The sequence below is a fragment of the Trematomus bernacchii genome, unplaced genomic scaffold (assembly GCF_902827165.1).
Source record: "Trematomus bernacchii unplaced genomic scaffold, fTreBer1.1, whole genome shotgun sequence".
Classification (NCBI taxonomy): Eukaryota; Metazoa; Chordata; class Actinopteri; order Perciformes; family Nototheniidae; genus Trematomus; species Trematomus bernacchii.
Genome location: NW_022987547.1, coordinates 13,717,887 through 13,862,065, shown reverse-complemented (window position 1 = coordinate 13,862,065; position 144,179 = coordinate 13,717,887). Strand labels below are relative to the sequence as shown.

Genomic DNA, 144,179 nt, shown 5'->3' with positions numbered 1-144,179 from the left:
TATAACACATCTTTTCAGTTAATAGAACAGTTGACGTAGAGAGATGATTGTTTCCCTGATTTTGTTGTTATTTTGCCCATACCTTTATCTAAAATGTACACATACAGTATATGTCGCTAATAGGTGCTTAAAACTAACTTCAACTTAATTTTTCACTAATATAGAAGTGTTTTTAATTCCTTCAGACAAGCAGAAGGAGAATGAGAAGCTACGGGAGACTCTGGCCAGGCGGACGGCCAAACTGGAGCAGAGCAGGAGGGAGTGTGAGGCTCTGAGGCAGGAAAACAGCCGCCTGCAGGAGAGGCTGGAGCTCAGCAGCCAGGAGAACTCCCAGCTGCAGGAGTCCCTGCACTTCAGCAAGGAGGAGCTGCACAGGTACACTCACACACACTTCTAAATGTCTCCTAGCAGTATCTATTGTCCCGACTCTCCTTCATGCAACCTGAAACTACACAAAGCTACTACATAGCATGTCAAGAGTCATACTATTATCACTATTCCATACTATTTGTACGACAGGGAAACCAGGATAGTGGTATACATTTGTTGGCTTACTCCATGAACACAACACCGGATCATTTGATGCTATAAAGACGGTCCTCTGTGACCTCATGACCCGCGGTCCTCCTGCCGACAGGTGAGTGAGGCTGAAACACGAAACCTGGCAGTCCTAGTTTACTGTCCAGCATCACTTCTCCTCTCCTTTCCCTCCTCGTGTTTATTGTTTCCTGTGTGTTGTGTGGTTCGTGTACTATATAATGTGTGTGTGTGTGTGGTGTGTGTGATGCTGTGATGGTGTGTTGGTGTGTGTGGTGGTTTGAGTGTGTGGATGTGTGTATGTGTGTGTGTGTGTGTGTGTGTGTGTGTGTGGTGGGTGTGTGTGTGTGTGTGTGTGTGTGTGTGTGTGTGTGTGTGTGTAGTGTGTGTGGGTGTAGTGTGTGTGCTGTGGTGTGTGTGTGTGTGGTGGTGATGTGTGTGTGTGTGTGTGTGTGTGTGTGTGTGTGTGTGTGTGTGTGTGTGCAGGTGTCAGTGTGAAGTAAAGCTCCAGAGGCAGCAGCTGTCTGACTCTCAGCACCTCCTCCAGTCACTACGAGTAGAGCTGCAAGTTTACGAGAAGATCAAGACTGAAGATCGTAAACACAACGGTAAAGCAATTTCATACATTTAGAAAGAGCCTATTGTCACGTGATGCAGTTTAGACTTTAACACGGTCAGACACAACAGTGTGCCGGAACAAAAACTAGAAGTCTTCTAAATGTAAAAGATGTGTTTTAATCTTTCAAGCCCTCATCAAAGTTTGTAGCCTGACTCAGACTTTAAACTATGAAACGATATCAAAATGTATATGAAGTTCAGGCGTTCTCACATAGAGATTAAATACATGTCTTATTTGTTTTAGTTTTTTGAAGATAGTCTGATAATAGGTCAACATTGGAGAAAACATGACTACATTATTTGTATTTGTTAAGAGTCACAGAAAGTGAAGAGAGTGCAGGTGAAACTATATGAAGTGGTGTTTTGCTTCCTTTCTGAACCTTTTCCTGTTGGTTTCCTGTAGCACTGGAGCTGATGTTTCCTTCTCCTTCCCTGTTTTCACAGCTGAACGCAGTGAGGGGTCCCAGGAGCCCGCCCCCCTCCCGCCCTCCGGCTCGCTGGACCTGAGCGAGCTGCTGCTGGAGATCAGACACCTGCGTCTGCAGCTGGAGAGGAGCATCCAGACCAACACCGCCCTGAGACAGAGGCTGGAGGAGCAGCTGCTCCGAGGACCCCACCGCTCTGAAACCATCAACATCAACTACCTGCTGTCCTCCCCAGGTAAACACAGGGCACACACCCACAGGCTGGTCACGGGTGATAGGTATATGTAGGAGCCATTTATGTTCATTGCTGGCATTTTTATTTTGCTTGGATGCAATAAAATGCAATATTATTTTTGAACACTTGGTGGTGGGGGTTAGCTGCACAGGGTGTATAAATAGGGTCATAGGTCACAGGAGAGAGGACAGGACACAGGAAGAGGGAGAGCGTACTATTCTAACATGACACGGCAGATGCTAAACGGCTACAACAAGTAACTGGCAGATTCAACCTTTGGTATTGAACTCTCTTTCAGAACCAGACATGTACCTGTTTTGTCTGCGTATAGACCCCTCTCACCCCTCACCAGGGTAATATAGAACCAGACATGTACCTGTTTTGTCTGCGTATAGACCCCTCTCACCCCTCACCAGGGTAATATAGGACCAGACATGTACCTGTTTTGTCTGCGTATAGACCCCTCTCACCCCTCACCAGGGTAATATAGGACCAGACATGTACCTGTTTTGTCTGCGTATAGACCCCTCTCACCCCTCACCAGGGTAATATAGGACACTGGCCCTCATTACAGTATACATAAAGACACTGGTATTCTTTCTTCTCAGATGAAGGAGGCAGGTCACCAGGTCGTGAAGGCTGCGATCCTCTCCGTCACTCATTTCAGAGTCACAACGAACACACGAGTGTCCTCCATGGTGAGAAAAACAATGATGTTATCATTATAATAACAGTAAATAAAGCTGGTGTCGCTCTCATGTGGTCACAACTGACAGTGTTTTCAAACATGTTTTCAGAAGAGAAACGTGGCTCTCACTCGGAGGTGGAGGGGGGCTCGTTCAGCAGCAGCTCTGGGGACAGCGCTCCCTCTCGCCTGGTGCCCGGCCACCGCATGTGGGCCAATCGTAGCGGCCGCCATATTCTGGGTCTTATTGAGGACTACAACGCCCTCCGTAAGCAGATCTCAGAGGGACGGAAGCTGTCGCGCAGCATGAACGCACACCTGCAGGAGAGCCTGCACACACTCACACAGCAGGGCTCTGACAACAAGGTACACACCAAGTATCATGTTTGGAGATGTTTTATTCGCACTTTGTGATATGATACTATACCAGTGGTATCTGAGCTGGTCCCCGTTCTATAAGTACCCCCTCACTCCTCTGTGATCATTCACCTACATGTTTTCTTGTATTAAATCCTTTGTAATCATATTCAACCCAACTGCTCCTAAAAGAAAATGCCTTTAAATTTGACATTTACACTTATTGTCTCACCTATTATGCTATATTTGAACAATATATTATAGGGCCATATCTTTACAAAACATGTCTCTGAAGTGTTTTGCTCAAAATACCAAACAGATCACCCAGCATGCCTCATCCCCCTCTATTCCAGCCCTGTTACTAAAGTTCTGATTCTGGGTCTGGCCCTTTAAATGTAACCGAGCTGCTGCTGGCCACGCCCCTTTGGAGCGTCATCAAGGACAGTATCTTTTATATCCGTGCATTTTGCATAAAAGGTGACCTTTAAGACTCACGAGGAAATTGGAGGGCTACTTTTTTGATATAATCTTCCTCCAAATAAGAACATTATTTGTACTTATTACTGTTTCCAATGGGCGTTGTTTTGAAAAGTGGTGGGGACACATTTTTCAGATAGAAATCAAACTGTATTGCGTGCCCCCTTATTTTTGTACACACTAGTTTCCCTATGTGTAAGCAACACCTGTAGACACAGGACGTACAGCCAGGCTACAGACGCTGTGGCAGGAACATTATATGTGGCGGGAGGGGGGGGAATTATTGAGGAAGCCAATAAAGATTATTTTAAATGTTACCATGTAGCATTCTGGTACTCTGAGAATAAATAAAGCAAAAAGACTGCGTTTGGATAGGAACAGGGAGGAGGGTCCCTGTCCTGACGCTCTGCTGACACACGGAGACGAACCAGCAGGAACACTGCGTTAGGATAGGAACAGGGAGGAGGGTCCCTGTCCTGACGCTCTGCTGACACACGGAGACGAACCAGCAGGAACACTGCGTTAGGATAGGAACAGGGAGGAGGGTCCCTGTCCTGACGCTCTGCTGACACACGGAGACGAACCAGCAGGAACACTGCGTTAGGATAGGAACAGGGAGGAGGGTCCCTGTCCTGACGCTCTGCTGACACACGGAGACGAACCAGCAGGAACACTGCGTTAGGATAGGAACAGGGAGGAGGGTCCCTGTCCTGACGCTCTGCTGACACACGGAGACGAACCAGCAGGAACACTGCGTTAGGATAGGAACAGGGAGGAGGGTCCCTGTCCTGACGCTCTGCTGACACACGGAGACGAACCAGCAGGAACACTGCGTTAGGATAGGAACAGGGAGGAGGGTCCCTGTCCTGACGCTCTGCTGACACACGGAGACGAACCAGCAGGAACACTGCGTTAGGATAGGAACAGGGAGGAGGGTCCCTGTCCTGACGCTCTGCTGACACACGGAGACGAACCAGCAGGAACACTTCAGACCGTTTTGAAACATTTCTCCCAGCAAAGTGATCAGAAGTCGTAAATGCACTCTGAATGTTGCATTTCATTTACCGATCCTGAAAACAGTCACTTCACGGAGATCCTGCAGCATGCCCCCCCGCAGCAGCTTCTCTCACCGAGGAGAGGAGACCCCTGATATTTAAAAACAAATATTGTTATTCATGTAAGACAAGAGTTATTTATTGATTTAGCTATTTTTAGAACGCACCCTGTAGATGACCAGGTGCCCGCGTCATACATACTACTTTAATTTGTCATATGTTCTTTTTTGAGAGAGTAAAGAATAGTCATAGTAAATTACAACTTTTTTTTATCACTTTTTTGAGACAAATGTTAATACTGTATCCTTGCAGCTTGCTCAAATGACACATAAAGAGTCATACACCTAAATGCCATGTTGTGTCCTTCTCCATAGGTCGACCAGCAGCATCTGGAGAGTTTCTCGGGCAGCGTGAACACCATGCAGCATGTGATGGAGGAGGCGGGACGGATGCTCAAACTGGTGTGGAGGGTCTCTCTGCCAGCAGGGGGCCCAGCAGGGGGCCCAGCAGGGGGCGGGGGCAACAACCAGCAGGTAGATGTCCACACACACATAAACTGCCTCTAATTAAGTAAGTTAGGAATCATCTACCCAACGAAAACCCTAATCTTCTTATCCTTGGTGTCAGGATGAGCTGCTGAAGAATGAGATATCCAGACTGAAGAGCAGGCTGTCCCAGCAGGAGAGGATGCTGAGCGGAGCGGTGAAGCGCCTCCGAACAACCAACCAGCTGAAAGAGGGGATGGAGCGAGTCATCATCGATCAGCGTGAGATTACCTTTAAGATGATCTGGTTTGACTTAGACAGTTCATCTACTATGTACCAACAGGTCTGATTGTTCTCCCAATGTGAGGATCTGCTACTCTGTTTCTGTGTTTTATATATCTGAATATCCCTGTGTTCTTTACAATTTCCTTTTTACAATTTTCTCTAACTTTTGCTGACTAAATTATAAATAATAAAAATGATCTGAAAATAATTGATAATGAAGATATAATAATCCGTTGAAGCTCTTCTGTTTACGTGTATAAAATAACTAGGCTATGTATTTGTATTTAATGTGAATGATGTCCCCCCTCTAGTGTATCTAACCCACGGAGTGTTGAAGAAAGCCAGAGGGAATTTAGAGGTGAGTTTACCAACAAAGCCTGCCCCAGTTATTAAATGTCAAACTAATGTTCTGGTCCTCAGTAGTACATTCTGCTTCAGTGAATCCTTCTTCTTTCCCTTCTCTACTTTAAATGATGATAGACAAATTACTGCTCCCTAATTGGGCTGAAAGGCCTGTCTGGAGGACCAGACGGAGGTCAGTGTGGTTGAGCTGCAGGCTTTGAGAGTGATGCATGAGACCCTTTTTAGTTGGTATTACCTATTGCATGAAACAAGCACCAAAATATGAATTCATAATAAGCTACTCAGATTTACTCATTTGTGTTATGTGTTCTTTTTTTGTGAGACCCTCAATCGTGGGCTGGCTCTCTTATTTACCAGTCCACGTACTTTGCGAACCTCTAGTAAATTATACGATTAAAATGTCCTTAAAAGTCAGTGTAGCATGTCAGAAAAGTCTAACAAAATAATGCCATAATATAGTATTCCTAAAAAAAGAGTCATGTCACAGTATTTTCAAAAAGGTCAGGGTAAAATAAGTCATTAAAGTACAGTACAATTCACTCATTCTTTTACAGTGTAGTATGTCTTAAAAAGTCGAAAATCGAAGAAAAAACAACATTGTATATTATGTAAAAAATATATTTAAAAAAGTCATAGTATAGTATGTCGAAAACATCAGAAAATACATTATAGTACGTCAACAAAAGTAATAGTATAATATGTTGAAAATAACAGAAAGTCACAATATGCATGTGTCTGCAAGCAGTTTAAAATATCCGTTTGTTTCGTTGATGTTGCGAGCAACACGTTTTGTTTCTACCTTGCATGTCTGTGGCTAAATATTTCAAACCACTGTTAGTGCCTGCCTGATCTCGCTCTGATTCAACTCTCCTCTGTTTCAGGAGGTCCCAGTGAATGGCCAGTAGGGGGCGCTGCAGGCCCACACTCTGAGTCCTCAGAGGAGCACAGTAGTGACGCCTCTGTACACTGCAGCTACTAAGCCTGCTCTTATGACGCAGCTTCCTGCCTTTCTGTCCTGCTGTCAAACTGGCACCTTATCTCCTCCAGCAAAGCCTTTTTGTACTTTCACATGATTGACCTATAGATTTATTTTAGGTACTGAAGTTGTAAAATGTTTTAAAAAGAGAAATCACCTTTGTAAATAGTAATTCCTGCAAGTTAAATATTTTTTTCTTTTATATGATGCATAATAGAACATGAAAGTGTATTTTATTACTGACTTATTGTTTTGACCTTTTTTCTTTCTATTGGCCAGTGTGTGTGTAGGATGGGTTGAAACGTGTGTTCAAGGAATTATGTGCAAGTAAAGAAAAGAATTGAATGAAACAGTTGTGGTACAAAAGTCCCTTTATTAGCATGTTTGTTTTGTTTTTTAAATACAAATCTTGGTAGTGGCTTCAAAATGTGTACATGGATAAACACAGATAGAAAAGTAGAGATTAAGTGAAGAGGATAAGAAAAAGAAAGTTGACAGAATAAGCTTTCCTTCTAATCGTCAAACATGAGGAGATTATATATGAAAGGTGTCACTTTTGAAGAAGCACTTGAAACATGTCTGGTCATATAGTGACCTATAAAACTAGGCCTTGGTAAGATAATGGCAGTCAGGGACTGATGTTTAGTAGCACCTCGTTAGAATACATGTTGGATTTTTCACAATCAGGCGGTAATTTTGGCAAAACGAAATGTTGAAATTATGGCTCCAATCTTTATTAAATATTACAACAACACACTCACTGCAGGTCACAAAGTTGTGCTCGTTGAACTACGGCAATAACTGTACAGAAAAAAGGTTTTGTCTACTGCTGGAGGGGAGTCTATCTCTGCACGAGTCTTACGAAGGCCTGCACCAGCTGGATGAAGGGCTCCTGGCCCTCGTGGCTGGCTTTAGAGCCTGGGGTGGGGGGCTTGTTCTGGGTGGAGGGGAGCATGCCACTGGCTGGAGACGACGGAGAGCCCCTGCGGAAATGGCGGGAAAGACTTGAAAGAAGAGTGCTCTGAAAGTGGAGAAAATAAAGAAGTAGAATATATTCAGGTTAAAGTTGGCATTTTCTGAAGAGAATCAGAAAAACATCTAAAATCTCATTTCTATTTTATTATTTCAATCAATATAGACATCTTAGAAAACTAAACTCGGATCAAAACAAACAAAGAGAAACAAAAAGAAAAAAAATGACTTTATTTGATTCTATTAATGAAATGATTTAGGTCAGGGGTTTTCAAAGTGTGGGAAGGTGAGCCTCCCCTCAGAGAACAGAAGAACAGCCGCGCTCACACAGGAGGTGAAGGGAATGAGCACTTTTACAGCCTTTTTGGCGAGGTGGGGAACTCGGTCTCCACAGACAGCCAAAAGTGTGCAAGTGAAACACGTTTTCTGCCAGACGCCGTCTCCTCTTTCACTAAAAATGGATCCATGTTGCCGCTCGCATAAAGTTAGCTGAAGTTAACTAGCTAGATTTCACTGTTCCTGGTTATTTTTTTCTCACGCTGCGCCCCCCCGGGGAGGCGCGCCTCACACTTTGAAAACCGCTGATTTAGATCAATGGCAGTGAATGTCTCACCAGTTCCGAGCTGAGCTCCTGTTTGAGCCTCTGTTTGTCCCGGGGGGGGGTGGAGGGGTCTTTGAGGCAGCGCACAGCCTGAGAGATCAGCACGTAGAAACAGTTCTCCATGGTGAACATCAGCAACGACCTGAAGACAAAAAGGTCCAATAGAAAGCAAAAGTTTAATGTTCATAAAATAGAACTTTAGAAGATTTAGATTTTTGGGGAAATAAACCTTTTTCGCATACTTTCTGAAAGCTTTCTCGAAACTGACTCCAAGCCATTTCTTTTATTACATACTATAACGTTTTTTCCCCTAATATTTCAAGCTTACTAAGAAGTTTTTGTTTTTTCTACATTCTATACAATGACTTTATGACATATTACACAATGACTTTCTATGGCATATTATACTTTGTTATCTTTTTAAAACATGTTCATCACCAAAGCTCCAGCTTCCATTTTGAATGTTGAACTTACGTACCTGCTGCTAGTAAAAAGTATTTTCCAAATAATACTTTCAAGTAGAGGAAGGTTGATTTACTCACTTCAGAGCTTGGATCTCCTCAGATGAGGCCAGGGAGGCGATGCTCTGAGAAACTGGCTCTTTCTTCTTCTCTATCTATGAAGAAAGCACAAAGTGTCAGATCTGCTGGAGCTTTCAGTGTGGCTGCAGGGGATCATGAATACAGCAAACATCTACCTCTCCCAACATGCTCAGGCCCACGTTGATGGTGGCCAGCAGGGTCCCAAACGAAGGGGCCACATCGGGGTCGAACGCTGGCGTGGTGAAGCTGAGCACGAACAGGGTCCGATACTCTGCCAGGTCCATGCTCTGACAGAACACAGGAACATGTCATTGGCTTTAACGCAGAATGTGGCACAGTTTCTTACAAAGCTAGCTATCAGGATGTAGCAACACATCAGAGCTGGTGAAAACACAAAGCTAGCTATCAGGATGTAGCAACACATCAGAGCTGGTGAAAACACAAAGCTAGCTATCAGGATGTAGCAACACATCAGAGCTGTCTGGAAGAGATACTGAGCAGGCTGACCTGGTCCAGCAGTATCTGGCAGCAGTCTGGAGTGAAGTGCTGCAGAGTGGCCAGCGTTTTGCTGAGGATCTTCAGCAGACTGCACTGCACCGCCAGCAGGGCCTTCTGCTCCGCCTCCTCTCTCTCTCCTCCACCGGCCGCCTCTTTAGACGGGGTCTGGGGGGCCCGCTGTGTCCTGGGGAGGGGACCAGGGGGCAACGCTTCGCCATTTTTGGCCTGAAACATACCAAAGCAAACATGAAGCCTTAATATAACACAGCAATTTCACTTGATTATTGGTGGAAGATAGGTTTGTTCATAGCAGCTAACAATCGCATAGTGTAAATCATTCTTCATGTCCAAGACACAGTGTTATAAGTCACGTCAGTTATCACCCAGAATACAAAGGTTAGGATGCTGCAGAGGGTTCTATCACAGCGTTTCTGACCTGGAGGTAGTGGTGGAGCATCTTCTTGCTGTGCAGCAGGTAGGTGCAGGTCTGGCACAGATAGCACAGGTTCACCTGCAGGGGGAGACAGAGAGATGCTGAATACTGAGGCTGAGCTGTATGCTCTGATGATGTGGAGGTTTCCTGTGGACTAACCTGAACGTCCCACAGCAGTTTGGGCAGATGGAACTGCCACTCCTTGCAGAAGCTGGAGAGCTGCAGCAGGAAGCCCACCGTGTGATCGGCCTCGTCCAGACAGGCCAGGCTCTGCACGGTGCGCACTGCGTTCAGACACTGGGAGGGGGGGGGGATGCTGTTATTAACAAGGAACACAACAGCAGCTAGATTTACAGCATACAACAGAACAGTTAACTTCACCTACAGAAATGCAGAGCAGCTGTTTTTTCCTATCTGTCTTCAAATGTTTATTATAGTCTGCTCCCTTGTTATAAAGTTTTCATATTGCTTAGAGAAAAATATACAATATATACAATACAATATATTTGTTGTTGTCATTGTGATTTTCAAATCAATTACCTGTTAACAAGTTAAATAAATGATCATTCATTTCAGTAAATCGGATTACATTTGGTCTTTTATAGTGGTACATTATCCTTCCAAATTGGAATTATAATTAAACTACTTTTTTGGACAATACAAGTTGTTTGATTAATTAAACTTTTAGATAGGGGATTTAGAAATGAAGGAGCCCTTTTCCACTATTCTCTTTAAGTAAGCAACAAGCCATCCAGTCCTACCTGTAGAATGCGCTCTTGATGAACTCCTACGAAGTCCAGGGCTTCGTTGATGAAGTTGTAGCGCAGCGTCTTGAGCAGACTCTCCATCAGAGACATGCAGAGGCGGGTAGACCCCCCGGCCAGCAGGCCGAGTCCTGCGACTTCCTGGAGAAACTCTGCAGAGACATATAGTGTTATTTTATTAGTTCATGTTATGTCAGTATTTTAAAGCAATGCTATAATGTCATTTGTATTACCTGTGATGCTCCGTTTGAAGAGCCCTCGTAGACGCTGAGGAGGGGGAGGCAGATGGTCTGGATGATCCCTGCTCCAGCCACAGCTGCTGCCCCCTGCAGGAGGAATGGAGCAGCGTTCACATTTGACATCTTTAACAAATATGTTTACACAGACTAATAAGTATTGATTTGAAATACTACATCATTACTTTGTTTATTGTTTTCTATTCACCTCCCAGACATAATATACAATAAGTGTTTAACACTTTTAATACTACAGTATCCTGCTGTCATGGGACACTTCTGAGGCTTTAGGATATGAAAAGGTTAGGAGGCCTTTGTAGAGAGAGAGCAGGTCACAACTATTTAGACACTAACACCAGCCTTATCCTTTTCCTCTGACAGAAGAGAGTGTGTGTGTGTGTGTGTGTGTGTGTGTGTGTGTGTGTGTGTGTGTGTGTGTGTGTGTGTGTGTGTGTGTGTGTGTGTGTGTGTGTGTACCTGAGGAGTGCGCGCCAGAGTGAGCAGCAGGTGAAGGGCCGCCTCGCTGAAGTACAGGTTGTGTTTGGATCTCAGGCTGATCTCCACAGCGCTGAGCACAGAGGGGAGGACGGGAACCTTCCTCATCACAGAGACCCAGTGCTCACCGTCTTCATCGCTGCGACACAGCTCCTTCGCTAGGTGCAGCGCTAACACACACACCTGATACAAAGAGAGGGAAAACAATGACTTTCATGTTCACACTGCTGCTGTAGTATCATCTCATAAATGATGATGATGAAGACCCAAGACAGTCATGAAAGTAGATGTTTGCAAACACTGGTATGAAGGCTAAATGAATACATTGATTGACCAAGACAAAGGATTTAGAAATATAGCAACGAGGAGCTATGATCAGATGTATACCTATTGGTAGGAAGTGTGAAACATGATCTACAAAATGATGAGTGTGCACCATGAGCTCACCCCGTCTCTCTGGTCCTTCTGCGGGCTGCGGAAAGAGTCCGTCTCCATGCTGTCCTCGTCCTCCACCCCCTCCCCCACCTGGCTCATGTGCCGGGTGCTGTCGATGAGCGCCAGCGCCTCGTCTTTTACAGTCTCACATACACACAGCAGCAGCTGGGGCAGCTGGGAAATATCTCCACCTGGTTCCCCAAGAAATGAATCATTGAGAAGAACAAACTATAAGACCTCCGATTCCAACAGACACAAGAAAAGGCAGCGCTCTTACCGTTGAGTCCCTGAATCTGCAGCACAGAGATGAGCGCCGAGAAGATCTTGGCTTTGGTTCTCTCCATCATGTGGTGGTCGGCCTGCAGGACGCTCTCCAGGATCAGGGAGAGCGGAGACAGGATGTCCGGAGCTGTGGCAACCACACTGTGGAGAGAGAGAGTTTATGAAAGAGGAAAGGGGGGGGGCATATGTCCGGGCCCTATATCAGTGTTTGAGTGGCTGACAGAGACAACAGAGGAGGGTTGCTGTGTTGGAAGTACAAAAAGGGGATTTCTAGTGTAATCTAAAATCTAAGTCACAGAGACACAAAAACATGGTACAATACCAGGGTTGCTTGACTTTAACATAAACTCTCTGTCCAATGCATGAAAACACACCTTCTCCACTGTTTGAGGAGGATGAGCAGCAGAGTGGCCATCATGGACCCGAGACGAAGACAAGGCACAGACATCGGGATGGTCAGCTGGAAGAGACAGGAAGTGTTGAAAAGAAAACAGGGAGAGGAGATACAAACACATGTTGCAGGTAAATATGACATGTGTCTTTGAGGACTTACAGCAGCTTTGGTCCCGTCCAGGACGTCCATGAAAAGCTTCAGTTTGGTCGAGTCCTCCGTCAGCTGCATCACATCGGACTGAGAACAGAAAATATACCAATAATCATTAGATTTATCTGCACATAACGGTTTGATTACAAATTCTTAATTCTCGAGTCGATTGAAAGGTGCAGGACAATCCCAAAAGAAACTATTTAGGTTGGTATTAGTCTGACCTAACACTCGGTAAGAAAGCAAATAAGAACTAGTTGAATGTTTTGGGGAAATACGCTTATTCGCTTTAAATTAAATATGTGATTTAATCCCAACAAATCCCGGGATGTAAAAAACACTGTTGTTTTTGCGGGACATAAGCAGTAACTTCCTTCTTCCAAAATGGTCATGAAAGCAGCAAAGACAGCTATGAATGTTTTCCAGAAGAGAATGGAAATATGGCGAAATATGACGTTCAGATTTCCACTTTGTGTACAGCTGTTCAAAACAACTATACACACTTCATTTTAGATGTTGTTTGAATGATTGAAAGAAGCCCACTGAAAAGCCTGGAACAAAGACTGTTTGCTGTAACGTACATGGGAGGTGGAAAGAATCAGCAGCATCCTCCAGGCAGAGATCAGCATCTGGGTCTCTGTGAGGGAGCCGACCCCCTCCTCCTCCATCTCTGCCACGTGGCACACCAGAGACTTCACATACTGGGACCAGTACTCGTATCGCCGAGCGTTGGAAAACTTCTGGAGCCCATCCTTCAGAGACTGCTCCAGAGACCCACTGTTAATCACACAGAGGCAATTCATATTGAAAATATGAGACGGGAGCTTATTGAAAGTGAGAAATATTGAAACACTGAATTTACCTGACAACGTAGTAGATCTCCAGGCCGATGATCTTCATGACAAAAGCACACGTCTCCAGGACACACGCCTGTAGGATAAAACTCTTGAGTTGACATATTTCCCATCTTACTAATAAAAGTATTGTTATTTAATCATTGTAAAAAAACGATCAAAATACCTCGGTGGTATCTGAAGGAGGGGTGAGGGTTGCAAAGAGAGGCGTTGTCAAATTTTCCCAAAACCTCTCTCTGTGTTCACAAAGCACAATATATATGAATTAAACTCCATTATTTCTGCTGGTTTTCTTAATGCTGTATATTGGGTACAGCTGCGATGATTAGTTGATCAATCCATTGACATCAAATATTGTGTTTAGTTATGTTTAATGTAACATTTAGTCAAAATACAGTTTTAGCCCTATGAATATGAAGATGTTCTTATGTTTCACATCATAACAATTATTTGTTTTGGTTTTGGACTGACAAAAAATACATTCAAAAGACCCCCCTGGGATAAACTGAGATGGACATTTTTAAGACCAAATCAACTGATTTTGATCAATGAATGTAGAAAAGTCATCGGCAGCTTTATCACAAATGAAGAGTTGGAAGTTGCAGCAGTCACTTTGGGATAACAGTTGATAGAACAAAACATATCAGGACAAAAAGTGGGGGTTTTCCTCTGGCCACAGATTTGACCAAAATTGAAAAACTGAACATTTTGGGGGATAAAAAGCGTGCACACAAGAGGGACACAAATATGTCAAGGGAAAATAGAATAAATATGATTGAGGGTTTGATTGAATAAAACCACATAAAAAGGCTCATTCTTTCCTTCATTTTCTCAAATCTGGCCTCATGGACTTAAAGTGCAGATGTCACCTCCTTCGTCCAGAATTGAATGAACACATTTTGATGAAGAAAAGGTAATTGCTTACTTAGTGCGCAGGACAGAGATGGCACTATCTCTGCGGTCCTGCCAGAGGGCGAGCAGGAAGGCCAGCGCTGCTTTGTGGAGCATGGGGGGGCACCAATACTTCCCCTGCTGTTTGGAGTCGATCAGATCCAACACCACATGGAGGCAGCTCCACTCACCAAGCAGAAACTCCTAAAAGGAAACCATATTTTAGATCCAGATGCAGCAATACTACACGTAGAGATGCTTCATATATCTCTGCTGTTCCTACCTTTGACCCCTCCGTCCCATCTTTGACTTCCAGGTTGAGGAAAAGCTCGATGAGGCCGGGCTGCGTTTCCACCGCCACCGTGAGGAACTCCAGGATCATCACCTTGATCCTCATGTCTTCTGTCTTGCTCTGCAGCCGAGTGAGGAAGGCGTCCCGGATAGCTACTGCATCGTTGCCCAGGCAAGCGTACACTGACATGGGAGCCACCTGAAGACAAAAGACACGTTGAATGGAATGTTTGCTGTTCTACAACACGACATCTCCAAAAGTCCAAAATGAACCCCTCACTGACAACAACGATCAGGGTTCCTAGACATTTTCGACAACTGGTTTTTTGTGACGTTTCTAACATTCTGGGAAGTCTTGGTGTATAAATGATAAAAGGAGTAAAACAAGAGAACATCTCATTTCAGACAGTTAGTCATCAAACATAAACAATGACTACATTTATGCTAAACGGATAATAGGTGTATTTCTGTTCTCCCTGTAGTGCTCTTTGGGATATTATTACAAATACATTCAAAAATATAGGATTAAAACATATTTGAAAATGTGGATATGATCAATTTCATTTATGTTTCCAGGCCTGCAAATAATGATCATGGGAGCCACCTACAAGACATAGATTGGACTACGGGTATGAATTATGAGTATTTGCTTTCAAAACAGCTGGCAATCAGACATTGTGGCTATAATGAAAGATTATGAGCAAATAAGTGCATGTTATATATTTCTGAAGTCTCCTTTGGGATAGAGTTGAATGTAAGTCAGGCATGTTTCTCTATGGGCTCAGAACAGTCTCATAATACACATATGCACACAGAAGGATTCACACTTGTATTTCATGATCCACACTTGTGTTTTTCAATGCACACACAAATGTGTTCCGTTTCATATACATGTAAATAAAATCTAAATACAGAAAAAAGTTTTACATATGTATTTTTGATCCACACATATTTGTTTTCCGTTTATAACCTCTGAACCTGCAAACACAACCCGCTTTCTGTGCATGGATCGCTGTGCATTCGTGTGTGGGTTTTTTGAGACTCCCCTGACGGTGACCCGATTCGTACTTGTAATTTTTTCTATCTATAGCCAATCAGATGTCTCCTTCATTCTAAGCCAATCACATGAGCGCGCCCCCACGAGGGTAGATTTCTTGCGTTCATGACGTAGCGCTTCATGTACGCATTTTGCGCTGTCCGGGGCTGACAGGTCCATGGAGCCTGCCTGCAGGCGCTAATCTCAGGACACTTCCACTCTCCGTACATTGCCACTTTCCGAACAGGAAATGCACGCAAATACAAGCCTTTATATTATTAAGGTACAGTGCCGCTTTCCGAACCATTAATGAATGCTTGTGTACACAAAAACGGCAGGCAACTGTTTTAAATGTGTGTTTCCTGTATGGCGAATACAGCTGCTTTATTTATGTCTGTATGAAGTTGTTGTGAGTGTGGAGGGAGCAGCTACAGGTTAGCTTAGCCTAATCGATCAGTGCACTACGAAGCCAGTGCTAGACAGTGAACTGTCAACGGGGGAGCCCCGCCGGTCATTATCGGCCGATATTCACTCTTAATAGTTTGATCGGTGCTCTCTATAAAGGCCGATCAGGAGAGCTGGATCTGATCGATATGGACATAAACGCGAGTGAAGTTTTAGCGAGCTGCATGAGAAACTGACGGGCTGTCAGGAGAGAGGAAAAGAGATGATCCTTACTCCCGTGTTATTAGCCATATCCGGTCATAGTCCGGTAATTACCTGCTAACGGAAACTCTGCTACACAATTCTTCTTCTTATTATTATTATTGAAACATGACCGGTAAGTTTCAAATTTGTCCGGTAAAATAAATTCTGTCCGCGGAAACCCTGCTCCGGACAGCGCAAAATGTGTATATGAAGTGTCATGAACGCAATAAATCATACCCTCGTGGGGGCACGCTCATGTGATTGGCTTAGACTGGAGGAGACATCTGATTGGCTATAGATAGAAAAAATTACAAGTACGAATTGGGTGACCGTCAGGGGAGTCTCAAAAAACCCACACACGAATGCACAGCGATCCATGCACAGAAAGCGGTTTGTGTTTGCAGGTGCAGAGGTTTTAAACGGAAAACAAATATGTGAGGATCAAAGATACATATGTAAAACTTTTTTCTGTATTTGGATTTTATTTACATGTATATGAAACGGAACACATTTGTGTGGGCATTGAAAAACACAAGTGTGGATCCGGAAACACAAGTGTGAATCCTTTTGCGGATCATGAAATACAAGTGTGAATCCTTCTGTGTGCATGTGTGTATTATGAGACTGTTCTGAGCCCATATTTCTTTGTCATGTTTTATTTATACTTTATGTAAAAAATGTGTTTGTATTTTGAAGAAAGTATATGCATAGACAAACTAAGTCAATATTAGGGATGCTCCGATCACCAACATAATTATTACATATTACTACATACATTATTCAAGTTTACATTAACTTTGGATAATAACACGGGAGAAATGAGCGGAAGCGCTCTCTCTCCCTCTCTCTCCCTCTCTCTCTCTCTCCCCCGACAGCCTGACAGTATCTCCTGCAGCTCACTGATCCAGTAATGAGTGACCCGACAGTGAAGAATAAATATATGTATAACTAGTTTAGCTTGTTCCAGAGGTAGATAAAATAGCTAAGTGTGTTAGGTCTAACTCTTAATGTGTGTTTCGCTCCGCTTACCGGTCCGTCACAGCGGGTGGAGCTGCAGGATTCCTGCTTCACACACACGTTGCATACCGCTATTTTATTGTCTTTTTCGGACACCTTAAAATACTGCCAGACTGGTGAAGCCATTTTGGCGAGCTTGTTTTGCCGCGCACAGAGAAAAGTGTCATGTATTTTACGTCATGTGATCGGCTCTCCTGATCGGCCTTTATAGAGAGCACCGATCGATCGGCAGAGAGTGAATATCGGCCGATAACGATCGGCGGCCGATCGATCGGAGCATCCCATCGATCGGAGCATCCCATCGATCGGAGCATCCCATCGATCGGAGCATCCCATCGATCGGAGCATCCCATCGATCGGAGCATCCCATCGATCGGAGCATCCCTAGTCAATATAAATGGTAAATACCGTGGCGAGCCTCTTGAGCAGCTGGATGGCGAGGCGGGGCAGCGCTGGGTCGTGTTTGTGGTAAATATACTTGGCCAACACCACGATGAGGTTGTTGCCGTGGCCTCCGTGCTGCGTCAGCGCCTGCTCCAGAGGAGACACCACGTCAGACGGAGGCTTCAGGCGGATCACGTTGTTGGTGACGGAGAAGGCCAGCTTGACCGTCTGGATCAGGATTTGCCCAGGGACCCTCGGAGCTGGACAGCATCACAGAGAAAGATCACAAATATAATTATTGAATTTGCACTGCAATATTTCTTAAATATATCTAATCACAATTCATTTTGATTAATATTGCAATTCCATATGATTTAAGATATAGCATCTTTATTCTCATTTAACTTGAGAAATGTAATAAAATAATCATGGTGGGGTATTTTAACAGGATCTGTACCAAATATAGATTTTTTTCTTGGAACTAAAATATAACTATTAGGCTGTGATGTCTCTGCAGCACCACAATATTTCATTACGAAGGATATTTACACAAACACTGAAATCAGGCATCAATGTGTGTGTTTACCTGCTGGGCTGAGCAGCCAGCACCACATCGATGGTGTCCACTCCGACTCCCATGATGTTGACGACCGCCTGTCCAGCCTCAGTGTTGGCCAGGCTGTAGATACACAGAGACTGCAGGGTGGGGGTGCTGCAAGAAGGGGACAAACAATTACAGATATACAAGCATTTGAGAAGCAGGGACCAACAAATTGGTTATCATTTTAGTTTGAATAAAGACTTAGACAATGCATTGATTGTTGAAATTGATGAAGATTCATTCGGAAACCATTCATTGGTTCAGCTCAAGAATAATTAAAAACATGCTAATATAAGCGAGTATATGGTCCTTGAGCTGAGATTGATTTTTCAGTTGCTGCATTAGAAAAAGGTCAAGAATGAACTGTGAAACTAAATGTTTCATGTAAATTAACAAAGGGATCATTAATCACAGAAACCCACATTTGAACCTTTAACTGTGAAGTTAAACATTTGGGAATCGAGAACTGTATTATTTTCAGGAAGGGTTGAGTTCAAAAGTATTATTCCAAGCAGCCTGTTTGATTTGACATTCACTGAATTGACATGAAACTGTTCAGAACCTAAACTTATTTAAAATATTTGAATGTTGAACTGTTCTCACCTGGCCTGATCCTCTCCCTCTGGACTCAGATTGAGAATGGCATGGATCAGCTCCAAAATAAGACATCCTGCAGAAACACAAAAGAGCTGGAGTTCATTTACATTTTCATTTCCTTTGACAGTCAGGTCAGACTCTTATTATGATGTGCCTTACCTATCCTCTCTCTGACCCCGTAGGTGTTGTAACGCCACTTGTGGTAGGTGGGCAGCATCTCCTTCAGCACCAGCAGCACACAGGGGATCAGACCTTTGTTCTGAGTGCTGCCCAGCTGACCCTGAGAGAACACAGATATAACTTGCATCATAGCTTCAGGACATTAAGACCTTTATTGTAGGTAAAAAGGCACCGTTTGAATTCTTAAGGGACATTAAATAGTTCATATCTATAGGTAAATAACTGTTGTTACCTTGACCAGAGTTGTGATGAGACGCAGGAAGGCGATGGTCACAGCATACTCCCCCTTCGGCTGCTCAATCTGGACCAGCAGGTTGCCGTAGTTTCCTGCCTTCATCCCTTCAGCACTAAAAAAAACACAATTCATTAATTGTAACCATTCAATGAAATGAGTATGGTTCCATCATGTGTAAAGATTTTCCAGCATCCATTAAGTATGTGATTTTTATTATTTTTTTCCATAAAGTGTTAATATACAAATGATTTGCCGATAATCCCATGGAAAGTTTCCACCCTAAATCTGAGCAGAATTTTGCAAATCAGCACACAGAGTTGTTTTTACTGTACCTTACACACTGAGCCATGTTGGTCAGAGGGTTGGAGGCAAAGGGGAGGAAACCTGTGTGGTGCAGACTGGACCACACCTGGAGATACAGAACACAAGATATATCAGATGTGTGTGAATTTAAAAACAATAAAATGCTTCATTTCTCCCAGGATCCCCACCTTCCCAGGCATCCTTGCAGCCAGTACAGAGAGGCAGTTCACACATGAGGCGATCACATCCACTGGAGGGTTGATGACTGATGTTAACCTAACAGATGGTAAACACAAAGAGACAAATTCAATCTCATATCAAATAGGCAGTACTCAATCATGTTGTTTAAGGAGGTATGCAAGTGAGTTTACCTCTGCAGCAGCATGTAGATGCGTGAGGTGAGAGGCAGCAGACAGTCGGACACGGTCCAGTCTGTGCTGATGATCTTATGCACCAGATCCAGGACAGGTTTCACACGCACACAGTGGGCGATCACATCTGCAAGAAAAGACAGAGAAAAGTTGAATTATGCTGAAACAGTGAGTAGAATTATAAGTACAGTAAATCAGCTAAATTAAAAATGGAAAATATATATTTAATATTGTATTACGGTTTTTTGGGCCGTGAGTCAGTGTAAGAAAGCAGATTTATGACATTACTTTGTACTCTTATGTTAACTTTGAAGATCATTGGGCATTATATTTCTCTTTTTATAAAACGATACCATCCTTTAATCGCAGGCATAATTACTAAATTAGTTTAAAAAAGATCATGAGATACTGTTTTAGAGTTAGCAACATTCAATACAAATTCCTCAATTGTGCAAAAAACCTTTTTTGATCAATTGAGGTGGTTTTGTTGAAAAAGAGATGATACACAAATAGGAATATAGAAACAAATGTGCTTAATGTATACAAAACGCAATAGTATGGAACATGGCTATCGTTGATGAAGATATTTCTTGAGAAAAAAATAAATGATAAAATATCCTTAAAAAAAGATTCAATATCTGCTTCTATGAATCAATGAATACCTGCAGTTGAAACAACATGGAGCAGCATCTCCACCTCGCAGGTGAAGAGAGTCCAGGAGCTGTAGGAGTGATCCCAGCGCACCACGTAGCCCTGCTCCCCCCCGATCATCACCTGACCCAGAACCCCCTGCGGCATCCACAGGTTAGTCTGCCCTGTGCCTGGAGATCAGGAAAAGAATTGTTATGATGGAGGAACATCACTCAGGAGAAAACTATAAATGGGCGATATGAAGAACATCAAATATCACAGTACTTCTGATCAAATATCTTCTAACAATGAAATCATTTCTTTTATTGAAGTAATAATAATTGATGTGGCTTTAAAGGCTCAAATCGAATTATAAAAATATCTACTCGTAGTTGTACGTTTGGAAAGATAAAAGCAGCGTAATCCAGCCTTTAAAACCAGAAAATAACACTTATATTACGGTATCTAAAACGATAGCTAGTCATATCAAAATATGGATATAATATTGCCCAGCCCTACTTATTAGTATGTCTTATACAAATATGCATCAACAATTCAACATTCTTGTGCACACTTCATTTTCACTTCATCTGAATTTCAAACTAAGAGTAGAAACCAGGAAAACTAACCGAGTGGGTAGAGCAGTTTCGGTGTTTGTCTTCTCCACAGCGTCTCATCATCCTTCGAGATTACGTCATTTGGTTTATGTTTGTAAACTTGTGTGTAGTAGGACATCTTATCCAAAAAGTTGTACACCTGTGAATAACATAGGGAAAATACATCGTTAAACCATTAACTGTGTGTGTGTGTGTGTGTATATGTATATGTATATGTATATGTATATGTATATGTGTATGTGTATGTGTATGTGTGTGTATGTGTGTGTGTGTGTGTGTGTAAAATCTACCTTTTTCACAGTGGACTTGTTTGACAGAAGTGCAGTTAGAAGCTGTAACAGAGGTCCAATTTTGTGAGGGAACATCCCGACTGCACTGTCCAGAATCATTCCCAGTCCCATGTTGGGTTTCTGGATAAAACATTAAACAAACAGGAAACATTATCATCACAAAACATTTTATCCGATTTTAACTCAAAAGAATCCCCTTTTTTTTATATTCTCACCATTTCCCAAAACACTTCTGCCAGATTTGGAGCAGAGAGCACTTCACAGGCAGCATCGATGAGGTGGGAGCACTGAGCCGCCTGACCACCAGTCTGTCACATGCATTAAGAAAAAGCAAGTTAACAATATGACTGAGTAAAGAACGTTTATCATTGCCTATATAGCACTATATAAATAACATGTATAATTATTATATGTCAAATCAGAATGCATACCTGTAGGCTTTCCTCCTCAAAAGAAGTGACCACAAACGAGAGGAGACCGTAGATACACATCTTTGCTGTGATTGCTGTGACCTAAAGAGAAACAGTTCAGACTACATTTTAATTGTACATCTACATATGAGAATAAATGTTGGTGTGTGTGTGTTTGGGCTGCTTGACATATATTGTAAATGTTTTGTTTATTGTTGTCTTGTTTGTGTTTGAGCACTGTCCTCATAATGTATAGCTGTATTTGTAATTATGTCTGTCTTGGTAAATCTATAACAAAAACTAAATGGGAAGAAATAAAACATATAATGCCTTAGTGTATCACATTTTCCCAAACATATGGCAGTTATTACACACTTGATACCATGTGTACAAATCAAGAAAAGAAAGCCTAAAACAAAGATCCTTTATTCTAAAGTCGAATTTTGATTTAATAATAACAATTTAAATGGAATCAGGAATAAGGATAATTGTCCTTATAGAGAGACTGTTTCACTATCATTCAAAGCAGAGGTGGAAGAAGTACTCAGATGGTGTAGAAGTAGACGTACCAGAGTGTAGGAATACTTTGTTAAAAGTTTAATTCCTGCATTCAATATGTTCGGATTATAATAATTGATGCATTAAAGTGTTATCAAAGCTGGTAAAGGTAACTAAAGTAACTTAAGTCTAATTTAATTATAGATTATATGTCCCATAATTAATCTAAATCTGAGAAGTAACTAAAGGTATTAGTGGAGTAAAAGTACACCATTTACCTCTGAATTGCAGAGGAGTAGAAGTACAAAGTCGCAAAAAAATGGAAATACTTAAGTAAAGTAATAGTTCCTCACCATTTTCTTAAGTACAGTATTTACAGTGGAGGAAATAAGTATTTGATCCCCTGCAGATTTTGTTAGTTTGCCCACTTACAAAGACATTAACAGTCTATCATTTTAATGGTAGGTTTATTTGAACAGTGAGAGTAAGAATATGAAAAAGAAAATCCAGAAATTGACATTATATAAAAGACAAAAAATGGATATGCATTTAACTGAGGGAAATAAGTATTTGATCCCCTTGCAGAACATGTGTTAGTTCTTGGTGGAGAAACCCTAGTTGGACACACAGAGGTCAGACGCTTCTTGGAGCTGGTCTCCAGGTTTGTGCACATCTCAGGAAGGATGTTGGTCCACTCCTCTCTGAAGACCCTCTCCAAATCCTTCAGGTTTTGAGGCTGATGCTTGGCCTCTGGAAGCTTCAGCTCCCTCCACAGATGTTCTATGGGATTAAGGTCTGGAGACTGGCTAGGCCCCTCCATCACCTATATGTGCTTCTTCTTTAGCCACTCCTGTGTTGCCTTGGCCGTATGTTCAGGGTCATTGTCCTGCTGGAAGACCCCTCCATGACCCATGTTCAGTGTCCTGGCTGAGGGAAGGAGGCTATCGGCCAAGATGTTACGGTACATGTCCCCGTACACCCTCTCCTCGATGCAGGGAAGTGGTCCTGTCCCCTTAGCAGAGAAACACCCCCAAAGCAGAATGTTTCCACCTCCATGCCTGACGGGGGGGGGGATGGTGTCTCTTCCTCCAAACACAGCGTGTCCAGTTGATGCCAAACTGACCACATCCTCTTCTCCCAAGCCTTCTCTGAATCCTTCAGAGGTTCGTTGTCAAACTTCAGACGGCCTTTCATGTTTCTCTTGAGCAGAGGACCTTCAGGCGCTGCAGGATTTGATCCTCCTGTGTAGTTCTGGGCTGATCCCTCACCTTTCTCATGATCATCAATACCCCACGGGGCCAGAGCTTGTGTGGAGCCCCAGACCGAGGGCGACTGATGCTCATTTTGTCTTTCTTCCATTTCTGAATAATGGCACCAACGGTTGTCTCCTCCTCACCAAGCTGCTTTCTGATGGTCTTGTAGCCAGTCCCAGCCTTGTGGAGGTCTACAGTCTGGTCCCTGAGGTCCTCAGACAGCTCTTTAGTCTTGCCCATGGTGGAGAGGTTGGAATCTGATTGATTGATTCTGTGGACAGGTGTCTTTTATACAGGTAACTAGTTGATATTAGGAGTACTTTCCTAAAGGAAATGGACTTATGTAACCGGTCTGTGGGAGCCAGAATCCTTGTTGGTGTCAAGGGGATCAAATACTTACTTCCCACGGTTAAATGCAAATAAATGTGTATCTTTTATATAATGTCAATTTCTGGATTTTCTTTTTGATATTCTGTCTCTGTGTTAAAATAAACCTACCATTACAATGATAGACTGTTCCTTTCTTTACAAAATCGGCAAGTGATCAAATACTTATTTCCTCCACTGTATGTGAATCTACTTGGTTCCTTTACAACACTGATTCAAAGTTAGTTATTTTTCCACCTTCTAGAGAACTTTTAAATTGATTTGTGTACTTGGTGTGTCCTCTTACATTATTTCCTGACACGCCGAGGCCCTTCAGCATGGTTGAGATGTACTTGAACACCTCGAGCTGCAGGGCAGTGTTTCCGATCCTCCTGATGACGGGGCTGGACTCCTCCGGTCGCAGTGTGTGTCTCAGCAGAACCCAGGCCAGCAGTACCGGCCCGTGGTGAGGGATGTCTCCGAACGTCAACAGCAGCTGATCCATCCCCTGGAGGAAACACAGGAAATATGGAGGTTCAGACGTTGAGTATTACAGCTCTACTGTTATACTACAAAAAGTTGATGTCTTTTTTATTTGGATGCCTGGGTCCAACCTTGATGACGTCTGCAGCGCTGGAGAACTGATGCTGCTCTGTGCACTCCTCCAGGGCACACTTGTGCAGAAAGTCTATGTCCATTCCTTCCACCAGGATTAGGGAGCTAAAATATCTGCAAGTCAGAGAAACATAGATTATATTAAAGAAAACACAACAAATGTACTCATATCGGTTGATAGTATACATTCTTATGCAGATGTATTGGATCTGTGTTTATGAAAGCTAAGGCAGAAATGTCTGAATCAAAACATTTGTGTATATTTAGAAACAAGGCTGATTGTTTTGTCACCCAGATTATGAAATAACCATAGGCCTGCATTTCATCAAACTTGGTGAGAAATTGAAGCATGTTCCAAGGAAGAACCAATACCATTTTGGAAACTAATCACAGGGTGGACATACAAAATATTTTTCATTTTCATTAGCACTGCAAGATTGGCCATTTGTCTTTGGGGGTCAGCCCTCTCCTATTTTTTTCAGTATATTTTAATATCTTAGCTTCATCTTTTAACCCAACAGTAATACTATTTGTCCTTGGGCACAGGATAAATTAAACTCATAAACTTCACAGAGACCTTGAGGTGATCTTACCCAATGCGGTCGACCAGGGCGTCCATGCTTTTATCTACAAGATGTCTGTTGGTCTGCCTCAAACCGAAGCCTTGCTCTTTGAACATTTTGGTGAAGCTCAGCAAGTCAGACGGGCTCATCTCAAAGTATGCGTAGTAAAGGAAGATGATCTCCAGCAGAAGAGACTGTTCCCTCAGACACTGCAGGAACCAGTGGGACACCTGCCTCTCCGTCTAAACATTTGATCAAATTAAAAAACATGTTGCATCCTCTGATGGACAAAAGTTAACATCTCTTCCAAGTCGTGCTTGAGTTATATCTGAGTAATATGTGATATTTATTTAAATGATATCTAGCTTATAGTATAATGGTATTTATCAGATATGAAACAAATAATCACCATGAGGTTTCCGTGAGTTTCCCATGTTGGTGCTTCTGCTTTGAAGAGGTTTTCAAACTGTGACTTATACTTGCTCACCAGGTCCTTCTCCAATTTATTCACACAGTTACTGTACTCAGCCTGAACAAATCAAAACAAACCCAGAGTTATTTGACAGAAGCAAAGAAACAACCACATCTTTAGGGAGAAATGCACAATGTGACCCAAATACAGCTGACACTCACTCTGTAGGGATGTCGCTCATCCTGAAAGTATGTCAGCAATAGTAGGACACATCTGAGCAGACACATGCGCTCCTCGTAATAATAGTCAGCCACCTGTAGATACACAGTCATAATTATTGCACTAAATATGGAAGTAATTCAGTTATGTGTAAATGTCTGCAGATCTGTGTACTAACCTTAAGCAGCAGTGACTGGCTTTGTCGCTCATCTTTGAAAACAACCTGTATAAAGAAATATGTTAGCCACCATCTGAATATGTTTTATATTAAAGGTCCCATGTCATGGCCATTTCTACTGATCATAATTCCATTGTTGAGGTCTACTAGAATAGATTTACATTGTTCAATTTTCCAAACTCACATTGGTTTCTCATACAGCATCTCTGTATAGTATGTGTATTCACTCTCTGTCCTAAACAGCTTGTTGGAGCTCCTGCCCCCCCTCCCTATGAGCCCACTGTGCTCTGATTGGTCAGCTCGCCCACTCTGTTCTGATGAGTCCACCACTGTTACAGTGGAACATCAGTGATTATGTGTTACAATGGCGTTTGTTAGCAACCAGAAAATGACACCAGTAATGACAAACAGATGAGAATGCTGCGTGGGGTCTGGGTGCCGTGTTGGCGGCATGTTGCGGGGCTCGCTGCTCCGCCCTTTGAGGCTCGAGGAGCGGACAGTGTGAGCTGGATTACTGGTGTCGTTTCCTGGTTGCTGCGTGGGGTCTGCGAGACAGCGAGACACCGCGGAGCTCAGCCTGAGCACGCACACACACACACAGCCTCTGAGAGAGAGAGAGCGAGAGCGAGAGCGAGAGCGAGAGCGAGAGCGAGAGCGAGAGCGAGAGCGAGAGCGAGAGCGAGAGCGAGCGAGCGAGAGCGAGAGCGAGCGAGAGAGTGTGTGTGTGTGTGTGTACAGCACAGCGGCTGAGAAAAGATAAGGCTGAGTGAGTGTGTGCGGAGCTCCGCGGATTGGTCCATTTGGAATTCGTTAAGTCAATAGGGCCCAGAAGGAAAATATGGAAAAAGAAAAATCCCCACGAGGCGTTCTGGGACAGCATAGACAGGTCTTTTCTGTGTTAGAGTTTTACTCTCTACAGGGTGTACTTTGAGGGTTTGTGACTCTGCAGACCGTTCACATGCAGAAAAAGCTACATAACACACAAGGGGACGGGTAATAACCGGAAAAGCATGACATGGGACCTTAATATCGTTACAAAGTAAAAATGTTGCAATTGTTGTTTCTCATCAAATATGGAGACTGTAGTTATTCTTTGCATAAGTGATGCAGCAGTAAATCCCAGATCTAAAAAAACACTATCACTGACAACATTAGTGGGCTATACATTGATTACAGAGTAACTTTGACACAAAATGTGCTGCAATGTAATCATATTGGACAGTTATGCCAATGTACGTCCACAAACGATTAAACAAATTGCTGCCCTTAATCTCAGACCCAACAACATTGGAAAACACCAAAGATCCCCTTTAACAACTGGGTGATACATGTATTTAAAATATCTTTTTCTGTAAAAACTGCATATGACAGGACGTTTTGGTAGGATGTCACACAAGATTTCGGGATTCATTTCCAATAAAAGAAAAAAGGACCTTTAACGAATCACGAGTTCCTCTGTAGTCCTCCTGTAGGTAGCACTGTAAAAGCTGCACACTCTGGTGCTCATCAAGACACTGCAAAAATGATAAACAAATTGCAAATCATCATTAAATGCACCACCAAATGAAGACAGTGAATCACATCATTTATGTAACAGAATTGTTTAGGCTCTTACCAATAGTTTACTGATCCTCAGACCAAAATCCTTCAATGGTTGTGCAACATCTTTGTCCTCCTTCACTTTCCCAGCAGAGGACGAGCTAGAACAAGAGATGATGATAACTATCCTTTCTGTTGTTACGAAGTGTTGATTTTATGTAAGGATCAAAAATAATTACAACATACCTGGGTGGCTTGTAATAACATAGACCTTGATGCAGTCTCTCCCAGTGTCTGTCGAGCTCTGCCTCTATCTGAGCCTGTCAAACATTTCATGATAAGCGTTTTATGTACCGTCGCTTATTACAAATGCAAAAATCGAAGTGCTGACAGGAGCATTTGAAACCTCCTCAGGACAATACTTTAATTGTTTTAACTGTTTGGTAGAAGAACACTCTTGAATATATATACTGTACAGTGGAAGGTTTGGCAAAAAATACATACCGGCTCTCGCAATGCAGATCTTCCCAGCAATATGGTATGTAATTCTCGACTGCTCCTAAGAGAAAAATGATTATATATTTTAGTAAATACATTAATGTATATTACAAAAAGGCAAGGCAAGCTTATTTATATAGCACCTTTCAAGACAAGGCAATTCAAAATGCTTTACAAAAAGGAAAGAATGAAAAAGGTGTGTTCCGCCTTAATAAGGGTAACGACACATGTATCTGTATGTATTCATCAACATTTCCATACAAGCTGTAGTGACATAAGGTGGGTTGAAAAGGACTTGAAAGGTAGGTGTTTCAAAACAAATGATCAGATTATATTTGTTTTAATACTGCACAGCTGTTCCACTTCTATTCATATATACTGTATATTTTTTCACAGTAATTTGTTGATATACTTTTCATATTTCCTTTAATGTATAGTTACATTTCACAACTTCAGATTTGTACTTTATATTTCACTAACTATGTTAATGTATCACCAGTATACAGCAAAGCAAATTCCTTGCATCTGAAAACCTACTTGACAATAAACCATCATCTGATTCTGATGTCATAAAACTGGTGTTAATATAGTTTATTGTTAGAATCACCAAATATGTAATCAAGGTAGATAGATTTATAGAAATGTAAATGTAGATGTGTATATATATATATATATATATAGATTGATAGATACTTTATTCATCTTAAATTGGGAAATGTTTGGGAAATGATCACAGCAGCAGTGTTGTCAAGCATTACACACCAGTTAAAATGTTTAGTAAGATACAAATATATATATATATATATGAAATGAAATATGATAAAATAAAAAAGTAACATTAGCAAATGTATACATATTCACAGTAGGAAAATAAATGTATCACTAGATTACTAAATAATACCCAATATATACATCAGTATTTGATCTGTCAAGTATTCAAATTGAGTACTTGACAGATCAAAGTATTTTATCCGATATCAGAAATTGTAAAAAATAGCTTCAACAGTATAAATAGTGTAGAAATCTCTAACAGTTGACACAGGTATACATTGAATATTGTACTATGACATTAGTCATTGTCCTGTCTATGCACAAACACTAACGTTGTTAGCCTCTTTCCTTTTGTCATAACTATTCATTTTAACCGTAACATAGAAACTTGAGTCTGCTGCTCAAATTAAACTTTATTTATTAGAGTTTATGGTTTAAGAGTGAACTTCCCAGACATGCTGTTGTTGTCATGCGGCTGACACACGTTGAAAAGCCATTCAAATGTTCAACTGCTAGCACATGCTAAGCTAAGTTAGCATGGCGCTAACAACTCAAAAGGAACACACCGAAACATATAAATTCCACCAACAATATGGTTTGTTACACGGACATATTCTGTAGAATTGTTTTCTCGCTGGTACGTTTTTATAAACTATTTAAACAACAACGCAGACGTTAGCTAAAGTTGGCTGCTAACTGCCTACCTGACGCTCATCTCGGATTCCGCCATCTTCACTCCTGACCTGTGATTGGTTGTTGTGCTGTGTCGTCATTACGGTCGTCATCTACTCCTTCTTCGATAATATTTTCTGGAGTTACCAGAATACACATTACTGCCATCTTGTGGAGAGAAATAATATTGAAGTACGACGATTTCCAAACGCATCATTACATTCTCTTAAATTAACACATTTAACACAAATGATAAGACATCGTTTCTCCTAAATTAAGAAAAAAGTAGGTTAATACTTAGAGGCTCCTCTAAAACCTTTATTAGAACATGGGAACACTTTCAGGACGTGCATGACTCTTTACCGGATCCAATCGTTCTTATTATACATCCATGGATCCAATTAATAAAGAATACAATGGGATTCCTGGGTGCGATAGTACAGCAGTGAGTGCTTCATTTTTTGCTTAAGAGTGTAATAATGTTTTCGTGCATGTGTTATTCACGTATTTTACTGAACTAGAAATAATGCAAATAATAATAATTATAATATAAATAAAAACTTACAAAAAAACACCATATAGGCCTACAGGGAAAGTAGGTAGGTAAGTGCTGTACCATCAAGTAAAGACAAGGGGAATAAATACAAAAAGTAAGCATTTAAACTAATTCAAATGTGCGATAAAACCTTATACAGTCTATGGATAAAACCAAGAAATAAAAAACAAGGTTATATTATATTTTGAATATAGAAATGAATACTCGAAGGCACAAGAAAGATCATGGTAAATACAAAATAAAATAATAATAATAATAATAATATAATCATAATAAGAATAACAACAATAGGTAATCATATTTTTTAAATACAGAAATAAAACAATAAAAAGCACAAGAAACCTGTAAAACCTGTACAATTCAGGAATAAAACAAATGTTATTAAAAACTATATATTTTTGATAGATACAATTCACAGTATGCGCTTTCTTAAAATCACAATATTCAAACAATTGATTTAATAAAATAAACACACACATTAAAAACAAAGAAAACCAGGCCTTTAAGAGATATTTTTACGGCTGCTGCATCACGTGACCCGGCTGTCAAATATGGCCCCTTCCTTCTGCGTGTGAGAGCAGACAGCTGACAAAGGAAATACATCTGGTAAAAGGACGGCGCCGGCTCGTGTAACCCCGCTCCTTCGTCCAGATATCCCTCCACCTATGAGGTACGTATGCTCGTCTTCGTGAACGTTGGTTTTATTTCCCGCCCTGCAGCGGTGGTTGTAAACGCCTCTGTGTCGTTCTGATAACTCTGCTGTTTTTCTCTGAGCGAGGTTGCAGCATCCTTGGCTCGCCGAGTGGACGAGTTTCTCCCTTTGCTGAGGGCTAGCGGGGCTTTATTAGCATGGATGTTACGAATGACTGGAGGATATTTCAGTGTGTCCGTCTTATGTGCTGTTTACAAGACCTTCATAGATGATTTAGCCCAGGTGGAAGACCATTCAACGTATGGACGGGTGTTTGACCTGGTTTGTGGGCCCCTGGGCCAGAGCCCTGCTTAAATGTAATGTTATTGCCTGGTATGGGCACAAGTCAGAATGAGACGCAACACTACGAAAATTATCATAACAAGACACAAAACAACCAGAAAAAGACAGTATACAACCAGAAATGAACGCAAAATGACCACAAAGAGACATACAATAACCAAATTAGCAAGTTTGCAACCATTACAACAAATACAGCTTAGAAAGACCATGCATTTCTCCTGGGGCCTCATTCATACCATGTGTGTGAATTTCACACTGTCTGGTTGAATGTTCAGTGTGGCCATAGTTCATGGCAGAAAGCAGATAAAGCAGGAGCAAGGTTCACTTTAAGGATAGGATGATGACTCATGGAGAAACGGATCATAAAATGATAGTTGGTGAATAATGTCAATTTGTAGTCTCACATTCAGATGAAACCAATAGCTACTGTCCTGTTTATTACACATATTATAATCATTATTATTATTACTGGCTCCTATATCTTAGACAACTCAACTACTGTAATAAATCTGTAAATAACTGCGATATACGTATATACGTATATATATATATATATATATATATATATATAGAGATATATAGAGACGGAGAGATAGATAGAGACGTAGAGATATAGATATAGATATAGAGAGAGAGATACACGGTATATATATATATATATACGTGTATATATATATATATATATATATATATACGTGTATATATATATATATATATATATATATATATATATATATATATATATATATATATATATATATATATATATATATATATATATATATATCTATATATATATATATATATATATATATATATATATATATATATACTTCCACTTTTACTACTGTTACCTGGCTGCTATCACACTACTTTATACCTTCTACAAAAAAATACTGTTACTAGTACTTTTTGTTGTCCATCCATGGATGTGTATTTTTGGAAATTGTATTTTGTGTTATTTCTATTTGTATCTTTAATATTTTATGCATGCCTCTTAATTATACTTTTTTATAACGCTTTACTTTCCCTGTAACAATGTAAGCCCCCCCTCTGTGAGACAAATAAAGGTATTCTGGTTCTGATTATTATTATATGAATAAGAAAAGAAATCAGACATGAATTGTTTACGTCACCAGATGTACCGTATCGTACATCCTGTACCAATAAATGGAACCTCACTGATTTATATTTCCCCCTCTTTTCTATCCTTAGCAAATGAAAAATAGCTGCCATATGATGTGTCAGCGAGAGGAAGTGACCGAAGAAGGCCTTCAATGTTGCAGGCCATCTGTTCCAGACCCTCCCTCCCTCCCTCTCTCCTCTCCTCCCCCCCCTGCAGCCATGCAGATCAACCCGGCGTACGTGGAGTCTGCCGTGGTTCTGGCCATGGTGCTGTGCGTCCACACGGCCGTGTGGAACCAGCACTCCTGGTGCATCGTGGCCCTCTTCATCCAGGCGTTCTACGTGCAGCACAAATGGGACCGTCTTCTCCGAGCGGGAGGCGCCGTGTTCCAGTTTCGCCCCTCGGCAAACAGCGGCATCGTGCCGGCCTCCATGGTGATGCCTCTGCTGGGCCTGGTGCTGAAGGAAAAGTGCTCTGCCTCGGGGAACGTCTACTTTGAACGCTTCTCCATGGTGGTTACCATTACTGGGATGATGCTCGCTCTGTTTCTGTCCCTGATCGCACTGGGAATCACCAGACCAGTACCCACAAACACGTGCGTGATCGCGGGTATGGCAGGAAGTGCCATCCTCTACACCACCAAACAGACGCTGACCGTTTCAGAGGTCATCGAGGTCTTGGAGGTGCTTCTGATCTTCGTTTATCTCAGCCTGATTGTGCTTTACCTCCTGCCTCGCAGCTTCACCCCCGGCGAGGCGCTCCTTATCGTCGGGGGAATCAGTTTAATCGTCAACCAGCTCATCAAGCGCTCCCTGAACCTTGCAGAGGTCAAAGGTGATCCTGTGAACTACTTCCTGCCAGTTATTGTTGTAGGCTCTCTGCTGCTGGGGGTTTTCTTCGCCCTGCTCTTCTGCTTCATGGAGTCGGAAACCTGGGTGTCGTCACTTTTCTTCCACATGATGACCGCCGTCCTGGGTCTGGGGATCCTCATGCCGTGGCTCTCCTTGTTCATCGGCAGGCATCCGCTCATGTGGCTGCTGGACTTTGTGACTTTGAACGACAGAAGGCTGTGTCTGCTCGGGTACTGGCTCTTTCTGGTTGCCGTGGCCACTTGCGTTGTGCTGCACCAGAACTACCAGCGCCAATCCGGGTCCAAGAAACACCAGGCCTCGACGATTGTGCGGAAGTACTTCCATCTCATCGTGGTGGCTACGTATGTTCCTGGGCTGATCTACGACAGGCAGCTGCTCCACGTGGCGTCTGTGGGCTGCTTGGCGGTTTTCTTGTTCCTGGAGTACGTGCGTTATTTCCGGATCATGCCGTTCGGTCAGCTCCTCAGGCAGCTCCTCACTTTGTTCCTCGATGAGCGGGACTCAGGGCCTCTTATCCTGACCCATGTTTACCTGCTGATAGGCATGTCTCTACCCTTATGGTTGTTCCCAGGACCCTGTGCTCCACATGGGGTCCTCCCCGGGGCAGGAGGCCTGGTGCCTTACGCCGGGGTTTTGGCTGTCGGGGTGGGGGACACGGTGGCGTCTATTTTCGGGAGCACCATGGGAGAGATCCGTTGGCCCGGCACTAAGAAAACCATGGAGGGAACTGCGACGTCTATTTTTGCCCAGATTATCGCCGTGGCCATGTTCCTTATCTTCGACGGGAGCATCAATCTGAACTCCACCTACTCCTGGATCGTGGGCTCCATCTCTCTGGTGGCCATGCTGGAAGCCTACACCTCCCAAATAGACAACCTCCTCCTCCCCCTCTACCTCTTCATCCTGCTGCAGCTTTGATGGGAGAGATGAGAAACAAAAACAGACTCTTCCTGCTCTCCTCAGCTCTTTCCAGGGGGAGAAAGGAAGATGATTTGGGGGGGGAAAGTTTGAGAAATTTGGAAAGATATTAATTTAGTAACAGAAATCCCTTTATCAGTTGACTGATCAGCACAAGAAAAGAAAGGTAACGGACTGACAGCCGGATAAATGTAATGTCAACAAACAAATGGGGCACGAAATAATTCAATAGTAAAGAGCTGATAGGAAAATGAGAAACGTTTTGGCGATCCATTTTTAATCAGTTGCTCCTGTCTTTATGATTTAAGGACCAGTACAAATCTTTCTGAAGTTCTAAAAAAACAATATTTATCAGCTGGAAAAAAAGGTTCTGTGGCGAAACATTTCCACCACCTTTTTTCACAGATAAGGAACAAGAACCGTAGATTTGTTTGTACCCGTCCTTTTTTTTTATCTGTTCAATGGGAGAAAAGCATTTGGATCAGACGAAGAGAATGAATAACGAGATACATTTGAGTGTTCTCACTTTCCTATCAGGTCTCCCGTGACATTAGAATCTGCGGCCCTCACATCACAAGTCATTTCTATACCAGTTACTTTAAGGAATAAGACGAGCATTGCAGAATAAATGACACCAAACCTCCTGAATTATGCAACAGGGGATTAGCAAAGTGGGAAAAATTTCCTTAAACACTTCTGGACGGTACAGATGCTGCTAGCGGCACATTACGAATCACCAATGATCAATATCTTGTTCCCCTTTTGCTAATGGATACCTTTGTATTGCCTTTGAAGAACATTATTTAAAGTTAGCGTAGTCTTTTTCTTAATGTTATTTTGTCTCCCCGACGGCAATATGAAGGAATACTGCTGAGAGTATTTGCCTTAAGAAGTATATTTTCTATCACACATTATGTAGATGAACGCATGGCAGCCCCTCTCTTTATAAGGGCTGATTTATACTTCAATACGGCAGAAATCTACTTTGCTCTTGCATGACACTAATGTGATATCAGTACTGTAACATGTACACAGGTATTCTGCAGTATGGTTTTCTTTGAGGTTTGATGGGACCCATTTAAAGGTACACTTAATATAAATATTTCCTCTGAGACTGAGCCTTCAAACCTTGCATATTGTCGGAGTTTGTAGATGTGCTTTGGTCAAAAATGATGTACAAAGGCCTTTTTCTTTTTAGCAACTTTCATTATGCTTTACATACATATCCTCGTCAGGTTTAATCTCATCGTTTTGGATGAGGATGCTTCAGATTATAACCTGAAACATGTTTTCAGCATGAATTCATTTACAGCCTTATGGTATTTGATCATCTGTAAAAGTTATTTGGTGTTTTTTTATTTATTAGCATGATACTACTGTTACTTTTACATCATCCTTACATTTCTTATGTAATATTGCATGTTGAGTGCATCAAAAAGGTAGATACAATTGTTATGTCTCCTATTTTAGTACATTTGAGAAAAGAGAAGGACCTGTGTGACTGACGGTGAGAGAACACACACACGTCTTTTGGTTTCACAGTTTAATTTTAAAATGGACAAAAAAGGTTTGAATGTTGTGATTGATAATCCAGTCAAAAATACATTTTTTTTTTTTTCATTTCATCTTAACATGAACATACTTGAAAATAGCAATGCTTACTGTTGTCTGCAAAATAAAAATAAAAAGGAATCTACCGTCTTGTTTTGACACACATTTGACAATGTTTGATTTGCTGAATAAAAGTAGACCTAAATGTCAGCTGTTAGAAACGTTATCTCAAATTCATTTTTACAAAAACGTCCTATTTAAAAAGATGTGAGTCACCATTGATTCAGTTGTGACTTTGCCTGAAAGCAGCCTTCATGTACTGTAGCTTCAGAGAAATGTCTCTTATCTGTGGTTCAAACGTGTTGGTGCCTCCTTCAGGTCTGTCCATGAACTGCAGCCCAACATGTCATCATTTAGTGTAGAGCTGCGGGAACGGGAGCTCTTCAGTGGGCTGCAGCCTTTGAAGACAAACAGATGGAAGCATGACAAGTGGAGACATTTCAGACTTAGTGAGAACACAACCTTCCTCCTCTTATCATTCAAACGTTTCATTTAGAAGCATTTGCAAGGTCACTCTGAAATGTTGATCCTCCTTTGCAAACACACCCTTAACACAGGCAGCCATGTCTTTTCTTGGGCTAGCCAAACGGTAGTGAAAATAATGTACAGAAACGCATCTTTTAACCATTTTCTTTGACATTATTATTATTATTATTTTGAAATGTATTATTAATTGAAAACGTCAAAGATATAAAAAGATGTGAAGGAGAATTGATAAGACAAGAAAATCCCACTGCAATTACAAAATGGATGTTTAAAAGTATATATTTTTGGCAAAGTTACAATTCTGATTCAAACACATCACACCTCCTAAAGATCAGAATCAGGTTTATTGTTATTAGAAGTATACACATAGAGGAATCTGCCTTGCATACGATGCATACATACACAGTTAAAGAAGATTGATTGTTAGAAAAGAACCATCAAATCAAACTAGGATAAAAAAACGATTTAAAGAAAACTCTAATAACATTAAAATATAACACTATTTATATGGAATATGGATGAAATATAGATATACCCGTAAACAAATCTACTAATAAAATATGAGCACTAATAACGTGCAATGTGCAAAATTCGGAGGGTTGTGTTTTCAATGTTTCAGTTTATGAACTCATATTTTATAATGTGAAACTGTGACAGCGATCTGCTCTCTAGAGGACCAACGTGTGCTACAGAAGGACGCAGCGGGCTCTCACCAGTTGTCGGGGTTCCAGCGGGTGTCCTGGCTCTCCATGATGTGGAAGGTGTAGACGTGACGGGAATCCTCCGAGGTGTTCTCAGCGCTGCGGTGCACCACCTCCCCGTCGATCAGGACCACACTTCCTGGAGCCGGAGAGAAGAGGAGGCACACGGTTCACACTAGCCTCGTCTCAATACCCCTCCTCGACTCCTCCTTTCCCTCACTCGCGTCCCTTCCTTGCGTCTTAGCTCCGCCTCCGTAAGATGCGAGCGAGAGACACGAGGAGGTGACGCGAGGACAGAGGAGTCCTCAGGTATTAATTGGGATGTCCTCGTTCACTCAAACGTCACTCTTAAACGACGTCTGTTAATGATGACATGTGCACAGCTGTATCCCCTCTCATTGGGTTTAACTGAATAACCTTTAGAACCGGCCCATTTGTTGTTAAATATGTATTTAAATGATGAATCTTTCTCTTTTTAGTCAAGGAATTCAATGTATGATGGTTGGTCCTGCTTTTGTGCTCTGTTTTGGTGTAAAATGTACATTTCAATAAAATTATAATTATAATAATGTGAAAGCCTTTACTCTGAAAATGTGTGTCCTGTAGATCCCCACATTCACCAGAAACCCACATTCAGGACTGTGCATTTTAAATAATTTAACTCCTGAATATCTTAACACAAAACAAAACAAATAATTGTTATTTATCAAGATCTAGCCATTTATGAAATAGCTTTCTTAATAGCTATGTTTTAGTGACATTCAAGATCATTAAACATGACTTAAATTGTTAGTATAACCTTAAGAAATGAATTGCACATAATAATTCCCACGGAGCTGTGAGCACTTATACATTTATGTGACGCTTTCCCACTCATTCTTCCAGTTCTCCGTTTTCCTGTGTTGAAATCGACCAGCTGTGAAGGTGGGGGCGGGGCTTTTATACGCGAGTAGTGAAAACACTTCCGCGTAGTCTGCTCTCGTGTATCCTCCCTTTCGTCTCCTCCTGCACCCCTCCTCCCTCACCCCTCCTCGACTCCTCCGTGTGCATTTCAGCTATTGGGACGTCCTTCAAAATGGCGTGTCTTGATCGATTTCCGGGTCAAGTCCCGGAGGAGGGGAAGAGAGGAGTCGAGGAGGGGTATTGGGATGAGGCTAATGAAATCAAGCAAATCCAGTTCAACAGCCTTCATCACATGCATATTGCATATTTAAATAGTTACATATTCATTTTTAGATTAAGTTGATTCATTACATTTTTCAAATACGATGACAATGTATAGAAAGAGACTATATGGTGTTTTTTGGCAACCTTTCCCAGCTGCACATTTGGGGCAAGACACAATAAATAAAGCTTCGCTAGTTTGGGTCCTTATCACAGCTGATCAAGATGGCCAAAAGATTCTCTGCTCAGAGGGGCTTGCAAATGATTCTGGAAGAGAGAGAACCATTTGATGATGATGTAGAGGAAGAGGAAGAGGCTTCAGAATGTGAGGATCACATTTCTGAGAATTCTGAGTCTGACAGTGACTTTGAAGAAGAGGATCAGCTAGTTACTAAAAAGACGAGCCACAGGACCAGCCGGTCAGTGGGCAGAAAAACAAGAAGCACTTGAATTCATTAATGTGATCTAACAAATGTAAAAGGGCAAATATGAACCATATATACTGTTTATATTGCTTGTAATTGGGATGAAGTAAACATCTGTTGAGTATTTTGAACATCAAATAGTTTGATTGTGTTGAATTGAAGGCCAAAAAAGCAGCGGGTCCACCAGACCCACGAACACTGGCTGAGTAACACAAATATGAACACCACACAAGGGTTAAAAACAAAAGTGGCTTACCTTTCTTAACAGGAGCAACGAGAAACTTCTGTTCATCGTAGGTCTGCTCTCGCCCGGTGAAGTCAGTCATGGGATACGTGCCTTTAGGGGTACGCACCATACGCCGAGATATACCACCTGCAAAAACAATTAGAAACTATTACATACAACATCAATAGAGTCAGCTATTTAGTCAGTTGATGCATCCTTTGGAAACTCAATTTGAGATAGATATTGAGAAGAGAAATAAGTGCCTCAAACAACATCCCTAACAATCCAGAATGAAGTCATCGTGGCAGCACCTTGAATCTCTTTCACATCCTGCTGAACCCATTTGTTCACACATTCAATTATTGTCATATGGATTGTCTATGTTGTTATTTTACTCAATGTTTATTCTGTACACATAACATCTATTCCGGGTCTGTTTGGCCCGGGAGTGGGATCCCTCCTCTGTTTTTGTTTCCCCAGTTAATGGTTCATTTCCTCACAATGTAAATGAAAGGTAGTCTTACTGTTGTGAGAGCGCGGGATGAACCACAGGCAGCCGTTGTTCTCGGTGGCGTCTTCCAGAGCGATCCACAGACCCGTCACTCTGCCCAGAGGCTCCGTGTACAGAAAGGTAGCATCTTGATGTGGCGTCACTTTAAAAAAACACAGTCTATTGTAGTGGTTCCCACCCTTTTGTGTCTCATGTACCCCTCGAGCCGGTCTCCATTCTAAAAGAACCCCCTCACTCCTCTTTGATCATTCACCTACATGTTTAAACCCTTTGTAACCCTATTCAACCCAACTGCTCCCAAATGAAAATACCTTAATACAAATGCATTTAAACTGGACATTAACACTTATTGTGAGTGAAAGAAAAATAATAATATTAAGTCTCACTTCTAGCAGTTTAACATATTTGATTAAGTCACTAGACTTTTAATGAGACACTTGAGCCTGCTGGTCTTTCAAAAATAAAAAGTGCTAGACAATCACCATCAACACCATCCTGAGAGCAGGAGCTGTTCCTCTCAGACCATAGTCTCAGACGCAGAGCCAGGCCGGACACCAGGATTAGGAAAATTGATTAAAAGTGTTTTTTTGTGTGGAAATAAATTGCAATTCCTAATCTTTCTACGTACCCCCTGCAATCCCCTCAAGTTCCCCTAGGGGTCCCATACCCCCTGTCGGGATCCACTGACCTATTGCATTAAAGGTAGGGTAGGTAATTTTGGAGAAACCAGCTCGAGTGTGCTAGAATTTGAAAATACACAGCCGGAAAAAATCTGCCACTTCCTTACAGAGCCCCTCCTCCAACACACACGAACGCGCACATGACCAATGAGGGCACGAGATAAGTTTGTGCACAGATGGAAGGCTGACAGGCAGGTAGGCCATCCAGTTATTTTAGCCGGGCCGGCTAAAATGATTGGTCGTGCTTTTTACAGTACTACGGCTTCCACAGATGACATTTTTTATGGATTTTTTGTCAAAGCACTTAAGATATTCATTGCTATCGGGATGTTAAGAGCATTCCATGGAATATAACAAAAAGTGTTTCTGAAGTGAATTACATACCCTACCTTTAACTCACAAGGCAAGGTACGTTTATTTATAAAGCACATCTCAGTTTAAATTGTTAACACACAATGTATTGATATTACAGCAGATTCTGCAAGAGATGCAGAAATACAATATTATAATATCTTTAAATATCTATGGAAAACAGTGGTAAAGAAAAACTATTTTAACATTTAAAAAACTAAATCAGCTTACCTTCTCCACCAATCCCTGGTTGCTGCGGGAGAGAGAAGGAACATATATGGATATCTTTAACTACACACACAGCATAATGTAAACAAGACATTTCCTTCATATTGAATGTGTTACCTTGAAGATGAACATGCTCTGCAGTATCACAGGACTGATGAGGCCCAGCTTCTTCGCTAAGCCCTGAGATCAAATGCATTATGTATTCAATGTGAGTTATTCAGGGACTCAGCATTATTCTCTGATATTCAACGGCTCACTCACCTGGACTTTGGGTGAATGTGTCACCTTTTTGTACAACGGCTCATAGGCATGCAGTGCTAAAGACAAAAACTGGGATTAGGTATTAATGTTTGACAAATTTGAGATTGTTTTACTTTAGTAATTCAGTTTTATATCACTTCTACTCCAACACATCTTAAGGATATATTGTACTTTTCTACTGCACAGTTATGTGAAAGCTTTAGTCAGATTTAAGATTCAAAATGTTTATCCCTGTCCAGTAAAGAATCATGTATCTCCAGGGCCCAGGAGTTCAAAATTTGTAATCCCTATCTGATCAAATCAGATTTGGATTTTGGGTAGTTCAAAACCAAAAAACAGGATTAGGATCACTTTGATATCCGATCAGATCAGGAAATCCAATCCAAGCTTTAATCTGGATCAAATCTTCAAAACGGGTAGTTTAAACCGACAACACAGGATTGGGATCAGTTTGATCCCAAAAAACTGGATTATCCTGATCCCACCAGAGGGGTGGATCTCCAGTGGATTACCAGAGCTAAATGTACTGTACAATTGATTTAAAAATATGTTTCAATTTAAATAAGATGGCAAAGTTTGTTAACTGAAATAATACACCATTTTTAGCCTTCATGGGAAATACATTTTATTTTTCCATTTTTGCTCACGTTTGAGATGGCCTATTTTGCTTTCAACCAAATGTTGATGACATAAATGTGTATGCTCATAAAAGTATCACAACAAAGATTGTCAATCACAAATGCAATTTAGATTAAAGAAAAAATATCTTCAACAAAAAAAAAGTCCATCATCTGTCATCACCTTTCAAAAGTAATTGCGGACAATAGATGTCTCTGCAATGTGGTCTCTTGTCTTCCTTATTTTTCATATCCACTAGATGGAGATCGGCAGGATTAAAGCACTGATATTCAGGATCTAGTAATCTTGAAAAGTCGTAATCTGGATCAGGGTGATCCTATCCTGAATTGCTTTGAACTACAGGGACAAAATCTGGCCGACTTGTCTGATCCTGGATCACAAAAAATGGGATTTCAAAATCTGATCTGATCAGATAGCAGTGTTGTAGTCAAGTCACCAATTCACGAGTCCAAGTCACTCTCGAGTCACCACTCTTCGAGTCCGAGTCCAAGTCCGAGTCACCAAGGGAGAGTCGTAGTCGAGTCCGAGTCCAAGTCCGAGTCACCCAAGGAATGTCCGAGTCGAGTCCGAGTCCGAGTCATCATTACCTGTGTTCGAGTCCGAGTCCAAGTCCGAGTCACCCAAGGAGTGTCCGAGTCAAGTCCGAGTCCGAGTCATCATTACCTGTGTTCGAGTCCGAGTCCAAGTCCGAGTCACCTAAGAAGAGTCCAAGTCAAGTCCGAGTCACAAGTCTTCATGTATTAATCTTCGTGGATATATGTGTTGAAATGTAGCTGCTCCTCTACATTGCTTTTATCCTGTCATGTTATACTAATCTGTCTATTGAACTGCTGTGAAGCCAGTTTGGCTACAATTCTTGTAATAGGTGCTATACAAATATAAAGCTTATTACTAATATTAATATTATTATTATTATTATTATATATAAACTATGTTTAAAATGAGTTACCTTTTAGAGAAGTGATTATATTTGTATGCCAATATTTTCCTATGGTAAAGTTTTCGTTTTGCACTTTTATTTTGATAGTAATAAGATCGGGACTCTTATTTTGAAGGAACTTTTACCGGTTAAATCGGTTTACTGATAAAGATTTAGCCCCAGAAAGCACATGGCTACTTAGCATGCAAAATGACGTCATTCTGCATGTTAAGTAGCCATATGCTTTCGTGTTATCGGCTGAATCTTTATTTATTGATTAGATCACTTTACTCTGATGATAGTGTTCAAGACAGCCTATATGTCTGAACTCGATGTTTAGAGTAATGTGTTACGGAGCCTTCTCTTCAATATTGTTTCCACATAGAGCATTTTGCGCTGCTCTTTTCCAATGTGGAAGCAGAATGTGTGAAAGCATACAGCACGATGCGGGGTGTGTCTCTAGACATCTTTAGACTGGAATAGCGGGGCCCAGTACGTGAACTCGCCTCGCAGCCGGTGCACACGCCAGGATAGAGGACATCAGACTCCATAGAAAACTTGCTCGAGTCCGAGTCCGAGTCCAAGTCGGAGCGTCAATGTACAAGTCGAGTCCGAGTCATCATGGGGGAAAAAATTCACGAGTCCGAGTCCGAGTCCAAGTCAGCGTACGCGATAATTCACGAGTCCGAGTCCGAGTCCAAGTCATCGTGCGCGAGAATTCACGAGTCCAAGTCCGAGTCGCGTCAATCAGTGCGGGAGTCCGAGTCGAGTCACGAGTCCCGAAAATCGGCACTCGAGTCCGACTCGAGTCCGAGTCCAGGACTCGAGTACTCCATCTCTGTCAGATAGGGATTAAAAGTGTTTGAACTCCTGGGCCCTGGAGATTTAGAATGCTTCTGATAAACTGAAGTGACTGGGAAAAACAAGATCTTTTTTCAAAGCTATACAAATGTGTAGGTACACGCTACAAGTATATGATGATCTCAGGAGTATGATGCAATGCTGCAGATTAAACAGTAAGTATATAAACATACACATTAACACAGCTGTAGGATTAACACCATATATTACAGTAAAACACTGACAGGGGACATTTTACCGCACACATTGACTACTTTTTTTGTCTTCAAACACTTAGCTGGTAATACTTTTACTTAAAGGGCCCATGTCATGCTTTTCCGGTTATTACGCGTCCCCTTGTGTGTTATGAAGGTTTTTCTGCATGTAAACGGTGTGCAGAGTCACAAACCCTCAAAGTACACCCTGTAGCGAGTAAAACTCTAACACAGAAAAGACCTGTCTCTGCTGTCCCAGAACGCCTCGTTGGAGATTTCTCATTTTCCATTGTTTTCTTCCTGGGTTGACGTGTGAACACCCAAATCAACAACAAATGACCGGATTGGCCCAAATGGACCAATCCGCGGAGCACCTCACACACCAGGATCCCTTGGCTAACTAACAGGGAGTCCCCATTGACTTGCATAGAGCTCCCTGAACGCTGGTAATAGACGAGTTGGGATGGCGGAGAAATGCTCTCTGCAGACCCATTCTCACAGCGTTATAAACCTTTTTCTTACTCAATATCAAGCCACACTTATTGTTTTTACTTCGGCTGTGAGTGTTTGTGTGTGCTCAGGATGAGTTTGGCTTGTTCTCGCTGTATCGCCGACCCGGAAACCTGTCCGCTCCTCGCAGCAGCTCGCAGCAGCAACGAGCCTCGCAACGTCCCGACCAATCAGAGCACACTGGGCTCACAGGGAGGGGGGGGGCAGGAGCTCCAACAAGGCGTTTAGGACAGAGAGTGAATACACATACTATACAGAGATGCTGTATGAGAGACCAATGTGATTTTGGAAAATTGCACAATATAAATCTATTCTAGTAGACCTCAACAATGGAATTATGATCAGTAGAAATGGCCATGACATGGGACCTTTAAATAAGTAAATGATTGGAGGACTTTCACTGGACTTGTTAAAAGCTCTGCATGATGTTTGGACATCTAATTTTAGTAATCTCACCATGTCCGACTTTATTTAGCGACCTTTGTTTTGGTACGATGAAGTCCCCTGCAAGACAAGAAAAAAGCTTCACCCATCTAATGTGGCGTTTGGTGATACAGAAAACATTCAGTAGAGGCAGGAGAGAACTCCAAATAGAGCTCACCTTTGTCGTCAAAAACTCCTTTCTCAAAGAAAAAGCGGATCTTGTCTCCACTGGTGATGAAATAGTCTGCGTTTCCCTGCAGGTCAAAGGTTAACGTCAGTCATCTGATACAGGGGGGGGGAGTTCAGACATTGACACTGAAAACACTGAATACACTGTGGACCGTGTGTTTGCCACTAGCCTGAGAGGAGGGACAATAAGGGGGGGGGGGGGCTACAGACACACTCAGGTTCTGCAGCTGAGAAACATCAGTGTGAACCTTACCTGCATCTGTTAGTGCAATATGATGGAAAGCATGTAGAAGACAAACAGTGGGATAAATATGTCATATTTTGACACAGTTTATGACTTATCTATGGCTCTGAGCAGATGCTTTTGTATATATAAATATATATAAATGTATTACAATGTCATATATTATAATGTCTTGTAATAAACATCCAGGGCCTATTTATGTTTATTCATTTACATTTTAACCCCATCCCTGCTCCCACTTTAAGATTATACAAATACAATAATAAAAAAATAAAAATAATAAAAGCATGCCTTTAAACATATATAAACACAAACAAGTGTAAGTAAGTAAAAGTAAAATATAATAATATAATATAATAATAATAATAATATAATATAAAGTATTTTAAAAGTAAAATAAAATACCATAAATAAATGATATAACATCAAATAAATAAACATTAATGAAACAAATATCTAAAATAAAAACCCGATAATTTGAAATAACCAACCCTTCCTTGTGGCTTAGTCAATGGTAAACTAATAAACAATGTAACAGATTGAAAGGTGAGTCACCTGAGTTTTGAGCTGCTCGTCGTGGTTGGTGGAGAAGGTGGTGCGGCAGTGCTGGGGGACGTCCATCTCCTCCACCATGTCCCCCATCCTCTGCCTCAGCTCATCACACTCCTGGGGGGTCAGCAGCCCGTCCAGAACCACGTACCCCTCCTCCAGGTACTGCAGTCAATCTCAGTTTATTTATATAGCCCAATATCACACATGTTACATTAGTCTCAGGGGGCTTTACAGTGTGTACTGTGTACAGAATATGAGACTACTAAAACAATATATGAATACAATAAAATAAATCCATGGATCATGCACAAAGAGCTTTTAACAAGTCCAGTGAAAGTCCTGGATTCATTCACTTATTAAAGTAAAAGTATTATCAGCTCAGTGTATGAAAAATAAAAGTAGTCAATGTGCGGTAAAGTGTCCCCTGTCAGTGTTTACTGTAATATAATGGTGTTAATGTGTGTATATGTTTGCTAGTTTAATCTGCATCATATTCCATGATATCATTATATACTTGTAGCGTTTACCTAAACAAATATGCAATAGATGAACTACAACACTACAGACAGGTCATAGCAGTCATCCAGTGTATTCACTATGGGCTGTGGTCACATGAGGAGATCACTAATGGAGACGTGTCCTTTGGTTTCTTTTTGGAGAGGATGTGACTTGGTTTTTTTCCTTCTAATTTTGAAATGTCAACATATGAATGACACTTTATAGAACAATCAGTGCATAGTTTTCTGAAGATCAACTATTTAGTTGTTTTTCACACGATCGTGTTTAGAATAACATACACTGTGTATATTCTCAAATCCTTTAGATAATATGTTATGTCTGTTGTTTGAAGCACTTTGTGACACATCGACTCTTATAAACTTGCTAACCTGGTAAAGGAAAGAGATTGATTTGATCTTGGTGTTATGTCCTGGTGGTGTCATTACTCGTTTTATTTAAAGTGCTGTATAATGCTACAATGCTAAATGGCAGATTTACTGTAAAATGCAGATCTGTTGCTTCACACAGCAGGACAGGTCACCTGTGGCTGCAGCAGGTTATGTAATGAGCCTCAAATGTGCCGTCACGTGAACTATATGAATATAAACACACAATCCTGCAGGAACATCACACAGAACACTGAAACATGTCGGTATACTTGGTGTAAGTAAATACACGTTTGTTTGCATACAATCAAGTTACAGTTGTTTGTGAGCATGAATAAGTACACTGTAAGGACAAAGTACTTGATGGAAGTGAGCTACATGTCACTGTACCTTGTGTACTTTTTATTTGAATGTAACGCTCACCTTTTGCACATCCCGATCTGTCATAAAATCCATGTTCTCTGCTCGGAGAAATCTCCCTCCTGTGTGAATCTTCCAGACAAACTCCAGCCTGCAGTCGCTGATTTCCGACCACGTGACCTGTCCGAATCAATTCAACTGTAACCAACAGAAGCCGTAATGGGATTTGGACTTTAACTCTTTCATGGCGGCATACAAACACTGGAGGTGCAGTAACACACTGTGGCCGCTAGATGTCGCCCATGTCATTGGTTTAACACGGAAATAAATAACAAATAGTTACAGTGCAATCTAGTGGCAACTCAGGGTTAAAAATAGCTAGGATTAAATTAAATCTATTGTAAATCACTAACAGAGTACTGGAGTACACATTTAAGGTGCATTTACTTTAATCGTTAGTATAATGAGTATTTCCAACAAATGTATTATATTTAATGTCATCTATTGTATTTTGCATGTTAAAATGTATTCATGCATGCATTTACCTTCACCATTTTGTCTTTTGCATTATTTTATTGTTTATTTCTTCCATGTCTTAAATACACTTAATTTTGTTAAAGATTATAGCTGTTTAGTATATGCCAATAAAGTCTTTAAATCTATGAGAAGCTACTTTGTTTTTTACAGAATACTTTTTGCTCTAATTTTATTAATTTACAACTTCAAGATCTAGTATAAAATGTTTAAACAAAATGTATTATAATTATTATTATTCCAAGAATAATGCACTGCCTTTGATTTAAACACTCAGTGATTGGAAAAGTACTCACATATTTTACTTAAATACGTAAAACTATAGAAATGCAGAAGAAATTGAGCCGGTCGGACAATTCACTAGCACCCCCCCCCGCCCCTGCATACACCCCCGATCTACAGGCACCAGAACAGCGAGATGAATCCATCGTACAAAGTCAATGCAATCAAGTATTTAAAACATGTTTTATACATAGGTGGCGATTAGATCAATGCAATCATGGCAGTTTAAATGATGTGATGAATTGTACATAAATGCACACACTTCAGAAATATGACAGATATTAACAGTGTGTGAGTTCACTATGTTAGATGGTCAGGGTCTTTTTGTTGAGAAATTCTGTCTTTTTTTTTAGCAGAAAGGAAAACCCTCTGTGGATCCAAATGATGTAATCCTATAAAACAATCAATCACACATACATTAAAACAAAACTACACTTCTTAAGGCGTACATAACATAAATACAGACTTCTGTTTTATATTTTAAATAACTTCAGGATAGGCAACACAAAACTTGTTGGCGCTTTTGCACAGAAAACAAAGCTTTGAAACATATTAATTATAGTAATTTAAGGTCAAAATTGGCAGTTTTTTACGTGATCATAATTAAAGTATTAGCATAAGAGTCTTAAAGTAACCTATTAATTAGTCACTTATACTTCCTTCTTTTTGGGGCCTCCTGATTTCCTGACGTTGACTTGCAGGAAAAGTGAGTCTGGCTGCAGTTTTGAATGTGACTCAGAGGGGAAGTGACTCCGTTAAGCTGTGGATGTTGGATCAAAAAGGACATTTGTGGATGTAAATCCAAAAGTAAGCAGACCAAAGGTGAAAAATGTTTGGCTGACTGCAGGAGTTTCTTGCTGACGTAGACTGACCCTGAAAGAGCTGAACATGGAGAAAGGACAGATTTATGAAAGTCATTTTAGCGAATCCAAGGTTTGAATAACTTCCCAGAGATGGCTTTAGATAGATTGATATGAGCCACTCAAGCTTAAAGAGAAACATGTAATAAAACTGCTGTACCGAGGATACATTTAAGGTTAAACTCGGGTCAGAAAAAGTATTTTTAGCTGCGACTATCCAACCTCTGATGACATTTGATACAGAAAGTGACGGGCATTGTCTGACTGTCCTAATGTGACACCGTGCTGCAGGAGCAGATGTTTGCTCAGCAGCTCTGGCAGCTGCACTGCACCACTGAGCCATGTTACCATATCAAATGAACATTTGAATGATGCACAAGACATCCTGATACATGTCTTTAATGTGATAGAAATTAACATTACTTTTTTATGTGCGATTATTGTTTGGCATCCAACAGCTCAAAAAAACACATTTTGGCAGCACACAAATGAACAAGTGCAATGAAATGAAGGTGGAAATGCCTTTTGAAATGATGTTATTGTTTAAAAAGTGTATGCATGATAGAAAAGCTGAGGTTTCTTTGAGTTATGGTGTTTCTCTGGTGGTTTTGTTTGGTCTGTGACCTTTGCTTGCAACCTTCAAACTAGATGCTGGGCAACAACACTCGGACCGAGGCTCTTCTTTCAAAAACAGATTTTGACTAATGACCCCTAGAAGGGCATTTGGATTTAGCCGGGGCCTCAGTGAAACAAAATGTACTGTGAAGAAAGGTGCAATTGTATTATTACAGAACGTTCCCTTAAATATCCTAAGAAGAAAGAAGGTGAAATCAAAGAGAAGCAGCTGGTAACAATAAGACCACATACCATTCCACTCATATGGATGAAACAAAGACATTACACATTTCTGCTATACATTTTACAACATGATGTTTGTGATCATTAACGGGGCGTACAGCTTGTAAAAGGTAAGGCCATATTGGCAGCGAGATGCCTGGCTGGAGTGAACATAGCAGGGTAACTCCAAATGATGCTATTAAAGCCAAGATCTTAAGAGGAAAAGTGTTTCAAGCACACAGAGCATGCTGCACTCATTTGGACGTATTGGGCATACTCTGGGAATAAATGTTTCTCTCGTGTAGGTCGGTCAGAACCAGTTTCCTGTTTATCCTCATTTCGCTGTGGAATGGATAAACAAATAGCTGACAAATGTCCAGTTTACCCCCGAGTAAACTGACATGATGAATGAAAAGGCGAAGGAAACCAACAGAGGAGAGCTTGAGTCACTAAAAACGAAACGTTCCTTTTCCTTGAAAAGACTGGCAATCAAAGTCTGTTTGACTTCAGCAGGATGTCAAACTCATGCTCTCATTCAAAATCATACTGAACATAAAAGTACCATGATTCTACCTTTTTTTTCTAAATGATATTCTGGTTGTTTTATGAACGATGTGCAAGCTTGCATACGTGTTACATTGAAAAGACAGTTCCAACTTCTTTGAATAATACATCTGTTCTCCTCTCACCTGTAGTGCTAGTGCCAAAGAATAACATTAAAAAGGACAGATCCACTTCCTACATGAAGGGAGGTTACATTTAAGACATTCTAGTAGGGCTGTGCAATTAATCGTATTTTAATCTCGATTACGATTTTGGCTTGCAACGATTACGAAAACAACGTAATCGAAATAAAACGATTATTATTTTTATAAAAAAAAAAAAAAATGTAATTTTTATTTTTTTATTTTATTGGTTTTTCAGTTGAATTATACTTAAAGTTCAGGGTAATCAACTGTTAAAAACATACTGTTCACATTTTTGTTTCAATAAATGGATGTTTTCAAAGTAAATGGATAATCGTTTTTAATAATCGTGATATCAATTATTGACCAAAATAATCGTGATTAGGATTTTTGCCATAATCGCACAGCCCTACATTCTAGGATTGTTCACTTGGAATGAAATGTAAGAGCAATGTGACTTGCATCTTCTCTACCTTTCAGATCTGCGTGTATTTCATGTAAGCATCATTTGGTGTATTCTAGCAGCTTTTGAGATTTTAAAGGCAATTCTAAATGATCATTGTCTTAACAAATCATAAAATCCTTCTTACCATTACACATTTTTGAAATATTAATTTATTTGACAAATGAATGCCTTGTTTTTTGGTTAAATTAAAGGCTTTTCAAGGATATCTCTACTCAAGATAAACTTCAAAAGCTGTTGTTAGCTAATTCATGACGGAACAGTTTGGAACAGTTTGGAACAGTTTGGAACAGTTGGGCCTAACACGTATACATCTAATGAGTTGCATTATATTGATCTCAGGCAAATCACACACAAATAATGATGATTGATAAATAGCTGTACAGGTAAGAGGTCAAATATGTATTTCTGGTTTTGGGATGAACTGTCCTTTGAACAAAGACACATCAATCAAGAATAAAAGGGAGTTTTCTGGATGTGTTTGACCCTGTACCTTTAACACAGGGACTTCCTGTCAGCAGGGGACACCTCGTGTTTTTACAATCGAGACAGTGAAGCAACATTTATCAGCCTTCACTTGAACAAAGGTCACTTAAGATCTTTGACTGCAGCTATATGTTTCACAAGGAGTCTGAAAGTAAAGTCTTCAACGAAAAACAACAAATCAATGGCTGTGTTTTTCTTACATTTGGGATGAATACCAATATGTTGTAGCATTTAAAAAGTACCATATAAGTATTGTGAAGTGAAAAAAAAGGTTTGTTTCAACACACTTTACACTAGTATTGTGTGCGATGTCATGCAAATTAAATATTTCTAAATAAGACATGATTTGATAGAGAAGCAAAATGAAAAGTCGAAGAAGAAAGAGGCATTCCTCCACCACTGCGTTATATATTAACAACTGCAGGGTTTAGACATTGTACTGTAGACATGTTCCCGTTTCCCTTCATGTCCTTGAATGAGTCCTTCAAGTTAAGGCCTTGGCTGTGTGATCAGCTGATGATCTCCGTCACTTTGATCGCATACAAAAAGGGCGTAGATGGACGTAGGTTTTAGAGTCTGAAGAAAAACCTTCATGTCTCACAGATTGGCTGTCAGTCGCACTATCATTCATTTACTGACATCTGCCAGAGTTCTGCAACTGCAAATGTCGTTTGTAAAAATGTTCATATTTTGAGTCTCAAGGCCAGAGGAAGGCAAACACTGCTGTGAGCACGTTTGATTTGTGCATGTATCCCATGATCAGCAAAAAAAGTGATACTAGTGAGCAAGGCTGAATCTTGCAGTTTTTTGGTTCTCTTTCATAAACAGGTTTTCTTTAGCGAGGTCTTTCAGTAGCATGCATGTTTACCATCATCTGCTTTCATCCTTGCAGCTTCAGATTCAGGATGGCGTTACAGAAAACACATATTATTATACTATCCGTCATTGGCAATATTTCTCCTGATGATTCAAAAAGACATCCTCGGAGGAAATGCTACATCCCAAGCACCGTCGACAAACATGGCTGAAATGATAGCATGATCAAGGTTTCCCTGCCTTTACATAAACAGGAGTTCTTAGGCAACGTCCTTGAGTTGCAGGCATCTTCAACATCACCTTCTTTGCATCTTTGTATTCAGTATATTATTAGAAAAGCCACCTCACTGAGCCATCTTTCCTTGGCAACTTCCAATAACACATCCTCGGAGGATATTTGACATCCCGAGCACCGCCAAGAAAACATGGCTGCAAACTTCTTAAGGATTTACAAACCAAAATCACTGCTTGATGACTTCCTAAAGTCAGACTTCTCTCAGGCCTGCTCCTTGTCGGCCCTCCATAGCTGCTCCTTGACCTCCGGAGGCAGCGTGTTGAACAGATCTTCCTCCACCACCAGGCTGCTCCTCTTCAGCAGCCGGCACTCGCCCAGCTCCACGGGCAGACACTCCAGGCGTGTGTTCCCCCTCAGCTCCAGCTGCGTCAGCCCCGTCAGCTCGCCGAAGCGCGACGGCAGCGTCTGCAGACAGTTGTTCCCCAGGTTTAAAGTACGAAGCTTCTTGCACTTGAAAAGCTCCGGGGGCAACGTCTCAATCTGAAGAGGAGAGGAGACAGAATAATGAGGAGGGGGAGTTAAAAAGTTTGTTGAAACAAATGCACCAGACTAACTACTTTGGCGTATTGAAGCCAATATACCTGCATGTTTTTGTTGTTGTTCTAAGGTTTTGATCTTAATAATAATAATAATAAAGCTTTATTTATATAGCACTTTCATACATCACGTGCAGCTCAAAGTGCTTTACAAAATCACAACAATTAAAGGTAGGGTAGGTAATTTTGAAAAAACCAGCTCGAGATCGCTAGAATTTGAAAATACACAACCGGAGAAAATCTTCCACTTCCTTACAGAGCCCCTCCTCCAACACACACGAACGCGCACATGACCAATGAGGGCACGAGATAAGTTTGTGCACAGATGGAAGGCTGACAGGCAGGTAGGCCATCCAGTTATTTTAGCCGGGCCGGCTAAAATGATTGATCGTACTTTTTACAGTATTACGGCTTCCACAGATTACATTTTTTTTAATGTATTTATTGGCAACGCACTTAAGATATTCATTGCTATCGGGATGTTATAATTATTTGAAGTCCCTTCTGATAAAAGCATCAGTTAAATGAGATGTAATGTAATATATATAACCGTAGAATAAAAGGAATATGCATCATTGAAATATGTATTCGCTGCTCTTCAAACCATGCCACTGTCAGCAGAGGCCATCTCTATTTATATTGCATAAGACAGCTTTTGGACTTTGCTGAAAAATGATTAGAATAAAGTGCATGTCGGTTTTAGGGTTAAAGATGTCCGTGGACCGTTTCCACACTGAAAATATTAACTTTATTTTCAACACATATTTCAATATGTGTTGAAAAAGGTTTTTCACAGTGGGAATTCTGGTTTAAAAATGGCTGTTGTGGTTCAGGCCCTGGTTGGTGATTATACCTCTACCTTAAATGTGTTTTTTAAATGAGTCTCATGGCCTTGTGCCCTTACTTGTCCTATTTATAAATCTCCTTGTCTGTCCTGATAACAAATTTAATCTCTATTCATTCAATGTCCAAAATAAATCATTAAACACCTGCATGGACCCATATTCACAATTACACAACTCATTGATAATGTGGCAACAGTGTCCAGAGGAGAGGCAGGAGAAGCACTACAGACCTCAGAGACAGGGGGGTCCCGTTTAATGGAGACATTTCTGGCTGCAAACAAAGCGGCTGGAACCCATTTCCAAGGTTCAACCACACAAACAGTAAACAGCAGTAATAGTAGTCTTTACTGAAAACACATGATGAGGGAAAAACAGCGCTTTCAGAAGGACTCACTGTAAGCACAATAAATCCCTACATCACAAATAAAATAAACCTGTTTTTGAGACGAGGTCTAAATTCAATCTTGATAAAAAACATTTCATCAAATACCACCAGCTTAGAATTTTGTTAATCAAAATGATGCACTTTGGAGACCCCAAAACTCATCTAACGGACAGACTGAGAGTTTTACAATAGGGCTGAACGATTCATCGATTTCTTCTTTTCTTCTTGTGTCTCAGTCATCCACACCAATCAGAAGTGCTGTGCTCCACATGTACCAGTCATTGTTAACCAATCAGAAGTGGCCCATGATAGAAGGTGATAGACAGATTGATCCAATCACCTGCCAAGTATATTTGAAAGTCCCTGCCCTTTTCCAAATGGCTTCCAATGGAGCTTTCCTAGATGGTTTGGTGAAGCATCTGAGTCAGGTTAGTAATGCTCCATCACATGTTTCTATTACAGGGTGAATCTTAAACTGAAGCTTGACTTTAACCCAACGGAAGTTTCATGTAATTTAGTTCTTTCACTCGTAGCTCTGGCTGCGGGGCTGCTAGAGACGGGAGCACGTTGATACAACCTTCCTAGGCGGAGATATGGCCGCATTTTACAATAAACTTCCGTTGGGTCGCTTAAAAACAAATATCGCAAATCGAATCGCAATCGCAATATCTGTCAGAAAAATCGCAATTAGATGATTTCCCCAAATCGTGCAGCCCTATTTTACAATATACTCTCGTCTTTCTCATTTGAGGATTCACATTAAAGGTCAAATGCATGGAAGGACAGCCTGAAGACTGAAGTCTCAGATTGGGACACACCAGGCCGTGTTGTTGCCCATACCAGGTCTATTAATACACCACTGAAACTCATACAGTATACATGGTTGATGCGAACATATGTGACCCTGGTTGATTCAACAAACAAACTCAAATATACCAGATATATGCACAGAATCAAGAGGAGCCTTGTTTCACTGTATTTGGCAGTGCAGAAAGATCAAGGTGTTCTGGGAGAATGTACGAGGTACATAGAGAAAATCATTTCAAAGCAGATTTGACTGGACCCAACGTTCTTTCTGCTGGGTCTATATCTAGAAGAGCATAAATATAGTAAACACGAGCGAACATCTATAGACCTCAGCGTGCTCTACGCCAAAACCTGTATAGCAGGGGTGTCAAACTCAATTTCATCGCAGGCCACATTCGCATAAAGGTTGCACTCATAGGGCGGGTTGTAACTATATAAATATATAATATATATATATAAAATAATGTATTATATTACATTATTGCCTCTGCATTGGATTATTATCAGATAGGATAATAACTTAGTAATTAACTACGTCTGAAAGCAGAAGTCCAGGGGAAATAATTGCGAGTCTCTTCAGTGCGCATGTCACAAAACGAGATGCATTGTGGGACATGTAGTTTATGGGCAACCTGCTTCTGTAAAGTAGCATGTAACCGTATAATAAACGTATTATATTCTTTGCAAGCTCTTGCTGGGCCACATAAAATGAAGTTGCGGGCCGGATTTGGCCCCCGGGCCTTGAGTTTGAGACCCCTGCTGTATAGCATTGTTTTGGAAAAAGGCTCACAGCTCACATGCTTTCAGGCCTCCCATTGGAGGAGCTATCTTATATATTAGGGTCCAGACAGCATGTGTTTGAGAACATATGGATTCATTGATCATGTAAGGATCTAAATGTATCTTATGGTCTTGTGGGTATTGTCCACAGTACATGACCATTACATGTATGTATGATATGTATGTGTAATGTGTATTTGTAAGGAGCGCTTTGAGAGTCATTGAAAAAGCGCTGTAATAAATATAAGGATTATTATTATTATTATTATTATTATTATAAGAGGATATATAGATGCAGTTCTCCAGACTGTGTAATGTGTGTCTTTCCATAATGTGTTCCTACTATGGTTGCCATGAAGCAGGCTTGTTTTATGTCTCTTGTTTTTGTGTTGTTGTATACAACATAAAAAAATAATTAAAATAAATAAACCCATTTTGAAATGCTCATCTTCACCCAACACAGACATGATTCAAACATATCTAAAAGTGTTGAAATATGCCATCAATTGATTTGGTTCTATTTACTAGCCTGAAGGAAAAGGCCCTGCAGGAACAACCTGTGCTTCATTCAAGATTAGACGACATTCATTTAAAATGGTGTTTAGCATAAATGGACTGCTGTAAAACATGTCAATGATTAAGTCCTTCTTTTATTCAGTCATTATAAGACCTTTACACTTTAGGGTTTGCTTGAACCTGAATTTTGACTCCATGTTTGCTTTACTTTGAAACATTATTATATTGTTCTGATGTATTTATATTTTTACTTTATTTATGAATTCCTATTAGGGATGCCAGAAACTGACCATGATCAAATTCGAAAATCGGACAGCCCTGGCGAATATTAAGTTATGTCACCTGCACGCCGGTCATCACAACGACGTGGCCTTGAAGTGAAGTTAGTAATGGCTGGCTGTGCTGCGTCTTTCTCTGTAGGCACTTCTTTGGCATGCTTCGCACTCAAATGCGAACGCATTGTTGATGTTGAGCTGTGGTAGACCAAAGTCTTTTCGCAGAGCTTGCATTTTACTTCATTTGCACTTATCAGTTCGAAGTAGTTCCACGAGGAACTCTTCTTTGAACGTGCCGCTTTGTTCATCTTTAGTTGTGTTGTTCTCACTGTTCTGTATATCTCCAATAAATCAGGCAGCAGGCAGCAGGCAGCAGCAGTCTGCACTCTGCACTCTGCGCAGCCTGCGCTGCTGGCTTCCTCCAAGTTTACAGTAAAACAAACTGGCCATTTACAATTATTAATACTATTACTATTATTAGCATTAGTCTATATTTTGGTTGAAACTAAGCCAGGAAAAAAAAGAAAAACATAAATAATAATAAAAATATATATAAATAAAATCGAATTTTAAAAATAATTTTCGTTTATGGAGACTGTAACGAATATTCGAAAAATCGAATAATCGCTGGCATCCCTAATTCCTATATACTCTTTTGTTCTTTTACCACTGTACATGACTTTGGTAAGCCTCTGCTGTTATTGAAATGAGCATTAAATAAACCTTCACTCAGACTTATTGACACTTAAAGCTAGAAAGTATACGACTAAGTGCTGTTGAAAACACAACTGCAACACTCCCAAAGCTTTGGTCATGTGACTATCTATGAAGCCATGATTCCCAACCTGCAAGTGTTGACCTTTAAAGAAAATGTTATCTAGCCTTTTATCTGGAGTTATTCTTATGACACATGAAAGTAAAACAAGCACACTAAGGTGCACCCACTCCCTATATAACACACTGTGCATCTGTTTATTCCACATCCTCGCATTTATATATAATTACAGCATTTACTCTAGTTTACATTTGATTTAACACTGTTTTCACTTATTTTATTTGATATGTATATATTTTTGTTATTCCTGAAACTAACATGCAGCATTATTTGATTGCACTTTACATGTCTTGAGCTTATTGTATGTTGCATTGTTGGAGGAGCCTGGGACTTCCATAGCCAAAACTGCACAGTAGCTATCTTGCACATGACAAACCAAGTTGGGGTAAACCAAAAACATAGAAAATGAGAATAATGTTTTACTAAAAATGATACACGGACAAAATATAAGGAAGTGATTTCCCTCTCACCCTGTTTGCTGTGACAGCAAAGTACTGCAGGTTCAGCAGGAAGCCCACGTCAGCGTGGATGCTGGTCAGATTGTTGTGACTCAGGTCCAGGAAGCGCAGCTTGCGGCAGAAAAACAGCTGGCTGGGGATTTTCTCGATCTTGTTCCTGTTCAGATACAGCCGCTCCATGTTGGTGAGCGTGCCGATCTGGATGGGGATGTAAGCGATCTGGTTGTACCACAGCTTCAGGCACACCAGGCGGTGCAGGTGCTGGAAGCTGATGATCTCCTCGATGGTCTTCAGGTTGTTGTCCTTCAGGTCGATCTCCTGCAGGTTGTGCAGACTGAAGATGGAGTGTGGGATGCGTTCCAGGTCGCAGCGGACCAGCTCCAGCTCCGTCAGGTTCACCATCTTCTTCAGGCTGTTGAGCACCATCAGCTTGGTGCCCTCGTTGTTGACGGAGAGCTTCTGCAGGTGCACGCCCACATCCGTCACCACCTGCGGCAGCTTGGTCAGGTTGCTTTTCAGACGCAGCACTTTGAGCCTTTTGAGCTCCCGTAGCCCATCGATGACGATGTAGCGATTGTTATCCGCGCTAAGGTTCCCGGTGAGGTGCAGCTCGTTCAGGTTCTTCAGGCTGTAGATCCACAGGGGGATCTCCTTGATGTCTGTGAACTTAATGTGAAGGGACTTGAGGTTCTCTCGCAGGAAAGCAAGAGCTGGAGCCTCAATCTTAGCCGGCGTGTGATAGAGCCACATCTCCCTGAGGTTGGAGAGCTGGGCTATGATTGGTGGGATGGTGACATCAGGGATGAGCTCCAGCTTTAACACTTCCAGCTCGATCAGATCAAAAACAGTGTCTGGGATCCCGCTGAGCATGAAGAGGTGCAGCTCCAGCTTCTCCTGCGAGTTCTTGGTGATGCGCTGCCTCAGTTTCTCCAGCGTCCACTCATTGTTTAGGTTCAGCTGCCTCAGTTTGTTCTCGCTCACCTCGGACAGGAACACGGCGAAGCGCTTGGAGTAGAGAGGGTCGTACTGATCTATCATGTGCAGCATGAAGGCAAAGTCGTTCTTCAGGTCGGGGATGTCTCTGTAGCTGCTCTCCTCGCGGATTGATTCAAAGGAGTATCGCTTGAGGGAGCGGCTGAGCATCCAGCAGAGAGTGTACATGCAGATCAGACCGTAAACCACCACCAGGCTGATGTAGAAACACGCCAAAATCTTGAAAAGAGTGGCTAACGGGTGAGCACAGTAGAAGGTGCTGTAGCCTGTTAGCTTCTGGATGTTCACAGTGCACACCACACTGAACCTGATGTAGCGCACATAGTAAGCCGTGTAGCTAATTATCAGTATAAACTTGATTACTTTGATGATGGTCTGCCGTATGTAAAGGCGGTACACGATATCCCCCTCCTCTACATGGATCCTGAACTTCTTGACCTTCTCAAAAAGAGCCTTCGCCTGCTCCCCTTCTTTTTTATCCAAAACCCCAGTTTCGGAGCGATCCACAATCCCCTGTTCAATCCTGGACTTTGTTCGTTGGAGCATGGGAACGCTGGCCTCAACATCCTCGCTTACGCAGGAGGCCTTCTTATCATTGGAGCCGTTCATTTTCCCATGAGGCTTTGAGTCACTCTCCTCAACAACGGTCTCGGACAAAGCCCTTGTAGTCCACGGCGAGTCGAAGCACTTGAGGAGGATGGAGACAAAGTGCTCCAGTTTGGAGCTTGTGCGGGGGAACTTGAACCAGAAGTTGCTGCAGGCGAGGAAGATGAGGGTGTGGAGGAGCACCAGGTAGGGGAAATATTTGGCAAACCAGTGCAGTTTGTTCTCGTAGCAGACGGCGTCGACGTAGTTGTACTGATGCCGGTCCAAGTCGTACTGAATGCCCTTCGGTTCCGGTGGGTAGGCGGCGCTCACGTTGGGGACCGGCATGGTCTCGCAGGACTTGTTGACCACCCACTTGCAGGGCAGGCAGATCATCTTGTCCTGCGTGACCTGCAGCGTGCCGCCGAACACCGCGATCATCAGCATGACCACCGAGAGGTAGTCGGTGAAGACGTCCCACCATGGCTTCAGGATACGGTACGCAGGCTGCGTGTCGGCAAAATACCGGAGCTCTGTGATAGGAATCATGATGGTTTATCTGAAAAGAGAAAGAGAAAACAAGGGAATAGGTTTGTGACGTGTCAATTTAAACCCTTTACATGTGTTGGGGTAAACCTCAGCAAATAAAGCTGTTCGAGCTAAAGCTAAAACAATATGTTGAATAATCGATAAGTCGACAAGAAATCATTCAGTAACTTTCCTCATAATTAAAGTTTAAGATCTTTATCTGTTTTTCATGAGAAGGGCATATTTAATGCAGGACAAAAGAGACAAAGACAGTGTTGAACATTTTTGTTTTGTAAAAAGTCATAGCACACACATAAGATAGGGGTCAGCACAACGCTGCTTAAAATTGTATTGTCACTATAAACTCTTCTTTTGGAGGGGTGCCACAGGGGGGTTAAGCTTGTTGTTACAGGGGCACTAGCCACCAGTGCCGTCCGCCTAGAACCGCTCATGCTGTATAGCCTTTAGCAAAACATCATGCATGCAATTTAAACGTTTTTTACAGAATCACAAACAGATCTTCCTATGTTCTGGTTTAAGGCAAATCATTAAATCCTTCATCCAAAATGTGGAGGTTACCACACTGATGGTAGAAAGCTGTGACATCATTATATTTGTGCACAGTGTTTCGTGGATATGCTGCTCATCCTGCATGTGAGTACACACACTGCGGCTCAGAGACTGCAGAGCTAGCTGAAGGACTACAGACCCTGACACAGCACACGTGTTTATACAAGTCCTGTTTCGTCATGGAGCTCCTCATGTGCAGCTGTGCACAAACATCTTCACGGCTCAATGAAGTTGTTACAGTGTCTTCTTGTTGGGTAATAAATTATACACCCTTCCAAGGTTAACAAATAAGCATATTAATGCGGTAAAGAATAATGTAAATACTAGAGAAATGGAAATGTTGACTTTAATTCAATGTATTGGGTAAACAGATTTCACATAACTGAATGAGTTAGTTGAAAGCAATAATATTAAGTTTAATTAGAAAATATTAGGCTAAACTTAATATTATTGCTTTCAACCAACCTAATACAGTTATGTGACATTTGTTAAAATAATACATTTCATTTAAGTCAACGTTTCAGTTTTTGTCAGTGAAGGCTAGCACTAGCTGAGCAACTCATTTGGATATGTTGATATACTTTCTGTTCCGCCACCAAACTCCTCTGATAAAAACTGTTATTTGATCCCGCAGAACACAAGAGTTGGGTTTTCGGCTTCCTTGATATTAGTTCATTTGTGTGACTTTCGGATACTATCAAAGACGTCGTCCAAAGCTCTTTCAAAGCAGCATGGTGACAAATGGTGAAAGATCATATTTATTTATTCGTTTTTTGATATGATCTAAATGCCATTTTTGTAGGGCCATGTTAGTAACTGCAGTAAAACACTGACTATGGAGATGATATTTATATGTATGTGGCACGCTCATCATGCAAAAGCTGAGGTCAGATCACAGAGGAAAAACTTATTTTAGAAGGGCTTGGGAAATCAGCAGTTTTACAACGAAACATACATACTTAAACCAAGAATTTAATGTTTTAGATTTGAATACATAAGAAACGCTACTGGGAAGCTACAGAATGATATACAAACGCTTTAAATAAAAGCCCTTTAAAACCACACAGAATAGGTATCAGAATGACTAGGGATACTCAACCACTTCAAGTGGAAAACTCAGTAAAATGGAAGTGATTAGGCTACAGAAAACAAAGAAACTCTAAAACCATAAGACTCTAGGGTTCAGCAGATTACACTCCAGTACACTGAAACCACAACCAGGCTACGTGAGAAATACAGCCACCTAAGCACTTTTCCTTCTTCCTTATATCATCACTTCTGCTTCCTATTTGAAAACACAGTTGGGAAGAGTGGATAGAAGAAAAGAACTCTGCGATAGTTTCTCCCTATCCGCTGTACTCACCCCTTGAATACAGGAAAAGGATGAAAGAGGATATCTGGTCAAGTGGTCACAAAACAGCCTTGTTTGATCCAGTTCTAACCAGAATGGCAGTACAGTCACTGTGGGCCTCCTCTGTTAGGATACAGCTTTACTTCAAGTCAGAAAATACTGCACACACAGTCAAAATCTGCAACAACACTTCCACATTCTGATCACTCGCATGGTTTGAAAAACCCCATCTGTGAAATCCAAAACCAGGGAATTAAGTTAAACATGTTAAGGCTTGAACAAAAACAAGCATACTATAATTTATTCCTGACAAAAACAGGTAAGAGAAACTTAAAGCAGTTACCTGATATAAACTAAAGATGATGTCCTGTCAGATGATGGCACTGATAAGACAAAGTAAACTCTAACAACATGATTCATGCCTTAAAATAAAGGTTTTTGCGGAGCTTCTTGCAAGCATCCAGTTCCAGTAAATGTCTTTTTTATAAAGATCCAAGATGTGTTTCGTAATATCCTGGCAGCGGAAAATAAAGAGCAGCTTATCTTGACTTTGCATCATCTCACTGCACGTCTGCCCAAAACACTCCAGGATTCCTCCTTTGAGGGACTGAAGCTGTCTCGTCATTCCCTCCAAAACAAGAGGAATGCTGTCCAAAACTCACAATTAAAACTGGATTAAAAACCGAAAAAGGTGAAGACTGGATTAAGGCGCAATAGTGAGTCAGCTCTTGGCTTCCAGTTGGTACATTTCTCCTGAGTTTGTCCCTGAACAGAGCTCCTTTTGTTCACCAGTTGTTGCCGATGAGGCTCTGAGGCTGATGGAGGTGCAGATGAACCTGGCTGCTGTGAAGCCAATTTATTACAGCCTGCTATCATTTCCCTCAAGGACACAAGAGTCTCCAGCTAGAGGCAAACAGAACTATATAGAGAAAGAAAATCCTGACTGTCTCATGATATGTCTTCATTGAACAAGGACAATGAAAAAAAGAGGATATGCTATTAAAAGAGCAATTGGTCCAATTCTTTGGTTAATGACCAAAAGTTGTCCAACTCGGCACAACCGGGACTGTCTCAGTTCTCCACTCTATATGCAAATAAACATGTGCATAATATACATTTGCAAAGACCAAACACATTATTTGACATTGGCAGCAACCCACTTTCTGTGCCCTGTCTTCAGAACATTTTAATGAAGGAACCGCTAGCTCTTGATCTTACTTGGAAACATTTACATTTGTTTGAATGTTGATTATGTACAATATCCTTTTTCAAATTCCAAATAAATGATATAACAGGGTATATGTAGGAATCCTGAAGTCAAATATAATACCTTTTAAGACCTTTTTTAAGACCCTTTCCATACATTTTAAGACCTCATCGCCACTTTGAGTTTTAACCGGTTACATTGGCGACACACTTTACCTCACATTGACTATATACAGTATTGATAGTCCTTCCTCCTTATCTTCCAACCATTTGGACGCAGACTTGCATTTCCCCATAACGATGTGGTTTAACAACCGGCGTAAACGGAGCTTCGCGCGCTATCAAGCAGTGAGCGCGCGACGTCCTGTTCAGATGACGTCAAATCCAACGGGATGCCATAAATAAACTACACCGAATCACACTACACACCTACGCAATGATTACATTCAGGCAGACTGTAGAATACAACCTCTTTGGACAATTGATATACTTATTGAAAACAAGCTACAAAATGAAATACCTTGGAAAATGCCCTTTAATACTTTATAATACTTTTTATTAATAGCCTTAATTTTCGCTAAATTGATTTATCAACTTTTAATACTTTTTAAGACCCCGCGGACACCCTGTATAAAACAATATAGATTGGTCTTTTTTTATGTGTTCCATGAAAAACAAATCCAACAATTTTACAGGCTTTGTATAAATTGGGTATGTATGGAGGACGGAACATGACTTAAGTATAAACAAATAAATAAATAAATGTGTAAATAAATGTATGAAGAAATACAGGAATAAATAAATAAATACGTAAATAAATAAATAAATAAATAAAGGAATAAATAAATACAGGAATAAAACAGCACACGTTATTATATATCTTTCATATATTTCTACTTTTACGCGACATACATTTATTTATTTATGTGTCCGTATGCTAATGAGGTGGGCGGTCCTAACCTCAGTCTGAAGCAGGATTCGCCAATTGTTGCTGGAGCCAGGCAGAAGCAAGAGATTCGTGGCAAGTCACATCTGTTCATTCTGTGTACAGTGTACACCCACGGCAACTCGCTAATAATGGCTTCTTTATAACCCATAAATAATCCTTACAACTGTGGATAAACCATGGATGTATAAAGATAAGGGCTAAACAGTAAAGCTCCTGCATTCGAATCAGCGCGGTTAGCCAGGCGTTAGTATAGCCCTCTGCCAGAAATGATCACACACTCCTGTAACCAATCCTGCTTCAGACTGAGGTTAGGACCGCCCACCTCATTAGCATACGGACACATAAATAAATCATGCTCACATCACATGCTCCAAGTGATCGGATTACCACGCATTATTTACACTTGTATGTTATCCAATAACCCAAGACACATTTGAATGCCAAATGTTCAAAGTCTTGTATGGTTTTGTATGGGATAGGCCTCAGACCTGTTGTAACTTTTAAGATGATAAGTGGTTTGGAACAGAGGCGGATGCATGGAAAAATATGGATGGAGACCAGCATTCATTAATTGTTGGCTTGAACTTTTATTACATTCCAGGATACTCTTCCTTCACCCCACAGCTCTCTCTACTAACCCTCGCCCACCCTCCTGGAGATCGCTGAACACATGAAGGAGATACAGGATGGCACCAATTCCTTCCTGGAGTTCAATGACCGCATTAAGGCGATACGCAGGGTTGGCAGCATGTCCTTTATCCCCGCCCCTCAACAACGCCCACAGAGATGCGCACCATCTCCCCTGTCTTCATCACCGTGCCTATGTCAACCACCTCCCCACCCTTCAAGACACCATCTGCGGTCACCGAAGCCTGAAAAGAATGTGTGTGTACAAAACGCAGCAAACTCTAACTGATATGTGCTGGGTCCAGGCTCAAGGGCGTATGGCACTCAACTCTTTCCAGGACATGCCGGGGCCCTGCCTGCCAGTAGCTCTGCCGATATCTGTGTTGATAGGTAATAGATTGAGATCGGTGAATCAGCTTAGAAACAGGAAGCGCTCAAACGTTTGTGTGAGTTTATCTAATTTAGCAGTGATTCCATGTCAGCCACAGCTTGTCACAAAATATCTGACTGATAGTGTATTTAACGAACTTAAACTAGCTTTATTAAATGTCAGGTCTTTGGCAGGAAAACGTTTTTAATCAATGATTTTATCACTGAGCACAATCTCGATTTTATGTTTTTAACGGAAACTTGGATTGAACAAAATAACAGTGCAGCTGTTCTTATCAAATCAACCCCTCCCAACTTTAGTTTTATGAGTCAGGAAAGAATGCATAAGAAAGGGGGTGGAGTTGCTATTTTGTTCAATGATTCCCTTCAATGCAGGAAGACATCTTATTGCTCCAACAAAGGTAAAGGAAGTGACTGGCAAGAAAATATCTCCATGGAGAAAGGCCATGACCGTGAGAACAGAAAAAAGAGAGTGTCGAAAAGCTGTACGTAGGTGGCGAAAAACAAATCTCCAGGTTCATTTTGAAATCTATAAAGAGAGACTTGGCTTTTATAATTTGGAATTGAAAATTGCCCGACAGTCTTTCTTCTCTGACATCATTGCCAAAAACAAAAACAACGCACGTGCCTTGTTTGCTACCGTCGACAGACTAACTAACCCCCCAGTGTCAGTAGCCTCTGAATTTCTATCCACCAGGGCCTGCAATGACTTTGCCTCCTTCTTCACTGACAACATTCAGAAAATCAGTCAGTGCTCATCAGGTACAGCAAATGTTTTGTCTCTGTGTCCACTTAAAATCAATTCAGACATCATGACACAATTCCATCAGATTAATGATAAAAACCTAGAGGACATTATTCAACTTCTGAAATCCTCCTCCTGCTGCCTTGATATTATTCCAACAGGATTTTTCAAAGATGTTTTTCACTGCATGGCCTCAGATCTACTTCACATAGTAAACAAGTCTCTTCACTCAGGTGTTTTTCCAGAGGCCCTGAAAACTGCTGTCATTAAACCGCTCTTAAAAAAGAATAATCTAGATGTTTCAGTAATGAACAAGTACAGGCCCATATCAAACCTGCCATTTCTAGGTAAAATCATTGAAAAAGTAGTTTTTTGCATTTAAATAACTGTTTGGATGTGTTCCAGTCAGGCTTTCGACCAAACCACAGCACTGACACAACTCTTGTAAAGGTCTTCAATGACATCCACTTAAACACAGACAGTGGCAGAACTTCAGTGTTAATATTATTAGATCTCAGTGCTGCGTTTGACACTGTTGACCACAACATATAACTAGACCGACTGGAAAACTGGGTGGGACTTTCGGCAACAGTTCTTAATTGGTTTCTTAAAAGCTATTAATGTCTTTCATTTTTGTAAAGCACTTTGAATTGCCTTGTGTTGAAATGTGCTATATAATTAAACGTGCCTTGCCTTGCCTTGCCTATAACTGTACAATAACTATGAATCAAGGGGGGCAATTATTCAAATTATTTTGAAAATGTGACATAACTAAACATCTATCAATAAGATTTTGGTCTCTTCTACATACACTATCTTTTCACAATTAATGTATTTGAGAGGTTTTGCATATGTATTCACCAGCCTGTTGCTGAGTTCAGCTAAAGCCCACACAAACAAGGGGCATTTTTGACAGTTTGATGTTAAACGTAGGTATAAATACAAAGATATTCAGGATCAAAGTGTTGCCAACCACTCAACGGCATAATGTAAATACCAAAACACAATTTATTTCATGTTGCTGGAGATTAAATGAAGATGTAATAATAACCTATCTGCCCATCCCTGACAGGTATTTGCAGCAGGAGGGACACTGCTTCAGTTTTGACCAGGTCTGACTGGTTCTGCCTCAAACAACACTTTCCTTTTCATCACATGACACACACAAACACACTTAGAATACTTGTCTAAAATAAAGGCCATTCAAAACCACATTTCTGTGACAAGTTACTTAGTACATATGTAAATATTGGATTTGTCCAAGCACATAAACATTATACAAATATCACACCACACATATAAGCTTTTAATGTCACTGTATCATTGCATCACTGAGATAATATAGATTTAAACCTGCAATATCTGTGTCATAATGGAGACAGAACTCAACAATACAACACAAAAAACGCTGTTATTCACAATGGGAATATTAAAACAATGAGAAAGTCAGAATTCTGAGATTTCTGAGATTAAAGTCAGAACTCCATTTTTACTTTTGGTCACATCTCAATATGTGTGTATCATCTGGCCCTGATCTTTTTCCGTATACAAAAGCTGTTGCTGTTCCCAGTTTCCCTTGTTGAGGATTGAATGTTGTTTGTGTCATAATACAGGAATAACCCGGCTAGACCAAATGTAATATGATCTCTAATATTTCATTATGTGTGATTAAGTGTGGCTGTAAATCTGTCTAATAAGATAACATGTTGTTATACCACAATATTAAGCTTTCATTTTGTGTCTCTCCGCACAACACGGAGCACCGGGAGGAGAATCTATTTCACGCGGATGTCCAGCTCCTACGCTGCGGCAGAGAAACCGCTTTGAACCGGGATAGCTATTCTGTCTGGTTTAACGCACAAATAAAAAAGACCCACCTGTTGTATTAAAGATGGAGTCTCTCGGCTCCGCCACACACGGGTGACACATTTCTCACACGCTTCTCAGCAGCGAGGGGCTGGTCGGACACCGGGCCGGAGCCCCGTACGGCAGTGACGGAGGAGAAAACACCGAGGGGTCCGTCTGCTCTACCGGAGAGCAACTGCCGCTGCTTGAGACTGAGGGGAGGAAGTGCTAACACTGAGACCCCTTCGAAATAAAAGCACCACAGTATCATGGATTAAAACGATAAGCATATAGAAACAGAGTGCACATATAATGTCAGTGGTGGAGAAAGTAGGGAAATGTACTCAAAGTATTGGGAGTAAAAGTACTCACAGCATAAATAACAAATATTTATGTATTTTAAATATTTTAAAGCAAAAGATGGATTACAAATCTTAATTCCAATGGTTTTAGTTACTTAAATATAATGTTGGAAAATATAATCTATTCCAAATAATCATATTTTAAACGTTTTTCAGTAGTAGTATGCAAGTAATGTGTGTCAAAATCTGAATTGATAAAGTAACTAGTGAATACATCTGTAAAACATATGTAAAAAGTACAGCATTCACTACCTAAATGTAGTAGAGTAGAAGTATAAAGTAGCTTAAAATGAAAATACTCAGGTAAAGTACAGGTGCCTTAAATGTGTACTTAAGTACAATATTTCAGTAGTTACTTTCCACCTATGCACAATGTACATAGTACTCAAATACATAGCACACACTCCCCCTTCTCAATATGTCTGAAGAATTCATGTGTTGCTGGCAAATGATTAGTCTTAGAACATTTGATTGTAATAAGACATAGTATATATAAATATACACTTAGACAAATATATGCACACACAAGTCATTAAACAAAGTGAAAATAGCCAAACTTTAAAGACCAAAAAGTCCCTTCAAAAAGTGATTATGCTCGAGACCAAAACTGTTGTGGCAAACTTCATGTAAACAACTTTCGAAAAGACTTCAATCAAACGTTCAGATAGGACTGTCCCTGTTAAACAATAGTCTGACTATGTACAGTATATGGTTTTATCTGTGGGACAGAAACTCCACGTGGACTCACCACAGTGTCAGTGTGTCAGCACTGGGAGGCCTCACACTTTCAGACGGACTGCAGTTCCCCCTAAACAAGCTCAGGCCCCCTTACTGAGCAAGATTAAAAAACACACCCTTCAGTCTGCAGCAGCCATTTACAGCTGGTGTTTCTGCTGATTATCAACTGTGCACCGCTGCAGCTACACCAGGGGTGTCCAAACTACGGCCCGGGGACCAAATGCAGCCCGCGGACCATTTTGAATCGGCCCTCAGCAAATTCAAAAAGTATAATGGAATATGGCCCAAAAATGAAACTTGTGCTTGTCTTATATTGTACTTCTTAAATATAAATGTAAAAATATATTACACATTCATGTGTTAATGAGACCACTTTTTAAATAAAATTCAGTCAATTCAAGTTGGAAACATTTTTCTAACATATCTTAGTTGATAAGAAAAAAGCCCAATGACTTATTTACATAACAAGCTTGAAATACACCCTTCCTATTTCTCCTTATTATAATCAAACTGAGGCTTCTGTTTTAAGGGATGAGCTGCCAACACTCACAAGCATAATTTACCTATATTTGATTGATTTTGCTAACTTATAACTGAACTTACAGTATGAGGCTGTATACCTCTAGTGAGCGGCCCAGCCCTTCGTATATTTTTCTGTATGTGGCCCTCTGTGAAAAAAGTGTGGAGCTACACTGTCTGTAGGCAGTTGGGACAATTGTGAGAGATATTTTGTTATTAATGTATATTCCCATAAAGGTCTGTAATTGAATCTTCTTAAAATATATATATATTTTAATGCCAATAAACGTGATCATTGGTGACTCTGAGAAAAGGTATTTCTTATAACACATTTAAGAGACTCGAAATAACATTACATTTGAATTCTAAACAACTTATAAGATGGGGTTGAATGAATCAGAGAATAAATGTGCAAACCATTGGTTGAAACATATCGTTATAATACATGACAAAGTCCACACAAGTAATTACATTATTATCGCATTTAAAATGACTGATTCTAATTGCATGTCTTGTTTCCCACTTTATATATTTCTAAAACTCTTTCCAAAACGTAATACAATGTTATCAAACAAACATGGATCAAACTTTGTTAGATAAAAAAATAAAATACCATTAATTTGAAAATACCAAAATGCGTGATGTCATCGGGCCGCGACAAACCATACGTTGAAATCGCATGCAACGCATTTGTAAACACTACCTGAAATGTCGCTTTTACTAACATGTTTAGATATGTTACGTTCACCGGCTTCTTCCAGGACAATGCTGCCTGTCTGCCGGTTCATTCGAGGTTTTTCTCGGAGTCTTTTAGCACCGTCTGGGCCCGGTGTGGTTCTCAGCTGCAGCCGAAAAAGAGCCCTGAAGTCCGGGCATCTCCTCTCCTGTCAGCCGGTGTTACCGGCAGACATCAGATCCAGAGAATTCTCCTCTTCACTGAGGGTCAGAAGTGACGCAATTGGAAAGATCGAATCAAAACATTACCAGCTAGTTTACACATGCAAGGTAGGACCCGCACTCACCTGCACATTTAAATGTATTTAACCATGCTCATATATCTGTATACAGACATAAGATGGAGATGATCTCATCTCATCTTATCATATCCTACATGAACCAGAGTAGGGCTTCTGCTTTATTTGATTAAAGGTAAAAGTAAAAGGTCTATTTTTCTTTCTTTTTAATTGTTTTTAGTAATAGGCCCACAGAGTCCAGCATACAATGTCATTTCAGTCAAATAACAAGAATATCAGTATCAAGACATCTTTTGAGTCACAACAAGTAGTACTCATTATGCATAGTTTTTTTTTTTTTAATATAACTGTATTACCCTGTATTATTTTAGTAAACATTGATATAATTATTATATAATGTTAATACAGTTAAAGGTGGGGTAGGTAATTTTGGAGAAACCGGCTCGAGATCGCTAGAATTTGAAAATACACAGCCGGAAAAAATCTGCCACTTCCTTACAGAGCCCCTCCTCCAACACACACGAACGCGCACATGACCAATGAGGGCACGAGATAAGTTTGTGCACAGATGGAAGGCTGACAGGCAGGTAGGCCATCCAGTTATTTTAGCCGGGCCGGCTAAAATGATTGGTCGTACTTTTTACAGTATTACGGCTTCCACAGATGACATTTTTTTATGGATTTGTTGTCAAAGCACTTAAGATATTCATTGCTATCGGGATGTTAAGAGCATTCCATGGAATATAACAAAAAGTGTATCTCGAGCCGGTTTCTCAAACTTACCTACCCCACCTTTAATAGTATTATTAAATAAAGTACAAAGTGCATATTTTGACCAACACTTCTCTATACTTCTCATCTCCTGTCAGCTGGGTGTTTATTTGATTACATGTCAAAGTTATTCAAACATGTTTGGTTGTCTTTGGTCTTATTTTCTAAGTTATGACGTGTGATGGAGTCAAATACCCGACATGCAGACTGTTGTTTTCTTTACTTCATCAAAATGAGTAATACCACAGTGTAGAAATACTCAATAAAAAGACATACTTAAAGTATCAACAAGTACTCCGAATTTTGACAATGTGTTTCAGCACTATTATCCTTATTAATATCATTACACTAATGTATATGGCACTGTATATATTCTTACATGTTTATTGTTAAATAATAATACATATTTATAAATCATTTGTTAATGTTCCGTGGGTTGTTTATTTAAAATAATGCATCATCATTTATTTGTTTGTTTATATTTTGAATTAAAAATAGGAATATATAAATGATGTTCCACATATTGTGGAGTAATAAGTGCACTAACCTTCTGTAGTGGGTTAGAAGTATATGTAGTGTAAAATAGAAATACTAAAGTACAGTACCTTACATTTACACCTGCAGAATTAGTGTTTGGTTTTGTATGGTATGTACAAGTATATTTATATTCACAGTGACAGATGATATGCATATATTCTAACAAAAATTAATAACTTTTGCAGGTTTGCTCTACCAGGTCCACAAAGAGGATATCGAAGCTGGCCTATCACAAAGGAGTTGTGATCGTGACGTGTCCGGGGTGTGAGAACCATCACATCATCGCTGACAACCTGCGCTGGTTCTCCGACCTGGAAGGCAAGAGGTCGGTGCTGCTGGATGTCTCATAAGAAATATTAGTGACACTGTCCATGTCTCTGACGGCTGAATATAAACCCATATTCAGTTCAACACTATTTAAAAAAGAGATTATTATATGAGGGTAAAACAAATCTGATAGAATGATATAACATAATTTATAGATAATATTAACTGATCAAAACAAAGCTTTGACAAGCATCACTTACATTTGGCTAAAGAAGACTTGTGATTTAAACCGTGACACTTGAATAAGAAATGTGTTACTGCACTCTGGTGGACAAATTATGTAATGGCAACTGTCTGTAAATTACCCAAACATATTAGAATTTCTGGTTTAATATACCTAGCTACATTTATAAATATAGCTAGAATTTCTACATATATATATATATATATATCTGTTTTAGAATAATTATTAAGTGAAGACAGAGTTTTCCAGTTGTATTGAAAAACTAAATTCAGGAGCATAAGCAGTTAAAAATGCAACACAGAAATTGACATATTGGATAAATATTGGAATCGCTCATGTGCTTTGGGTTTTTGTTGTTGTTTACCTTTAAGGAACATTGAGGAAATCCTTGCTGCCAAAGGAGAGACTGTGAGGAGGGTGGATGGGAGTTCTGCTTTTGAAATCGTGGTGGATGAATCTGGGAAAGAAAGGTCACAATGTGAAGACGACACAGAAAAATCAGACCCAGAAAAACAACAATAATGATACCTTTATTCTATACATGTGTATTGTGAGATGTGTTATATTTTATTCTATAATAAAAACTAATGTTTTTTTGTATTACTAATGTATTTTTTGTAGGGCTGTCAGTCGATTAAAATATTTAATCGCGATTAATCGCATGATTGTCCATAGTTAATCGCGATTAATCGCAAATTAATCGCACATTTTTTATCTGTTCTAAATGTACCTTAGAGGGATATCTTTCAAGTTTTTAATACTCTTATCAACATATGAGTGGACAAATATGCTTTATATGTTTGTTTATTATCATTTGAACAATGACAAATATTCTCATGAATATTAAACACAACAACCTCTGAACATTACAAATATTCGCCTCAATTCAACCTGGAACCTCTTTCATACAATAATACTGTGTGTGTGTGTGTGTGTGTGTGTGTGTGTGTGTGTGTGTGTGTGTGTGTGTGTGTGTGTGTGTGTGTGTGTGTGTGTGTGTGTGTGTGTGTGTGTGTGTGTGTGTGTGTGTGTGTACACTGTGATGAATCGTTGGAGCTATGTGCAGCTCAAGGCATATATGCTCGAATGGGAGCTGCCTGGACGCAGCAATCATGTTGCGCGTACGATCCGTGCTGAGTGTGCTGACTTTTCGTACAATGTCCCACTGTCTGGCTACCTGCATAAAGTCAAGTGCTCGGCGCAGTTGTCGGCGAAATGTCATTGAAACAGCTCCTTAAATCCGTTAGCGCAGCTAGCTAGCACCAGATGCTAACAACAACAACACGTAAGGTGTGCCTCGCTCGCGCGAGTCGCGCCACACATACACACTCCCTCCCGGTCCTCCCGATGGCCAGTCCGGGCCTGCCGGTGAGCGTGGAAGTGTGGTCTGCCACAAGCGGGCGGCAGGAGCGAGGCTGTCAGCATCAGCTTGTCGATGGTATTTTACACTCGATGCGCTCTGAAACTACGGCGGCCGAGGACAAAAAATACACATGCGTTAATCGCGTTAAAATAATTAGTGGCGTTAATTTTTTTTTGCGTTAACGCGTTATTAACGCGTTAACTTGACAGCCCTAATTTTTTGTCATGGATTCTATGATTCTACGAGGATTGCAACCGATCAGAGTCACATGTATGCTCCTGTATTTTTTATTATTATATAGAGTATTATAAACGCAGCTAACTGATTGCAAATGAAACAGTCAAATGCAACGTTTATTCATTTAAAACTATTCATAATAAACTGTTTCGGACATTAAACTAAGACTTCATGTGTAAAATTCCAATAATCTTTAAAGGTTATAAATACTCACTTCATCTTTATTACAATGTTATATTTAATCTAAACATGTGTGTAAGTAGTTTGATCTTATTTGATGTAAAGACTAAATGCAGTTACACTCCAAACTGTCCAGTGTTGAACCTTAATGCTGAGTTCTCGCGTAAACTGCGCTTTATTATTGAGACATCCCTATGATATCGCGAGAACAGTGCGTTGTTATTACTACAGATAGCATAGCAAACATTCAGCCCGGCTATCTAGATATCTGTAGTCTCCTGAACTTCTGGACTGCGATGGATGTTTTCGGAGCCCTAGAGGAAGCAGAGAGACCCCGGAATTGTCCCTTCTTAATAGGGGTTAGTGGAGGAACAGCTAGCGGCAAGGTCAGTATCTGTTTGCAGCCAGAGGACTACGGATATTAGCATTCCTATTAGCTTAGCTTAGCAACATTAGAATTTGTCAAACTGTCAGAGCAACTGGCACGCCCCCGTCGCTCAGTTTCGTTTCACTATATCAACACACTGCAACTATAATAACATGTCTTCCCTGCTAATATTGAATAACTCTACCGATTCGTGTTTTTGACCTTTTAGCTTCAAATAGCTAACTAGCCACTGTTAATAATTTGTCAATTCCCTCGCAGTGCCAAATCAGCTGATGACCATTAAGGTCACTGGAGACACTGTTCGATTTCCCGGGAAACTGACAAAAACATGCATTGTGAATTGGTCCTTGCTAGTTAAATCTATTTAATGCGGCATTACGATTGACATTAATAAAAATACACTTAATGTCAGTTTAGTATAGCCTATTCTGATCATGCAAGTAAAATTGGGCAATAGGGTCTTCTCCCCATTTGGGGAGGGATGGTGTCAGACAAGGAGACACTTTGTCCCCAGTTCTTGTTAATCTTTATGTCGATTATGCAACAGTTAAAACCTGCAATAGTGGTTGCATGATTGGTAATAAAGAAACATGATGTAGAAAATCTTATATTCCTAAATAGGGCTGCAACAACAAAAAAGAGAAAATAAGTAATCTCCATATTTGAAAGGCTGGAAACCGCATTTTCTGCCCATTTCTGCCATACAATTGTGATTGTTCTTCAACTAATTGTAAACAATTGTAAAAACATGCTATCTTAATATGCTTTTCCATGTCTGTTATCCGGACCCTGAGTCTGTACTGAAGTCTGATTTCTTGTTCTGCCACAGTCAACAGTGTGCGCCAAGATCATGGAGCTGCTGGGCCAGAACAAGGTGGACCACCGCCAGAGGAAGGTGGCCATCATCAGCCAGGACAGCTTCTACAGAGTGCTGACGGCCGAGCAGAAGGGGAAGGCGCTGAAGGGCCAGTACAACTTTGATCATCCAGGTATGGTTAAAGCGTGCTCTATTTTAACTGTAACTGACATTTAATCACAATTTCTACAGCCTATATGAAATATCACAATGTAGAAATCACAGAAAATGCTAGCTGAGGAAATAATCACAGCTAAAGTGACACTCCTTATGATTAAATAAATCAAATACTTACTCATTTGCCAAGGGAGAAATCCCAATGGCGGCATATATTAAATCACCGCCTCGATATCACTCATATATCTGGAATTGTTGTCAGGCTTTATATGCCAGATTTCTGTGGATCCCTGTAAAATAAATGGTGTTTATTGTTTAAAGGCTGCATGCAGAGTCTTACATTTCTGCTGTTTCCGTTTGTCTTGCAGAGGCATTTGATACAGACTTAATGTACCAAACCTTGACAGACATCGCAGAGGGAAAAGTGGTTCAGGTGCCAACGTATGACTTCGTAACTCATTCCAGGTAAGAAGGAAGCAATTCACATTGATTCAGCCCTTATAGGAAATAAGTAATAATTTTTTTTTTTTAATTCCCATCAACATTGGATGTGCTATTTTAGATTGGAAGAAAGGATTACAGTTTACCCGGCAGACGTGGTCCTCTTTGAGGGGATTCTCGTCTTCTACCCACAGAAAGTGCGTGATATGTTTCACATGAAGCTTTTTGTGGACACAGATTCAGATGTCAGACTGTCTCGCAGAGGTATTAAAGTCTTCCTCATACATTATTCCAGATGTGGGCCACCATAGTATATCCATGATGAAAAGATTACCTGATTTTCCTACAGTTTTGCGAGACATGACCAGAGGGAGGGATCTGGAACAGATTCTCACGCAGTACACAACATTTGTCAAGCCTGCCTTTGAAGAGTTTTGTTTGCCTGTAAGTATGTTTACTGCATAACAACAACAAATAAGGGCCATTTTAGGTGCATAACAATAATACAGGGCTGGGTGAGGGAGAGTCCAAGAAACCACATTACTTAATTAAAAAAGTTGGCAAAAATATATCACACACATTTTATGTTGTCAATTTCTGATTTGTTTCTGACACATTTATCGCTTTAATCTCAGAATATCTAATCTTTTTTTTCAGTAATGTTATCCCCCTTCCCTGGCTCTTCAATGACTTTTTTTAACCTACAATAACCCTCCTCCATTTTATGATGCTCGTCACTGCACATTTGGTGTTTTCTCAACAAACATTAACACATTTGTTTTTCTCTCAGACAAAGAAGTATGCAGATGTCATCATTCCAAGGGGCGTTGACAATATGGGTAAGTGTTTTTTTTCCCTAATTAAAATACTTTTCTGCTAGTTTCTCTGGAATGAATGCTTGACAAATCCTTCCCTCTCCCATCAGTGGCCATCAACCTCATCGTGCAGCACATCCAAGACATCCTGAGCGGTGAGCTCTGCAAATGGCAGCGAGCCTCCGCCAGCGGGCACACGCGGGGCTTCAAAAGAGCCATCTCTGAGCCGGGGGACCTGCAGAACGGAGCCCCCAACTCTGCAGGGAAGAGGGTCCTGCTGGAGCCCAGCTGCCGGCCGCACTGAGCCTTCACTGGGGCTCTGGAGGACGGATGTTTCCAGACTGTGGACATGAGCTCGAGACAGGATTGCTGCTACTGATTTGTGCACGAAGGGTCACGCCACCCTCCCTCTCTGCAGAGGTTTTAAAAAGTAAAAAGATATACCCACAATCCCACGGTGCAAGCATACAGTGCTGCGACCACTCCATCATTTCACTGTAATTATTGCTGCATAACCAACATGCTTCTAGATGATGCTTTTCACATGTAACGGTCTTCCATGATAATGTTTTTCAGTGTTGGCTGTGGTCTGAGGATCAGTTACTGAGAGGGAGGAGCTGCAACTAAAACATATTTTAAATATTGATTTATCTCCAGATTATTTTATATATTTAATCTATAAAATGTCAGAAAATATTGAAAAATGTCCATTCGAAAATCCAAGGTTATATCTTTAAATGTCTTCTTTTGTCAGTGTAAAACCCAAAGATATTATATTGTATATATACACTTTGATAGACAAAAGTAGGGCATATTATTGTAACAAATATCAAAAAAGTTGCTGATTATTTTTCTGTCATTGGATTAGTCCTCTAAAAGTTGCAGCTCTAGTAAGAAGAGTTTTTAAATGTTTAATTTCTGTTATGCTTTTGCACTTTGACGTTTATATTTATATCTGCTTTTTTGTTGCTTAAATTCCGTGTATATTTAAATGATATTCACACTAACCCGTTATCCTGCTGTTTCCCTATTTGTTTTAACTTATTTAAATCAAATCATAGTAGCGTTAAACTGAGTGCTTCCTTTCATTACTTACAGTTGAATACAAGCCTTACTTTTTTTAAGTTCATTTTGCACTGACCACTCTGTACAACAATAAATGGAAAAGTGTAAGTCCTTTTTGAGTTTGAAACCAGGAAGTGATGTTTCTGACCCGCACGCTGTGTATAGAAACAAAGCTGTTTGTTTTATTGGAGTTTGAGAGCACAGTGTGATGTGTTGGGTTTTCCACCATTATCCCAAAAAAGGAATCCAAATGATTTACTACAGCACATTTTTGAATGACAAACAAACAAGTCACGAGGACTTCAGTCGCACACGAACACTTTCACACACCAACGTGACCGGGACATGATTGTGACTGCCGGATGGTTCTCTACACGTGAGCACGGCACACCATGATTTCAGTATGACATTACATAGATCACAGCATCTTTAGTAAGTTTGACTTTTTTGTGGTTTTTGCTTTGCTTTTTTGAGTGCACATACGTATGGCACTTTGGGAGAAGCTAAGCTCTTCTCATAAGCATAAACATCCTTTTTAAGAACAAAAGGAGCACTGTATATAATACATATCATAACCATACATGATTCTTACACAAAATGTTTCCAAAAACTCAGGTTCCAGTCTGTGATGGTCATCCTCTCTGAGTTTAGATCCCCCCCCCCAGCGGACTGTCCCAGTTCTCTGCTCTCGAGGGTCCGCTGTTTTGAGGGGAAACTCATAAGTCAATGCAGAAGATGACCGACAAATGGCACATACATAAAAGGAAGAGGAAGGAGAATCTCGGGAGAGAAATGGACAGCTCATTCTCACGAAGACAGAGAGCCCAGGGAGCAGACTTTGGTTATTTCCGTCTCCCTGTCCGCTCTGTGTGACCCCTCCTCGGCTTCCTCTCTGAATCTCTCCCCGTCAGAGTCACAGTAATCCCAATTTATAATCTCCCCGAGCAGCAGCTCTCTGTAAACCTCCGCCACGCTTCTGTAGTTTGTTCTGCATCCCCCTGCAATGAGTCTCCCATTAGCTTCCATTCGTCTCTGTCTCTCAGTCTGTAGTAAAGTGGAGTTAGTGTTATGAAGCACAGTTGGAGGTCAGTTTGGCCGGCCCCCGGGGGCCCTAGGTCTTCTCCTCACGCTCCGTCTTGCGCCTGGTGATGTTCCTGGGTTTGATCTTCTGCGACAGCTCCCACAGCGCCTCCTCCGCCAGGTGGTCGCTGAAGTCGTTGAAGAAGCACACAATGTCCTCGTTGCGCTTCAGATCATAATGCCTGAGATGAGAGGAGGTTTGATTAATGAGAAAACAAGCAGCTCGTGTGGAGATGGCAGCGATGCTTTAGATTAAAATGTAATGCAAAACAAATTGTGTTTCCTGCCAGTGGCAAACAAATGATGGCAGTTATTACTGTGATTGATGTTTGGAAAGCTTTCAAATGATCCATCACAAGATGATGTGCATGTTGTCATGGTGCTGTGAATGTATCCCCATGGACTTACACTTGCTGGAAGCGCCGCATGCTGTCCAGGATGTTAAACTGCTGCCAGCGTTTGGAGAAGTTCACCTTCCCCTCGATGAAGTCGGGGTTCCCCAGGTGGACGAAGGTCAGGTCCTGCAGGATGAGACCCCTGGGAGAGCGAAGAGGGGGGTAAACGTGTGGTTCTCGGCTAAAAACATTTGTCTGAGTTTATGGTTGGTTCACTCACAGGTAGGGGATGCAGGGGGGCTCCACCTCAGAGAGAGCAGCTCGGTACGCTCTGAAGGACGACGAGCTGTCAATCAATGTGCAGTACTCCTCCAATCCCTGAGAGGAGAGGGACCAAGATTATTAGGATCATTTGCTGTAACTTGTGAATATACAGGTGCATCTCAATCAATTAGAATATCGTGGAAAAGTTAATTTATTTCATTAATTCAATTCAAAAAGTGAAACTCATATTATATGGATTCATTACACACAAAGTGAAATATTTCAAGGCTTTATTTGTTTTAATCTTGGTGATTACGGCTTACAGCTAATGAAAACCCCAAAATCAGTATCTTAGAAAATTAGTATATTGTGAAAAAGTTCAATGTTGTAGACTCACGGTGTCACACTAATCAGCTAATGAACTCAAAACACCTGTGAAGGTTTCCTGAGCCTTTAAATGGTCTCTCAATCTGGTTCAGTAGGCTTCACAATCATGGGGAAGACTGCTGACTTGACAGTTGTCCAGAAGACAGTCATTGACTCCCTCCACAAGGAGGGTAAGCCTCAAAAGGTCATTGCTAAAGAAGCTGGCTGTTCACAGAGTGCTGTATCCAAGCATATTCATAGAAAGTTGAGTGGAAGGAAAAGGTGTGGTAGGAAAAGGTGCACAAGCAACAGGGATGACCGCAGACCTGAGAGGATTGCCAAGCAAAGGCCATTTAAACATTTGGGGGATCTTCACAAGGAGTGGACTGAGGCTGGAGTCAGTGCATCAAGAGCCACCACGCACAGACGTATCCAGAGTGGACTGAGGCTGGAGTCAGTGCATCAAGAGCCACCACGCACAGACGTATCCAGAGTGGACTGAGGCTGGAGTCAGTGCATCAAGAGCCACCACGCACAGACGTATCCAGAGTGGACTGAGGCTGGAGTCAGTGCATCAAGGGCCACCACGCACAGACGTATCCAGAGTGGACTGAGGCTGGAGTCAGTGCATCAAGGGCCACCACGCACAGACGTATCCAGAGTGGACTGAGGCTGGAGTCAGTGCATCAAGGGCCACCACGCACAGACCTATCCAGAGTGGACTGAGGCTGGAGTCAGTGCATCAAGGGCCACCACGCACAGACCTATCCAGAGTGGACTGAGGCTGGAGTCAGTGCATCAGGAGCCACCACGCACAGACGTATCCAGAGTGGACTGAGGCTGGAGTCAGTGCATCAGGAGCCACCACGCACAGACCTATCCAGAGTGGACTGAGGCTGGAGTCAGTGCATCAGGAGCCACCACGCACAGACCTATCCAGAGTGGACTGAGGCTGGAGTCAGTGCATCAGGAGCCACCACGCACAGACGTATCCAGGACATGGGCTACAACTGAGCCTTCCTCGTGTCAAGCCACTCCTGAACCAGAGACAACGTCAGAAGCGTCGTACCTGGGCTAAGGAGAAAAATAGATGGTCTATTGCTCAGTGGTCCAAAGTCCTCTTTTCAGATGAAAGTACATTTTACATTTCATTTGGAAATCAAGGTCCCAGAGTCTGGAGTGGAGAGGCACACAATCCAAGTTGCTTGAAGTCCAGTGTGAAGTTTCCAGTGAGTGATGATTTGGGGAGCCATGTCATCTGCTGCTGTTGGTCCTCTGGGTTTTCTCAAGTCAACGCAGCCGTCTACCAAGACGTTTCAGAGCACTTCATGCTTCCTTCTTCTGACAAGCTTTATGGAGATGCTGATTTCATTTTCCAGCTGGACTTGGCACCTGCCCACACTGCCAACAGTACTAAGACCTGGTTTAGTGACCATGGAATTACTGTGCTTGATTGGCCAGCAAACTTTGACCTGAACCCTATAGAGAATCTATGGGGTATTGTCAAGAGGAAGATGAGAGACACGAGAGCCAACAATGCAGACGAGCTGAAGGCCGCTATCAAAGCACCCTGGGCTTCCATCACACCTCAGCAGAGCCACAGGCTGATCGCCTCCATGCCACGCCGCATTCATGCAGTCATTCATGCAAAAGGAGGCCCAAGTACTGAGTGCACACACATGAACATACTTTTCAGAAGGCCGACATTTCTGTATTAAAAATCGTTTTTTTTTTTTATTGGTCTTATGTAATATTCTAATTTTATGAGATACTGATTTTTGGGTTTTCATTAGCTGTAAGCCGTAATCACCAAGATTAAAACAAATAAAGGCTTGAAATATTTCACTTTGTGTGTAATGAATCCATATAATATATGAGTTTCACTTTTTGAATTGAATTCATGAAATAAATGTACTTTTCCCACGATATTCTAATGTATGAGATGCACCTGTATATGCACACATTCTGAGATCTACAACACTGATATCTATGGATTGAAAAAGTTAGAAAAGGGCAACGAATAATTGGTTCAAATAGTAAGCTCTGAATTAGCACAAAAACAGTAGTTAGCTAAATGTAGCAGATTAACAGTTGAAATGCTAAGCTAATATAAATCGAAAAACTGTTGAAATAATTAACTAAAAGTAAAAAGATATAATTGACATTAATTAGCAGCAGGAATTGTTGAAAAAGTTAGCTCAAACTAATGAATAACACATTTGAATTGCTAACAAGTTCAAATGAATAATGGATAAAGTGAAGGGGATGTAGTGAATGGGACCCCCCCTCATTAAAGCGTCACGGTGCTCTCACCTCGGAGGTCTGCTTTTGCCACTCCAGCCTCCGGATGGGGGCCGAGTCCAGGGCGGACAGGATTGCCAGGTAAGAGTTGAAATTATTCAACTTCCGTAAGTGCTGTAAAAAGAGATTTGTGGAAATATTATAGCATCAAACATCACAGGAAATAACATGACAAGTAGAGATATTAAAGTCCAAAATGACTCACCTTCATGATCTTAATGAACTTGAGAAGCAGCTTCTCTCTGTCCTGGGCTTTCTCCTGCTGAATGATCAGAGAGCGGACCCTGCAGGAGGAGGAAAACAGAGGGGGTCAACAGGTGCTCTGAGAGGGAATCCAGCAGTTTTGGTTTTACCACAATCAATGTGTCTTACAAATAAGATAATATCAAGAAAGTACAATAGCATAGGAAAGGCTTGGAATGTAATCATATGCAAATCAGAATGATACAGGACTATCACAAAGTAATATGTGCATATTCAGAATCATAAGACAAAGCAGGAGGGCCTGTACGATTGACTTCCTATTCAAGCATTAAACTGTGCTTTGTACAAATGTACAGTTGTACATACGTTTTACACACTACTAGTACTTCATATCATTTACTCAAAAGCAGTCCACAGTTTTGGTTTGATGGTACAATACTAAAAGACTCTACCCTGCATGTAGCACGCTGACAGACATATCATCAGCGTATTTCAATCTGAATCCTGGATTTTCAATTCATTGGTATAGACCCAAAGGACCAGAGGTGGTGCCAGTGGTGGATTCTGACACGTTTCCATTGAAGGACAAACTCACCAATAGCTCATGTTGTTAAAGTGCTCTGTGAACTGCGTCAGGTTGGGACTCTTCTCCTCGTTCTGCTCCTTCGCCCAGAGCAGCACCTCGGGAATCTGGAGAAGAGAAGTTAAAGATGGAGCTCAAAACACAATCAATGTCAACAAACACAGGGAGCATTGATTCAAAGTAAACGGGAGTATTAATTCAAAGTAAACACCTCAAGTACCTCGATCTTATAGAAGAGCTCAGCATCAAGGAGAGTGAGCTGGTCAGCGATTTCATGACTGCGGAAGTCATGGAGCGTCCCTGGCCTGTTAGGACAAAAGATTACGAGTTAATAACGTTTCCTTCAAGTTTTACAAATACATGTACTCTCTACACATTACGTTTAACAGGATGATCAAAGACCCCATCACCCCAGCAACCAAGTGTTCTGTCTGCTGCCATAAGACTGCTGAAGGCCTGAGCTCTGTTCAGTGCCTCCATAACCCAAAGCCTTCCTCTGTCTGCATCTTACCATTTATTTATCTTAATAGTTATTACTAAAATACTAAGTCTTTTATTTCACTGTACAATATTTTATTTCACATTCTGTTCTTGTATATCGTATTATGTGTACATGTATGACTCCTGCATTTACTTGGTCACTTACAACATTCTCTGCATCATTTAGCTTATTGTATTTCTTTATTTTTCACTGCATCTGCATAACTTGCACGTTGGTCTTAAAAATAATCTGCACTATTCTATTCTGCTCGGTTTCTTCTTGCACTATTTAGATTTAAATGAGTTTTTTAGTTCTATGTCCTATATATATTATGTTGCACTGTTGGAGGAACCTGGGACTTCAGATTTTCATTGCCATAACTACACTGTAGCTGCTGTGCATCTGACAATGAAGCCTTTGAACCTTTGACCTTTGACCCCCCCGTACCTTGCAGAGACCCCCCGGGCAGCGAGCGGTTTGAGGGAGTTGGTGTAGCGCAGCAGCTTCCTCTGCTCCACTTTATCCAGGATGTTCTTCCGGAGGACCCGCGCGAGGCTGAGCTCTCCGTTACAGACAAGCGTGAACACCAGGTCCATCAGCTGCTTCAGGATGTCCTCCGTCAGCTCCACCAGGCTGCAGGAGGAGAGAGGGGGGCATGGTCAAAAGAGGAGGAGGGGGGGGGATCGTGGTGTCGCTAGGACTGAAACTATGATATTAACTGATTTATTCGAGAACATAAACAGCAGATGAATGAATGAATTCATAGAATTTGAAAGCTGGTTTCTTGGTCCATAAAATGTAAATTGTTTTGTCAGAACAAAACCCAAAGATATCAACTTAGATACGTTATAAAACTAAGAAACTACTGAAAACCGTATTTCCTGCAAGGTCTGCATAAATAATACATTCCCCATCAAAATATTTGGCAAATAGTTGTTATATAATATATATATATATATATATATATATATATATATATATATATAATAGTTGCAACTCTAGTAGTCAAACATTACATTTATTTAAAGCCTTGCTTACACGTAAAAGCGTAATATAGTCATACGCAGTACTTTTTATATTTTCCATGTCTCTATTGTTACACATACATGTATTTGTTATTTCCTCTAACAGCCTACGTTTCCTCTCCATATTCTTGTAAGCACAGCTCCCTGAGGAGGAGAGGACTCTGAAGACCCGGACCACCAGACTCTGCAACAGCTTTTACCCACAGGCCATGAGACCCCCCCTCACACTATCCGAGTCCTGACCATCAGCACCAACACTGGCTGTACCATACCCATCATATTCATACTGTTAGACCCATCTATTCTTATTCCTATGCATATTTATATACCATACTCTAATCTGTTATTTATATCCTATGTTAAGTCACATCATGCACTTTTATTCTGAGAAAGGAATTTTTAAATGTATGTCAGCTTATATTTTTAAATGTCTTATGCTGGTTTTTATCTTATGTGTGTTTGTATGTGTAGTTTCTTAATATTTCATTGTGGAGAGCTGAGCGTAAGAATGTCATTGTTATACTGTACATATGACAGTAGAAATATGTTGAATGCAACACACTCTGGAAGTACTGTCTCAGTCCACTCACCACAGCTCGTCCACCACCCTCACCAGCACGAAGAAGGTGTTTTTGCTGACTCTCTTCTTGAAGGTGTCGGGGCTGTGGCAGAACCTGGTGTATGTGCTCAGTGGTCAAGGCGAAATACACAACAGCTTATACGGAATACAAGGTACAATAACATATTTTCCTTAAAGGTTTTCAAAGGTTTTGAGAACACAATGATATGTGATATTTTTCTCTTCTAAAATACCAAGCATTAGCTCCGAGTAAGAAAGGTTATCTTTAATGTTGTGACCTTCAATGTCCTTCAATGTCCTTTACTGTGAATCTATATCGATTTATTTGATCCTATCCTAACTTGGATTTTAGATGTTCCATTTATTGCCATTCCATTTTTTATTTGCATTTTTGTATTATTAGATTTGTATTATAGTTTATCTTAAACTAATTATTTGTATTTCATATATTTGAATACTATCCCTCTACCTTTTCATTCCTAAAGGGTCATGGTTGCTCTGGAGGTCTCCATCTATGAACACGTGTAACTAAAGAGCTGAATCAGAAAACACATCTTTTCTTGGTAAATAAGGATTTCAAGACAAAGGCAGTAAAACCAGCGTTAACTAAACAGCCATTAAGCCTGGAGCGACATGCGGACTGATGTGGAAAGGATATCTGTAGTGTAGCTTCTTAATGAGGTCCTCTGGGGTTATAAAAGTCCTATACGTAGTCAGAAAGGCTTCACAGTACAAAACAAGATCTGTCAAGAAAAAAAAGAAAGGGAAAAAAAGAGACATTTCAGATGAAGAGCTCTGAAAACACATCATCACATGTGAAGAACTGACACATTGCAAACAACTGAAGGCTATTTCAAATGCTACGCATACGAGGAGATTAGAAAAGTAATAAGACATCATTCACACTACACACTAAGTCTCTATGAATGCACATAATTCTGTCTTTGATTATACAATGCGTGCCTGTCAAAGCTGTGCACAGTCACACACTGAGCTGTACACATGTGTTCTGTACTGTACCTTTGCGGTCTGTTTCTGTGGCGTGCACTAATAGAATATCTCCCGATCCAGCACGGACGTCAGGCCCGTCGTCATTCTGGGGGAAATGAAACAGAGCAAGCACGAAGAATTAGAGAAAAGGAATAACAGGAGAGAAGACCATTGGTTAGATGTGAGGAAGGGTGATGCAGTCTAGCCCAAAACGTAGCTTGCATCTTTCCTTCTTCTGCCTGTTTTTATGTCTTGCTCCCCCCCCCCACCTCCTCCTGTCCTGCAGCAGCTCCTCTGATGACGAAGAACAAGTTAGACTTGTGTGTAATGAAAGCCCGAGCCCTGCAATCTGTCTCCAAGGCTATGAATCTTCCTCCTCCTCCTCATTTCTGATCCCTTCCAATCTGCTTTTTTGTAAATCAGTGCTGTCACATTGCCCCTAACCTTGCAGAGAGGAGCATGTTCACACATCTGTCTGTCAGACTGCAGCACACGGTACAAAGGAGGAGGAGGAAGGGGAGAGGAGGGAGGTCTGTTCATTTCAGCTGTGCAGTTCCAGACGCTGACCTCCAGAGGGCAGCATGGCTCTCAGTGGAGCGGCTCAGGATCTGATTTCACATCTGACTGACTCAGTGACCTTTAGCCAGCCGGACTAAGGGGATAAAATGTGCTTTGTGTGCTGCTGCTGCACATTCTATAAACAGCTCAGCAGGAGGGGATTCTTACCACTTGTTTTAGTGTTATCCTGCTCATGATCTCTTTGTGGTCGATGAGGGACAGCTCGTCCACGTCCTCCTCATCGCTGCCAGCCGATTCTGGTGACTTCTGCCTCCTTAAACACACACACACACACAATAGTTATCAGTACAGAAAAACTCACTGCTTTTTGAGATATCAACGAATATAGAGGTGTCCCGAGCCATACTGCATACGGGAGCTGAAACGTTGATTCATTTGACAAGTCATTGTGTTTAATCTGCTTCTTTAATATGAGATATGTATGTGTTTGTCCGTTGTATATGATCGTAAATTAAATATCGTTGGGATTTGGACTGTGTCTGATTTAATAGTCTATCATCAGTAAATAAAAGTTTGAACTATTTTTGTTGTTTATAGTTGTAGCTCTACAAACTAGTTGTAACCAAGTTTTAAGTTAAAGTGACAAAATGTAGTATACTCAATATGGTCTGTCTGTTTCACTATTCTCCCACAATGCAAAGCTAGTCGACAGGGAGTAAAGAAGCTGGAGACTGGAAAGGAAAAAAAAGTATGTCTGGCTACATCTGTGATTCAGCATCAGGAACAAAAGCTATACAAACATATATTTTGTATGCTTGCTTGTTAGGTGAAAGTCAAACAATGCATTTATTTTTTCATAAATGTTTGAAACAAATGAAACAAATCCTTTGGAAAAACTAATTATAAAAAACATATATAAATATTCATTGGTATACATTCACAAAATGTTCAACTAAAACATTTGTATTTAAGTTGGACTTTGCTGCAGTTTGATTGACATCTGACAGAACATGGATTGCATTATTTCTAGTATATTGATTTATTTTACGCCAACTTCAAAACAGTACACTATATTAATATAGCACCTACTGTACAGAGGGAGTAGCATTTAGTGTACATCATTTCTAAGGTGTAAACATTACATCTCTTACCTCTCCTTGTCCAGAGCCTCTTTGCTATTGGTGGAGGGGATCTGAGGGGAGGGATCCTGGAGCACATCGTCAGCTGTGATTGATTCCTGATCATGGAGGAACAGCAATAATCAACATGTGTATTCTAGGTTTCACTGAACAGCATTAATGAATGGTCCCATGCAGTGAGAGGGCTGGATATGGATTATGAACCACCAGTGCATGCACCACTTTTGGTGGAAGGAAGATGAATGGACAAATGTCAACACTACTACTTGGTTGTTTTATGTTGATGAGCACAATGCAGCTTTTTCTCAGTACGAGCATGAGACCCAAAAGATGAGACCCAAAACAGAAAGACACCAAGAGGGTAGAACTCATACACACTGAATCTGTACCAAATAAAACTACAAATACAATCACACACCCATACATGGTCTCTTCTGCCCTCACTTACATTCCCAACACACCTAAAACACCCCCTGACAGTTCACCCCGGCCATGGGAATACAACCACACACACGCTGTAAAACAAGTGCACTTAAGCAGTTATGGGGGAATGTTATTGGAAAATTGAAAACCGGTGAACCCTAGAGAATCCGATTTGGAGCGGCGACATGTCAGGTGTTAGATCGGAACAAGGTTAAATACTTGTTACATTGGAAGTGCAGCCAGAGAGAGAGACAGCCAATCACCAGCCAGGCATCAGAAGACACACACACACACACACACACACACACACACACACACACACACACACACACACACACACACCACACACACACACACACACACACACACACACACACACACACACCACACACACACACACACACACACACACACACACACACACACACACACACACACACACACACACACACACACACACACACACACACACACACCACACACACACACACACACACACACACACACACACACACACACACATCCTTTCTGAAGTCATGCTCGGTCAGGTTTGTCTGCATTCAAATTCCATTTCAGTGCCATCACTCGGAGAGATGAATCAATGAGAGCTGCAACAGAAGTCTGCCACTCAAACAGGCTCTGCTCACTTCAAATCCCTCGCCGCATTTCAAAATTGATTCACACTCCTGAAGCAATGGCACCAGTTGAATGGAATTGACCTTCGACCCCGTGGCGGGCAGCTACTTACTCTGAGGGAGCGAGGCAGCTCCCCATTGGGCTGGTTGGATGAGTACAAGTTGACGTACTCGCCCTCCCCGCCCTCGTCGTTTGCGCACTCGCTCTACGGGAAAAGAGGAGGGACACAAACCCGTAAGGGGAGAGAGGGGGGCACACAGTGTTTGCTTACAGAAAAGTGAATAGAGCGGTGCAGGAATGAGTCCCTGGGGAATTAGTTAGCATTTGACCACTTACGGTTCCCTCGTCTCAAAGTGAACGTTTTGTTCAAACGTGTTTTTGGTTGTTAGCCTGACTTTGGCATTTTGACAAGGGAGCCCATGGGATGCCAACTCCCGGGTCGGACTACAGTCTGCACCACTCTGTATTTAAATAAGAAGACGAAGCGGCTAGCTGAGGTTTTGGTGTTGTAACAGTGATCGTTGGGCTCGCTATCATCACCAACACCAGGGGGCACTATAGCGCACATCCATTGTAAAGGTGATCGTATTTACTGGCATTAAAGAACATGCAGTGCATCATGCTCTATGAAAAGACCAATAATCGGATTGCAGATAGTTTGTGGCTTTTGAATATCTCACTAATTTATCATCTGAGCACCAAACTGCTAACAGCAATCTGCTGAGGGAAGGGATCCAGGATCAGGGTTTATCATTGGTCTGAGAGTCGGTTCATATCCTCTAGTTAGCTCACCGCTGAGGTGTGGAGCGAGTCAGTAAGAGAAGACTCAGAAGGAAGACAGACAGCCACAGAGCCCATTGAGCCGGCCAGGGAACCGTTGGGCCCGCCCCCCCCGCCGCCATCCAGAATGGTGGCATTGGTCAAGGCAACCTGGTCCAAGCTCTGTGATTGGTGGAAAGAAGTGAAGCAGGACAACAACAAAAAAGAGTAAAAGACCAGAGAGGTGAAGAGAGAGCAGGTAGGAAAAGAGGCTGAAGCAGTGGAGGGGAAATAAGTCTTCACCTCATTCTCAAACACCCCTGAGAGATAGGTGTCTGAACATGAAATGCACCACCCAAAAACCAACTGTGAAGATGTTAACATACATTATTGTTGACAAAAGAAGAATTAATAAAATAATACTAAGTCTTTCTTTACTTTCAGCTTCTCTTCCCCTCGGTCGGTCTCTGTCCTTTTCTCAGTCCACACAATTGTGCTACTATATAATGCATCAAGTTTGCGGCTAGAGTTGACATATTTCTGCAGATTGTTTTTTTATAACGGACCAGCAGTGAGAAACAATGATGAGAACAATAAGGAGGACTCAGAATAGCCAAGCTGTATTCTTAAACATTTAACCTGTGTTTCTCATCAGATAATGTTAGCATAACATCTAATGTAAAATAAGGTTGATAAAAGATACAAAATTGTGATTTTGGACTAGATTGACTGAAAATGTCAATATCATTTGAGGTCTAAATAAAAAATAAATTGCAGTTGCTGACATACATAAGAGGGAAACATCTTGACTAAAAGAAATAGCAAAAAGAAAGATTTTCTAATACTACATTCTACTGTAAAACTGGACTAAAATGTCATGATTTGTGGTAAAAACGTAGCTACCCAAAAACGATGAATGATTAAAACAAAGACATTATTTACCAGAAGTAATAGGATTGTCCATATAAAGTAATACTAAGTCTAAATTTAAAAAGCTGCACAAAAGGCCATATATGTCTTAACAATATGTGTGTGTGTGTGTGTGTGTGTGTGTGTGTGTGTGTGTGTGTGTGTGTGTGTGTGTGTTTTGTAAGGCCAGCTGAGCAGATGCCTGTCTGCAGGGAGGCATCAGTAACCTGTTTCAACACGTTGCTCATATTAGCCCTGTTTCAGCATACCAGCACAGTCACCATACACAGATCACGATCACACACACACACGTTCATGTACAGACACGCAGGATGAGCGGGAAATCCAGGCCTCTCACTCTCCTCTTTATTTGTGGTAAATAGAGTCTGTACTAGCAACACACACACAGGGACACACACACATCACAATATCACATAATTGACTGAAATGTCTTTCCCTTTCCACTCAACATATGCAAAGCAGCTTTTCTGGCATCCCCAACCTTCCCCTTCAAAAACATCATGCCTGGAGGAGTTGAGGAATGCAGGCATTCCACAGAAACAGACAACCAGGAGGTGTGTGTGTGTGTGTGTGTGTGTTTTTTTTGCTAGGGGGAAATGACAGCATGGAGTAGACGAGACAGATAGGAGAAACAGTGTGTTGATCAGGAGTAAAAAGAGGAGGAGGACAGGGAGGAAGAGGAGCAGAAAGGAGAGGAATGTGTTTTCCATCAGGTCCATCTGGAGCTGCATTCCTCTGCACAGATCCTGAGGGAAACACACACCGAACCTTTGGGTGCATCGCACACAGCGGGGTCACCCCCCTGAAAACTAACCACTGTAACACATTGGTGGGTCCGGGTCAGGCCATAAGTAACTAGGATATATATATATATATATATATATATATATATATATATATATATATATATATATATATATATTTAAACAATATATATACAATTTCCCAATTTGGGATCAATAAAGTACTATCTTATCTTATCTATAGCTAAAGCTGGACCAAATGTCTGTTTTTAGAGGCTAAGGTGGACATAATGAAGCCTGGAATGTATGCTGTCATATTTTACAACGCCAACCTAAAGAAATAGAAATCCCCAAAGGAAACCCTAGATTTTGATAATGTGACACATCGTATTTAATTTAAAGTCCCTTTTTAAAATAAACTATCTTTAAGTTGTCAGTGGATACAAGCGGGAGATCAACATGTTCTTTTGACTGCAGTGAAATGCATATTTTGCTAGATAAAATCACGTTGCAAATGTCTCTAGTTTCTCAATTATTGGAAATATTTGGATCACAGAGGTCTGAAACAATCCTGTAACCACTGGAATCTATTTATAAAAATAGCACAGTACTAATGCTATTAATGTGGCCTACTTTTCATCTACTACTGCGCAAAAATACCAAAAAATACCAAAAACTCAATTGAAACAATTCAATTTGATCGTTGATTTAGAATTGAAATGTTGACATTAGAGATGAGGCTCACTGATTGGTTGGGCGCTTAATATAACATTTATTAACCAGTGTTTATGAACTCATTAACAAGGACCTGTTGTTGGTTGAAACGTTCCTGTGAGAACAACAAATGGCCGTTCTGTGGTTATAATCCTCGACCAAAGGCCTGACGGTCACCTGTGATATCTGGACTGTTTGCTCCAGACACACAGCTCCTGTCTGACTGGCAAATGGTCCAATAATGTACCTGTCACACAAAGAAAATCACATCTAATGCCCGAGTTCAAAAAGTTAGGGCTGCAACTGATGAATATTTTTAATATCTATTAAATGTATTTTAACTTCTATTCTACATTTAACTTATTATGTTTATATAAACATCTTAATTCTATTGGATCTTTTTATTGCACATACTTATTTTTTTCATTCTAAAATGTCACGAAACCCAATTTTTCCTTGGGATTAATAAAGCCTTCTGATTCATTGTTTGGTCTGTAACATTTCAGAAAATAGTGAAAATGTACATCATAATAGCTACAAATCCAAGGTGATGTCTTTAGAAGATGTTTTTGTTATTTTGTAAATCCAAAATAACAAATATCTTTGGTTTAACATGACATAAAACAGAGAAACTGAAAATCTCCAAATCGCCTTTACCTTTACTAACAAAATCATTGCCGATTATTTTCTGTCCTTTGACCAATCGAATAATGGACTATGGTTGCAGCTCCAACACACACACACACACACACAAACACACACACACACACACACACACACACACACACACACACACACACACACACACACACACACACACACACCACACACACACACACACACACACACACACACACACACACACACACACACACACACACACACACACACACACACACACACACACACACACACACACACACACACACACACACACACACACACACACACACACACACACACACACACACACACACACACACACACACACACACACACACACACACACACACACACACACACACACACACAAGCAACAAATGCACACATGGATGGGTGGATGAGCGAAACGAAGGACCACACAGCAACCGAGCCCTGAGGGACCCTGCCCCCCCCGAGCAGAAACCCAAAGGGGCAAAGGGGAGATTAACAGACTGCATCACATATGGAGAACACACAAGTCAACCTCACCCGGACCACCAGAACCACACAGCACCCACACCGAGTGGAGAAATGAAGGTGGAGGGATGGGGGGGTTTAAGAGAGGGGTGGAGGGGGGGGGGGGGGACACTCACCGTGGGTGTGTTCAAAGAAGCTTGGCCGATCAGGTAGGAGTTAGAAACGGACATGCTGAGGCCCAGCCCAGAGCCCGCCTCCTCCATCGCCGCCACAGACGGCTGGAGGTGGCAGGAGAGAGAAGAGGAGGAGGAGGAAGAGGGGGAGGAAGAGTGGGAGGCCTGAGAAGTGAAACAAAGAGGAAGAAAGAAGAAAAGGTAGAAAAGATAGTAAGTCAGAGAAATAGGGGGTTAGGAGGAGAGAGAGGGTGTTAAAGAAAGAGAGAGAGGACAGTTGATTACTCTCGGAAGCAAGAGTGAATGAGAGCAGGTTTAATCAAAGTTCAGCAGTAAAGTGGTGAAAGCTGAAGAGGACTCACACACTGCTGATGAAGTGCTACTAGGGCTGCACAATTCATCAGAAATGAATCGAAATGTCATTGAAATCGCAATATCCAAAATTGTCCCGACCTACAAACGGAATCTAAAGAATAAAAAATGCCCATTCTCTCCAATAACACAAATCATATCGCAATTCTAATATTGGAAAAAATAATTGCAAGAAGTGATTTCTTTCCAAATGGTGCAGGCCTACTATGTTCAAGTTCTTTCTAAAGGGCCTTAATTACTAGAAGGACATATAACATGCACAGATTTCACACAATTATGTCCAATTCTTTAAATATCCCGAGCTTTAAAGGCTTTCCAGAAACCAGGCCAACAGGCTCCGAGCATGGCCAATATGATCCCTCTCCACCCAGCTCCTTATCCACACAGCAGCTGAAATGACTTTTTAAAAAGCAAAGCCGTGTAAAGTCGCCAAAGCGTGTAAGCCTGGAACATGGGTTTATGGAGGAGGCAAACCGGCTTATTCCACTGGGCCACGAGCTCATCAAGTCCAAAACATGAGGCCAGATTAGGCCCTGCTGCGGCAGTACGCTCGCACAAAAGAATGATCAAAATAAAAGCGGGGCACAGAGGAGCAAACACACAGTTGTGGTGGCAGAGAGAGGACAAAGCACAGAGAAAGACTCTGAGGTGGCCTGCTGAGTCTCTTTTCTACTGGACATGCAGCTCCACCCTGGAGAAGAGCTCATCTGTTCACTGTCCACAGCACCACTGCAGCTTCAGGACACCACACATCCATTTGTCACCCTCACATGTGTACGGCAGGCATTAGTGAGAGAATAGGGAAGGGCGTTTCTGTGTGATGTCTCATGTGACACACTACAGGTCATCTACCCAACATGCAATGCTTAGTGTTGTTGTGTTCTGTCCCTGTATGCACCATTTACACCAAAGCAAACTCCTGGTATGTGTATACTTGGTAATAAACCTGATTCTGATTCTTATGCCGCAACTCTTAAAAATGGTTTTGCTTATGTAAAGCTAATGTCCTTGCAGGATTCTTGCGGTTCTGAATTAATATCCTCACACTCTCTCGTAATTTAATACAGTTTATAAGAAATGAATCTAAGATGTGGTCTACATTTAAGGACATTTGAATTACAGCTTTGCTATCGCAGTCAAAATTAAGTAAATACAGTTATTAAATTCAACCCACTTGCAAACATCACTTTATTAAGGTAACTATTAGTTTACTATAGCTTATTTGATGCTGTTGCACCAGCTCTTGAAATGCTTTGACTTTTTAGAAGCTAATGTACGTGGCTCTACGGCGGGGCTCAGTAAAGGTAACTTCTGGTATATTTCAACCTAACATATGTGGCCATAGTGGTTTTATGGATTGTTGCCAACGTAGCTATTAAAGGCGTCTACTAGAAATCTTGTTATTGAAGGAACTTGCAGGAGGCTCACACAGCTTGCCCTGGTACATTTTGTACAGTTAAGAAGGGGAGTGCAACATTAGCATGACCCATAGAAAAGCAAGTCACATATGAGCAATATGCAAGGTTTAAATACACCTGTATTTTAATAAAGGTTTTATTACATTTCATTTAGTACGTTTTTATTATTAAGTATTTACTATTTATACTGCAAACCTTTGCCCATTACTTGCAAAAAACGACCACTTCTGAAAACTGCAAAGCTCTTTTATGTTAATTAAGATGTTTTTATAAATATCATTTTTATAGTCTTTTTGTTAATTTATATTGTTATCATATTCTATTCCCAATTTGTTTCATGATTTCTGCTTTTATTTTCTTGGCTTTCTTTATGTTATGCACCTTCAAATACAACAGAAGATTCTTTGTATTTTAAAAAACGATTTAGATGTATCCATTACATTGAGTATGGGTGACTACATAAGGAAGTTACACAACATCTTTTAGCGTAATCTATCAATATTTTAATCCTCAAAAACTCAGCAAACCTCAGTGTTAATCTGTGATTGGTACACTTTTACCAGCTGTATACTAGAAGAGCACTGAGAAAAAATGATGACACAAATACCTAATAATAAATAACAATAAGCTAAATGTATCTATGCTTGGTAAAAATGGTGAACTCATGGCAGAACCTATCACTTAGCTGTAAAAAGAATATTTATTTTGAACCTTAAATGTTTAATTGTCACTCAACTCATATGAACATGGTGTCCCCCCCCCCTCCCCCTCTGAGACAGTTCTCTCAATTAACCCAGACACCGACCCACATTAAGATATGTGGACTGGATCTGATGAAGCTGATAAAGGCCGCCGTTATCTCCCGCTAACAACCACACACCTCCGAGTACATACACACGTCTGCTTTGGTTACAGAACAGGGGGAAGTCAGAGAGAGTGCCAGAGGGGAGGCTGAAAAGGTGAGAGAGATAACAAGATAGCAGGAGGCTCGAGAGAAAATTGATGCAGATTACCACGGGAATGTACTTCAGCCTCAGAAAGCAATCTGCATTCTGCCCCTCTCTCTGAGTCAGAATACAGAGGGTGTTCACCTGGTGCAGGAACACTGTCCCACAACACTCTGACACATTATTCTATAAAATCATTTAAATTAATCAAGATTTGGTCTATCATTTTGATAAAGATTAACTGAAATATTGAAGAAAACTTAATTTGCAGCAACAATGAAAGTAAACTATTTGTATCTATTCATTTATTTCAACTCACTTGCAAAATTCTCATTCAAGGTAACTCTGTTAGCTTATCTGATGCTTTGATGCTATTGTATGCACCATTTACTCAAAAGCAAAAACCTCCTATGTGTAAACCTACTTGGTAATAAACCTGATTCTGAATCTTAAGCAGCAGCTCTTAAAAACTGTTTTGATCATTTAAAAGCTAATGAACTTGAAGGATTCTTGCTGTTCTGAATGAATATCCTCACGCTCTTATTGCAAGTCCTTTTGGATGATAATTGTAACGTAATTGAATACAGTTTTTAAGAAATGGCACAAAATGGAAGTATCTGGTTTTGGTGCCTCAGAAGGATTACTATCACCACTCTTGCACCATGGATCGTTTCTTACCAGCTGCCTCTGTTTGGGCGGCAGAGCGGGGGGCAGCACGGGCTCGTGCACCGAGTCGGTGCTGCTGAAGGAGTCGTTGAAGCAGTACACCTCCTGGAAGCGCTTGTTGCGCTGCTCGTAGATGCTCTCGCTCTGCGGCATCTGGTAGAACATGGAGGGCTGCGGCTCCGAGTAGTCCTCCACAAACTGCATGTACTGGAGGACTGGGGGGGCAAAGATTGGTCAACATTTATTTCAATCAACAAAGTAATGAATTGACTTCTTTCATCAGAACATTTTGCTTTCTAAATATATGTATATATTCCATTTTGGTATTCAAGTTAAATACAGTATGCACCTTCTAATTACTTGACTTACAAGTTACAGAAAATACGTAAAAATCGAAGTGACAAAGGCTAAGATATCTCAACCTTTTGTCCCTATATGGGTCAAGCTACGAAAACACAAAATCCTACATTTCCCATAATGTCACTTCAATAAACACCTATCTATTTTACATGACCACTTTGGACAAAACATCTCATTCAAATAATATTTATAATTTTTTTGGTCGTTTTTTTTGTCATCCTTTACAAATGTTATGGTCTGCCTCTGAAAAGAGAATAAACCATCTATGGATTTGTAAAAAGTGTGTTTATGACTATAAACTTCTGAATTCAAGTTTCTCTCTCCCTCCAAACTAAGAATAGCTTAATTTCCTTGTTTATAGTGTATATCAAACTTCTAACAGCTAAGAGAGTTTGGGGAACAACTCAGTGGTTAAATGAAGCATATTGCCCGCCCTAATGTAGTCATACAGAAGTATTTCAGGAAGGGCTGACTGTATATAATGACATAATACAGTAGCCTGAGAGGAAGTGATGTATCGGGTGTGACAGGAAATGACCACATGTTGCCCTCTGTGCCCCTGCAGCCAAGCCCATTGTAGCACTTCCTGGTTTTCACTTCCTGCTTTTATTCTCACTGGAATATTTCTTAGACATGAGCTCCGCTTCAATTAATTTATTATCAATGCATCCCACCGTGGCTTCCTACATCCACCTCATCCCTTCCTTTATTCTCCCCTACATGCCTAATCTCAATCAAACTTTATTTATATAGCACTTTTCATACACAAAGCAAACTCAAAGTGCTTCACAAACCAAACACAGACAATTTACAAACATTACAAATAATACTATCTCCCCCTTCTCAGGTAATAACCACAGTACACATAGCTTTGAGATGAAACAGAACACTTAATACCAACCCAGGACTGGATAAATCAGGAGTGATAACACACAAAATGTATAAATAAAAGAAAAAGGAATAAGATGAGAATAAAATGCAATTCAGTTAAAAGCCAAATTAAAAGGTCGGGTCTTGAGTTTACTCTTAAAAGTATGAACTCCCCCCCCCTCTCACTTACTGTGTCTGCTCTTTTTCTCTGGTAGTGGGGGGGGGCTAGAGGGAACATCTGCGTTCTCGCCGGTGATGTACTGGGAGACAAACAACCCCCCGTTTGTCTGTGGCATGGGGGAGATGGAGGTGAAGAGGGGGAACGGCGGCGTGGGGTGCAGCTCCTCTTCTGATAGGTTATCATATTGGGAGGGGTACCGCTCATACAGCACCCTGGACCCCCCGTCGGGGAAGGGCGACGGGGTGCTGCGGCGCTTCTTCTGGGGGAGGGCGGGGGGAGCACTGAGACGGGACGACAGCAGGGGGTTGGGGTGGTGCGTCTGGGGGGTCCAGTATTCTGGCTGCTGCTGGGGCGGGGGGGCACTGAAGCGGGGGTGTGAGGGGTGCTGTCCGGGGACGGGGGAGGAGGACTCGCTGTGAGACTCGGGCAGGGGGCTCAGGCACCCCCCCACTGGGATAGGGGGCAGGTTCTCCCCCGCCGACAGGTCCTGGTGCAGGAAGTCGTAGTCCGGGTCGTAACTCTCTGTGTTGTCTGTGCAGGAGAGAAGAGGCGCCATTTAATCATCCTTTATTCAGATTTAACCCTCACCAAACAGGTGAGGGGGGGAAATAATAACGGCACATTAACAAAGGTTTGTCAAGGGTTGGGTTCTTAGAGTTTTGGATCTGGTTCCCTGTTGGCAAAATACCCTGATTTGCTCTGTTTATGAAATAATTTGTCTCTTTATTCATGAGAAAAAAAACAGGGTAGAAAATATGAAGTAAACGTAACCAGCAGGGAATACTGCGTTAAAAATGACGCGTTGTCACTGAGTTTCTGTTAAGTTTATAGTCTGGTCAATTTTCTCTTTGTAAGCTGGTGTGTGTTTAGTTAAAAAATCACTTGTGATGCCGCTGTGAGTGACGACTCAGGAGGAATTATCAGCTGATTGTGACTAATGCAGGACAGTCTCCTCATTTAATGTACAAGCATATCATAGCAATATATCTAAGTATCAACTAAATAGTAATGTGTTAGGAGTTTTATTAAAATAAAGTGTAAATGTAAGCATGATACACCTTTTTATGTAGAAGCAGGTCACTGAACATTAGTACTTCTTAAACTTTAACATCTATTTACAACTCTTGAGAGTTATAAACACCAAGTCAGTGGTATCAAAAAGATATGCCTACATATAACCTAGAAACTGCTTTTAAGAATTTAAGATTGTGTGAACCTTAATTAGGCTATACATATTGTGAGTTTCTTAGCCAACAAAGCAAATTACAGATCTAATATCCAATATTTAGTGTAGTCATTCATAAAGGTTCACAGCGGTGATAGATGCACCTAGTTGAGTTGAATTGATTCAGATCAGATCAGCGTGTTTGATGCTAGATTCAGATTTGTCATGGAACCCTGACTGGCTTTGTCTCCGTAGCCTTACCAAGCGTCTCACAGCTGGTGTTACGAGAACACTGACCACTGTCCTGCTCCATGGAGGAGAGCTGCTCGTCCGACTTGCTGAGCTTCCCCATGCTGCTGCAGGGCGAGAGGCGTGGAGAGTCCCCCCCGTACGACTGGCTCCCCCCGGAGAACCGCCTCTGCAGGAACTCCTGCTCATAGTCCTGCTGCTGCACACACAAACATTTTATAAAAAAAACATTTAGCGCTTTATTTTATACAGGTACTGGAGGTACCCTATTACCCAGTGTTCCCCCACCACTGGTCCGTGGGACATTTGGTCAGAAAGATTGTATAAAAACATATTGTATTGATTATCAGTCTGAAATATGTTATATATTGTAAAATCAACGCAGAATATCCAGAGAAAACTAAATGACGGAGGAGACTGGACATAAGGAAACTACTTCAGGTGTCATTGTCTCCCCTTATATTGGAGCGGCTTGTTGCAGAGACACAAGCTTAGTTCTCCCACTAATTCTGTGTAATGGTGAGTTGTATTTCTCATGCACCTTGTATTTGTTGTTATGCCGGTCGTATCATTTTACTTTGTCTTATTTACCTTCACACCTTGAAGGCCGGTCGGTGAAAATATTGTCTACATGAAACCGGTCTGTGGTGCAAAAAAGGTTTGGGACAGCTGCTATAAAGGACCCTGATCCCTCACCTGTCTGTGGACGCTGCAGGGTAAACTGGAGCCGCGACTCATCGGGGCCACGACTGCAACCCGCGTGGGTGAGGGGGCCGACTGCCGCTTCTTAGGGGGGAGAGCTGGGGGAGGGCTAATAACAGAAGAGAAACAGCAGAATAAAATAACACGTATGTCCAAGAGGCGAACTCAATACAGACAATCAGGCAAGCACGCAAAACACGCTCTGTCAGGCATGTATGCACACACAGATCCATGTATGAATACATGAACACACACATTGTCATCCCTCCAGTGGAGCAGTGAGATGAGAGTGAGGGTGTTTCATGTTAGCCTCTCTCAGATATGACATGGAGCTGTCCTGCTTTCCAAACGTAAAATCAGTGAGTTAATACGGGGAACACAAGGCACCATGATATGGAGACCAGCAGAAACACATCGGGTCAGTCACACACTCTCATGCACCGCCCGCAATTCTGATTGGATGCTGAGTTCTTCAGGGAAAGTCTGGGATAACACAACGTTTGGGATGATGCAACCATGCAAGTCAAAAACATCCAATCCAGAAGCTTAATGCGGGTCTAGGGTGGGATGTTATGGTGGAGACAGGTGGTCCTGAGGGCTAACATACTTCTCCTTCTGAGAGGATCTCCTTTGGCCCGCGCCAGCACTCAACTGTGCTCTGTTCCCAGAATCCAAAGGGAAACCAAAGAAGGAACAAATTGAGAGAGATGGCAGAAAGCGTAAGAAAGGAAAGGACAGAGCAAACCACAAAAAGTGTGCTATTTTTAAAGAGTCAAGTGTGGGAATTATGAAAGATTTTCAGGAGTCTGAAAGTCATGGCAATACACAGATTTTTTTTTTTTGAAAATGAAAGACATTTATGGAACTCCCTCTACCCACAACCTAAAAACATTGTTCCCCTTTTGCTATTTGTGGAAACTTTTCAGAGAATTCTAAAAATAAGTTACATTCCTCTATTCAAAGTGATGAACATCTTCAGAATAGACACTTCTACTTTAGTGCAAAGGGTCACAGCATTTCTGTGGACACGTCATGCCATTATCAGGATTAAAGTGAATATTCTCACATGACTGACTTGAAAAATGGCTAGCTTGATATTATGGTACAGATGTGAGAAATAAAGCCTAATTTAAAAAATACTGGAAGGATCACGTAAGAAATAACAGACTCACAAAATGCTGTTAATAAGGAATCCTTTAATTATGCAAATAGATCTAAATATATGACTTGTGAGTCTTTATTTTAAGATTGCTTGACTGTTTCCAACTAAAAAGTAAGTGTTATGAATGATACAATGTGTCCTTTCCGTGATAATATTGTTGGTTCTTAGCAAATGTAAGGCAAAGTGATTCCAGCTTGTTTTTGTATAATTTCTGTTCCAGTTTTAACCACATTTCTAAGATTGTTGGGATAATGCTGTGGATTACAATCATTTTGTCCAGGATGCTTGTTGAAAAACGTAAACCTTATACCTTGAACTGAGAAAAATATTCATACTCAGTCTTGGCAAAAATGTGAACCTTTAAGACGTCACAAATGCTACACGAGGTCCTACTTCCTCAGCACTGTTTGACTAAAGAGGAAGCTTTAGTGAGATTTGTTGTACCACAGTTTTACGGAAATTAATCGATGGATCAGATTGTAATATTAAAGTGCGTGTCGTCCTCACCTGAGCTCTGCCATTTTGGCCTCAGGCAGGGGGGGTTTGGGAGGGGCCACCTCCTCCTCTGGTATTTCAGAAGCCTCCTCTGCAGGGGGAGCAGCCGGAGCCGTCTGAGGAGAGACCTCCTGCTCCAGACCTATGGAGGGCAGCTCCGACGACACGCCGCTGCACACAGAAAGCATTCTGAGTCAGGAGAATACTGCAAGTGTGTGGTTGAGTTCTAATTTGTATTTCAACCTTGGTAATAAATAATATATGATTCACTACGTTCATAAAGCCCACATGGAACAACACCATAAGAACGCTCAGTACAAAGTATCTATGTGCGCTGTAGTAGTCCTCTGTACAGAGAACTGTAGTGTCCCAGCAGACGCACATTAATAATATCCGCTGGAGCATCATAAACACGTCTGATAGTTTCAGTGCAGTCGGATTCTCTTGAAGCCTGGTCGTCTTTTCCTAAGTCCTTTTGAATTCTCCTAGCCACTATTCCTCAACCCTGTTCACACAGAGGTCAAGGAATAGTGTTTAGGAAAAGACAATAGGAGCTGATCTTTTGACAATTCGACCGCAATCTGTGTGTTTTTATTCTGCAGGACATGCTGGGTACTCACCTCTCTGCTGGGGGAGCAGGTGGGGCTGGTTTGTTAGGGGTGGTGGGTGACGGCTGCTCCTGTTTCTCTATGGTCAGCCTCACCAATTCCTGTTTGAAGAAAAAGCCAGCATCAGTTGCTGCTGATGCAATAACATCACAGGAGGATTTTTACAACAGTAGCCAGATTTTTATTTCAATGTTTTTTCATTTTAAAACACATTTCAACACAATCAGTGCGGTAAATAATGCGTACGAATGCTTGTTTGAAGAAGGGAGATCCAATTGTTGGAATAAATTACATAATTATAATAGAGCCAGGCAAAAAAAACAATGTAGAAAACTGGATTGAATGATGGCATTTGTGTTGGTTTCATGTATGAATGTGAGGAAGTTTACATCATATCTGTGTAGGGCTACTTCTCAGTTTCTTCAGAAAGAAGAAGAGCAGTATGGGTTGAAGTCACAAGCTTAATGTACGTCATTATGTTTTTGCTAAATCTGTTTCCATTGCACTTTCGTAGCCCCGCTTCTTGTATCAATACACCAACTTTTCAATTTCTGCCAAGTTCTAAAGCGTTTTTTGCAACATTTCAAGATAAGTTTCAAATGAAGCCGTTTCCACTCAGGGATTTGATGTTAATACATTAAACAGGTGATCCACATCATGTCCTCCATCAGCAGAGGGCTTACCTTCACTCCATCCAGCACGGCTTTGATGACGCTGGTGACCGACGCCACGTTCTCTTTGTCCTCCAGGTCGATGCCGTCCAGCATCACCTGGTCCGCCCAACGGATGAGATTGGCCAGACTCTGATAGACGCGATTATGGCAGGAAGACAGCGCCGAACTATGGAAAGGGGGTTAGAGTAGGTTAGGGGAGAGTAAAACATAAAGAAAAAGCAGAAAAAGAAACATGGCCACAGATTGTATATTGTATATAAATTAAATGGTACAAGGTGAGTTATTACATCTAAACCGGGAACAGGACAGCAATCAGGAAGCTATATCTTGTTGGAATGACTGTTTTCAAATGTCATTTTTGGTAAATAAATGGTTGAAGTATGTGCAAAATACATTAGAAAAAACCCTAAATATTAATGTGCTATGAATCATAAGGGCAAGTATGAATAAACGATTTTAAATACACAGCTCTCAACTTTGAATAAAGTGTTTGTCATATTTAATTTCATTGTACTGTGCTCAGTTTCTTGTGTATTTATATTTTGAGTAAATATTGTCTTTGTTTTAATTTGTTACAATAGTACTATTTTTTGCTCCTTTAAAAAAAAAAAGATTCTTCTTTCTGTGTCTCTGTATGCACTATTTCCCCTAAAGCAAATTCCTCATAAATAAAAGAAAAAGGACAACAGGGAGGTGTGGAAAAAAGTCTACGAGACAAGCACATGTTAGAGAGGAGGTGACACAAATCACACGTATGATACACTCCCATCCATCAAGCAGCCATTAAACTGCATATATAAAGGGACATTTGGGGGGAGCTTCAGGTATGCCTACAGGCTAGCTGGGGGGTTGGGATAAGTTCAGTGGTGTGGACAGAAGAATGTTTAACCACCCGGGGAAGTGGGTGTTGTTCCTGCCTGCAGTGAGAGGTGCTTTCAGACCAAGGTGTGGCTCAGGCCTGCAGCAACACGCTGAGGCTGATTCAGAGCTGCAACATCCCTCCACTGTCTCTACAACGAGCGGGAGACGACTCAGCTATTGGGGGGTGAGCGGGGGGGATTTTAAGGAGAGTGGAGCAGTTGGAGGGGTGGAGAGGATTGACCCAAGAAGAAGTGTGCCAAGTGTAATCAGTACAATGTATCATATTCTATAAGATCATCATATGGTTGTAGCTTTGCCGCTGTCCTGTGAGGACCAAATGTGTCTAAAAAAGTCAACCTGTCTCAGAAAGACAGCCCTGTTTTCAGTTTAATGATATTTATTTTTCAGCGGATACATTTTTTATTTCATTTAAGAAATATGACAATTCTCATACATAATTAATTAATCACAAACAATCATTGAGCAAACATGGAGACGTTTGTTTTTTAATGGACAGTAACACTGCAATCTGAAAAGTAACTAAAGCTGTCCGATAACTGTTGAGGAGTAAGAGTATACATTTGCATTAAATGGAAATAAATCGAGTATGAGAAATTAAGTTTAGTACTTGGCCGTGCAAATAGCAATAGTGGAATGATAACAAAGTCTGCAGCTATGAGCCCCAGTCAGTGGGACCACGGTTTGCAGACATGAGTGGGATACACTAATCTTTTGGCAAATAAGCACTTTAATCAACTCACCACTGTGTGCCAGGACAGCGGATAGGAGTTACACCCACTGCTGACCTACTTGTTTTCAAATATTGATTCAAATCACTGCAGCCGCTGGAACACTGTGGTGCACTGTGCATGTTAAGCCGATGGAAAAACGAACTTGTTCACACGTGAGCGTAACATTCCTCTTGGTCGCACAGTGGTAACATGGTGTACAGTAGCGTGTTGAACAAAAACATGAACTTCTACGGTGATTTATTGAGGTTTGACCGCATTAGATTGAGGTCAAATCCCAAATGTAAGTTTCTCCTCAGGGCTGCAGCAGCAATCCATCAATGCTGCTAAACACAGGGCTGTGAGACACAGAATCTGTCCTCTGACCTCCATATCTTCATCTGTACTGACGGATGGGGAGACAAAGACAGAGAGTCCCAACATGTCTTGACAGTCACACATTAATGTCAGCAGCTAAGGTTACGAACAAAGAAAGGCTTTGCTTTACACACAGAGTAAATATCTGTTAGTATATCTGCAAGGTGAAGTCTTTGTACCTCGGAGGTAACATTTCTGATAAACATACCACATACAAACTGACTAACATAAATTAAATGCTTCAGGCATCAAAGTCCAGGATGTTGTCCGTCATAACATATTATCAATCTTCACCAGCTACTCAACAGACTGTAGTCTTCCTCACACTTGTTTTCACATGTCCTGCTTGCATACCAGCTACGTTAGGAGGTACGTCAGGAGGCAAGAATGACAACCGGGAATAGGACAGCAATCGGGAAGCTATAACTAGTTGGAATGATTGTTTTTAAACCTCCCTTTTGGTAAATAAATGTGTAAAGGTTGAAGTATGTCCAAAACACATAAAAAAAGGACCTAAAGACACATTTAAAAATATCTATCTTGTGCTATGAATCATAAGGGCAAGTAGGAATGAAGGTTTTTAAATAAACAGCTCAGCGCCACTTTGATTATAGTGTTTGTCATATTTCAATTTAATGAACTGTATTCAGTTTCTTGTATATTTATATTCTGTTTACATATTGTCTTTATTTTTTATTTGTTAAAATAGTCTTTTTTATAATCGTGCTATTTTTGGCTCCTTTTAAAAACAACAACGTATTCTTCTTTCCTCGTAAATGTAAACCTACTTGGTGATAAACAGGATTGTGACTGAATGTAGCATTTATATTTCACTCTGGACCCACCTGTGCTGGATCCGGGCCTCCACCTGCACCAGAGGCAGGATGGCCTCCAGCACCTTGCTGGCAGAGCCGGGCAGCATCTCCAGAACCTTCTTCTCCACCACCATCTTATCCACGATGGTCTTGAAGTAGCGCAGAGCACTGACCACATCCTTCTCGTGCTCCTCCAGCCGACTCACCTTCTAAAAGACGTGAACAACACAGAAAAGTACCTCAGAATCGCAGGTAATAAAAAAACAACTTTATGCTAAACCACCTTTCCAACACAATGAGTATTCAGAGGAATACTAATCCCTTAACAAACTATTCATAAAGATGCATCTCTTTTTTTCAGATTTTTTAACATCTGATCTGCAAATTCAGGTATTCGATTATTTGGGACTATAATTAACAGCATACACACTTTAATGGAAAATGCTATCTTACGTTTAAAAATAAAACAAAAGGTTTTTCTATTAAGGAGTCATCCATTCATTATCTATCTAAAACAATCTATTCTTGGAAAACTATGTATGTATCACTACACAGTTACAACAATGTAGTTGTATGTGTGTTATATTTTATCAACTCCAACTCCCATAGAACAAGAGAGTCAGTCACTGCCTTAACTCTGAGCAACATGCACAGGAATGAAGTACAATACAAATATATTTGAATGTATTTCTCACTTTTGAAAGCGGCCAGACACGCATTTGACCGGCACAAAAGCGGTTATATCTGAGATTGATCTGCCGATTACAGCTCAAGCAAAGGGATTGCTGATTGATCAGTACATCTCTACTTTTTCATATCCAGACCCTCACAGCAGCCGGAGCTCTCTCCTGTGGTTCTAATGGTACCACAGTTTGCCTGCAGTTAGAGGATCCATCTATCAAGTGCTGTGGCCCCGAGCCATCCTGGGGCTACAGCAGCTTCTCTCTCACAGCATGGGCTGCTGGGGAATATACTCATTACACAGAGAGCCTTAGGAGCCAGCGGAGCAGTTCATTCAGGAAGCGGCCCGTTCCATTCATGCCTTTATAGGTTTACACCTGCTCTAGTTTAGACACCGCGGCCAGAAGCTGTGGGAACCAGCGGGGAAACTCACGCACACACAAACGACAATGGGAGCAGAAAACACTAAACAGGAAAACAATCGTCTCACAAGCACACGGAAAAAGGTGGGAAAGAGATGGATTTCCCACAATACACGTCTATTTCCCAGCACACACACCTTGTTGGAAGGTTTCTCGGTGTTCTTGGCTGCCGGCTCGGGCTGCAGCTGCTTGCCCTTCTTGGATGGAGTCCTCTTGATCTTGGGAGAGTGGAACTTGTCCATCAGTTTCATGGTGAAGGAGGACAGATGGGACCGCTGCGAGTCTGTGGACGGAGAGAAAACAGAGCAAGAAGAGCGGTCAGGTTTAGTGAATCCTCAGGGGGGAATAGAAATGAGATAAAAACAGATTGCGCAAGAACAGTGAAGTGTTGATATCACTATCACGTAATGGCCCTCATGTGGAACCAAGTGACCGGGTGAACACCAGCCACAGCCACACACACACACACACACACACACACACACACACAACACACACACACACACACACACACACACACACACACAACACACACACACACACACACACACACACACACACACACACACACCCACACACACACACACACACACACACACACACACACACCATACACACACAAACACACACACACACACACACACACACAGCACACACACACACCACACACACACACACACACACACACACACACACACACACACACACACACACACACACACACACACACACACACACACACACACACACACACACACACACACCACACACACACCACACACACACACACACACACACACACACACCACACACACACACACACACACACACACACACACACACACACACACACACACACACACACACACACACACACACACACACACACACACACACACACACACACACACACACCACACACACACACACAACACACACACACACCACACACACACACACACACACACACACACACACACACACACACACACACACACACACACACACACACACACACACACTGGGAGAAGTGACTGCTCACTCACTGTCTACCTTCACCTCAGTGAATCAGAAGATGAATGCTAATAACACCTGTGTGAGCTGGCAGGAAGGGTGTTTTTTTAATTTATCAGCGACACAATTACACCTCTATCTGCGCTAATCTCTCCTCGGCCCGACAGCAGCGGGATCAGACATTCCACGGTGATCAGCGTAAAAAACAGAGTGCTGAATAAAGAACACCTTTATTTAGGAATTTAAAAAAAATGCTATCTTTTTTTATGTTTATATTAAATTGATCACTATTTATTGTAATTGTTTTAGTTAAAGTAATTATTTATGCTTTTATTTTGAAGGCTATTTTGGGCAGCGGGTGAGTTGGGAACCTGGTGATAATTATATATCAGGGATTGAGCACTAGCATATGTTTTTTACAAGGGCAAACACAGGTGAGCTACAGTTGGAACCTTGTTCTTATGGTATTCTATTTTTGGGATGCAACAAATGATATGCACAGAGGATGTTCTCGCCTGGACATTGGACATTTCTCCTGCGTGAGACTTACTTACTGGTGCCCCAGCTTAAGTTATATTTTAAAGGTCCCCCATTATACTCTTTTCCAACAAGATATTATAGGTCTCATATGTACAAAACATGTCTCTGAAGTGTTTGGCTCAAAATACCAAACAATTCATTAAATTAAAATTAAATTGCTCTTTTTGTCATTTCACAGTACAGGTACTATGTAACAAAATTGTTCCTCTGCATTTGACCCATCCTATTGTTAGGAACAGTGTGCTGCAGTGGACGGCGCCCGGGGAGCAGTGTAGGGAAAGGTGCCTTGCTCAGGGACACCTCGGTAGCACTTGGTCTTGCCGGGACTCGAACTGGTGACCTTCTAGTTGCCAAGCCAAGTCCCTATCGACTTCGCCACCACCGCCTTCATGCATTGCAGCATGCCTCATACCCGTTTGTTGCCGCCCTGTTTCACACACAAACAAGTGAATATAGCATAATAGGAGACCTTTAAGTGAAATCAGTTTTATTTCGCAGCTACATGCACCATCGATCCACACCATCCACCCTCTCTGCCTCCACCCCTAATCCCCATCATCCCTGACTGAGAGCAGAAGCCAAAGTTTGCTGAGGCAGCCAAGGACGTGCGTGTGTGTGTGTGTGTGTGTGTGTGTGTGTGTGTGTGTCATTAAAAAGCTTGATGAGAACCAGTGTAGCTTCCTTCCGATTCTAAAACAAGAGAAGAAGCATACATGACCCCTCAGGCTGTGAGAAAAAAAGAGGCAAAAAATAAATGCTGTGTTACAGGTTTCTAATTCAATAAAGTAAAAGAGATACTGTACATGCATCACACACAGGACCTAATCTACATCTGACCTCATTCCTAATATGCAAACAAGTGTAGTCACTCGCATATACATGACAGGCAAATTTGTTGTCTTACATAAATGTCAGCTTTAATCTAATGTTAGAAAACAAGACAAATATCATTTTTTTGTACATTTTTTGTAGCCCGGTTATTTCACCATAAGGACAAAACCACTGTGTCGCAAAGACATTCATTATCCATTTTTTATTCTAACTATGAGTAGAGTAAAAAGGTAAAACATTAGAGATTTTTACAGAGTCAGTCTGGTGACTCGACACAGTGAAGCCCCTGCAGAAGGTGACTTACCACCCCCCCCTTAACAGCTGTTTGGATCAATACTGCACTGCAGCCACAGGGGATGCTGTGCTGCACCAGCTACACACACTCTGAATATCAGTGAGGGCTGACAGTGTGAGCATGTCTTTTCTCGCGCCCTGAGGCCATACATACCTGAGTTAGCCAGTTTTGCTGCTATCCTGGCAAAGGTTTAGAGCACACGGTGAGCTTATGATTGCAAAGCTGCCTCCGTATGAATTTAGTCTCCCATAATCCTATCTGTTTGACCTTGTTTTTCACATATTCCTGGCAAAAATGCAGGGACGTTGGCTAACCTCATGATATTCTGGACCCACTCAATCCTGCGCTATGTGGACAAAACCTTAAATCAGGATATAGGTCATTTCATATCTGGATACAAAAATGTCTATACTGCATGAATTTTGGTAAGTCAAGTATAAAATACATTTAGAGTATTAGTCTATTTAAATATCCACATGAAGCCTATTTCAATATAAAATGATTGAGTATATTCCCAGTTGATTAGGAACAAAGATGAACATAGCCGTTTTGAGTAGTAATAGAGAAAAGAATAAGAAATATGTTTCAGCTATTGATGACCATCTTCCCATGTAGCATACAACATGATTGGGAGTATGTATGCAACAGTTAAACAGCAAAGTTGAATGAATAATAAATAAAATCCTGCACACTGTTTACAATTTATTTGAACCTACATTAGGGTTCCAAGTGGAGCTTTACATTACTACTGCATTCTGGTAATAAAGATCAAATGTAAAAGAAGCTTGTGACAGAAAGTTTTCCAATTGTTCGGTCGGGCAAATAAACCTGCAATCTTCAAATGATATTCTCTCAATCATTTCACATTTCATTTTCTGACAAAATATGTTAGTATTCTTCTAACCAAGGGATTTGAGCCTTTAGACCATGTACATGCACAGAAACCTGTATAACACACTACAAGAGAGGGGAAACCCCAGAAAGCAGAATAGGGCCTCTTCAAGAATGTATCGTGATATTTCAATCTATGATTTCATCACCATGTGATTGCGTTGAGACAATAAATGAGCACATTGAATAATGGCCCAGAAGGAGTGTGTGTGAGTTTACAGCTGCAGAGACTTCTGAGTCACACTTCCCCCCCCCCCCCGCCCCCGATCGATACAGCCCCTCCCCGCTCAGCTGTTCATCATGCACACTGTCTCCTCTGCGCCACCTCCCCTCCAGCCTTGCACTTCACTTCTGAGAACAGAAAGCAGCAGCCCCCCCCCCCCCCTCTTGAGTTCACAGGAAGTCTGGCTCAGCATGGAAATGACATCATCAACAGGGTGAAAGAGACAGAATTCAGTGGAGTGTTATCGTCACGTATGCCTCTCAAAGTCAAACCTCAAAGGAGCTTTATTGGCAGGACCATATCAAAAACATAGTATTGCCAAAGCATGATGTACAAGGTGTTACAACCTCAAAATAACAATACTAAACATACATGGTAACGATACATGTGGCACAACAGCAACACCTTAAACATACATGCCAACAATAACTTATCATTTAAAAACAAGTCAAAGTGTGTGTGTGTGTGTGTGCGCGTGTGTCTGTGTGTCCCTCTATCCCTCCAGCCTTTGCTCCAGCAGCCCCCTCCCCAGATATGATGTGGTGAGGTCATTGGCTGTAATGTCTATTACACTGATCTCACTTAGTCATGGGCTGAAAGAAAGACTGGATAAAGCTCACAGTGAACGCATTTCTAACCTTGACTTCCTACAGCTGCCCAGACCACAGCATGCCTTTCTGCCCATGCAGGGAGAAGTGTTCAAATACTTTAGCCTTCTAAGGTAAAATGACTTATAATCATCTGTTATAGTAATATCAATATCACTAACAGTTCAAATGTATTAGCTTCTAAATATACTTGAAGTAACACAGGTATGCAGAGGCCGATTTAAGAAACAGAAATACTATTGGACTCATATTTTGTTGATGTACATCACTACATTAATGTTGCCGCTGGTAATGGTTGAGCTTAACTTAATTACTTTTTATACTGCTGGGTATGTCAACTTCTAAAATATAATATTGTATTAGTTTATATTATAATAAATAAATGTATATGTTTAAATATTCACATAACGAGTAACTTAAGTTGTTTAATACATATATTAAAGTAGGTATCAACGTGTAATGGAGTAGAAGTATAACGTAGCATAAAATAGAAATACTCAAAGAAAGTATTAAGAAATTGTACTTAGTAAGTAAACTTGCTTTCTGCTGCTTTTTCTCATTCGACTGAATTCTTTACAGCCAAAATGTCTATTTTTACAGCTTTTTAGAGAAACAGTGAATGGAAACTGATTTTTATATTCCTAGAGTAAAACAAGAACATTAAAAAGAAAACGTTCTCCCGTTAGATTCTTGCTAATAGGTCCTCCCAAAGGCCTGCCCCCCTCCTTTACAATACACTACGTAAGCAGCAGAGCCTGATAAACAGAGCAGTGTGGTCGCACTACCATACAGGGTGAGGGCTGACTCCTCTGTATGGTAGAGTATGCTTCAGTCTGAACACACACTGCAACCTCACACAGTATGACTTCACAGTTCTGCAGGTAATACTCCTGTAAATGTCACAGCAATGAAAAATATGATAAACTAAAATGGCAGATTTGCTCCAAGGCCAATGGTGCATTCATTCAGGTGGTCCTTTTCCCTAGTTGTGATGGATGCCGTGCTTCCAACTTTGGTTTGTGTGTTTAAAGTTGAAACATGTTCTATCGTCCGCCATGTTTCTGCGTAATAGGGCCTGGTCTGATTTTCAACTTTTTGTTCAAGCTTGAGGGTGCTTTCACATTCCCAGAGGAAGTATTCTTTTAAATTGGTCTGACGCCACAAATTGGAGCACAAATTCCCTTTCTCGCGACGTTAGTGCCCGTGCCACACCCTTTCATGAAGTTTCACAAAATCCAAGCGGCAATCCAGCTGACAAACGATCCAAGCGTACAGCAGACATCCCTCCTCTGCAACTCATGTTCCTTATTCCTTTTAGTATGGGGATTATGAACTCAGTGAACATTTTACACGAGGCTATTAAGGGTATATGGTAAATAGAATCAGGGAATCAGTATGATAAGACGGTTTAGAATAAACACTAGTGTAGGATTTAGTAAGTAAACATTAGTTGGGAACAACAACTCTTGGAGGCATTTCAATTGCTTAAATACTTATCAGCTTTGAAAGGCCATGGGGACGTTTAAAACAAACACTCGAGACTAAACGACTCTTGAACAAAGCCTGGGAGGGTTCTCACAAAACTGTGGTATACGAGAGTCCCCACCAGCTTAAAGCTTCATTACACAATAAGTAAACACACACACACAAATACTGAAACACTGCCTTCTAAATGTTATGAGTGTAAACAGTCAGTGTTCTTTTCTTTGTATTTTTTATTTATAGGACAGTCTCTGTGAGCACATGGAGGTTGATATAAATGTTGCTAGACATGGCTGTAGTTAAATGGACAATACGGACCAGGAACAACTGCCATCCATCTATTCTTCTAAATGTGAATCTAAATGCACACATCTGTAAATAGCAGAGGACGTACAGTCAGTTATTTCAGAGTGCCATCAGGACCCCGTAGCTGGCAGTGATCTGTACAACACAACTGGAGAGCGTTGACACATGATCCTGTCCAGATCTGACTGAAGAGCTGACAGGCGGCAGATTGATCTGTTCTAGTTCAGTACAGGTGTGATGTATACAGGACAGCTGGTCACCACCCCCCCCACCCACACACGCTCTAGGAATAGGATGAAATCTGGGTGGAGGGATACAGCTGTCACCTCCTGCTGAACTCCCTCAGTGAGAGCTCTGCTCTATGAACGTATGAGGACCTGTTGAGCCTGTGAGAAGATTTAAAGGAGTCGCAGAGGTCACAGAGGTCACTGTGCCAGCGGCTGAGGAAGGGCGGAGGAAGACCCTCATCTGAACGTGTGTGTGTTCAGGAAAAGGTTAAAATGATCCTCTCCAAAAAGTAGGAAGAGACAGTTAGCGGAACTGATGTGTGGAGAATGAACAGACTGCCTTAATTAGGTTTTGTGATCTATTCCTGCACTCTACTGAGAACATCTTTGCCTTTGTGCACACATGTAGGATAGAGATGAACTAAATGACAGCGATGATTCAACCCCGCTATTGTTAGCTTGTGCTACTTGCTGTGTGAAATATGTGTGCCGTTTATTGTTTAATTGGCGGCATTAACAGTGATGACATATGCATATATTACATATTTATTTGTTGTTTACCTCTTATATATTTGTTGTCTTCCAACCCAGTTCTCACGGGTTGGAATAGGTCCCACAAAATAAACCCCGTATTTTAAACAAGACCTCAGCCTCGTGTCATTTACTGGAGGGAGCTACACATTGGCTTTACCGAATATGTTGCAATTTCTTTTGGCCGATTGCAATTTAGAAAAAAGTATTCCGATTATGTCCTTTTTCTTTCCAAGAACTATAACTGACATGAACTGCTACCCCCGCGACCCGACCACGGATAAGCGGGAGAAGATGGATGGATGGATAAGTGACAGCATACACAGAGTTTTTATAACTTTTTTTCCCCTGGAAAATTCAAATGTTATTGTATGAGGAGGACCAAAGATTGACCAATAAACTAACATGTATTGGTCAATAACAACATTTTCCAGGTAACTGGAGCAAACAAGTTTCAAAATAAAAGTCCTCAAGGGAAAAAAAAAGGAAATGAAAAGTAATTGCAATATATATCCCACTTCATTTAACACATTTTATACAGCTTTGTCTAGCTTTGAGAGAAGGTCCTAAATATAATATTTAAATAAATGGTGCCTAAACCAACATTAAACTTAAAGATGGAAGTGGAAGATATGAACAAAATGATCAATTTTTCCAGAAGCAGGTGCAACATTCCTACATGACACCTACTGCACTTAAATGCACCTCATTTTGGACAATTGGCAACACATTGAGTTGTATCACTGTATCATGGTTTGGTCGTATCGGCAGATACTTGCTAATCCAAAGTTTTGCTCTTGACACAAAATGTGTGAAAATGAGAGAAACCTCGCCCTGGGTTACATGTAAATAGACAGTGCATTGTTTATAAGCAACCATGCCTGCAATGGGGCCTTATTTGTCCATAAAAGCAGCACAGTGAGTGAATAACTGTCTGCTGTTAAACAGCCAAGGATCATATCTCCACAGGCAGGAGAGAGAGGGACGAGAGCCTGAGGCACGTGAGAGGAACAATGAGGAAAGAGAAAAGTCCAACAGGAAATACTTAAGTGCTCCGTGAATTATTTATCCTCCCCATTGTAGTGGCTGGCTTCCTGCTGGCTCTGTTCAATTTTCAATAGGGCTCCTCTTCATGTCCTCAGTTATCAGCCAGCAGCCCTGTAGTGTGTGCAGAGCAGTGTGAGGATGGCGGGAAGAGAGGAGGCGCTGGTCGGCACCGTGGCCCTGTTAATGGCTGACTGCAGAAGTAATGGAGGAAGAAGTCCAGCGGAGAGTTTTACAGTTTTCCTGCTGTGCTGTTTGAGTATTCCCTTCAACAGAGAGCCACAGTGGACTCGCTGAGGAACTGAATGAGATACAGGGGACACTGGGACACTAATGGCGCATTTCCACTGCAGGGCCTCGCACGGCTTAGTACGGCATAGTTAGGCCTTGGTAGGCCAGGCTCACTTTATGCTGCGTTTCCATTACAGTTTAGTAGCTGGGGCAGTAACTATAGTAACGCAGTGTAGGCGGAGCCGTGACGTCATCTTCAATGCGAAACACAAAACCAACATCAGCCGTTAGCTGTTAGCACTCAGAGCTCACAGCTCCTCATATCTGTTCAGAAACTAGACAAAAGTTAAACAAGTACAAACCACAGACTGCCTGTGTCATGGCGAATACAGTCGCTGGTTTATTTATGTCTGTAGGCCGTTGTTGTGAGTGTGGACGGTCGGAGTATATACTGCGTTAGCTTAGCCGATCTCCATTCTGAAAATACGCATTTTAAAAGGTTTTTCGTCTGCCGTCTGTCTGCAGACTTGTCAACGCATTAATTCATGGTTTTTACTAACCAGTATCAGTATGTTGTTACTTCGGCATCATTTTACAATTAAATGATGCCGAAGATCTCGGTCTTGGTTGCAGGTCTCCCTTGAAAAAGAGATCTATGATCTCAATAGCCGCGTTCACACCGGAGTACTTTCACCGTACTTTTCGCGTTTTAGTTCCGTGAGTCGCGTTCACACCAAAAATCGTACTTAATCTCGGGTACTTTTACCCCCATTTTTAGAGCCAACTCAGAGAGCGTACTTTTCTGTGGGTGAAAAGTTCTCCAAAAGTGCCCCAGTGCTGATTGGCTGGGCGAATTGCAAACCACGCCCGTACAACTCTGAAATGTTGTGTAGAGCCGCCATTGTTTTTCCTCGCTACAAAAACACAACGCTCCGTGCGTTGTGTTTGTTTTTGAAAGCAGTTATGGCAAGCATCAAGAAATGATGAGGAGGTGTCGGCGCTTCTGGAGATCTACGCAGAGGACGCGACCCAGGGAATGCACTGAAGCCAGTTCAGTAGCTTTCACTCGACCTGGGAATGTGCACAGCCCCACGGCTAAAAATAAAGAAACTCGGGCAGGACTACAAACGGCGGATTCAGTGGCCAACGATGACGAAGGTAAAATCAACTACATGCACTGGGGTTTTAATCTGCACAATAATGGTCTCAGATGTACTTTTATTTGCTCAGTAGATCAAGCTAGCCATGCTAGCCATAATAGGCTAACACCGGCCCCGAGCACACAGTACACACACACTGTAACTTTGTCTTGAAAGAACGTTGCGCATCGAACTGATGTTCACAATCATGTTTATTTCATAATATTCATCATATTTTATGTTTAACTTGCCTCAACAACATTAAACAAAGTTCAAGCATACATGAAGCACTCTTCAAAAAGGAACAATCCTCCGTGTTTGAACCTCTTAAATCGCTGCATAGCCGATTTATTTGGACTGGATTATCCCAGAGGGTCTAAACATTCTTTATAACACAGTTTCAGATTTGTGAAACCTTAATTCTATTTGTGAAAATACAAAAAACACATTCCTAGTATGTTGTAAAACTACATGGCGACTAAACTTGTATATTGTATATTGCTTATTTTCCCCTCTTAGGAAAGCAGACACGGGATGCGAATTTCTTTGACACCGCCCAGGCGTTGGAGGACCGGCGTGCCGTGGTGAATGAGTCGCTGCGTGGAGATCAGATGGTGCTGTTCACCAAGGCCCAGGAAACGGAGGACAAGATGCTCACCTCGATGGAGCGCCAGGCAGAAGTGTTCAAGCAGCAGATGGAGCGCCAGCAGCACCAGGATGAAGTGTGGGCGCTGCGCCATGAGGAAGCGTCGGCGCAGCGGCAGGATGAGCGACAAACTGCATTTAATAACAGTTTATTTGGTATAGTTTTTGTAAATACTGACACACGACACACAACGTTGCACTAAGGTGTGCATGCTGCTGAGAATATCCCTACACCTGGGACAGTTTATTTTATATTGTTATTACTGTTATGACTTTATTTTATATATAATGTTTACTGACATGTACAACTGACACTTTATTTACATTTAAAATTGTTCTATTTAATGTTATGTCTTGAGAGTGCAATAAAGAAAACCGACATGGCGATTAAGCTTATTTCTCCTGACACTTTATCTTTAGTGACCTGTGTAGCATCCTATACATCACATGTAAGTGATTATTCTGATACCATCATGTTTCATCGGTTATAAACTGGCAAAGCTTTATTTGTCATTTATTTATCATCAATGTTGCAACCTTGTGGGGGAATGGCAGCGGCACATACACAAATATGACAATTTATATAATTTTAAATATTATTTGACCTAAACTTTTAATTCCCCCCCATTTCACACAACACAACATGGAGTCCACTATGGGGCAAAACTAACATGTATGTTTGCATAGTGTTTATGGCAGACGGATGCAGTGGGTCTCAGGAAGATATATAATAAAGGTGGGTTTGCTGCTGAGACTCCCTACAGCTGGGAGTTTATTTTATATTGTTATTACTGTTATTATATAGTACAACTGACACTTTATTTTATATTGACAATGTTTACTGACATGTACAACTGACACTTTAGTTACATTTAAAATATTTCTATTTAATGTTATGTCTTGAGAGTGCAATAAAGAAAACCGACATGGCGATTAAACAGATCCTGTATCAGTTTTTCTTCTTCTCTTGTTTTGTAGCGGGTTGCAAACAACTTTAAGGTGCTTACCGCCACCTACTGTACTTGTAATCTTCCCTCAGGGAAAAGTACTCCGGTGTGAACGCGATCTGTACTAAGTGCCCTGGGGTTAAAAGCGCCAGGGCTCTTAGTGCCGGAACTAAGTACAGGAAAGTACTTGGTGTGAACGCGGCTATTGGGACCAATCTGGTTAAATAAAGGTTTGAAATGAAATCACGGTAAAATATGTTCATCTTGTTTCGTTGTAGCCCGCTTGCCAGCTATTCTCTCTCTAGTTTAGCATATTCAGCCCGGTTGTTGGCCCGGAAAGAACCTGGATTTTGGAGGGCCAGAAAAACTGTGAAACAGTACCCGTTAGCCGGAACTACGCCTAGTGGAAACGCAACAAGAAACAGGCCGGGTTAGGCACGGCACTCTTAAACAGTGCTACGCTACAGTGCGCAGTGGAAATGCCCCATAAGTGCTCATACACTCATCATCTATTGTATTTCACTTAACAAATGAGTGGAGGAGACACAGCAGATGCTTTTCATGGGGTAAATCTAATTATCAATGCAAATTGGCAAGTACTGGATTTCACTTCCCAATGACTTCTGGAGATTGACTATAAACATGAAGGGAAACTCATTTTGAATTGGCATCTTTGAAAATACACTCGACAATGAACTATAAGTCCTGTTTATCTGAACGACTGACTGAAAGGAGTGCTTCACTGAACTTATAGAAAAGGAATCACTCATATTATAATTCAAATCAAATCAAAATGTATTCTTGCCCCAAATCACAAGAAATGCCTCAAAGCAAACAAAATTCATAATTCAAAATTACTTTTCAAATATTAGAATTCTAAGTTGCAGTATCTAGTTCAGAAGAAAATGATGCGTGCCTTTTGTTTGTGAAAAGATCAAATGCAGATATTGCTTTTCAAGCCTCTCAAATGTGGAGATTTCCTGCTTTTCTCTGTTTTATATCCTATTCAAGTAAATATATTTGGGTTTTGGTTCAATAGATAAATAATAGGAATATAAGTGGATAATAAAATAAATAGTGTGTAACTGCACTACAACTAAGACAAATAATAAACATAAAATTCATCTTAGCTAATATTTTATTCTGCTAATAACACAAACATTCCCCTTTGTGTGTCAATCATTATTAACCACCAGCCGTTGGTCAGATATCAGTGGAGAACAGACGGCCAGGTCAACCATGGCTAACAGAGATCTATACCACCGGTCCATATTACAAAACAGCTAACAGGATCCATACCTGCTCACTGAGACCAGCTTGGGTGACCCCCATTCAGCCGGACATGAAGACAGTAAAGTAACCTGAGAGTGCCATCTGCTCTCAGCTCCAACCACAGAGGTGACGCCGTAGACTGATTGGCTGCTGATTGAGAACACATGCACACGGGGAAATCCTGCTTTGTAACCAAGACATCATAACCTTTATGAGTCACAAGATCACACACCAAGATAAGAACAATACCAAAAGTCACAGTCTCACCCTTTTCTCACTTTCAGCCAAAACAAGCTCATTAAAGTGGGCGAATAACATTCAACATGCAAATGGTGTTCTGATTCCCCAATACAATGTTGTGAAAAAAATCCAGTGTGACGCATCTACAGAGGGTACTGACGCTGGAATTATCTGCAGAGATGAAAATATGTTGCATTAAAGGATAATAAGCAACACGCAGCGTGCAGAGGCACATCACAAATCCAGCCTAATCTCTGGTGACACACCTCACTTTGTGCAGTCTGTTTGTTTGTGTCCCTATTATCCAGGAGAAATGGCTGTATCACATTCTTATACATCATTAGATTTCCACAAAATCTACAGTGGAGTTTAAAGAACAAATCCACCATTTATCAAATCACATTCGGATTGTGCATTGGTTAAAAGGCTCAAATTAAGTGTGCATTTCCATGGCACGTTGAACCACACAGAGCCATTATCCATCCATTATCTTCCATCAGGAACACAGCAATAAAAGCATTGCTCAAAGCAATGTTGTGCAACAATATTTTGGAAGTCGCATGTTTTTTCTGCGGTAGAAAAACATGCTTTGAGGCAGAATAGTGAGGAAAATACACATATTGTTACATAGTCACAACGGGCTTAAATAAACCTCTGCACTTGAACTGAAGGCTGCTGAGGTCAGAGGAGACTACGCACGCTTCCATAATTACACCGCCTGCAGATGAGATGTGGTGGAGGATGTGTAGATATTTGGGGCAGTGGGTCAATGTGAAGACTGAAAATGAAACTGAGTAAATGACAAGTCTTTCTCAGACATTTACATTTATCTAGCAGGAGAAATGTGTCCTCTTACAAGAACAAATGCTGCGGTGTTGGTATTCATGAGCATATTACATTTAATCAAATGCTGTCGATTAACAGGGCTGGCCTTTTACTGTCTTATTAAATACAAGCCAATAAAGTTTACAACAAAACAAAACAAGAATGAGAAAAAGTGTTATACTTTCTTCTTGTCTGTTTTGAAGTAGTGTTTCATCCTTTTGTTATATACTACTTTGCAAAGGCTTTTGGATTAGACCTGTTTGTATTAGTCAAATATTAAATCACTTTCCAACAGTATGAGGCATTAGTTATTGCTTTAGTGTTAAGGTTTACAATACAGATAGGAGCCTTTGAACTCTATAAAACTATTGTGAGTATTTGATTAATCAACCACAAGCGAATGGTGAGGTGTGTCAATATAAAAACGCTGTATAAAGACATGATGCATGTTCCTGGTGCATAAGGAAGAGAAACAAATCAGTAACTCCTGCTGGGACTTTCTGCAGCACCACCCAAGGGAAGCTGACTTTACCTTGTGGTTGTTCTAAAAATAAAGAGTACAGTTTTCAGCAGGTCATTTTAAATATCACTGCAGTTTAAAATCCAAATGAGTCATCCCAGGCAGTGTTCTGTGAAGCAGTAAATCACTGATGAGACATTTTTCTGTGGAATAAAAGCGGCTTGCTCAGATTGCTACATGTTCAATAAAAGCATGACATGACGTATGCTGTGACACATGTAGGCCAGTGGCTAAGAGAGGGTGGGATTATTAGGGCTTTGTATTGGCATACACATGTACACGTCTCCAGTCTCAATGCCTCCCCTGTTCCACTATGGAGCCAACAAAAGCACCTTACCTCCCCAACCTGTGTTTCTCCTTCCCTCCCACCTCTCGGTTCACTCTGACTGCTGCTTCTGGCAGTCAGCCCACACATTTCCTCCCTTCTTGTGAGTGTGTCATGACGGTGAAAACCACACTGTTTGTCCGCATCATTGTGTGTTTGAGGGAACTGCTGGTGGCTCCATATTCCCCCCCCCCCCCCAAGCTACTTTTATGATTATTACTCATTCATTCCTCCGCTCCAATGCTTTTGATGGCCGCTCTTTCACACCCTCCCTTTCATGTTAATGTCTGTGTGTAATTGCGACTTCATTAACAGTGATTTATGAAGTGGTCACAATGAGCACATACAGTACTTCATTAAACCACACTGCATTAACTGAGACTGCCTGTTAAGGTATTGTAATGAGGATTTAAATTAGGGCTGTACACATCAGTTTGAAGCGGGGCTGTCCTAACTTCTTTCAGAGGGCCAAATACAGAAAAACATACGAAGGGCATTGCCTAAGTTAAGAGTTAGCAAAATCAATCAAATGTAAGGTAAACTGTGCTTGATACCTGAAAATGCTTTAAGACAAAACACAGCTCTCTGTAGTGTTTCATTAATGTTGTTACAAAAGGTGTTGCAGCTCATCCCTTACAACAGAAGGCTCAGATTGCTTATAATAAGGGAAATATGAAGGGTGTATTTCAAGCTTATTATGGAAATAAGTCATTTCTTATCAACTAAGATTTGTTAGAAAATGTTTTCAACTTTAACTGACTGAATTTATTTGAAAAGTGGGCTTATTAACACATGAATACTACTATGTAATATATGTTTACATATATTTGAGAAGTATAATATAAGACAAGCACAAGTTTCACGTGTGGGCCGTATTCCATTATACTTTTGAGTTTGCTGAGTTTCAATTCCAAATGGACAACTGGCCGCAGTTGGTCCCCTGGCCGTAGTTTGGACACCCCTGGTTTAAAGGTTTGTACGTGATGTTGAAACGCTGCACAGCTTCGTTTCTCATTTTGCATACTTCTTCTGTTCAAACCCTGTGTTTCTTCCCAGATAAAGACAAAGGCTACAGTCATATTATTAGTATTATACTTTTTGTAGAATGAAATATCAGTGGTGGCTGCGTAGGATTGTTTCTGTTATCCGATAACTCAAAAACAATTCAATTCAACAATTTAAAACATTTATGAAAATAACAGAAGTAATACTAATCCAAATACGAAATATTCAGCTTGAATCAATATTTGTTGGCATTTAGCTAGTTTGGATTCAAGGTTGATTTATTAAAAACATACAAATATAAATCAGATGAAGCACTTTAAATTAAGTATTTTGTTGGATGAATTTTTGTATTATCTTTTTCCAGCTGATGCCTTCATATAATATGACAAAACATTAGAAGCTTCATTCAAAATCATCCCTCCACAGAAGCGTTGAATGTCTGTTTCAATAACCCTCTATTTGGCAGTAGCTCTTTCAGTGTGGTTAGATGTGGGTGGGGGTCTCATGGTGGGCACTGGGAAGCTAATGGAACTGTGAAATGGGAGCACTTGGCACAGCGGTTCAGTGACGCAGTATTCAAAGTTATGGATGGAGCCCCGAGGTCTAGGTCACTCAATTGTCCTTTGTACAACAGACACACACACACAGCCACACAATGCACACACACATCCCCAGACAGAAACAAATGAGTACACAAAGAGTGCATGTCAACTATTCAACCAGCAGTGAAAGGTTGCAGAGGGATGCCACAGGGCCTGGTTTTAGACACATCGAGTACAAACAGAAAACAGCCCAGCACGAGAGAGGGAGCGTCCCGTGATGAACTGTACAACGAACCGACAGTGACAAAGACTTGAGTAAACAACAAGGTGAAAATATAAAAAAAGGTCCAGAGGTTGAACTTGTATTACAGTGGTTACACAAGCTGTAAATGCAGTAGCCTGGAGGAAGATTAAACAAACACAAGGAAGTGTAGAGTCCCTACGCAGGCAGGAGAGAAATCCCTCTCTACAATGCACGCATCTCCGGACCTACATGTTCAAACAGGCTTTTTACTGGTTTTTCATTCGTTTTCCAAAAATAATTAGCATCCTATAGTTAGCCAGATTTTGTTTTGCTGTCTCACCATGGGAATGCCACCTCACACATATGATCCTAGAACAAGGCTTAGTGGATAAATAACCTCAAGCTTTTGAAACATTTAGGTATTTTCTTTTTTCTGATTAAAGCTGAGGAAATGCGTTACATCTCCATTTGCTTACTTGCTTATTTTCCCTGAATGTGTACTTCTGTACATATTTGTATTTCATTTGAATGTGCATGCCTTTTGATCTAATACTGTGTTTAGAGTTAAAATAGTTATTTTTATTTTCTATACTGCTGTAACAATGTAACCAGTAGAGGAATTTGGATTCTGATTATTTCCAGTTTCTCCATAACAATGAATTGCCGTTTTTCTTTGCTGCTTTTATTACCTCATCAGGGCATTTTTCACAATATTCAGACATATTGAAGACCAAATAATTAATCAATCAATAGAGAAAGTAATCAGAATCACAAATTAGTTATACACCCTGCAGCAGGGGAGATGGATAAAGCATTCAAAGATAATTCAATTATGAAAAGAACCATTCTTGCCCTAACTGTGTTATTGCATGTTCACCGTAGTTAACTTGTGAATCCACAGAGGTGTTAGCTAATGAATTCTGTAAGGGCGATAAGGTAAAAAATGTTCAGAAAACAGCCCTGGTACTTTCACACTGTTACATTGGAGTACAGAGCCAGCACTTGGGAGGGAGAGTGATGGAAATGGGAAAGCACGGCACGCCACGCAACACACACACACACACACACACACACACAGTCCTGGGTACCCCTCCTGTTCCTTCCCCCCTGACGCTGAGGCCACGACTTCCTGTCCCCCGTCCCCCTCACAGAGAGCCGCTCCCTTTTCTCTGGACAAACTTCACAGTCCACAGCAGCCTGGACTCAATCCTCTGCTTCTACAGTAAAGCCATTGACCTCACCTAAACAGAAAAAGGCCTACACAGTGCTCTGAATCCGAAACAAGACAAAGAAGCTCACTGCGCCTCCTCCCCGCCCACAGAAACAGCCTGATCCTGACCTTCTGGCTGCAGCGGTTTACTGCAGCTCGTAGGATCCCATTTAAAGCTCGCTCTCTAAACCCAGTGCAGAGACAGACAGGCAGAAGTTCACCTTGGGTGAAAACCAATAGACTAAAGAACCACAAAGAGCTATAAATACCTAGCTTGTCAGTATATATAACATCAGACAGCACTGGAACAGAGACAGCGTGACAGCTAAAAACCCTGTGATCTGCCGGAGATGCATTCAGAGATCTCATTGAGCGGCAGCTGTTTGGCAAGGAGCAAACGGCGAACTATAAAGCACTCGAGACTGATCCTACACACAGACAAACAGCCATAAGAGAACCAATCACTTCACTGCCACAGTGCAACACAGCGGCAGATACAGAGGAGCAGTAGCAGCAGCAGCGTTACTGCGAGTAAATGGCCTGGAGCAGCGAGGAGTGGTACGACTCTCCACGCGTTAGAGAGCCGCACAAAGCCCATGTTGTGTGTACAGCAGGCTCCTTGTTATCCTCTCCACACTGCATTGGACGAGACTGACAGACAGATGCCGGATAATACACACTCGTCTTGGAGTTTGCAGCACTCTGGCAACCCTGACTCTTTGCATTGGGATTGTTTCTCAAGACTCTTAAAAATAGGCTCGGGTGACAGATGTGTCCGCCACAAAGAACAAGACTCGCCCTCGCACAGCCACTTATAATTAGGCAGTGGTTGTTTAAACTAAGTCAGTGATGAATAACCAAAGACACGCGAAAAATGACTTTACAGTTTATTTTTAAATTGTTTGTAACAGCTAAACAATAAGCATCTTTCACTCTCTGCTGTCAGTTCATATCAAGACTCCCAAGTGCTTTCTATTTTCTTGTTTGCAGATTTAAAATGTGCGTCTAATTAAGAACTTGTGATTGTATTAATACCTCTCTAGCTATAATAGTCGATGAGTCTATTGTGATGTATATTTTTGGGAAAAAGTCACATTAAAAGGATTTGAGATTGCACGCTCCTATTGTGGTTTTGACATTTCTCCACATGAAAGTGTGTAGGGAGTGACTGTGCTTTAGATGAAGGCCGGAAAAGAGCTCTATTGTTGAGGATCGCTAGGGATCAGGTCTTCATATCAGACCTTTAAGGGGACCTATCATGCACAATGCACTTTTTGATGTCTTTTATACATAAATATGTGTCTCCGGTGTGTCAGGGAACTCACGCAGCATCAGAAAATAAAACCCTCTCTCTTTTCCTCCAAACCCAAATCTCTAAAAACGGTGCTACAACGGAGCTGATCCAGATTTGCGTCCGATATGACGTAATATCGGAAATGTAGGCTGGCTTTATACCCACGGAAACGTTGCTATCAGAAACAATGCCCGACTGTTTTGGACGTAATATGGTCGGTGCATGTTTACATTAGCATCGCTAACACTCAGAGCTAACCTGTACTGCACAGAGCATGTGTGTGAAGAAGCAGGAAATAAAAAGGAACTCACCTTGTGGTATAACCGGCAAGAGAGAAAGCCTTTGAGCTCCATACTGTTTCAGAAAGAATCCTTGATAATCCATGATATGGCGTTTCATCACGGCAGAATCTGCCGCATGAGCTCAGCCCCCTCCTTTTTTTTTTTTATTTATTCTTTTTTTTAAAGCTTTATACCCCAAATCAGCACTTTTGAAACAGGAAGTGAAATAGAGGGATATGAGGCATGGCTAGAATGGGTGATCTGTTTGGTATTTTGAGCAAAACACTTCATAGACATGTTTTTTATATATTTTTATATATCTGAGACCTTTGCTATTGCCTAAAAATAGCATGATAGGTGACCTTTAAAACAAAATCACTTAAATTAAAAGTTCAATAATATACGTTTTCAATGTCATTCAAAATGAAGTTAGAAAACGCTACACATGTTCCTATGAACAATATGCAGCATTTTTACTTCTCTTTTTTTAAGTTGCATCTACAATGCTGAATATCATCTTTCAACAATGTATTGATCGGCAGACGTTTTGTCCTCAGAGCTTCCTCTGAGCAGACACACTGCAGCAGACACACTGAACAACACAGAGACACTTCAACATTTGATTGTTATACCAGCTGCACAAATACTACAACAAGACTCTGACACACGTGTGAGTGCATTTACTTAATGCACTCCAAAGTGAATAATGTTACAAAATCATCCTTTTAAAGATGCCTTTCTTCTGTTTAATGAATATTAAATCAAATTACAATAATGCGTCTGTTAAGGCCCCAGGTGAAAGGAATCAATAAGGAAATGTCAATAAAGAAAACTATGTTGATGATCATGTCATTGCAACATTCTATCAAGGCATAAAAACAGAACCTGTGGTGGATAATACCCCCTAAGAAACTGTAAAACAACCGCAAAGGAGAAATGTGTCCTCTTACAAGAACAAATGCTGCGGTGTTGGTGTTCATGAGCATATTACATTTAATCAAATGCTGTCGATTAACAGGGCTGGCCTTTTACTGTCTTATAAAAGGCCAGCAGCGGCTTTCTAATTCTCTCCATGTGGAACAAATCTGAAATGTTTTTGGAAGATAAACAGGAGGACTTTTTATTGATATTGCTTCCTTTACTTGACTTTATTGGAAAGAGATGAGAAGCAGTTTGTGTTAGTCCTGCCACATTTTGTAGGTAAAGATGGGTTGAGGTGATATTCTTTATTACTGCAAGTGTTCTTTTCTTTTGCTCGTTTTGCCTTTCATTTGTGTATACGTGCCCATATCAAATACATAGGGATCCTGGTTACACTGGCTATAGTGCAAACTTAATGTCCATGTTTCCTCACAACTATAACAAGTCAAATATGAAGGCAATACTGAAGCGTAAGAAGAAGAAAGAACAAGAAAAGATACGGTTTGGTTTGTGGTTTTGGTAAAAAGTTAGGGGTAGGGTTACATTACAGGTAGGGTTCTACATTTGGTACATTTCAAGATATAAGAGCAGAATTCTTTAATCCGATCATTTTTGGAGGTTAAATGAAGCGAATCGAAGCATCCAAATGTTTGAATGAAGTCTTAACGAAGGGGAAATGTTTTGTATTTAACTCGGGCCAAAGTGCACTGATAGCAGGAGAACATTTGATTCACCTTGGCAAAGTATTTTACAATTTCCTTAGAAGCTCATTAATATACAGTTTGCATGTCATTCATGCATTGCAAAACTTTATTCAGGTTGCATGAGGAAGAACATCCAAGAGGATGAGTCACGCACGGAATAAACAATGTGTGTCTCTGCATGAAAGTACGTTACACCGTTTGAAAAATATAATATATAAAAATATATCAAACCAACAATTCAGAAACATTTATGTACCCAGGCAAGCAGGCAGACACACAAATACATGAGCCCACATCTGCCCTGACAACAGTGGGTGTTTCTCAATGTCGAGTAAAGCTGCTCCAGAGCCACTATTTCAAGCATACTACGTCATCGAGTGCCGCCGAAGGACTGTTCCAATCTCCAGCATACTTGGAATTCTACCGAGCCTGGCGTACTTCGTAGCGAGAAATTTCGAGGCTGCACATGCGTAGACTGCGCGGTCTTAAAATCCCCACAATGCTTTGCGCACGGACCAATTTCCCCAAATCTGTGGCGGAAAATGTAAGGCGGGGCCTCTCATATGACGCACACCTGCACACTTGCTCGCCTGTTCCACTCTTCGTTTTCCGAATGCCAGGAAGTATTCTTGCCTCGCTTCTGAAGGAAGTGACTCGGAAGACATGTGCTACCAAGCAAGCGTACTCGACATTGAGAAACACCCAGTGACTCGTTTGCATGCAATGTCAACGTCTCGCTCTCCATTCCTGATTTAGCCCGGCATCGGAAACTGGCAGCAACTGTGGGCCGTCCCCTTCATTGTGTGCCAGCCCCCTGACCCAGCCATGCCACCCTGGGGTCTGAGCGGTTTGACACATTCACACAAACAGACACGACTTGACAGAAAACCCCTTTTCAGGATTTCTAAACTGTCCCTCAGCCATTCAGATGGTGCTTTCAGTCGCACAAAGGCCACTATTTCTGACTCTGCTGCTCACTACACTGCTGAGAGAATAACAGAGGTATTACTCTTCTACATTCTCAGTGGTGCTCCTACTGTGTCTGTATGAATGGAAATCAGCATTAAATGCCCTTGTTATACTGGGTTTCTTAATTAAGATCAACATGGTATCACAGGTGATTCATAATGCCCATAATGCATCTTCTTGTGGACTAAATACATTCCAATAACTGCCTCTGGTTTGAAATGGCATTAAGTGGTAGCTAGGAAAACACACATCTCAACAAGCTGAAACATGAACTCAGTTTAAATCTCACTGCAAAACAAGAACTGAAAGAAAACGTCAGAAGATTCACTCAGGTTTCAGTAGTGGTTCTCAGTCTTGGTAGTTTTGGTTCTAGCGACTAAACTCACAGAATCCCTAAGTTATAGGATTTGTCCTTTATCATTTCTTTGACCTCAAATGTGACAAAATGTAGTATTTGTATATATAGTGAAGCGAGGAGACTGAGCCTAACGTGTCCCACTCCATCACTCCCACAGGAGAGGAGAAACAATAGATGCCACAATATGCAACCAAGGGCTAAAACACAACAAACAAAAAAGCATTTAGCTAGATAAAAACATTAGATTATTTTATCAGCATGTGGCTAAAGTGCAGTTGCTAAGAAATTGACATTTGGACAAAAAGCTTGCAGTACAAAAAGGCACGTATTATCTTACGTATTAATGCCTGAATCCACTTTAACCTTCTTCAAGGCTCAGTTTTTTTAGTTTGGTAGCTTATATAAACTTAGTTCTGGGTTTCTCTACTTACTCTTTCATTCAAAGCCAATGGAGAGCGATGAATTGTTTCCTCTTCTGTGTATGCGGGACTTAATTGTGCTCTGTCTCAATGTATTAAGATAAAGAGACACTGGAGAGTGTGTAATTAGTTAACACAGCTGCATCATAAAATATTCAGCACTAGAAAAGAAGTGATCGCTATCAGCTGATTATGCTTATACTAGATTGGGAAGTGGATTCATCCTCTGTCTTGATTGTCTTTACTGTGCAGTTCAAACATCAGTAGCATCTATTATCATCTGCACCATGCAGTCTGTCAGTTTGAAACACATCACACACACTCACACACTTTTGCCCGTCCCCAAAGAGGGCCATCACTGCCTCAGAGAGCGGTCAGGGTCACACAGACAAGACACACACCGACTCTTGCACAGATGTATTAGGCTGTGAGCTCCAGAGACTGTGTGTTTTCACAACAAGGTATTACGGCATGGTGTAATTACATAGTGATGGACTCAACTCCGTTAATTATGGAGCTCTGTGCTACCGGATCACCGGTGTGGGGGGGGGGGGAAGTCCTGCATTATAATAATGACTTCATGTTCCAAAAGTACTCATTAAGCGAAATAGACATTTTAATTACAAGATATTTTTTTATTAAAGTTATTGGTGCATTCTTGTTTTCATCACTGCAAAGTTGGGTAAAGGCAAGGGTTTATTTGGATGACTTCATACAATAATAATAGTATAATAATATACTGTATAATAATGTATTAGTCGATTTATATTTTGTATTGATAATCTAAATCAGCAAAGTAACCAGTAACTAAATATGTGAAATAAATATAGTGGAGTAAGAAGTTCAACATTTGCCTCAAAATTGTAGTTGAGTAAAAGTATAAAGTAGCAAAATGCGAAAAAAGTATCTCAATTATTATGTAATTTATTTCAGAAACACTTTTTGTTATATTCCATGGAATGCTCTTAACATCCCGATAGCAATGAATATATTAAATGCTTTGACAATAAATACATCAAAAAATGTCATCTGTTGAAGCCGTAATACTGTAAAAAGCACGACCAATCATTTTAGCCGGCCCGGCTAAAATAACTGGATGGCCTTCCTGCCTGTCAGCCTTCCATCTGTGCACAAACTTATCTCGTGCCCTCATTGGTCATGTGCGCGTTCGTGTGTGTTGGAGGAGGGGCTATGTAAGGAAGTGGCAGATTTTTTCCGGCTGTGTATTTTCAAATTCTAGCGCACTCGAGGTGGTTTCTCCAAAATTACCTACCCCACCTTTAACTTAAGTAGAGCACTTGCGTAAATGTACTAAGTTACATTACACCACTGCTCAGTATGGATGTCAACAAATCAGTGTTGACCCCAACATGTGAACAAACAGCCTTCATGATGAAGCAATGCAGGCCGGTTGGATTTGAGATGCCAAAACAGTGTACCACATTTTTATATTGTGTAACAGGATTTAATCCCAGCACCAAGGCAGCCAGGCAAATCCTCACCTGATGAGCAAAGATTAAATAAGCGTTGCCGTCTGTCTACACATTTTGCATCTGATAAGGCTGAGAGCAGAGCAGCCTCTCAGGCTGGGTCCACCCAAGACTTCAGCGGAGCAAATGAGCACCTTCTGTAAAGCCACACGACACAAAAAGCTCAGCGAGGAATGTCCCCTGCATTTCATTCTGCCAGCGAGCCCATTTCAACATCGCACAGCTCCAAATCGGGCTACAGCAGCCTTAAACAAAGAAGTACACATCCGCCCTAAAAACAATGCAAGCATGCACTTATTTCACTGAAAAAACTGTTGAATAAATGCATAGAGTGCACACGAGGAGCCTTCTTGAAACCAGCCACTGAACACTGGGCCTGAGAATATTTTATCTGTTGTTACTGTTCATTTACAATTCAAATTATTCTGACTTGTTTGGGCTCTGTGATGTTTGAATAGTGAAAAAACACAGAATATAAAAAAAGTAATTTTTTGTTATTCTTATCATTTGATGCCTTAAAATAAACTAAAAAATGTTTTGGGTGAAATCAATGTCAACAGTGCTCTTTATTCCTTACTCTGACCTAGTTTCGTCTGTGGCTCAGCATTAATGAGAAAACAGCAGGAGTCGCATACAGTCCGCAGTGCATGCCTCAGGAAGAGAAGTGTGTGTGTGTGTGTGTGTGTGTGTGTGTGTGTGTGTGTGTGTGTGTGTGTGTGTGTGTACCTGTGTCCTCGTCTAGATCTCCTTGCTGAGAGGAGTCTGTGTCCTCGGAGGAGGCTGGGCTCCTCCAGCTTATATTCCCCATCCTGATCCACACACAGCTTCTGCTACTGACCGTTATGCTTTTTTTTAACGATGACTTGCTGTGCATTCAGACTGGCATCTCAGCTATCGCTCTGCTGAGAGTTAGTCACACTAACTGGTGATCATACTGTTTTGACTCAGACACACAACACAGCACTTCAGAGGAAACATCCACAAATAGCACGGGAGGGTTGCACAATGAATTGAAAAGTAATATGCTTTTTGGTAAAATAATTATTCAATAAGTCAATATATCTAGGATAAAGTAATCCTGCAGAGAAAGTCTTCCTAGGGTCCGACCCACAGGTATCTTAAGTGGGGATGTACTGAAGAGTCACAGGCCACCTGCGGGAATAAATGACCTGCTCTCTGGCAGGTAGGCCGATGCGCGGCGGAGAAATCCAGAGAAGCATCGTGTTATAAGCTGAAGCCCTCTGAGAGAGCAGTCTCAAGAGCACACATGAAAGAGATGAATACGACCTGTTACTGGAGGTGGTATTGAATTACACATGAGATCGGAGAAAACCAACTCCTTGAAGAAAGCAGAACGGCCTTAACAAATATGAATGTTACAAAGAGTGGATAGCCTTTCACTGCTCATGTACATCCTCAGTCCGATCATGTTCTCCATCCACTTCTTTCTGAGCAGATTCCCATCAATGCTTTACCTTTCTCCACCCCCTTTCTTTCTTCCTAAGCTCCATTCCCTCCCTCTTTTTGCTTCCCATACACAGCGCACACACACAAAAACCTAATTACAACACAGCTAAACCTATATGGGAACAGCAGGCCTCTCATTCTGTGGGAGTGGGGAGGGTGCAATGCTTTCTGCCATCAAAACCTCAAAATTGCAGCATGTCAAACAGAGCCATATCTGCCCTGTGCAACAGTGGCATCGCTCATCAGCAATGTGCGACGACCTGATCCTCCGGGGAACCCTTTGGTAATCACGACTGCTTTAACTCTTGCTCAGAGTTTTGGTGACTAAGGCATGTGGAGCTTGCTATTTCTGTACATCAGAGGAAGCAGATATGTCAGTGTGAGGCGATGCAGTAACCACTTAGCAAACACAGAGCCACCCAAATGACTTGCACTTGAGTGTTAACTCTAGGAATGCTTGAGAGTAAACTCTTTGCATTGCAGCTGAACCCTTTCAAAGGAAATACACAACTCCCACACAGTGAAGAGGAGGGGGGCGCAGCCTAAAATAAGGAACTGATGGATCAGTTCCGCTGCGGCTGGCTACTACCATTGACTGTCCAGAACGAGCGGAGCCAACAGGCTAATAATAAAACATTGTGCAGCTCCGACAACTGTGCTACCAACGCGGCACGCAAGAACTGTTGTGTCTCAATCCCAGTCTCCTGTGGGAAGATATGGACATACAAGTTTTGCAACTGCATACATTGCAATAATACAAAGTGATAATCCAGGTTTCTTTTAGTCATGAAGGTGTGTGTTCATTAGCCAGAGACACAAATAAAAAGACTCTTAAGTGCCCTAACACATCATTTTATCAAATGCAATTAGTAGGGCCCAAAGTACTTTTTTTACTTAGTAAAGGGTAGCATAAATTGGACTTTTAAAGCTTTCACTTATCTTCAGAATAAAACCCCTTTTATGGCCTTTAGACTGGAAACAATGTTCACATATTCTGGCAACAAGGAGCAGCTGTAGTGGTTATAAATTGCAGTCGAAATACAATTCAAATGAATGTGAATGAAAAGTTCATACACTGGAGCACTATGTTGTCTAAAAGTAAAGTCAGATGTGCACCTCGCTGTGTTTTAAGTGGGTTTATTTCGACAATGCGAAGCTAAAGGCGTTTCTGTGCTTAATTTCAGCGTCACAGCTTGTTTTCAAGAGTGTTGCTTTAAATGTCTCACTAACTGCAACAATGAAATCATTCCAGGGTGTCTAATTAGGTCATTTAAGGCATTACATTAGACAAACACACACATACTAAACAATGAGCAATTTGACTAATTTCAGTAAACAATAAGCATTCACAAACAACTGCTAAAGAATTAAAGCTTGTAAATAGAGTACAATCTGAACTAATTGCTCAGAGAGAAAGTCACTATACATAAACTGGAATAGCATGGCTTTACTATACACCAAAGTATGGGATATAATTGAGCCCCAAACCATGTTATATCTCTCATCGCACTGGTGAGGAAAAACATACATTTGCCAAATTTTAGACACAAATTAAAAAGAGACCTCCAATCTAAAGAGGTGTTAATTAGAACTAACATTGATTTTATAACACCTTATGTGCAGGAGTAAAGGCAAGTTTAAAACCTCTTCAAGTTTGAGAACATAAAACAAAAACAGAAAGCCCTTCTTTTCGGAGTCCATTTGAACAATGCATTACACCAAGTGTAAACGGAAAAATGCACATATTTCCAGTGTTCTCCACCCTGCAGTTCTTTCCTCTGAGGAGAGCCTTGGAGATGAGTGTGTCTGTCGGCTGCTGCCCAGACTCTGGATGTGTTTATGGATTACAGTGCGGGCTGCCTGAGAGATGAGGTCATCAGGGTGCGTGTAGAGAATGGGGTTCAGTGTTGAAACAGACTTAAGAGCCACCCACGTGTTTCTCTGTATGATGACATCCTGCCTCTAAGCTTCTCTCTGGAGGGAGGAGTGCCTCTGAACAGGTAAGAGTGTGTCAGTGTTACCACCCACGGAGGACAAATCAATGACAACAACATGTTTATAGGCACAGTAATATTCCACATTTCTGATCGGAAGGACAAACGCACCTACTTTTAAACATTCATATGACATGGGATGTGCGCATTATCACAAAGCAAATCAATAAGTGATTAAAAGAATGATAATGTCTACGATCAAATAGGTCGGCATATGGTTTAAAACTTTGAAAAATCCTCTTTTGACGCAAAGAAGCACGTTAATCAGACTGTACACAGCTGAATTTAAATGGGAAATTAGTGGAAAATACATTTGTATTAGCGTTGAAAACAGTTAAGGAGGAATATTGTCTTTTTCATAATAAGGGCCATCTATTTTGTCCATGTAAACATAGTCAGTGACTACACAGTATCTATGGTGACTCCAGAAGAAATAGTGGCCATAAGTCTCCTGCTGGAGCTTGGTGTCCTTTTGTGCATAGATAGTCCTATTGGTCTGTGTCCTATGGTAACCATTTGCATGCACATCACCATTTTTAAACCTTAACAACCCATATATTCGTACGCAGAAATACCGACTTGCAGGAGTGAACTTCATTTCGCTTTTATCCAAATCTGCTCCCTTTTAATTTGCTCCTCCAGGCACCAGGGAATGAATCTCCTGCTGTCGAGGTCTAAAACGGGTCCCCTTTCTGTCGAGTCTCCACAGCCTAAGCCCACATAGAGAAGTCTCCTTTTAACACCATCTACTTCCTCCAGTTCTCACACACTCTCCCTCTCTCTAAGGAAAGGGCTTAACAAGCTGACACTGCCTGCTGCACAGTTTTTCAGTTTCAGCCCACAGGCTTGTTCAATCTGCATCCGATATATAGAGTGTCCTCTGGGTACACATTTAGGATCGATGTTGAAGAGAGCAGAGACAACAAGTGACCTGGTTAACAACTAGAAAGCCTGAGGAAGCAGGTCCACATGAGAGAAGTGATTGATTGGACTCAGAGTGCCTATTATCCTTAGCCTTTATTGCTTCTTTAACAATTAAGAGCTGCAACGATTAGTCGAATAATGAATTAGTCAATCCTTCAGAAAAAGAAAAAACAACTATAAGGAGAATTGTTAAAGTACATTTCCATGCAAAATGCCAGAAAATAGTTTTCCGCCTCTTAGTTATGGAGATGTTCTTCTTTTCTGATTTATATCATATTTAATTTAAATTATTTTGGTTTTGGACTTACAAAACAAGAGATGAAAAGGAAACTGGGATGGATATCATATTTCCCATTATTTTCTAAAACTGAATAATCCAAATGATGAATTGAAAGTGATGAGCAGTTGCAGCCCTGTTGCACATTTCATTGGCGTCCAGCATAGGGTGTCCTCTGGGTGTGTGTTCAGAATGGATGTGTGTGGAGGCAGACTGCAGGCCAATAAGTGACCTGGTAAACACAAGCCTGGTCCACCTGAAAGAAGTGATGGATTGGGCTCTTAGTGGCTATCAGCCTTTATTTGCTTTTAACTTATCATTGAACCACAATCCACTACACTGCCTGTGAGTTTTCATTTAGCTGTGACCATATGTAGTCATCTGTCTGCAAGACACGAAAGGAATCGGAAACTTTTACGCCTATGAAGAATGACTGAGCTAGTGGTGTGTGACACTCCCTCCCGCCTGTTACTGGGATCTGTGTGTGTGTCTGTTTACTGCAGGCATCGCCAGACAGGACAGTGTGTGTGTGTGTGTGTGTGTGTGTGTGTGTGTGTGTGTGTGTGTGTGTGTGTGTGTGTGTGTGTGTGTGTAGCAAAGCAGGGAGACAGCTGGTGGAGTGGGATGCAAGTGTAGCTAGCGGGTATAAAGTTTCCTTCCAAAAAGGCAGTGTTAGAAAGTAACTAAGTAAATGTACTCAAGTACTGTACTTTTGTACACTTCTGAGATACTTGTACTGTACTTAAGTATTTCAATTGTGTTGCTACTTTGTACTTCTACCCCAGTATAATTCAGAGGTAAATGTTGTACTTTTACTCCACAACATTTATGTAATACATCGAGTTACTTTGTGGATAAACAATATAATCAATCAAGTGTTAAATCAGACTTTAGTTCCACCTGGAGTAAATTCACAAGCTACCCTGCAGTATACAAAGTCATTCAAACTAGCTGCACCTTTACCAGCTTTGAGAACACTTTAATGATCAATCATTATAAAACATATATTATTCTGAAATGGACCAATCTGCACAATGACTACTTTTACTTTTGATACTTTAACTATATTTTGATGATAATACTTTTCTACTTGAGCAACATTTTGATTGCAGGAATGTTACTTGTAACAGAGTATTCCTACTCTCTGGTACTTCTACTTTTACTCAAGTACAAGGTCTGAGTACTTCTCCACCTCTGCATAAAAGGCAAACTGAGACCACCCTGTTTCCCCTCATTCTCACTGCACTCTGCATTATTGTCTTTACAGCTGCATACAAAATGAACTCTTCTAGTAAGACATGCACAACAAGAACACCACAAAAAACGCCACGTGCACAATGCTGAAATCAACACAACACAAATATACACACACTACAGTCTTGGGCGTGAACGCATTTCAACTACTAGACACAACGAAGCTAACATTAGCCACTGAAAAGCTAACCTTTAGCTGCTGCTACTAGCTACCGTTACAAACCCATTTTAAACGTCAGCTAACGGTTAACCATGATGCCAAAAAAGGATGTTAAATCACCATATTCTTAGTAATGTAATGGCTTTAAATGGTTTATTCCTGGGTGAAAAGCTGAGATTTGTTCCCCAATGTTAGCAATGCTGCCAAACAATCAAACCAGGGTATATTTACGACCGTTAAGCTGAAAGTGAATGGTGAAAAGCCGGTGGAGTAGGAATGATAGCACATTTAAATGGGATTCTATAAGCTTGGCTAGTACACGTCACATTTCTCAACACAGTAATGGAGTAGTAATGTTAGTGTTCTACATCTTTACAGGTCAGGAAACCAGCTAGTTATCTCCAACCAGCATGAAACGTTACAGAAAAAAGCCATTTGCTCCGTGAGGCCCAATTAAACCACCATTTACAATGTTCCTCAAACGTTACATTGAGAGCCATTTAAAGGTTGTACTGGTCTCCAAATTCTGTCCATCTTTACCCGTTATCCCGTTATGGAGCTGTGTGTAAAGCCAGGCAGCACTTACCTTGCTTGCTCTCTATTTTCCCCGACATTTTCGTAGCCAGCAGCTGTGATCCCACTCAACAAAAAAAGCTACAGACGAGCCTCGGCCGTGTGTCTCCTCCCGATTATTCCTTCATTTTCGACACAGTGTTGTGTCCATGAGATGATTCCGCCCGGGTTAATACTGTATATGTATAGGCCACACACATTGGTACGGCTAGAAAAACTGTGCCAGTCCGTCTTGGGGTGTTTTTTCACTGGATACACACACAGCACACACACGGTAATGTCTTGAACCTCGGCTCGGGCAGGCGGAGAGTCCTCCTCCGGGGGAGCAGCGCCCCCCTGCGGGAGGAATGACGCATCCATCTGTCAACAAGGGGATGGGCGTGTTTCCATTGCAATTCTACATTTGTAGCTAACCAGAGTTGTTGTTTTCAGGCCTAGAAACATGTGTGGTGCATTTGCAGGGACAATTCATATTATATAAAAAAGGTGCTAAACGTAGTTATTTTGTATATAGTTATTGTTGTGCCTTTTTTCAATATATCCTATTGTGTATAGTATGTGTCTATATCTGTATGCATAAGCAGAGGTGGGAAGTCATCAAGTAGAATTACTCAAGTAGGCCTACTGTATTTAAGTACACTTTTGAGGTACTTGTAGTGTACTTAAGTATTGTAATTCAATTTGTTGCTACTTTGCACTTCTACACCACTACAATTCAGAGGTAAATATTGTACTTTTACTCCGCTACATTTATGTAATACATTGAGTTACTTTGTGGATAAACAATATAATCAAGTCTTAAATCAGACTTTAGTTCCACCTGGAGTAAATCCACAAGCTACCCTGCAGTATACAAAGTCATTCAAACTAGCTGCACCTTTACCAGCTTTGAGAACACTTTAATGATCATTCATTATAAAACATATCATATATATTATTCTGAAATGGACCAATCTCCACAATGACTACTTTTACTATATTTTGACGCTAATACTTTTCTACTTTTACTTGTGTAACATTTTGAATGCAGGACTTTTACTTGTGACAGAGTATTCCTACTCTCTTGTACTTCTACTTTTACTGAAGTATCAGAACTGAGTACTTCTTCCACCTCTGTGCGTATGTATGTGTGTATATATATATATATATATATATATATATATATATATATATATATATATATATATAAGTGGGTGTTCAGGTGTGTGTGTGTATATATATATATATACATATATGTACATATTTATATATTCTTATTCCCTGGGACAGTGAGAAACAGCATTTTGATCTCCAGGTTTTTATCACATACATAGAAATTGACAATAAAGTGACTTTGACTTACATTTAAATGCCCATTACCATGAATCAACTGAATAACCCTGAGTTAATTCAAGATTTAAAGGTTTTATTGGTTTTAAGGTTTTATTGTCATATGCACAATAGCTACAGCATAGTTGCAGAATCCTCCAACAGAGCACTATACAATATACATAAGATAAAAAGAATCAAGGCAGTCAAATAGTACAACGGAAAAATACTGCGGGTGACACAATGGTGCAAATAAAATGCAGGAATAAGACATAAGATGTGCATGCAAGATATAAAAAGATAAAACAGAAAGTCAAAATGAAATACTGTACTGTAAATACATTTACTGTATACTGTAATGATATACAAATATTTGTACAAGTAGAATTTATTTTCATCTGTAGTCCCATAGATACCATTCTGTATATTTTAGAGTGCGTACTTTATAGATACTTTATACTGTATGTATTTTTCTACTGTTGATGGCTATATATATACTGTTTATTTTTAGGGATATTAGCTTTTGCTTGACTTGGTGCAGTGACCTCTGGTGGGGTAAGTATGAATCTACTTCATGAGCTTTCATTATATAGAACCTTTAAAAAAAAACATATTAACATAGATGAGGTAATGACAACACAAAAGTAAACAAATAAAATGCAATAAAATACCCATAAAAATAATGAAAAAACATGCAAGCATCAATCAATGGTTTTTAAGTTCTGCGTGATAAAAACATTTAAACATGATTGTGCAGGGAGTCAAATACCAAGCGGCTGCTGAAGAAGAGTGCCGTGAAATGCTGCATTCAGCAATATTAATATGTATGTACAGTATGTATAGATGACATTATATGCTACATTTTGTATTAAAGGGCCCATGTCATGCTTTTCTGGTTAGTACCTGTCCCCTTGTGTGTTATGAAGGTTTTTCTGCATGTAAACGGTCTGCAGAGTCACAAACCCTCAAAGTACACCCTGTAGGGACTAAAACTCTAACACAGAAAATACCTGTCTATGCTGCCCCAGAACGCCTCGTTGGAGATTTTTCATTTTCCATTTTTTGCTTCCTGGGTTCTGTGACGTGTGAACACCCAAATCAACAACAAATGACCGGATTGGCCCAAATGGACCAATCCGCGGAGCACCTCACACACCAGGATCCCTTGGCTAACTAACAGGGAGTCCCCATTGACTTGCATAGAGCTCCCTGAACACTAGTAATAGACGAGTTGGGATGGCGGAGAAATGCTCTCTGCAGACCCATTCTCACAGCGTTATAAACCTTTTTCTTACTCAATATCAAGCCACATTTATTGTTTTTACTTCGGCTGTGAGTGTTGTGTGTGCTCAGGATGAGTTTCGCTTGTTCTAGCTGTATCGCCGACCCGGAAACCTGTCCGCTCCTCGCAGCAGCTCGCAGCAGCTCGCAGCAGCTGCGAGCAGCAACGAGCCTCGCAACGTCCCGACCAATCAGAGCACACTGGGCTCACAGGGAGGGGGGGGGGGCAGGAGCTCCAACAAGCCGTTTAGGACAGAGAGTGAATACACATACTATACAGAGATGCTGTCTGAGAAACCAATGTGAGTTTGGAACATTGAACAGTGTAAATCTATTCTAGTAGACCTCAACAATGGAATTATGATCAGTAGAAATGGCCATGTCATGGGACCTTTAATGTAATGGTAATTATGGAAGGCTGAACAGCCTCATTACACTGGGTTACACTTCTCTATTTCCTCAAGATGGCCGGCATCTACAATACTGTGTATTTCTGTTATTTATCATCTGTATTCTTTCTTTCAAAAACACATTCTGATCTAATTAAAGGATGAAGTTGTTGTGTATAATCTCACTTTATCTTCCATTGTTGCACCAAAAGTATTCTCTATGTGTTCCTTTGTTTCTGCACATACCAAGTGAGATTATTTTTCCTCTTTTCAAAAAAGCCCCGGCACATGGTGCAGATTCTGCCCGGGAATGTGAGGAGCTCGTATACATATTCTTTGAAAAAGGTTTTATGTAAAGTGTTCATGTTTTCTTGGATAAGCTTGAATATACAAGTCTTTATTATAGTGGATTTGTATTCTTATCACAACAAATGCAATGCACTTATTTGCATTATATGTTACTTATATTGTTGGGAATTGAGATAATATATATTGTGGGCATTGTGTATGTTTTTATTTATGTAACGTATTCCTAATCATTTCCTAGGTCAATTTGAGCTGAATAGTACCGAAGGGTCCAATATGTCAACCAATTTCCAAGGTGAAAAAGAATGTTTTCTGGATATATAGTGGTTCATTTTAAGGTTTATTTTGACATATAAAGCCCAGCTCAAATGGCTGCCCAGAGCCCCTTGTTGAACATACTGAAACCTTGGATGTCCTCGTTAGATTTTCTCCTGCACAACGTGTTCTTATGACAGGAAATTAACAAAGTGAAGCAGTAAAAAAAAAAAAAGGAGGGGGACTGGTATGACTTTTGAATTAACCCTGATTTCAGTCAACTGCTGACTACGGCTTTTGACTATTTAGCGCTTTACATTATCCTGGGCCATTAAAGAGCAAGCATCACGTTTATGTCTCTGGCATATCAAGAGGAAGCAAGTGCGTCCTGTCATCTCATTATGAATAATTGATCTGACTGAAATGATCTGAGTGATCTGGGTCAGCTTGTGCACTCATGAAAGCAAGAGGCATGTTTTAAAGAAATACCGAGATAAGGACTCCTCCGCATCTCTCAAAACGTTTGCCGCCTATCATCATTAACTGTATTTAATAATCAGTTATCAAACAGAGTCAAGGGTTCATATTTACACTGGCTGTCATTATGCCGCTCCCTTCTGCTCTTGCTTGCACAGCAGAAACCACACCCATATAACAAGTGCAGAGTGCTTTCTGTGTGTGTGTGTGTGTGTGTGTGTGTGTGTGTGTGTGTGTGTGTGTGTGTGTGTGTGTGTGTGTGTGTGTGTGTGTGTGTGTGCACTACTGAGAATGCGCACTACTGAGAATGTGTGGGCGTGATTGTAGGAGTGGAAGGAGAGGAATACCTTCCCTGAGGCTATGATAAAGTCACACAACAACACAGTGAATTCCTGCAGGGGCAGACTTGTCAGGGCAGGAGAGGCTCTGATCACAGGACGAATGTTTGCATGACTTCGATTTTTTTTTTTACCACGCTAACGCTTCAGTCTGTTAGTACTACAATTGAATCAGCTAAAAGCATGTTGTCTGAAACAATTGTCAATTTGCCCCTGTAGGAAAATACTGGTTGGTTTTAGAGCTGCAAAGATAAATCGATTAGTTGTAGTTACTCTTAAATGAATTGTCAAAAAAGCGCTTAATTTGTTTGATTTGAGTCACAAAAAAGTCTGAATACTCTAGCTTCTTATTGTGCATATTTTCTGGATTCTTTACTCCTTTTGACAAAACAAGACATTACATGAATGAATACAAAAATATGAAAAGATAAACCTTTCCCCATAGGTCAGTTCAGGTGTCTGAGCAGCAGCAAGGGTGGAACAAAGACAACTAGGAGTTCACAGAAGGATAAGAGAAATTAAATAAATGTCAGTAACATAGCAACACAACAAGAACAACAACCAGAGGAATAGGTGAAACTATTATAAGGAGGTGAGTTAGAGTGAAAATACATCCAGTAATGATGAGAAACTTCTGTCCATCACTTTTTATTTTCATTTGTCATTTAGGTCACACAGGTATCACAGCGAAGCACTTTAGCTCTTTGCTGCTATCTAATGGCTGCACAGTACCATCACACGTTCTGCCACAGAGTGGTGCTCATGAGCTGCTGATGGGTTCTGTGTCCTGGAGCTCTGCTGGATGCTCCCTGTAGCAAAGCATGGCCATGTAGAGGGATGCTGATGTAATGTAATTTGAGAGAGCTCAATGTTACTGATTCTGCTTTACAACCATGACATAGCTGTTTTTCTTCATGAAATGTACTTATACACAGAGGTGGGAGAAGTACTCAGATCTTGTACTTAAATACAAGTAGAAGAACCAGAGTGTAGGAATACTCTGTTACAAGTAAAAGTCCTGCATTCAAAATGTTACTCAAGTAAAAGTAGAAAAGTATTATCATCAAAGTATAGTTAAAGTAGCGACAGTAAAAGTAGTCATTGTGCAGATTGGTCCATTTCAGAATAATATATATGATATATTTTATAATGATTGATCATTAAAGTGTTCTCAAAGCTGGTAAAGTTGCAGCTAGTTTGAATGACTTTGTATACTGCAGGGTAGCTTGTGAATTTACTCCAGGTGGAACTAAAGTCTGATTTAACACTTGATTATATTTCACATCATTCATCCACATCTGTAAAGTAACTAAAATATTAAATACATGATGTAGTGGGGTAAAAGTCCATAATTTACCTCTGAATCGATGATGATGATGATGATGAAACGTTATTGTCATTGCACAGAGTACAAGTACTAAGATAACCAAATGTAGTTTGCATCCAACCAGAAGTGCAAATCAGTAATGAAGTGCAGAGTGATCTTAAATATAGTATACATATATACATCTGACTGTACTTATATTACGTACAGTATAAGGCAGTATAAACATATCATATTTAGATTTTTTCCAATTTTTCTTTTATCTTTTATTGTGGATTTCTTGCTTTAATAAATTCGTATGTTTATGCAATATCTTATTTATTTATTTATTTTTATTGCACATTCTTAATTCTCACATTTCTATAAATATTACACAAATCTTTTATTGGAAATGTTTACTTGAAATTCTTACATTTTTAAAATGTCATACTTTTTTCAATCTTTAGCAATGAATTGTATGATGAGTGTGTGAAGGTTCCTACTGGTTTAACTGGGAGTGTCCTGCTGGCAGCGGGTCGTACGGTTCAGTGCAGACGGCAGAGGAAGAGCAGAGACAGTTTTGTAGCTGGGAGAGGAGCAGCGTTTGATCTCTGCGGCGGTGGGCGTGTGATGCCGAGCTCAAACACAGTTTAAGGCTCTGTTAACCTTGGCCAGCGGTCAGACCCCTCCGTCTGTCTCACATCTGAGAGTTGGGGAAAGAGGGAGGGATCAGCGAGGCTTAAACCATGAATACACTTATCAGAGAAGGAGGGGAAGAATACCTCCACAACAATCGGGGTCCTCTATCTTTGGTTAACACACCAACAGTGGTGGAAGTATTCAGATGCTTTCCTTGAGTAAAAGTACTAATACATTATGAAGTTAACATCCACCTGGATCCATCTTCATGTTCTTCTAATATACAGACACATTCATTTTTCAAGCATTTGGACTCTCTATGTTGAAAATGTATTAACTTTTGAATTTACACACAACATCTATTGCACGCCGTCCGTCCCATTAGCTGGGGGGTTTCTCTGGGAGTCTCTCCTTGTCCCATGTGAGGGTCCAAGGACAGAGGGTGTCATATTCACATTCTGTACAAACTATAAAGTACCCTGAGACAAATGTAAAACTTGTGATATTGGGCTAAATAAATAAACTGAGATTGATTGATTGATTATTGTCAAAATACTTCATTACAAGTAAAAGTCCTGCATTCAAAAGCTTACTTAAGAAAAGGTACAAAAGTTTTATCAGCAAAATGTACTCATTGTACAGAGAAAGTGCCTTCATGTGTGTATATATTTATATTTATTCTGTATGAACAATGTATGTGACATTTCTAGATAATATTGTTGCATCAAGTAGCTTACTGTTGTATACAAACACAGTTCTGATGGACTTTTTGAAAGAAATATAAAGTAGCATTTAATGGAAATACTCAAGTAAAGTAGAAGTACTTCAAAATTGTATTTAAGTACAGTACTTGAGTAAATGTACTTCAGAGTGGGTTTCATAGTGGAATTAAGATGGACGGCTGGAGGTATGAATACAAGGGGTTAGAATCAAGTCAGAGGAGTTAGAAGATGGTGAGGCGGAGGATGAAGAGGACGAGATGTCTGGGTCGTAGTCGTTCAATACTGCATGAGAGTGGAGCACTCTGCCTCAAACCAACACAGAGACACATGTTGACAAGGGGTCGTTGACAGAGACGGTGGAAAAACAAACAGAGAGGCACGCTCTTTACGTGCACACATGGCATTCACAGTGCATACATCTGTAACAACTAGGGATAATAATGCATTTTATTTATGGGTGCCTTTCAAAGCTCTCAAGGACAGCTTACAGAGCATAATTACAAACAAGCAGGGATGGTAGTTCTTTAGTCATGTGGAGCTTCTTCGCACTATTTCTCTGCCTCTACAGTCTTTTGTTGTTGTTTTGTGTTTCTTCTCAGTCACTTTGTGTCTCTTTCACAATCACTTTCTGTCTTAATGTTGTTTTGTGTATCTATGTTGTCATCTTGCATCTCTTTCTAGTCATTTTATGTCTCTTTCTGTGTCTGCGTATCTGTGTTCTTTTAGTCATTTTCAGTCTCTTTGCAGTCCTTGTGTCTCTTGTGTCCCTTTGTGTCTCTTTGTGTCTCTTTGTGTCCCTTTGTGTCTCTTTGTGTCTCTTGTGTCCCTTTGTGTCCCTTTGTGTCTATTTGTGTCCCTTTGTGTCCCTTTGTGTCCCTTTGTGTCCCTTTGTGTCTATTTGTGTCCCTTTGTGTCCCTTTGTGTCTCTTTGTGTCCCTTTGTGTCTCTTTGTGTCCCTTTGTGTCTCTTTGTGTCTCTTTGTGTCCCTTTGTGTCTCTTTGTGTCTCTTGTGTCCCTTTGTGTCCCTTTGTGTCTCTTTGTGTCCCTTTGTGTCCCTTTGTGTCCCTTTGTGTCTCTTTGTGTATCTTTGTGTCCCTTTGTGTCCCTTTGTGTCTCTTTGTGTCTCTGTGTGTCCCTTTGTGTCCCTTTGTGTCCCTTTGTGTCTCTTTGTGTCCCTTTGTGTCTCTTTGTGTCCCTTTGTGTCTCTTTGTGTCTCTTTGTGTCCCTTTGTGTCTCTTTGTGTCCCTTTGTGTCTCTTTGTGTCTCTTTGTGTCTCTTTGTGTCTCTTTGTGTCTCTTTCTGTCCCTTTGTGTCTCTTTGTGTCTCTTTGTGTCTCTT

The 144,179-nt window shown here is 40.9% G+C and overlaps 8 protein-coding genes across 18 annotated transcripts in view; 4 read left to right on the top strand and 4 right to left on the bottom strand.

Annotated features, from left to right (window-relative positions):
* cdk5rap2 (CDK5 regulatory subunit associated protein 2) overlaps nucleotides 1-6,848 on the top strand; it is a 46,106-nt gene extending 39,258 nt beyond the window's left edge. For 4 of the 5 annotated variants that reach the window (XM_034123475.1, XM_034123478.1, XM_034123474.1 and 1 more), the window contains 9 exons: nucleotides 186-375; nucleotides 1,024-1,145; nucleotides 1,600-1,815; nucleotides 2,424-2,513; nucleotides 2,613-2,866; nucleotides 4,764-4,922; nucleotides 5,017-5,155; nucleotides 5,471-5,517; nucleotides 5,640-6,380. In XM_034123475.1, the coding sequence (XP_033979366.1) occupies nucleotides 186-375; nucleotides 1,024-1,145; nucleotides 1,600-1,815; nucleotides 2,424-2,513; nucleotides 2,613-2,866; nucleotides 4,764-4,922; nucleotides 5,017-5,155; nucleotides 5,471-5,517; nucleotides 5,640-5,708 (1,286 nt within the window). In that variant the 3' untranslated portion in view covers nucleotides 5,709-6,380. Of the gene's footprint in view, nucleotides 1-185; nucleotides 376-1,023; nucleotides 1,146-1,599; nucleotides 1,816-2,423; nucleotides 2,514-2,612; nucleotides 2,867-4,763; nucleotides 4,923-5,016; nucleotides 5,156-5,470; nucleotides 5,518-5,639; nucleotides 6,381-6,403 lie in introns of those variants that run through there. The other variant, XM_034123476.1, reaches the window with a different exon arrangement.
* nup188 (nucleoporin 188) lies at nucleotides 6,757-29,366 on the bottom strand. Its single transcript, XM_034123479.1, is given in 45 exon segments — nucleotides 6,757-7,519; nucleotides 8,084-8,213; nucleotides 8,614-8,687; nucleotides 8,769-8,900; nucleotides 9,121-9,336; nucleotides 9,548-9,622; nucleotides 9,704-9,841; nucleotides 10,306-10,419; nucleotides 10,422-10,460; nucleotides 10,542-10,634; nucleotides 11,022-11,222; nucleotides 11,487-11,665; nucleotides 11,752-11,897; nucleotides 12,131-12,216; nucleotides 12,310-12,387; nucleotides 12,882-13,077; nucleotides 13,163-13,230; nucleotides 13,321-13,390; nucleotides 14,080-14,249; nucleotides 14,329-14,535; nucleotides 17,446-17,681; nucleotides 17,868-17,872; nucleotides 18,008-18,133; nucleotides 18,626-18,692; nucleotides 18,779-18,899; nucleotides 19,032-19,146; nucleotides 19,367-19,443; nucleotides 19,526-19,613; nucleotides 19,709-19,835; nucleotides 20,371-20,529; nucleotides 20,968-21,094; nucleotides 21,246-21,365; nucleotides 21,461-21,553; nucleotides 21,677-21,757; nucleotides 24,080-24,280; nucleotides 24,387-24,501; nucleotides 24,981-25,192; nucleotides 25,360-25,479; nucleotides 25,584-25,676; nucleotides 25,760-25,804; nucleotides 27,193-27,273; nucleotides 27,375-27,459; nucleotides 27,545-27,618; nucleotides 27,803-27,857; nucleotides 29,272-29,366. Coding segments are annotated over 45 exon segments (5,241 nt in total). The 5' UTR covers nucleotides 29,298-29,366; the 3' UTR covers nucleotides 6,757-7,339.
* Nucleotides 29,367-30,340: 974 nt separating this feature from the next.
* On the top strand, nucleotides 30,341-35,415 carry dolk (dolichol kinase). Its single transcript, XM_034123291.1, has 2 exons — nucleotides 30,341-30,465; nucleotides 32,005-35,415. The coding sequence occupies exon 2, from the start codon at nucleotides 32,008-32,010 to the stop codon at nucleotides 33,703-33,705; it is 1,698 nt and encodes a 565-aa protein (XP_033979182.1). The 5' UTR covers nucleotides 30,341-30,465; nucleotides 32,005-32,007; the 3' UTR covers nucleotides 33,706-35,415.
* On the bottom strand, nucleotides 33,807-46,306 carry phyhd1 (phytanoyl-CoA dioxygenase domain containing 1). Its single transcript, XM_034123292.1, has 11 exons — nucleotides 46,188-46,306; nucleotides 44,884-45,042; nucleotides 44,074-44,149; nucleotides 43,929-43,976; nucleotides 40,350-40,405; nucleotides 40,206-40,268; nucleotides 40,092-40,113; nucleotides 38,843-38,971; nucleotides 38,349-38,465; nucleotides 36,516-36,642; nucleotides 33,807-35,714 (listed from the first exon to the last, which is right to left on the bottom strand). The coding sequence occupies exons 1-11, from the start codon at nucleotides 46,218-46,220 to the stop codon at nucleotides 35,666-35,668; spliced, it is 879 nt and encodes a 292-aa protein (XP_033979183.1). The 5' UTR covers nucleotides 46,221-46,306; the 3' UTR covers nucleotides 33,807-35,665.
* Nucleotides 46,307-49,920: 3,614 nt separating this feature from the next.
* lrrc8aa (leucine rich repeat containing 8 VRAC subunit Aa) lies at nucleotides 49,921-66,806 on the bottom strand. Of its 2 annotated transcripts, XM_034123285.1 has the most exons (4): nucleotides 61,191-61,286; nucleotides 60,860-61,077; nucleotides 56,833-58,957; nucleotides 49,921-51,863 (listed from the first exon to the last, which is right to left on the bottom strand). In XM_034123285.1, the coding sequence occupies exons 3-4, from the start codon at nucleotides 58,945-58,947 to the stop codon at nucleotides 51,585-51,587; spliced, it is 2,394 nt and encodes a 797-aa protein (XP_033979176.1). In that variant the 5' UTR covers nucleotides 58,948-58,957; nucleotides 60,860-61,077; nucleotides 61,191-61,286; the 3' UTR covers nucleotides 49,921-51,584. The 2 variants fall into 2 exon arrangements, with proteins under 2 accessions (XP_033979176.1, XP_033979175.1); XM_034123284.1 differs by lacking the exons at nucleotides 60,860-61,077; nucleotides 61,191-61,286 and adding an exon at nucleotides 66,642-66,806.
* A 1,934-nt stretch (nucleotides 66,807-68,740) lies between these two features.
* dnlz (DNL-type zinc finger) lies at nucleotides 68,741-71,621 on the top strand. Its single transcript, XM_034123283.1, has 3 exons — nucleotides 68,741-69,233; nucleotides 70,696-70,835; nucleotides 71,393-71,621. Exons 1-3 carry the CDS (start codon nucleotides 68,937-68,939, stop codon nucleotides 71,541-71,543), a joined length of 588 nt encoding a protein of 195 aa, XP_033979174.1. The 5' UTR covers nucleotides 68,741-68,936; the 3' UTR covers nucleotides 71,544-71,621.
* A 1,380-nt stretch (nucleotides 71,622-73,001) lies between these two features.
* Nucleotides 73,002-76,597, top strand: uck1 (uridine-cytidine kinase 1). Its single transcript, XM_034123282.1, has 7 exons — nucleotides 73,002-73,187; nucleotides 74,019-74,178; nucleotides 74,531-74,627; nucleotides 74,725-74,867; nucleotides 74,953-75,047; nucleotides 75,394-75,442; nucleotides 75,529-76,597. The coding sequence occupies exons 1-7, from the start codon at nucleotides 73,098-73,100 to the stop codon at nucleotides 75,720-75,722; spliced, it is 828 nt and encodes a 275-aa protein (XP_033979173.1). The 5' UTR covers nucleotides 73,002-73,097; the 3' UTR covers nucleotides 75,723-76,597.
* Nucleotides 76,598-76,643: 46 nt separating this feature from the next.
* Nucleotides 76,644-136,090, bottom strand: rapgef1b (Rap guanine nucleotide exchange factor (GEF) 1b). Of its 6 annotated transcripts, XM_034123281.1 has the most exons (26): nucleotides 135,837-136,090; nucleotides 105,739-105,884; nucleotides 104,529-104,707; nucleotides 101,726-101,882; nucleotides 101,055-101,143; nucleotides 100,447-100,605; nucleotides 98,772-98,886; nucleotides 98,088-98,274; nucleotides 96,671-97,192; nucleotides 95,263-95,465; nucleotides 91,851-92,012; nucleotides 88,202-88,351; nucleotides 87,522-87,614; nucleotides 86,363-86,448; nucleotides 85,419-85,524; nucleotides 84,723-84,798; nucleotides 84,361-84,445; nucleotides 83,713-83,805; nucleotides 82,545-82,730; nucleotides 81,837-81,921; nucleotides 81,629-81,723; nucleotides 81,035-81,113; nucleotides 80,842-80,943; nucleotides 78,179-78,276; nucleotides 77,972-78,100; nucleotides 76,644-77,745 (listed from the first exon to the last, which is right to left on the bottom strand). In XM_034123281.1, the coding sequence occupies exons 1-26, from the start codon at nucleotides 135,862-135,864 to the stop codon at nucleotides 77,595-77,597; spliced, it is 3,561 nt and encodes a 1,186-aa protein (XP_033979172.1). In that variant the 5' UTR covers nucleotides 135,865-136,090; the 3' UTR covers nucleotides 76,644-77,594. The 6 variants fall into 6 exon arrangements, with proteins under 6 accessions (XP_033979172.1, XP_033979165.1, XP_033979167.1 ...); XM_034123274.1 differs by lacking the exons at nucleotides 88,202-88,351; nucleotides 91,851-92,012 and having other exon boundaries at nucleotides 81,828-81,921; XM_034123276.1 differs by lacking the exons at nucleotides 88,202-88,351; nucleotides 91,851-92,012.
* Nucleotides 136,091-144,179: the final 8,089 nt, after the last annotated feature.

Excerpts from the sequence above, each read along its gene's own strand:
- phyhd1 (XM_034123292.1), bottom strand. The coding sequence starts at position 46,220 with ATGGATTTTATGACAGATCGGGATGTGCAAAAG. Across the intron at positions 44,150-44,883 it reads ACGAGCAGCTCAAAACTCAG|GGAAACGCAGACTATTTCAT; the intron begins GTGACTCACCTT and ends TTTGACCTGCAG. Across the intron at positions 40,406-43,928 it reads GCTAAATAAAGTCGGACATG|CACTGCATGCCTATGAGCCG; the intron begins GTGAGATTACTA and ends TTTTGTCTTTAG.
- uck1 (XM_034123282.1), top strand. The coding sequence starts at position 73,098 with ATGGATGTTTTCGGAGCCCTAGAGGAAGCAGAGAGACCCCGGAATTGT. Across the intron at positions 74,179-74,530 it reads GTACAACTTTGATCATCCAG|AGGCATTTGATACAGACTTA; the intron begins GTATGGTTAAAG and ends TTTGTCTTGCAG. Across the intron at positions 75,048-75,393 it reads TTGAAGAGTTTTGTTTGCCT|ACAAAGAAGTATGCAGATGT; the intron begins GTAAGTATGTTT and ends TTTTTCTCTCAG.
- lrrc8aa (XM_034123284.1), bottom strand. The coding sequence starts at position 58,947 with ATGATTCCTATCACAGAGCTCCGGTATTTTGCCGACACGCAGCCTGCG. Across the intron at positions 51,864-56,832 it reads TTGCTGTCACAGCAAACAGG|ATTGAGACGTTGCCCCCGGA; the intron begins GTGAGAGGGAAA and ends TCTCCTCTTCAG.
- dnlz (XM_034123283.1), top strand. The coding sequence starts at position 68,937 with ATGTCGCTTTTACTAACATGTTTAGATATGTTACGTTCACCGGCTTCT. Across the intron at positions 69,234-70,695 it reads AGCTAGTTTACACATGCAAG|GTTTGCTCTACCAGGTCCAC; the intron begins GTAGGACCCGCA and ends TAACTTTTGCAG. Across the intron at positions 70,836-71,392 it reads TCCGACCTGGAAGGCAAGAG|GAACATTGAGGAAATCCTTG; the intron begins GTCGGTGCTGCT and ends TTTACCTTTAAG.
- dolk (XM_034123291.1), top strand. The coding sequence starts at position 32,008 with ATGAAAAATAGCTGCCATATGATGTGTCAGCGAGAGGAAGTGACCGAA.
- rapgef1b (XM_034123281.1), bottom strand. The coding sequence starts at position 135,864 with ATGTCGGGGAAAATAGAGAGCAAGCAAG. Across the intron at positions 83,806-84,360 it reads ATTAAGAAGCTACACTACAG|ATACACCAGGTTCTGCCACA; the intron begins ATATCCTTTCCA and ends ACCACTGAGCAC. Across the intron at positions 77,746-77,971 it reads ATGCGGCGCTTCCAGCAAGT|GCATTATGATCTGAAGCGCA; the intron begins GTAAGTCCATGG and ends CTCTCATCTCAG.